General features: G+C 35.1%; 11 protein-coding genes and 1 long non-coding RNA gene across 14 annotated transcripts in view; 3 read left to right on the top strand and 9 right to left on the bottom strand.

Annotated features, from left to right (window-relative positions):
• Window positions 1-7,587: 7,587 nt before the first annotated feature.
• st14b (ST14 transmembrane serine protease matriptase b) lies at window positions 7,588-26,746 on the top strand. Its single transcript, XM_056446007.1, has 19 exons — window positions 7,588-7,933; window positions 9,055-9,214; window positions 9,297-9,427; window positions 9,857-9,927; window positions 11,990-12,171; window positions 13,877-13,912; window positions 13,998-14,232; window positions 14,358-14,500; window positions 16,183-16,280; window positions 16,361-16,467; window positions 18,227-18,360; window positions 18,443-18,547; window positions 18,644-18,751; window positions 18,840-18,956; window positions 19,931-20,053; window positions 22,257-22,440; window positions 22,515-22,786; window positions 24,341-24,477; window positions 24,576-26,746. The coding sequence occupies exons 1-19, from the start codon at window positions 7,841-7,843 to the stop codon at window positions 24,735-24,737; spliced, it is 2,598 nt and encodes an 865-aa protein (XP_056301982.1). The 5' UTR covers window positions 7,588-7,840; the 3' UTR covers window positions 24,738-26,746.
• Window positions 26,747-32,139: 5,393 nt separating this feature from the next.
• Window positions 32,140-57,980, top strand: nfrkb (nuclear factor related to kappaB binding protein). 2 transcript variants are annotated; one of them, XM_056445686.1, is made up of 25 exons: window positions 32,140-32,296; window positions 32,380-32,581; window positions 32,657-32,784; window positions 34,861-35,032; window positions 35,109-35,216; window positions 35,284-35,357; window positions 36,741-36,825; window positions 36,918-37,092; window positions 37,171-37,282; window positions 38,484-38,610; window positions 38,719-38,796; window positions 39,210-39,289; window positions 39,368-39,414; window positions 39,536-39,596; window positions 39,719-39,893; window positions 41,974-42,080; window positions 42,163-42,286; window positions 44,757-44,836; window positions 44,962-45,176; window positions 49,121-49,397; window positions 50,929-51,138; window positions 52,967-53,713; window positions 57,032-57,138; window positions 57,227-57,362; window positions 57,445-57,980. In XM_056445686.1, exons 1-25 carry the CDS (start codon window positions 32,171-32,173, stop codon window positions 57,568-57,570), a joined length of 3,879 nt encoding a protein of 1,292 aa, XP_056301661.1. In that variant the 5' UTR covers window positions 32,140-32,170; the 3' UTR covers window positions 57,571-57,980. The 2 variants fall into 2 exon arrangements, with proteins under 2 accessions (XP_056301661.1, XP_056301662.1); XM_056445687.1 differs by having other exon boundaries at window positions 35,112-35,216.
• tmem45b (transmembrane protein 45B) lies at window positions 57,857-68,200 on the bottom strand. Its single transcript, XM_056445688.1, has 6 exons — window positions 68,072-68,200; window positions 65,903-66,111; window positions 62,150-62,353; window positions 61,887-62,071; window positions 61,661-61,803; window positions 57,857-58,628 (listed from the first exon to the last, which is right to left on the bottom strand). The coding sequence occupies exons 2-6, from the start codon at window positions 66,102-66,104 to the stop codon at window positions 58,511-58,513; spliced, it is 852 nt and encodes a 283-aa protein (XP_056301663.1). The 5' UTR covers window positions 66,105-66,111; window positions 68,072-68,200; the 3' UTR covers window positions 57,857-58,510.
• Window positions 68,201-70,093: 1,893 nt separating this feature from the next.
• On the bottom strand, window positions 70,094-75,025 carry gng8 (guanine nucleotide binding protein (G protein), gamma 8). The gene is made up of 3 exons (XM_056446615.1): window positions 74,942-75,025; window positions 73,825-73,937; window positions 70,094-70,321 (listed from the first exon to the last, which is right to left on the bottom strand). Exons 2-3 carry the CDS (start codon window positions 73,906-73,908, stop codon window positions 70,193-70,195), a joined length of 213 nt encoding a protein of 70 aa, XP_056302590.1. The 5' UTR covers window positions 73,909-73,937; window positions 74,942-75,025; the 3' UTR covers window positions 70,094-70,192.
• A 6,277-nt stretch (window positions 75,026-81,302) lies between these two features.
• LOC130215016 (syncollin-like) lies at window positions 81,303-82,337 on the bottom strand. Its single transcript, XM_056446907.1, has 2 exons — window positions 82,333-82,337; window positions 81,303-81,923 (listed from the first exon to the last, which is right to left on the bottom strand). Exons 1-2 carry the CDS (start codon window positions 82,335-82,337, stop codon window positions 81,473-81,475), a joined length of 456 nt encoding a protein of 151 aa, XP_056302882.1. The 3' UTR covers window positions 81,303-81,472.
• Window positions 82,338-82,835: 498 nt separating this feature from the next.
• On the bottom strand, window positions 82,836-83,483 carry LOC130214678 (syncollin-like; the record flags this gene model as incomplete). The annotated part of the gene is made up of 1 exon (XM_056446472.1): window positions 82,836-83,483. A coding segment is annotated over one exon (474 nt), but the record flags the coding sequence as incomplete, so codon positions are not given.
• A 3,897-nt stretch (window positions 83,484-87,380) lies between these two features.
• On the bottom strand, window positions 87,381-88,247 carry LOC130214619 (syncollin-like). The gene has a single exon (XM_056446393.1). It carries the CDS (start codon window positions 88,221-88,223, stop codon window positions 87,828-87,830), a length of 396 nt encoding a protein of 131 aa, XP_056302368.1. The 5' UTR covers window positions 88,224-88,247; the 3' UTR covers window positions 87,381-87,827.
• Window positions 88,248-95,245: 6,998 nt separating this feature from the next.
• On the top strand, window positions 95,246-104,398 carry rfc2 (replication factor C (activator 1) 2). Its single transcript, XM_056446862.1, has 11 exons — window positions 95,246-95,394; window positions 95,522-95,591; window positions 95,690-95,731; window positions 95,821-95,927; window positions 97,328-97,429; window positions 97,595-97,695; window positions 98,837-98,994; window positions 99,120-99,185; window positions 102,232-102,312; window positions 102,394-102,507; window positions 104,189-104,398. Exons 1-11 carry the CDS (start codon window positions 95,285-95,287, stop codon window positions 104,297-104,299), a joined length of 1,062 nt encoding a protein of 353 aa, XP_056302837.1. The 5' UTR covers window positions 95,246-95,284; the 3' UTR covers window positions 104,300-104,398.
• Window positions 104,399-104,710: 312 nt separating this feature from the next.
• Window positions 104,711-113,459, bottom strand: si:dkey-183i3.6 (LAT2 domain-containing protein). The gene is made up of 12 exons (XM_056446863.1): window positions 113,360-113,459; window positions 110,610-110,714; window positions 110,428-110,470; window positions 108,122-108,162; window positions 107,643-107,688; window positions 107,450-107,478; window positions 107,309-107,344; window positions 106,569-106,599; window positions 106,399-106,433; window positions 106,138-106,206; window positions 104,990-105,040; window positions 104,711-104,880 (listed from the first exon to the last, which is right to left on the bottom strand). Exons 1-12 carry the CDS (start codon window positions 113,370-113,372, stop codon window positions 104,852-104,854), a joined length of 528 nt encoding a protein of 175 aa, XP_056302838.1. The 5' UTR covers window positions 113,373-113,459; the 3' UTR covers window positions 104,711-104,851.
• A 3,124-nt stretch (window positions 113,460-116,583) lies between these two features.
• On the bottom strand, window positions 116,584-127,179 carry si:dkey-183i3.5 (uncharacterized protein LOC566445 homolog). The gene is made up of 10 exons (XM_056446023.1): window positions 126,585-127,179; window positions 126,293-126,504; window positions 124,786-124,846; window positions 124,618-124,713; window positions 122,761-122,937; window positions 121,764-121,889; window positions 121,562-121,675; window positions 118,016-118,122; window positions 117,630-117,943; window positions 116,584-116,815 (listed from the first exon to the last, which is right to left on the bottom strand). Exons 1-10 carry the CDS (start codon window positions 127,119-127,121, stop codon window positions 116,796-116,798), a joined length of 1,764 nt encoding a protein of 587 aa, XP_056301998.1. The 5' UTR covers window positions 127,122-127,179; the 3' UTR covers window positions 116,584-116,795.
• A 4,770-nt stretch (window positions 127,180-131,949) lies between these two features.
• Window positions 131,950-141,949, bottom strand: LOC130215264 (uncharacterized). 2 transcript variants are annotated; one of them, XR_008835682.1, is made up of 4 exons: window positions 140,825-141,949; window positions 140,561-140,639; window positions 132,167-132,292; window positions 131,950-132,044 (listed from the first exon to the last, which is right to left on the bottom strand). It is a non-coding gene; the product is annotated as an uncharacterized LOC130215264 (long non-coding RNA). The 2 variants fall into 2 exon arrangements; XR_008835681.1 differs by having other exon boundaries at window positions 140,561-141,949.
• Window positions 141,950-143,858: 1,909 nt separating this feature from the next.
• The window catches only part of ddx10 (DEAD (Asp-Glu-Ala-Asp) box polypeptide 10), a 48,439-nt gene continuing 48,118 nt past the window's right edge, over window positions 143,859-144,179 (bottom strand). The window contains exon 18 of the mRNA XM_056446665.1: window positions 143,859-144,179. This exon is cut by the window's right edge and continues 7 nt beyond it. Coding sequence (XP_056302640.1) covers window positions 143,985-144,179 — 195 coding nt within the window. The 3' untranslated portion in view covers window positions 143,859-143,984.

Raw genomic sequence — 144,179 nt, forward strand, 5'->3', positions numbered from 1 at the left:
GTTGGTGGTTCATTCCGCTGTGGCAACCCCTGATGAATAAAGGGATTAAGCTGAAGGAAAATGAATGAACGAATGTATACATGATACTTTGCAGCGAAAATTATGAGGTAGAGAAGTAATGTGAGCAGAATGTATGGTGTAAGTGAGAACAGCTGAGTTTGGAACATACAACAACTTTACAATGTTTTTTGGCAGACCAAAAACAAAGTGTTTTAGGCAGACCAAAAAAACCTGAGTTGCAATAATCCAGATGTGATGTAATTTATGCATATATTTCAGCTTCAGCTAGAGTTAAAGAAGATTGAATACTATGAAGATGTACAATATGGCTGCATTCCACTCCACTTGTAGACACACACCCCCAAGCATTGAGTTACATTGTGTACTAAGACCAATGAAAATGGTAAGTCGCTATTTTCTAGATCAGTGGTTCCCAAAGTTGGGGGCCAGGACCCCCTGAGGGGTCATGGGACAATGACAGGGGGTTCCTGGGTGACTTTTAAAAGTCAAATAAATGTTATGAATTTATTTGAATTTCCATATTTTATCCATAACCCACAGACAATAAAAACAGTAGTTAATACTTACGTAAAAAACAACAAGCAAATGAAAAGGTATCAGCACTTCAGTTTTTTTTTTTTTTTCATGTGATTGGTGTGTTTACGTTAGATTAACAACACTGCAATAATGTCAGATTGATTTTATAGCACCAGGTTAAACTTTCTGACACCTTTATGGCAATCAAATACATTTAAATACAGGCCACAACTAAATATTGAGAATGATCTCTGAGTGGCAGTCTCTATAAAAATAAACCAAGAATAGATATGTGCTGAAAACGTTGTGTCCACCAGTCTCTTCAAGTGAGGTTCATATTAAATTAAACAAATTAATAAATTTCTCAAAAAATTATATGATTGCACTTTTTGTGTTGTCAATATGCTCATGTTTATATAGGCCTATTGTTGTGTGCGCAACATTTGGATATTTATGACCACCTCCAAGAAATGTGGGGGTCGCAAGTCACTGGCATTGTTAATTTGGGGGTCACAGGCTGAAAAGTTTGGGAACCCCTGATCTAGATGATACGGCTAGCAACTATACTCTCATTCCAGCGTAGGCCCAATGATATTACTCAGCACTGTTATCAAGTAATCTAGCTGGGGACTGTTTTCCATGTAGCGTTGTTGTGAATGCTTCAGCCAAGGTACTGCAGCAAAGGTACTTGACTATTATGTTGGAATAAGAGTATAGTTTCTAAACTTATCGATTAAAAAATAATAAGTATTCATTTTCTGTCTCAGTACACAACAATGTAACTACTGAGGGGTCAAGCTTTAAATCAGAAAATTATAGAAACTCCTTTGTTACATTTTTGAATGAGATGATGCTAATGGTCTAATCTGATTTAAAGATTTGTGCTTAGCTAAGCTAAGCTAAAAGTGGTCCCCCAGATCTAGAGATTGGGTCTCCCCTGTAACAGATGCAGTGACAAATAAATACCTGTCATGATCACCAGCGATCCAGTCTGTGCAGATCACTGAAAAGCTACAAATCTGCCACTTTAATGAACTACAAATGCCATCCTGCACTTTACTCACACACCTGGTCCAGATCCCCCTTTATTGCAGACACACACAGCTGAAGCAATTTAGGACTAATCAGATAAACTTTAAACACAGCGCACAAACACATCATTGATGAGTCCTGTTTCTGTTTCAGAGCATCAGGTAAGCATTTTCCTTGCCTTGTCTGACTGTGTTTTGACTCTTGCCTTGTCTTACCTAGTGGTGGGCAAAGCGAGGCTTCATGAAACACTGAAACATTCAAAGCAAACATGTCGAAGCTTCAAAACGTTTCAAAACCCATCTCAACAGCGACAACAAGTTGTCATTTTTGGAAACTGGAACAGCTTTAGCAAAGAAACAGTTAAGCAAATTGAGGTTTCAAGTGATTTAGTGGAGCGGTGAGAGTTTCAGACTAGCATGCTGAGATAATGGGTTTGAACCCAGGGTGATTCAGCTATAGATGTTAGATTTTATATTCTCTGTTATTGTAATGTGTTTTGTTTTAGCATTGGTCTGACATTCAAATGAACACTTTGTAAAGAAATATGTCTTGTTTTGGTCATAAAAGAGGAACATTATTAAAATACATCAAGTCATAATTGCAGAGGATTTATACAAGTCAGGATTCAAACTCTGGCATTTGCAGCACAGTTACTCTGTGCATAAGAACAGTTCATTAGGCTACATGTTTTTTTTCTGATCCTGTCAGTCAAACGCAGATTCCCCAGGTCTTAAAACACTTCTTTAATGACCGATTCTTTGAATCGCTGTAGTCACGCTACTTGGTGTTTTGAAACACCTTAGTCACGTGGCCTGGGTGTTTCGGATCATGCTTCGGTGCTGTGTTTCGAAACACTTGCGCTTCGGGATCTCTACACTGTGTTGAAACATCAGTTTCACGTCAGCCATCTCTAGTCTTACCATATATATTGATTCTTTGCCACCTGTACTGATCTTTTGCCTGTTTTGATTGCAATCTTGGATGACGTTAATGCTCCTGTTTGCTACCTGCTTGACCATTGCCTGCCTGCCTACTATTCTTAATTAGCTGCATGTGGATACTCACCTCTTTTGTCCCAGACCCTTACGTGACAACACCTTTGTATAGTGATATAACATTTCCTACAGCTGATGTGGAAAATGGGCCAAATAAGCCAGTATTTCCTGCAGATTGTGTCAAGTTCAGATCTTAAATTGAGAACAATCCAAAATGTTTGTTAATCCAGTGTCCACAGACATAAGAAAGTAATTTACAACACAAAGAAGAGCAGTTTCAGTGCAATGTAAGAAAAGAAATTCTGACAAAGCTAGTTGTGGAGCCTCAACTTTTACATTTTTTTACTAATGGTATTGTGTGTGTGTGTGTGTGTGTGTGTGTGTGTGTGTGTGTGTGTGCGTGTGTGTGTGTGTGTGTGTGTGTGTGTGCGTGTGTGTGTGTGTGTGTGTGTGTGTGTGTGTGAGTGTGCGTGTGCGTGTGCGTGTGTGTGTGTGTGTGTGTGTGTGTGTGTGTGTGTGCAGTACAGTTAAAATGTTTTTGGACACCATTATAATAGTATAACGATGGTATAATAAGTCTGTGCTTGTCCTTAATGGGCTCACTTAGGGCTAGCCTAAGACGTAAACCTTCTTGCAGATGAAGTTGTCCAGAGAGATGATTGCAAGAGCATAGGCCAACAGCTTCATCTACTCTATATGACGCAGTCATTGTAATATTCGTCCAAGTTTTGTACATGAACTCTGTACTGAATCCACCTTTCTAAAGATAATACATGTTCTGTTTTGTTTTAAATAAAACATAGCACATAAAGTTATAAAAGATTTGATGCAGATCATAACAAAGAATGGATTTTATGATCTAATCTGATATCAGAAACTTTTCCTTAAGATGTGATTTAATCTGATAACCAAAATCTGTTCCGATTTATTACATTTTTTAGTGTGGCCTCTAAATGTTATATATTCAGTATAGCACATAAAAATAGAATAATGAATAAGAAGCAATATAAATAATGCAAAATGAGAGGAAATTCATTTAAAGCCCACACAAAAACACTGTTACTTATATATTTCATGAAAAGCCAAGTAAAAGATTAAATAGCATATATAATATTTGTATTTATAAATAGATGCTACTTTGTTTTTGTGCTGATTAATGGCGTAATTGAGATCAATCACTGGGGTTTTAATTATGATTTGATTCAAATATTATTGTTTTGCCTTTACAGCAGAAACTGCTCCCTGATCTCCTCATTATGACACTGATGAATAATTTATGATTCATCTGTGTGTCAAGTGTGTTGTTTTTGTAAACATTGGCTTCCTTGAGGATTGAAGCCTCTGTGCTTCCCCGTGAGCACTCCAAAAAAAAGGCACGCAAAGTATCGATTAAACATGTAAACAACTTTGTGGACAACTGTCCATTTTTAGGCCAAACACCTTTCCTGAAAAAAAGAGATGGAGCAGGTTTTCTGACTCTCACATCGAAAACATGCATTGTTATTGATGTGTAAACCTATACTTTCCATTCATTTTGCATTCAGATTAGTTCATACGTTCAAAAGCCAGAAAAACTATGATTTAAAAAAAGGTTTTTGAAAGATGTGACGCCAAGGTTGCATTTGACCAAACATAAAACACATGAATAACCAGCAAGCATTTCTATTTGTTTTAAAGACATCTAATAGACAGTATATATTATAGACAGGAATGAATAATTTGACGTGAAGTCTGCCTAATCTGTTTATTTGATAAATAATCTTAGTGTTTAGATGTCTATTAGATGTCGTTTAAACATAAAATTGCTTGATGTGTATATTTTAACACTTATCTCTGTTTATAAATGTATAATTTACACTCACCGGCCACTTCATTAGGCACACTTGTCCAACTGCTCCTTAACACGAATTTCTAATCACATGTCAGCAACTCAATGCATTTAGGCATGTAGACATGGTCAAGACGATCTGCTGCAGTTCAAACCGAGCATCAGAATGGGGAAGAAAAGTGATTTAAGTGACTTTGAACGTGGCATGGTTGCTGGTGCCGGATGGGCTGGTATGAGTATTTCAGAAACTGCTGATCTACTGGGATATTCACGCACAACCATCTCTAGGTTTACAGAGAATGGTCAGATAAAGAGAAAATATCCTGCGAGTGGCAGTTCTGTGGTCGCAAATGTCTTGTTGATGTCAGTGGTCAGAGAAGAATAGCCAGACAGGTTCAAGCTGATAGAAAGGCAACAGTAACTCAAATAACCACTCATTACAAACTAGCTATGCTGAAGAGCATCTCTGAATGCACAACACATCGAACCTTGAGGCCGATGGGCTATAGCAGCAGAAGACCACATCAGGTGCCACTTCTGTGAGGAAACTGAAGCTACAATTCACACTGGCTAAGCTAAATTGGACAATAGAAGATAAAAACATTACCTGGTCTGATGAGTCTTGATTTCTGAAGGAACACCTGAAGGAAACCCATTTGAACACAGGGAGAACATGCAAACTCCACACAGAATGCCAACTGACCCAGCTGGGACTCGAACCAGCGACCATTATGCTGTGAGGCAAAGTTGGAACTATTTTAATAAAATAATATAATGAATGAGAAAACATTAAATGCAATTAATAGGAAAATTCAATAAATTAAATAATAAATTTAAAGTATATAAGTGATATACTCACTTATGCTGGGAACTATAAGTTTGTTGATTGCAAAATTTAAATTTTTCTCATTTCAGACTTAGTTTGGCGGTGGTGGAATGAAACATTTCACCTTTTAATGGGATTATATGGTACCATAAATGGGGCTATTGGGTAATACGTTTTTATAATGCACATTTTGTATACATTTTCACTTTTTGACGAAAGGTTCAATTAGCAGCCATCTAGCTGAAGGCCCTTTCTGTAGCTACACTGTAAAAAATATTATGGCAGCTGGGGTGCCAGGAAAACCCCCCACAAAATAACGGCCGTTAAATTACAGAAATTTACTGTAAAATAACAGAGGCTGAATCCTTGAATTACAGAAATTTACCAGAAATTTTAATTTAAGGAAATGTCTGTAATTTAATGTCCGTTATTTTACGGTAAATTTCTGTAATTTAACAGCCGTTATTTTATATTTATTTTCCGGCACACCAGCTACACCAAACACCGAGTATCAAGGGAATTTCCAATACCTCTTCTGAAAAGCAAAGGAGAGTCTCTGAAGAGAAGCCATGTTTTTCACTTGATGAGTGTCATGAGCCATACCAGGCCTGAAATAGCGGAAGAGTTTGAATAATTAATGTGTTTTAATGAGAATGTTTTACTGTTGATCTCAGGGGTGATCTTGCTGCTCTCTTGTGTCTCTTTACTCAAAGGTTTGCTTACAGCTGATCTGTCCATCATTATCACAACATCACGAGAATTAACTTTTAACCTCTAGAATGTTCAATACTGTACACATGTAAACACCCAGGACAATTTTAGCTTACCCAATTCACCTATACAGCATGTCTTTGGACTTGTGGGGGAAACCGGAGCACCTGGAGGAAACCCATACGAACACGGGGAGACAAACTCCACACAGAAATACCAACTGACCCAGCCGAGGCTGAAACCAGCGACCTTCTGGCTGTGAGGCCACAGCACTACCATTTGAGGAAACCGATTGCAACAAACCATTTAAGTTAAAAAAAACAATCCTAATGAGTACTGTGAGCTTAATCCATTTGAGTAAACGAAGCAATTTGAGCACAGTAAAACCCAATAAATGAAGAGAACTCAAACCAACTGAGTACTGTAAAACCCAATAAGTTAAGGAAACTCAAACCGTTTGAGGAAACCGATTGCTACAAACCATTTGAGTTTAAAAAACTAATCTAAATGAGTACTGTGAACTTACTCCATTTAAGTTATGAGGTATTTAATTAACACATGACCTTCAACACTGAGTTCAAAACTCTTTTCAAATGAGTAGAATTAACTTCCAGTAAATTTTGAGTTAGCTACACTTTCATTTGATGTGGACTGTTGGGTTTTATATATATATATATATATATATATATATATATATATATATATATATATATATATATATATATATATATATATATATATATGTATGTATATATATGTATGTATATATATGTATGTATGTATGTATATATGTAATGTGTGTATACAGTTGAAGTCAGAATAACTCATTTCTAATAATATTTTACTAGATATTTTTCAAGACACTTCTATACAGCTTAAAGTGACATTTAAAGGCTTAACTAGGTTAATAAGGTTAACTAGTCAGGATAGGATAATTAGGCAAGTTATTAAATAACAATGGTTTGTTCTGTAGACAATCAGAAAAAGAAATGAGCTTAAAAGTGCTAATAATTTTGAATTTAATATGGTTCATAAAAAAATTAAAACTGCTTTTATTCTTGCCAAAATAAAACAAATAAGACTATATATATATAGTAATCAGATATTTTTACCTTGTTACCTCATTAATCAATTGTTTATTAATGTTTAATTATTTGTGATTTATTGAAAACAACATTCAAGTCTAAACAAAACCTTCAGGTTAAATGTGAAACCCTGCAATTAATGCTGGCATATTTATATATTTTTTCTTAAGTTAAACACATTCATCGATAAACACATAGTCATCAAACACATTTAGAAATTGAAAGATAAAATAATTAAATTCAAGCAAAATATTGCAAAAAAGAATGACAACCTACAAAATTTTTACTTTTTTTTTCTTCTCTTTATTTTTTCTCTTTTTTAAATTTCTATTTAATATTTTTCTATAACATATAAATTTGGGTGTACTAGTTTTTTACCATTATTATTTTGTTAAATAAACTCCAGATTTTGGTTCTGTACTGACTAATCTAATGTATATGTACAAATATAATATTGTATAACTTCCTATTAAAATTATGAATATAATACAAAGATTTGTGAGGGGTGTACTTAAATATGCTGAGCACTGTATATCCTGTCCCACGTCACACATACCTGTGTTCTTCAGGAAGTGCTGCTCGGGATGCTTGAGATTCACCTGCAGCTCGAAACTGGGTGGGAAGTGAAACCTTACGTTTTTCATTTAATATGTTTGTTCTCGTTACAAAACCCACATTATTGCTAACGTTAAGAGGTTTATACACTTTCAGTGCTAAAAGATAATGTAAAACGGAATGGAGGGCTAGTTTTTGTAGTTTCTCTAACAGACACCTGCGCGCGTGTCCGCTGGTTTCACTGTACATGTGAGAACAAAAGGCCGCCAGCATGACACACGTTCGGCAACACGGGGGACCAGCGGCCAATTTCACAAAAATGACGAGTGACACGGAGCCACTCAAAGCTGTGAATAACTTACCGGTATGTTTTACACTACTCTTTGTTTTGTAATTTTAGTCCGCCGTTTTGTGCTGTATTTTCAGTTAAATATAGCTAGCTTGTCAGTGCGTCTTGGGACGTCCTGTATACTGTATCGTTAGAGCTTTTTTGTTTGATAATTTAAGCAGTTGCATGACTTCTTTTTCGGTAATGTTGTTGAAATATATACATAATCAATATAGCTATGTTTTGTTTTAGCTTTTAAACTACTAATGACATACTATTTAAGATTAAAATGTCATTTTGGTCAAAATAACTAAATCGATGCTGTTTTCAGACATGTTTTTTTGACAAATTAATACCAAAGTTTTAACTTCAAAAAAGTCTATATATATATATATATATATATATATATATATATATATATATATATATATATATATATATATATATATATATATATGTGTGTGTGTGTGTGGTGGGAAAAGCCTGATTTTTAAACTTTACCATATTTTATCTTTAATATTTGAAAAAAATTATTAAAATTAACCAATATTGTCATACTCAAATGTATACCTAATAAATCTGTAAAACTGATTTGTCATATATATTTAACATATTTCATATAAATTGTCCTGTATTTGATTTGATTAGATTTGTTTTGCTGTTTTATATTGCTCAACTTAATGTTTATGTGGACATTGTGTTTAAACCTATTTTTAAAGAATGTTTTGCGGTATGTTTTTAAAACATTTGGTGGAGATGTTTTAAAAAGCATCATCAGGTTATATATAGTAAGATGTAATGTTAAGATTGTCAGCCACACAATCTGCTTTCACTTTACTAAAAATAAGCAGCAACTTGAGTCACGTGACTCTATGTACTCTTGTAGGTACATACTTGACGAGGGAGTGTTGTTGACGCTGATGAGCAAGGTGTTGGTTGAGGATTAGAAAACAGTTGCAACCGCAATATTTTATGTACTCATACCAATGAGTTTGGACAGCTTAAGAGGAATAGCCTGTTTTCATGTGGGTGTTTCAAAATTTGCATGTTAGTCATGTACAGTTCATTGCGTTCACAAGATATTTGCAGACAGTAACTCATTCTCTAATGTAACAGTGGCAAAATCTCAAAAAGCAAATCTGTGTTTTTTGCTGCAGGATAATGTAACGGACCAGACCATTCAGTATGTTCCTGCATCAGATACAAAGAAGGTGCAGAAGAGGAGGGTTACATTCCGTGGAATCTTTGCAATAGGTTTCCCCACCGCACTGTTAATCATTGCATTAATAACAGGACTGCTGGTGTGGCATTTCCATTGTGAGTGATATTTATCATCAGTGATTCACAACATGTGAAAGATTGGGATAAAACAGTAACTCCAGCATGTGCTTTGTTACAGTCAGATATAATGGAAGGGTGAGGAAGATGTTCAGTGGTCATCTGACCATCTCCAGTCAGACATTCTCTGATGCTTATGAAAACAGCAACAGTACGGAATATAAGGAGCTGGCTTTAAAAGTCTCAAAGCAGGTGAGGTGGACAGATTTTATTTAGGATGCTTTGATTGTCTACCTCATTAATGGCTTTTTCAGTAAGTAAACATTGAGCACATAGACACACGACAACAAAGAACAAGCTGGTGTGATGTTAATTAGAACAAAATCGACTCAAAATGTTTGTAGTTCAGAACTTCTGCTCTCTTTGATTTGAGTATTTTATACTATTGCAATTTTAATAATAATAATAATAATAATAATACATTTATAATTAAAAATAACCCTTACACATTCTTTCACTGTTTCTATAAAGCAATCTCTGTATATAGTGCTAAATCTGTCAACATGACCTGTGACTTGATTGGAAACAAATTACAAAACTGGTCATTATCAGATGATTTCTTATCTGCTATTTTCTTTGTGTGTTTATCTTAAAACTTGTGACTTTCTACTTTTGTTTCAGCTCAAAAGTATATATGGCCAAGTGCGCTTGCTGTCCAAGTACCATGTGGCATCCAATGTACAGGGTTTCAGGTAATTTCATATAATTTCACCTCATCTAATGCCAGAAAATGATTATGTGAAAGGACAATCAAAAAGGTCAACAATTCAGTTAATTTCACCACAGTTATCATCATAGATGTGATTAACCTAGTATGACCTCAAATTAATTGACCCGTGGTAAGTGGAAGGCTTCAGAAATTAGATTTTCAGCTTGATAGTATTTTTTTAACTTGTACCTTCAGTATGATTGTTGAATGAGGATCTGTGAATGAAATGTGTAATATTGGAATTTATAGTACTGGGCTGTAAAATGCTTGATTTCGATTGGTTGACGTACAGTACAATAGGTGTGTAATTATTTTCAACAAAGCTAAAGTATAGTTCCAGAGTGTTGACCAAATTACAGTTTCATATCTTCTCTGCAAAAAAAATTATATATATATATATATATATATATATATATATATATATATATATATATATATATATATATATATATATATATATATATATATATATATAAGGTCCTTACAGACAACCAAAAAAAACATGACATGATGTTGACAAAGCAAATACTGTAAGCTACTATAAGCTGGCATCTAGTTCTCTGCAACTCTCACATGGTCGCCCACTGAAGCTAAGCAGGGCTGTGCCCAATCAGTAACTGGATGGAAGACCACATGGAAAAGCTAGATTGCTGCTGGAAGTGGTGTTAGTGAGACCAGCAGGGGGGCACTCAACCTGCTGTCTTTGTGGGTCCTAATGCCCCAGTAAATTGATCGGGACTCTATACTGCTCAGTGAGCGCCGTCTAACCCGAGGTCCTGACTCTCTGTGGCCGTTAAAAATCCCAGGATGTCCTTCAAAAAAGAGAAGGGGCTTAATCCAATCATCCTGGCCAAATTTGCCCACTGGCCTTTGTCCATCATGGCCTCCTTACCATCCCTATATCGAATTGGCTTCATCACTGTCTCCTCTCCACTAATCAGCTGGTGTGTGGTGTGCGGTCTGGCGCAATATGGCTGCCTTTGCGTCATCCAGGTGGATGCTGCTCAATGGGGGTGGTTGAGGAGATTCCTCCCACAAAAAAATGTGTAAAGCCCTTTGAGTGCCCAGAAAAGCGCTATAAAAATGTAAGGAATTATTATTATTATTATTATTATTATTATTATTATTATTATTATTATTATTATTATTAAATATATTGAACAATAGGAGAATTAAAAATAAACATTTTTTGTTTTTGGCTTTAATTTATTTAAATAAAATAATAATCATAATTAAAAGTTAATAATAATTATGTACAGTAATCACATAATATTTTCTTTCTATTCCATTCTCTCTCCTTTACAAATGCACACACAAACTGTGCAGACACATTTTCACAGAAAAATACACTCTGACAGAGACATGTTGTTTGTGCTACTCTGCAAATATGAATCATTTTCTCACTTAAAAGCTACATAACATTTCCCACTAGCAAAATGTCAACAGTCCTGTTCTTCAGTGAAACTTATGGTTTTGCTACTTGTAGAAATTTGTGAGAGACACAGACTTCTGTAATTAACTCTCTCTCCTTCTCTCTTCTCTCCATTCTCTTTAATAATTGCAATAATGACTGAATTAGTATGCTAAGAATGGCAAAAGCCTCCATTAATTGCTCTAAAATGACATTATAGAATTAGTTAATAGAGGCTTGGGATGTGATGTGTCAAATTAGTCTTACATAAAAGCCTGGCAGTGTCCTGAAGTACAACATCTGAACAATAACTTGAGGTGTGGTACTGTATCTGTAGTCTCTTAATGTAAAGTAAAAGTATGCCCAACCTGCTATTAATAATTTTAGTATAATATTTCAGCAGCCCATCGTCATGTATGTTAGTAGGAACTGAAAGTATATACTGTAGTATAAAGCTTATAATTTCATAGGATTGTCTTAAGATTTGATTACATGAGTGAAACAAAACATTCAGGAAGCAAAACTTTCAATGTTTTACAACATCACAAAATATAATGACTCATTTCATTCAATGAATTTCATTTTTGTTTACTGATTCACATGTGAGTTTCTGTTTTTCTTCTTTCTTTTGTAGTGAAGGTAATAATAATGGTATTATTGCATATTACTTGTCTGAGTTTAATGTGCGGGAATCCCAAGTATCAGCTGTGGATGAGGCTATTGCAACTATGGATGACACAGAAAATACCAGGAAAAGCCGAAGAGGGTTCAGTCGCCCAACTGACAGCATCGTCATTGACGGCATTACGTCAGGAGGTAAATCTACTACCAAACAGTTTCATGTTACTTGTTTAGGCCTGTCACCTCTTGTAATCCAGCCAGGAACTTCTTAGAGACAACAAGAAACAAACAATGAAAACAGAAATTGGAGAATCGTTTTAGTCAGTGTTGATTCATATAAACTTAATTGATTTAGTTATCGACATCCATAAGAACAAAGGCAATAGGAGACTTGATTCAAAATTGTTTTCTTCCATCCAATCCAACAAGAAATACTCAACAAATGACATCAGACTAAAATGGGAAGGAAAATCCAAAATAGTTATCTCAGAGGAAGATTGGTTGAGTATCTGCTCTGTACAGGCCGCATCTTCCAGCTCTGGTATGTGGCGAGATTTTTGCTGGAGGAATCTTACCAGATACTTTATAACCTCCAAGTTAACATGCATGCAAACATGGCAGAAGGATAGGGGGCGGTGCAAGAGGAAATGTGGGGATGACTTAGCAAACCATTTTCACATATTTTGGAGTAGCCATTCAGTCATATTGATAGGATGTAATGCAAGTAATACGAAATATTGTGGAGATGGATTAGACTTTTCTTTTACAACAATTTAACTGGGAAATATTGCAGTGAATTAAATTGGTAAAAGACCAGGTATTTATTAAAAATATTTCTAGCAACCAGTAAGACTGGAAAACTATAACTTGAAAGTGGCTACAACTCTCAAACCCTGAAAAAAATCTGAATGGTTGGGTATTGTATCTAATGTATTGTATCTAATCTTTTTCTTTAAAACTACTGTACAAATGGACAAATACCTGCAATGTTGGAAGAAATGGATTGTAATTACTTTACTGATCTTTATATGTATTTGTCAAAATAGGCTCATTCTGAACACGTAGCCCTATGTGTGTTTCTGAAGATTGCGAATTATGTAGCCAGAAGTACATATGGCTGCATTTTATTTTTTAAATTGAATGCTACAGGGTGGTATGATGCTGTTGCTTTTCGCACTTACCAGCTAACCACTTACCTCCGTGTGGACAGCTTTCCCGCTGTTACCAATTTGTCCTGTTAGCTCGCCATGTACATCGGCGGACTTTAGACGCAGAGAGGAGTTGACCACGACGACGAGGTTCAAGAAAGCAGGGAAGACAAAAACAACAAGCCAAAAAATAAACAAATAAATAGCAGGGTAAGAATGTGGTAAAAATCAGGCAAGGGCTTTTCTTTTTCTGGATTGCTTTTGAAAATTGTTGGTTGGGTTTAGGGAAGTGTGTGGGCAGGTGAATCAATACAATTGGTTGGGTTTAGAGAAGGAGGAGGGTGGGTCAGTCGATCGGTCAGTCATTTGGTCAGTCAAGCAGTCAGCCGACAGCGGCCTCTGGTGGGTTTACGCAAGAACAGCAGGCACGAATGACACTTGCGAGAGAAATTTGAGATCTCAAAGCGTACACATCGGCCTGGTGGATTCTCGATAACAAAAAACATAACTCCTGGGACATATTTGGCGGTCTCCATAAATGTATGTAGCAGTACATTTTCAGAATGTCAGAATTTGTTAATACGACCTGTATAGAAATATGTGACCAGTCAACTGTTCATTTAGGTTCCGATGTGTTATTGTAATTTTGTTAAATTATTATTTGTGTTTGTATTTTTTTCTTTTTTTTTCTTAAAAAAAGAAATTTTTTAAAAGTATTAAAAAAGCGTTAATTCATATTTTCTGTATTACAGCTGTGGATGCTCGATTAGCTGACAGAAACCTCCAATGTGAGCATAACCAGCATTATCAACTTATAGCTAATTATTTGCATTTGTTTCTCAGACTCATATTGAATACTTCTTGTCTTTTCAGGGTCCAGTAGGAGGTCGAATCATGCTCACGCAAACCAGACAGACATGATCCAGTCTCCTGGTTTCCCCGATAATTCCTATTCTCCCAACCTTTACACTGAGTGGCAGATACGGGCTGACCCAGAGCACAGAGTCAGACTGGAGTTTGACGTCCTGGACCTGGAGAAGGATTGTCGTAATGACTTCATCAAAGTGTATGACTCATTAGCACCATCAGAGAAGCTAGTCATAACTGAGTGAGTGTTCATAAGTTCTCTGTCATCTTCTCAATGATGCAGTGCAGCATCACATGTGTGAGCAGTGTCATGTCTGTTTTTATTTTCTTTGAGATATGTGGAATCTGATAAATGTGTTTATGCAGAAAATGTGGATACCGCTTACCCACTGAGAAGCTAATATTCATCTCCTCTGGCAATGTCATGCTGGTTACAATGGTGACAAATGCAGAAAAAAACTACCCAGGTTTCAGGGCGATTTACTCACAGATTCCAGCCAAAATTCAAGGTAAAGTATACTGAGTTATCATCAGTTGCCATTTAGGGCCCATAATACACTCGGCGCAATGTGGTGCAAGGCGCAACGCAATTGTTGTTTGCTAGTTTCAGCTTGGTGCAAGAGTCGTTTTGACGTTTTGCACCACGCTGTTTAAATAGCAAATGCATTTGCACTCATTTGTATGCCCATAGGCGTTCTGATCTAAAAAAGGAGGCGCATTGCTGGCGCATTGCTATTTTGAGGAACTTAAATAGACTGTTCAATAGACCAGATCAAATCGGGTCTATTATCCAGCGCAGAGCACGTTAACTGTGCGCCTCGCTTACACATTGCTTAATACACACAGGATGTACAGCAATAAGCAAATATATTTACAAATAAAAAAGAATTAAAGGATTAAAATATTACAAAAATTATTATTTTCTAGCCTACATAAATATAAAAACCATTGCCTAAATGTCTTCTTTATCAAAGGGGGCTTTTTCAGTTTATTCATAACAATTTGCTTTTGTATAATGTCATTATTATTAGTAGTATTATTTATTATATGCACATTTATGTTTGTTTTGTTAAAAACAAGCTTAGATTTGCCCACCTGTCAGGTTTTAAACCATATGGGGCATAGCTTATGTATTTGGATATAACGCAGTTTTTTGGTCACACTTTCTATTATTATTGTTCATTTATTCGTTTGCTGGAAATTAGAACTGAATTTAGAAATAGTTTTGAAACAAATCTTTGCGCTTAACCAACGGAATTAATTTTGTAAAAGTGTCACATGATGAAAACAAAACACACAAGAAAGACTGGGTGTGACACTTGCGCAGCGTGTGCAATGAACTGCGAGTGACAAAACAATATAGCCCACTTTGCAGCTTTCTTTTAAATTATACTGCAGTATAAATCAAACTGCGGTTATACCTAAAATTACGTTCTTACTCCTTTAGAGCGGCGGCGGTACGAATCACGGAGGTAGTGCTCCTTTTAAAGTGTCACCCACTGTATTTGTGAAAACAGTTTTAAGGATTCTTTAATAAACAGAAGGCTCAAATGAATTGCATTTTGAAACATTATAAATTACTTGATGTATATTTTAAGGTATCAATTAATTGCAAACTTTCTGAATAAAAATACAAAAATGAAACCCCAAACATATGAACATTATCAGAATCACTAGGTTTTGCAGAAAATAAAAGAAAAATCTAAATAAATGATGGTAGATTTGAGATTAAATTGTCTTAAAATGAATCAGACTAATATTTCACCATTGATTTAAACCGTATTTGTATTGCAAATCTTTATGAATGAGGTTCGTGAAGAATGCAAATCTAGTTATTTAGAAAGTGTTTATGTGAGAAATGTGTTAAATTACAGGGATAGTTCAATCAAAAATTAAAATTCTGACCTCATTTTTACTCACATGTCCTTTGTTCCAAACCCAATGAGTTTCTTTGTCTGTTGAACACAAAAAAAGGATATTTTTTTTATGAAAGATGGAAACCTGTACATTGACTTCCATAGTATATGTTTTTTCTACTATGGATGTCAATGGTTACAGGTTTTCAGCTATGTCTTCTTTTGTGTTCAACTCATTAAGGTTAGGAACCACTTGAGGGTGGGTAAATAGTGAGTCAATTTTCATCTCTGCTCAGTATTTGTGTGAATAATGTTTTTTTTTTCATATTCTTTAGACTGTGGAGGAAGACTAACAGGTCTTCGTGGTGCCTTCACATCACCTGGTTATCCCTCTCATTACCCACCTCAGATTGAGTGTGTCTGGAACATTGAGGTGAAAAAGAATCTCTCTACATTGCTCAGTTTCTTACATTAGTCCATTACGTTTCAGTTATTTAATGCTCTGTCTCGCAGGTTCCACCAGGAAAGCATATCAAGGTGAAGTTTGACAAGTTCTCCATACACAATCCTGAACAGAACATCATCAACTGTCCCACAGACTACCTGGAGTTCAACTACAGGTCAGACAGAAGTGTCTTTCATTTAAAGGCATTATTTACTCAGAGAAAGTATTACTGACCTTTAAAATATAAATAAATAAATCGTTTACGCATTATTATTTAAAAGTTTGAATAAAATAATAGATTTATTTAACAAGAATACATTAAATTAATAAATACGACACTAATAATTCTGTTCTTTTAAACATTGTGTTTATGAATGAATTCTGAATAAATGTGTCATGCTTCCATAAAATGAGCTACACAGATGATTTCAGCAATGGTTGAATAAATAAATCAGCATCTGAGCACTGATGTTATGATGCAGGAAATTCAGTTCAGTGAATTTAACTTGTCACAGGAATAAATCATATTTTAAATGTTTATATATTTGCATAGAAAACATTCATTCATTCAGTTTCTTTTCGGCTTAGTCCCTTTGTTAATCAGCGGATGCCACAGCGGAATAAACTGCCAACTTATCCAGCATATGTGTATGCAGCGGATGCCCTTTCAGCTGCAACCCATCGATGGGAAACACCCAAACATCTCATTCACACACATACACCACGGACAATTTAGCTTTAGACCCAATTCACCTATAGCACATGTCTTTGGACTTGTGGGGGAAACCAGAGCACCCTTAGGTAATCCACGTGAACACAGGGGAGAACATGCAAATTCCACACAGAAATGCCAACTGACCCAGCTGAAGCTCGAACCAGCAACCTTCTCGCTGTGAGGGGACAGTGCTACCCACCGCCCCACATACAAAACAGTTATTTTAAATATAATAAAACTTTGTGGTATTTTTATTTTACTGCATTGTTGATAAAACTTGTTCTGCAAAGAGATCATTTGTCTATCTTCACCTGACACAGCATAACAATGACACATGACAAAATCAATCAAGAATCACAGCCAATCAGAGGATTTTGTGGGCAAGCAGAAAAAAATTGCAACATTTGTCATCGAACATAAACATTAAGACCAATTTCAAATCATTAAAAAAGGTTCTCAAATAACTAATCAAATATTTGTTAGGTAATTTTTTGTTTGGTCATACTAAAGTTTTAAGTTTACAGATTTAACCTTTTGGTATCTTTTTATCCTGTATTGCTTTCAGTAAAACTGAAGTTAATACTAAAATGACTAATACTAAAAAGAATAATTATTAATTTCATTCCAACTGCAATGAAATGTGTCTAAAAGAGATGTGATGTAGCATTTTTGTGATATACATGCATTTTTTTCTCTTAGCTTTTAGGACGCAATGTAAGAGTTTTTTTTTTCTCACTGTCCCCAGCCTTTTGAATAATAATGTAGATTCTCTAGCTACACTGTAAAAATATACTAGCAGTTGCAGTTGCAGTTGCAGAATACTTTTACTTTGCAGTTTTTGATATTTGGTGATTCAGTTTTTATTTTTTTCTAGTTTTTGTTTTTAAATGTTTTTATTTTTCTTTATTTATACTTATGAATTGCATTATGTGATCTTTTTCCCAACAACTTTTAACCTTATAACAGTATATTACAGTACAAAAACCTTGTAATAAGCTGCCACTTTCTGTTATTTTACACTTATCTCTCTATATATTATTTATTATACATTTTATTATTTCATATGACTAAAGTATCAATAAAAGTCACTCTGTTAAACGGTAGAGATAAATTTTCAACATCAAAGCAGAAAACAAGCTTCCACAATGCATAATGGAAACTGTTTATTACCAGATATTTTTCTACAGTGTACAGATTAAAACATTTTCCGTTGTTTTAGGATATGTGGAGAGAAGCCACCTAAAACTGTATACACAGTCAAATCAAACCAATTAACAGTCAGATTTAACTCTGACCGCTCTTACGTGAGAGAAGGCTTTTCTGCAGAGTTTGAGGCCTTTGAACCCACTAATCGTGAGTAGAGTCATGTTTTTTGGAGGGGTTGATGTTCTAAACCAGTCCACATGACGAAAAAATAACTGTCACCTTTCCACAGCCTGCCCTGGGAAGTTCGAGTGTGACAATGATCTGTGTGTTTCATCTGACCAGCATTGTGATGGGTACAATGACTGTGGAGATATGAGCGATGAGAGGGGTTGCAGTAAGTTCATAACATTATTACTTGAACACATGGCTGTTTCGGTTAAGGGAAGCATTGAGAATGTTACTGATGTTGCTTTTTCTTCTTTGCATCTAGTGTGCAATGAAACTCAAATCCAATGCAAGAACGGCTTCTGTAAGCCTGGCTTCTGGGGCTGTGATGGGGTGAACGACTGTGGAGATAACACAGATGAGGAAAACTGTGGTAGGGAGAAAATGAGCTCTCAAATCAGGAAGTAAAGATCAAGTGTAATGGAGACAGCTTCAGGTTGTTCATTCAATCTTATCTGCAGAGAATTGCAAAGCTCGGGAGTTCAGGTGTCGAAGTGGCCGCTGCATCTCAGCGCAGAAGCAGTGCAATGGCTACAACGACTGTGGCGATGGCTCTGATGAAGCTCAGTGTCAGAAATGTAAGAAAAACTATTGAATCAAAGGTATTTACTTGTTAGTACCGTGGTCTTTTCAGCAGTTCCCTGTTTGACCTTAGTTTATCCCTTTATTTAAAAGGTAATATAGTAATAGTATTTTAGCCTACTTATAAGACACAATGAGACTGAAAGCACATCATAAAGTGAAAAGTAACTTTTTTTTTTCTAATTTACTTTTCAGGAAAATAAACTTATTATGTTTTGCATAATATCTAACCTACTTTCCATCTTTTTCCAGCAACATTTTCACAATTTCTGTTTATTTTACTGGACAAAATAAATATTTGCTTAATAGTATACTGTCATTAAGATACATTCATTTTAAAAATGCTGATTTTTTTAATAGTAGAAATAGATCTGTAAGCATTAGAGGAGATCTCATAATTAGATCTCTAATTAGAGGAGATCATTAGAGGAGATCTCATAATTATTTATATGGTTTTACAGCAAGAGAAATAAGTATGATTTATTATATATTTATTATTAATATCATAATTTTAGTTATGATGATTTGGTTGACACCTAATGTGATAAATCATAAATCATCTGAATCAAACCATGTAGGCAAATGGGAATATTATGCAATTATTTATTTTCATGTTAACTATTGTCTATTTGTTCACACCAGGGACAATTTGAACTCAAACTCAACAACGATGTTGATTTAATTACTCAGAACAGAACTGCAAATCATTAGAAAGATCAATAAATCTGTTAAATATTCCATCAGTTTGCATTTCTGCCTACACAACACCTGGCTTTTTAGAATAGTGTTGCAGGTTTCTGTGCCATCTAGTGGTTAATAGGTAAATAAAATCAATTCATCTTTTCTTTAGTCCAATTTCACTGTACATTTAGCTTTTTAGCTTTCCAGCACTGAATTGACTCTAATAGGTTAATAAATATCCCTGATGCCAACATAAGCAGTTACTGACTTGCTTTTCTTTTATATCCAGCCATAGCTGTTCGCTGCTCTGATTCCACCTATAAGTGCAAGAATAAGCAGTGCATTAGCAAGCTGAACCCCATGTGTGATGGGGAGACTGACTGTGTGGATGGTTCAGATGAAGCCGAGTGCCGTAAGTCCAGAATCTTTGAGGAATCATGTGGCACATGTTGTTCCATAATCAGGCCCGTAGCCAGCATATTGAAATGGGTGGGGTTTTTTTTTCTCAAAAAGTGGACCTAGTTGCAGTTATTTGAGGTTCAAATACTGCATTTTAGTGACATTTTAAGCACTAACTCGTGCTGGATTAGCTTGTTGGATGGTTGTCATTACCATACTTTTTGATGCAGTAAAATACTTCCTACATTTTTGTCAAAGTGCTATCATACTATTTTTTTTTTTACAAAGATTTATGTTTATTTAAAAATGTGCATTTAAACTGTAAGTTTAATTTAGAAATTTTAGAAATATAAAAAAATATATTATTTTGGTCACATTTTATTTTGATGGTCTGTTTGTTGAATTTAAGTTACATTGTATCTACACGCCAACTAATTCAAATTAGATTATAAGTAGACTGTTAGGTTGGGGTTGGGGTTAGGGTTAGTGTAAGTTGACATGTACTTGCAAAGTTTCTTATAGTCAGTTAAACGTCTGTTAAAGGAGCAAATCAACAGATATTAAGCAGAGAGTCTACTAATACTCAAATGGACCATCAAAATTAGCTGTTACCCTTATTTTTAAATGCTAATTTATTTTCATCCATCATAAAATGCAAACAAACAACAACAACAAAATTGGTTATATGTTAAAACTAGTTTTAAATTAAAAAAGTGTAGCTTATAGGGAAATAACAAACTAGCCAGCTCATATTCTCAGTCAGAATTTGTCCATTTGAATAATAAAAGCCTTGTTTTATTGGTTATTTTATCGGTTATTCTTCTTAAAGCCGGCGTCTCAAACTGCTGGCCCACGGGCCATATAAGGCCATTTTCGAACCACCTAAACCCCCCCTAACGAGACGTTAGAAAAATGTAAAAGAAGTATTTTATGCACATCCCGGCTGCATTGATTTAATAAAAAGACAAAGCAAAACGATGCAGTCATTTATTGAAATATTGTTACAATTTTATAAAACATCATAAAACAGAAACGCAACTGGAATGTGTATAAAACAGCAATGGCAAACAGAATAATATTTATAATATGTAGCATTCATGGTCATAATGATAATACTAAAAATAATAATAGTAATATCAATAATAGTAGTTAAGTTGCAGCACGGTGGCTCAGTGGTTCGCATTGTCACTTCACAGCAAGAAGGTCGCTGGTTCGAGTCCCGGTTAGGCCAGTTGGCATTTTGTTTCCGCCGGGTGCTCTGGTTTCCCCCACGGTCCTAAGAGATGCGGTATAGGTGAATTGAATAAACTAAATTGGCCGTATTGTATAAGTGTGAATGCGTGTGTATGGGTGTTTCCCAGTTATGGATTGCAGCTGGAAGGGCATCCGCTGTGTAAAATATATGATGGATAAGTTGGTGGTCCATTCAACCCATTTTATGGTCAATATTATTAGCTCCTTTAAGCTATATATTTTTTCTGATAGTCTACAAACTAAACCATCGTTATACAATAATTTGCCTAATTACCCTAACTTGCCTACTTAACCTAATTAACCTAGTTAAACCTTTAAATGTCACGTTAAGCTGTATAGAAGTGTCTTGAAAAATATCTAGTCAAATATTATTTACTGTCATCATGGCAAAGATAAAATAAATCAGTTATTAGAGCTGAGTTATTAAAACTATTATGTTTAGAAATGTGTTGAAAACATCTCTCCGTTAAACAGAAATTGGGGGAAAAATAAACAGGAGGGGCTAATAATTCTGACTTCAGCTGTAAATCAATTAAGCTGACTTATTACATCAAGTTTTAAATACTTTAACTTTAAAAATTTGAAACCTCATAAACTTTCTAAAGTAAGTTAAAGCAATGTAAAAACTTGCATTGTAATTTCATCATTGTTTTATATTTTGTAATTTTATAGTGTTAGTGTCAGTAAACACTTTTCTTTTCTTCCTCCATCTTCTCATTCACGGTTTATTATATGAAAAAAACATTTTTGGGGAGTTTTCTATTTTAACACGTTTACTGTATTTATTCTTGCAATTGCAAACCTCAGTTTTCAGCACCTTTAGCCCAGTCTTTAGTATACATAAGCTCTTATAAATGTCAAGAAACAGGTATTGTTTGTCAAAATTACAAATTTAAGACTTATACAAAGTTTAAATACAAAGTATTTCTGATGTGCTTCATGATGTTTATGTTGTTTTGTAGAATGTGGGAAGAAGCCCCACAAGTCCAGTCGTATTGTGGGTGGAAAAGACTCAGATGAGGGAGAATGGCCCTGGCAGGTCAGCCTCCACATGAAGACGCAAGGTCATGTGTGTGGTGCGTCTGTTATCAGTAACCGCTGGCTGGTCACTGCTGCTCACTGCGTGCAGGATACTGATGAATTCAGGTGAGTTCTCATCTGCTTTGGCCTTCTCCTTCCGTTCTCAGCTGATCCTGACTGGTTGTTTGTTCTTTTGCTAGATATTCACAGGCTGACCAGTGGGAGGTCTATCTAGGCCTACACAACCAGGGCGAGACTAGTAAATCTACACAAAGAAGTGTGATGCGCATCATTCCTCATCCTCAGTATGATCACTCGAGCTACGACAATGACATCGCTCTAATGGAGCTGGACAGTCCTGTGACGCTGAATCAGAACATCTGGCCTATCTGCTTACCTGATCCCACACATTACTTCCCAGCTGGAAAATCTGTATGGATCACTGGCTGGGGCAAGCTAAGAGAGGAAAGCAGTAAGTTGTGTAACATAACCCTTCATTACCATTTCACCTTGAAGTTGATAAGATTCTTTAATGTGTTTGGAAGACGTTTCACTTATTTGATGAAGTAAAAGTAGTAATTCAAAATTTTTATTATCATTCATTCATTTTCTTTTTCGGCTAAGTCCCTTTATTAATCTGGGGTCGCCACAGCGGAATGAACCGCCAATTTATCCCGCATATGTTTTACGCAGCGGATGCCATTCCAGCTGCAACCCATCACTGGGGAACAACCCTAACCTCTCATTCACACACAAACACTATGGACAATTTAGCTTACCCAATCCACCCATAGCATGTGTCTTTGGTCTGTGGGGAAACCGAAGCACCCGGAGGAAACCCACGTGATCAGAGCGAACATGCAAACTCCACACAGAAATGCCAACTGACCCAGCTGAGGCTTGAACCAGTGACCTTCTTGCTGTGAGGCGATCGTGCTGCCCACTGCGCCACCGTGATAAAATTGTTATTATTATTTTTAATTACATTTTTTTAATGTATTTTTAATTACTGATATAGTAATGTTGGATAAACTGAGATGTTCCTTTTCTAATTCAGTTTATTCAACATTGTCAGTAGCTAATGCTATGGGAGTAACATAAAATTCTGCCATGTTGAAACAACCACAAGGCTAATAAGTGAAGGAAGAATTGCAGTAGAATCTAAAACTGCAAGATGTCAAAATCAAGTTTCACACTAATTACCCACATGAACATTTGAGCCCACAAGCACTGTCACATTCTGGTAAGTTGGCCTAGCATAAACCAGCCAACTGGAGATGAGCCAATATAAACAAATCAAGCATAAATCAAGCATGGTCTATGAACAGGTGTACAAAATGAAAGCGCTGGCATTGCTGGCGCTAAACAAATGCAATACAACAGTATGCAATACAGGGCTCTCTACACTCTTACCTGGCGGGTTTAGCTCTTACCTGCATCAGCACACCACTCTAGAAGTTTTTAATATACCATTAAGACTTTGATGCTGTAGTTATTCCAGTTGCGTTATTTTTTTGTTATTTATCTTCGGGAAATCATTGAAGATTACAATATCATGTTATCGTAACGATATAATGTGGCAATAAGATCGCAACTGTACTGTGCATTAACACCTTGGCCTTATTCTTCTATGTAAACACACGAAAACATCATTAATGTTATAGCAGACACTGTAAAAAGGTCATTCCCAGCCACTAGACTTTTCTGACAGGGGATTCGAGTGTCATCGAGTGACAGATGTGAATGTGTGTTGTGGAACAGGGTTTTTTAATCATTTTTATATATCAGACTGTTATTGGAGACCCCCAAAACCAAAATATGACTCTTTTTAATGCATAAAAGAGGCTCTTTAGGAATGCCCAAACTCTTAACCTGTCTTAATCTGAATTACACCGAGACATGTCCAAATAATGAGAGAAATATTTACAAACTCATATTTGCACTGCTTATCTTTGAGCACAAATGCTGATGTAACAAGAGCCTAATATTGTTAGTAAGCTAAGAAAATGTGCTTTCCCTGCTCTAGATTTAGTTGCATCAGTGTTGCAGAAGGCTGAGGTGCGCATTATTAACAGCACCGTGTGCAGCAAGCTGATGGATGATGGGATTACTCCTCACATGATCTGTGCAGGTGTATTAAGCGGAGGTGTTGATGCCTGTCAGGTGAACCAAAACATCTTCTGCTATTTTCTCATTCAGATACCATACACTGTCATAATGCTTTGTCAGTAATACACACATATTCTTCATCCTCCTGCCAGGGTGACTCCGGTGGTCCAATGACATCCACTGAGAGCAATGGGCGCATGTTTCTTGCTGGAGTGGTGAGTTGGGGAGATGGTTGCGGTCGCAGAAACAGGCCCGGTGTCTACACACGGGTCACAGATTACCGCAGCTGGATCAGGGAGATTACAGGGATATAAAGCCACGATGGTGACAAGAAATGGACTATAGAACAACCTTTCTCTATTAAGGGGATGATTTTAAGCTCTTTATGTTTCGTAGTCAAATGCACAACCTTTGCGCTGCTAACACCATGCTCTACTATTTGAACTCCAAGAAGTCTACAGTAGCCACACCCAACAGTCTCACTATTGGTCGAGCTGGAAAGTGATTGACAGATTTTAGAGGAACACTCTTATTAATGGTACAATGAATACATGTTTACAATTCTGTAGGGTAAAAACCTATGAATGGCATACTTGTAGTGGTCACTGAACAATAAGTTGGGTTAGTGGAACATGTTTTTATATACAATATGAAGGTTACTTCCAACCAAAAAGGAAAATTAACCCCTGGTTTACTCACTCTAAAGTCATCCTAGGTATATATGACTTTCTTCTTCCTTCCTTCATTCATTCATTCATTCATTTTCCTTCGGCTTAGTCCCTTTATTCATCAGGGGTCGCCTGGCAATGATCCGCCAACTTATCCAGCATTTGTTTTACACAGGTGATACCCTTCCAGCTGCACCCCAGTACTGGGAAACCCCATACACTCTCACATGCACACACATACACTACGGCCAATTTAGCTTATTCAGTTCACCTGTACTGCATGTCTTTTGACTGTGAGGGAAACCAGAGCATCCAAAGGAAACCCACACGAACACAGGGAGAACATGCAAACTCCACACAGAAATGCCAACTGACCCAGCCGGGACTCAAACCAGCAACCTTTGTGCTGTGAGGCGACAGTGCTAACCACTGAGCCACCGTGTCACCCCTTCTTTCATCATTCGAATCCAATTATTTTTACAGATATCCTGGATCCATAATAAAAAGTGCCTCACAAGGTGTAGTGAATTGAAATATTGATATATAAAAAATTATAAACAGTTTCATGTAACTTCTGCTAACTGTCATATGTGCACTTACAAGAGACTACTTCCGTCAGGTGATTTACAGGTGACATACAGTGCATGTGCTATGCACCACCCTCGGCATTATAAAGTTTCAGTTTAATTATAATGAGCTGTTATACTTTCTTCTCCAATCTTTATCCGTTTCTTTGTGTATTATATAGCTTTGTATATGTGGATTGTTGATTTTGAGCTTTTTCTGCAGAGGAAAAGTGTTTTTGCTACGTTGCTTCAGTAAGTCATAACTTTAGTGCTTCTCAGGGATTTTGCAGTTTATCTGTTACAGTTTTTTATGATTGCTTACACACTAAAATTAAACTTTTCCCACAATTAGCAAAACCTTACACTCAATGAGCAAAATACAAGGCTAGTTCTTCACAGCTGTAAGCACGTTGTCAGCTTCATTACACACAGTGATTTGCAAATCACTAAACACACTTGGATGCGTCCGACAGAGAAATTTTTCATGATGGAATTTCCCTGCAAATTCAAGTAAAGGTCTTCAAATGAACACACACATGAACCATGGGTTAAACACAGCCATCAGGTGTGCACACACACTGCTGCAAAACTGTAGACAAACCAATCAGCTGTAACCACAATAAAAAAGCAATAGGTATAAACTTTTAGTCATCAATAAATATGTTTACAGTAGTAATGCAATGCCGCAGTATGGAAGAGGGAGCGTGAAAGGGAGGAAGATTGGTAAACAGGAGACAGGGGATGGGAATAAATTTTTTTGAAATTGAAGTGTATACATCACCAGAAAGCTGAATAAATAAGCTTTACATTTGTTGTATGGTTTGTTAGAAGAGGGCAATATTTAGCTATCAGTCTATCACTGTTTGGTGAATACAGTATGTTCATGTATTTTATAGCTATATCTCAAACCCTGATTATATCAGTATTAGTCAGTTAGTAATGATACGAGTGTTTAAGATTGAGATCAGCAGTGTGTAATTGAAGCAAACAGATTTGTCTCGAATTAAGCGTGTGTGTTCTATACGGTGTTAAAATTGGGTTTTGTTATATTGTTGTAAAGTTTTGAATGACGTGTTTCATTTTGCAAAAGATCTGATGTGTTCTGCTGTTTGTGTGTGGATGTGGAAATTGTGTGTAGTGTTTTGACAAAATGAGCCTTCATTTCATAATTGTGCTTAAGCAATCGTCAAAAACTGTAATGGACTTTGTGGGTCTGATTTTATATTAGCCTGTAGCGCCTATGAACAAATACAGTTCATTAATTTTCCTTCGGCTTAATTTCTTATCCATCAGGTGGCTCCGCAGCGGAATGTACCGCCGACTATTTCAGCATATGTTTTACACAGCGAGTGCCCTTCCAGCAAAAAAACAGCTCTACACTCTCACATTGACACACGCACTGAACCAGCGACCTTCCTGCTGTGAGGCGACAGTGCTAACCACTGAGCCACCATGCCACCACAAATATCGTTTACCAGTCCAAATGTTTAAATAGAAATAGCTTTAGATTATACTTTTATATAAACTGCTGATGTCCTGCCTGTAAGTGTATTTGGTGAATATGTATATAGTAGAAACCATTGAGTTTTTAAAAGATGAAAATGTCTGCAATTCTTTTTTTTTAGATTGTATTTTTATAAATTTGTTTACACAATCTATTGTTTTACTATCATTTGTGTCTGTGAGCTTTTGATATTTTTATTTTTGTTAGTGCCATTGGCATTCCCATTATGTCCCTTGATACTTCAGTGGGTTCTTTGTTAAACACTAAAAGAAATTCTGATTATGATTAATTCCAGATATGATGATAGAATAAATTGACATAATAGAATCTCTCTGTGTCTTTGTGTGTGTGTGTGTGTGTGTGTGTGTGTGTGTGTGTGTGTGTGTGTGTGTGTGTGTGTGTGTGTGTGTGTGTGTGTGTGTGTGTGTGTGTGTGTGTGTGTGTGTGTGTGTTTATGCGTGTGTGTGCGTGTGTGTAAAATCTAGCAAATGTAAAATAAGACATGAAGAGGATATGAAAAGGTACAGTATAAATGCCTGAACATGAATGGGGAGACGGAGTTTGGGTGAGAAGCAACCAGAGGCATGTGTCTTTTGCTCTTACCTGCATTTGCTGGCATACATCCTAGTTTTTGCACCTTAGTTCTAACAGAAACTGCAGGTAGTTCAGTCTTGGATGTAGCCTAAGCCAATAAATGTTACAGCGTATATCCGTTTTTAATTTAATGGAGTCATAAATGAAGCAATTACAGTTTTTCTTAGTTGTTTACACAAAATTACTTGTACTTCAGACACAATGACTACATGTAACTGATGCACCAACCCCCTGAACCAATTCTGCTATACTACAAGCACAATTCATGATTTACACTCAAATTGCAGGTTTAAAACACACTTTTTCAAAACACTACACACACAATTCTCTGCATTTGCCACAATTTTCATGCAGAAAATCTCTTGTTTTCACAAGGAACACACTGTCATTAAAATTGTAAAGTTAGTTACCCTACTTTGCATACTAACTCATCACAGGTAAACACCTGTCACACAGAATTGCAATTTAGAAATCAGAGCTCATCTGGTTCTTAACTGGTTCTGCCCACCCACGTTTTTTAGTTGTTTATTTTCCTCCATATTCTCCATTCCTCAGACCTATTGAGGAATTTTTTTCTGCCTGGTGATGGAAAGTGTATGTTCTAAATCCACTCTTTTTTACTGTAACTGTATTCTGTAAATACATCTGTTTATGGCATATGTAGACCACGTATGTGCAACTTTGTGTTGGTTGGGATGAACACTGTACACCGGTTTTGTGGGAAAAATACAGTAAAATCTATATAAAGTAATATATATATATATATATATATATATATATATATATATATATATATATATATATATATATATATATATATATATATATATATATATATATATATATATATATATATATATATATATGGTACCGTGTATTTGTGTGTTTTTTATAAAAACAATATTCTGAAATAATTTACAATGCACTTCCCTACTGAAAAAAACAGCCTAGGCTGGTTGGCTGATTTTAGCTGGTCAACCAGGCTGGTTTTAGAGGGGTTTTGGCCATTTCCAGGCTGGTTCCCAGCCATTTCCAGCCTGGTCTTAGCTGGTCAGGCTGGGAGATGACCAGCCAAAACCAGCTATGTCCAGCTTAATCCAGACTGGTCAAGCTGGTTTTAGCTGGATTTAGCTGGTAATTTTCCAGCCTGACTAGCTAAGACCAGGCTGGAAATACCTGGAAACCAGCCTAGAAATGGCCAAAATCCCTCTAAAACCAGCCAAAACCCCTCTAAAACCAGCCTGGTTGACCAGCTAAAACCTGCCAACCAGGCTGGTTTAAGCTGTTTTTGTCAGCAGGGTTAAGTAGGCCTGTGTACTGTCTAAGTGTAACACTGAACAAAAAGGCTTACAGTAAGTCATTATGATAAATGGAGAAATGGTCAAAGTGTTTTACATTTAGCACATTAGTGTTCAACTGTTCTTATAAATGTCTATTCATACTTGTGTGTGTCATTTGAAAACAAAATATCACTTTGAGAAGAAATCCCATTGTTTTAAATGTAAAGTTTCATTTTGCAGAAGAATTGAAGGGTTTTGCCCAATGTGTGTGTGTTTTGTGATTTGTGTGTAGATTTCTGACAATATGAGACATGCTTTCAGAAAATGTGTGTAAACAATTGGGAAAAACTCTAATAGTATTTTTTTTCATGTGGGATGATTTACTTTACATTTTGCATTTTATTTAGCATGTAATTATTAAATACATGTATTTTATTTGTATACTGAATTTAGTTTATTTACCTATGTACAAATATATTGATTTGTCTTTTATTTTGTGGCGGTAACTTTAGAAACGGACATTCACATGACAGACCGGAAATGTGCACCAATGTTATTATTCCTACCGACCTTGTGAAGCGCTAGCTAATCTATACATTCCTATTTTACACAAACACTCATGGTAAGATGCCTTAAACATTTACTCGATATATATATATAAAATAAATAAGCCATTAATCTATGTTGTTATTAAAGCCACAACAGGCGTAAATACCGTAAAGAGCTGTTAGCTTGTTGCATTAGCTAGTAGCAGAATTACAACACATCAATAAAGTGTTGTCAATACGTCTGTTTTTGCCATGTGTACAAGTTGTTATTATACATTCACGCAAAATATTCCGCGGGGTTGTAGTTTTTCTATTATTGTTTCGTCTTTTTTGTAATGTAATACAAAAAGCAACGTAATACGCAAGCTAACATGCTAAAGTACTTTGAAAGTTAAGCTGTGTACGTTAATGTAGTTGTGTTGTATTTATCGCATTACAGCGGTTAAATTAAACAGTCGTGTAAAATGTTATAAAGATAAAATGTATAAATAAGTCATTTGTAAATAAATAATAAGTTGAGGCATGACAGTGCAGGTGAATAGTGTAAAAAGGTAGATATCATCATCAACACCATCATATTTTCCCGGTGATTGAAGAACTGTAAGTATTTTTATATATTACGTCCTCTAAAATGTTATATTTCCAGGCATTGTTTAATTACACATGCACACGCCGATTTATTTTGCACATATATACCTAGCAAAGAAGTATGAACACTGAAATCAGGTTTGAGATTGTTTTTAATCTGTCTTTTGTAAACATTTTTTAAACATATAATGAGACAAATTATGAACATGTCCGTCTGTAGAATCTATTGGAATATAGCTATGAATGAAACTGTAAACTTTGTTGTATTTCCTTTCTGCTGAAGGGGAGATTTATGGCATGCAAAAGAAAAAAAAATCTGTTTTAGAAAACTACCTTAAAAATATTAATTATGTTTTACAGACACAGATGGATGTGACAACAGAAACATTTTGAAATTGGGTGTTTTCTATCCATTACACTGAAAAACAAACTAAATCCAAAATTTGTATCTCAAAATATCAAAATGTGCATGGAAAAAACCAGTGTATTGCATACAGCCCCAATTCAGGAAATTCAGGATTGCTCGCTACAATACCCTCAAAAACCGTGGTACAGAGGCAGGTTTAACATAAAATTTTCTTTTAATTAGTATATTATACACAATATCATATATAGTTGGTGAAATACCTAAATTCTTTGTTTTTGCATTGGGAATTGTGATTTTTGATTAGTTTGGCACAGCCATGATCCATGTTTGATTGAAAAGACTGTATTGTTTTAGCCTAGATATGGCAATGTGCGAATCTACAATAGTCACATTGCAAGATCTGCAGTCAAAAGAATTCAAGTGAATTAAAACCATTTGGGCACAAAAAAATGATACATTTTGCCACTTTAACGATGATTAATTGTTCAATTCTTTAAATAAAGTAAAGAATATATGCAGTGTTATTTTGCATATTGAATTTCGATAATGTTCAACTCCACAAGAAATCATAAAGCATTGTTTATTTATTTTTTGTGTTTTCATCTGTGCTTTAATTTAATTTATTTTGTGTATTTTATGCAGATGCCTTCTCCTACAAATAATCAATCAATCAATATAAAATTGGAAATTCTTTCAGTCATTTTGTGAAATTATATTCTTATCGCAATTCACATTTTATCCAAACATAAAATGCTCAAGTATCACCAGTTTACCTTCTTGTTGTTGTTGTTTTTTTTTAATCTGTTTAATTTTCATCTTCTTCATAGCAATTCCATGCAAATGTCAACCTCGCCATGAAAAAAAATGAAAAAAGTTTTCAACAAAATAGCGAAACCCTTTGTTTTTTTTGTGTAGGCTTGTATTTTACAACACTGTAAAAATACTCATAAATGTCCCTGTCAAAGTTTTTAAACAATTTGATTTGAGAGTCACACAAGTGGTAATTTCACATCTGTCATATCCATAATGGAGAGTTATCACATCCATAATTCACATTCCTCATAAATACAAAAATGTCAAATAAAATAAAATCAATCCTTTTTGTTCTACAGAGAGGCAATTCTTATCCTTTTGATTAGCATTGTTTCTTTTGGGTTGTGCAGTTTAATTCAAAGCATTTCTACAAAGTATGTTGTATACTGTAAACTCGCTGACTTTTTTTGTCACATCCATAACGCATGTTTATTTACCTCATTTAAAATCCGAAAAATGTTTACAGATTGATATTTTTCGATCTCATGACTCTGTGGTCGGTTGTTTTTGAAGATATAAACATGTTTCAATATAATGTTAGCATATACTTTCTCTCTAAATTTATGTTTTGAGTTTTTACTGTAAATGTCAGATCCATAACACTGGAATTGCTCTTCAACCCTTTTTTACGCTTCTGTCACAGGTTTCTTGAAATGTGTTTCAACCATCAAAATCAAAACGTGTTTATATTTGCAGCATACAAATGATTAGTTGTACACTACATCTTTTTAGGCATCTAAACTGTTTCCTTTGTTCGTAATGTTTAATATTGTAAACCTACAGATTCCACTTTTGCTGCTGTGAATGGTGTAGGTGAAGATGGATGCACTGGATCACATGTTAACAGACCCACTAGAGTCTGCAATGGACCAGGATGGACGTGTGATGGAAGAGTGCATGCTGGGAAACTGCAGAGTTCGAGTTCCTGAAGACCTCCTGGAGGATGTGAGTTTTCAACTTTAATATTACAAATCATTTGCCTTTTTCTAAACATTAAAACTAAATGGTGTGTTTTTGTGTGAGAGCAGCCAGAGATCTTCTTCTCGGTGTTGAGTGAAAGCACATGGACAGGTGTTCTCACAGACGCTCAGCGGACACATCTTCGTCAGCTTCTGCCTCAGTTCCCGGACGAGAACATTACAGAACAGAACAGCATCATCGGGGACCTTTTCAACAACCAAAACTTCTTCTTTGGAAACCCCTTGCACATTGCCCAGAAGCTCTTCAGAGGTTACTCCATTTCACATTTAATTTCTCTCCCTATATTTTCATTAATAAAATCTCACTTAGATTTTCTTTTCATAGATGGTTACTTTAACCCAGAGGTGGTCAAGTACAGACAACTGTGTGCCAAATCACAGAAAAAAAGGCAAATCTACTCCCTTCAACAGTATTATCACAAGCTACTCAAGCAGATATTGGTCTCCAGAAAGGTAAGCTAAATCGCAGACCTCCTAAATCAGAATTTACACTGTATTTTGCAAAAGATTGAAATAAATGAATACTTTTTTTTTAGCAAGGATGCTTTATATAAATTATATTTTAAATTAAACACATTCCCCATCATTGACAAGATAGCTTGTCAATTGAAAGACAACACTTTCTTGACTTTTGCGAGTTTTTACAGCAATTTCTATTTTAGTTGTATTATGGTAAAGGAAGCCCTAACGCAACTTTTTTGTAAAAAAAAAAAAAAACACTGCTGGGGAAAGAAGTGGAAAAATAGAGTGATTATGTCAAACTTTTAGTTAAATAATGAAATATTAATTAAAAATCAACATAAAACATAGGTTAAAGACTGGATCATTTAGGTTTGCCATCACAGAAAAACATTTTTAGTTGTTACAGTAAAAAAGTGTTTATTATTAATCAAAAAGATGTAGCCTTAGTAAGGATAAAAGATTTAATTCAAAAGTTTAAACAGTTTAATTACTGTAGTGTCTGTCCTGATACTGGGAAGTTCAGTGCTGGATTTGTACTTGGTAAAAAGGTAGTAAAAGCACAATTTATGTCATGTGATCTACACCAGTGTTTCCCAACCCTGTTACTGAAGGCACACCAACAGTCCACATTTTCAACCTCTCCTTAATCAAACACACCTGAATCAACTCATCAGAACATTAGAAGAGGCTCCAAAACCTGAAGTTAATGGGTCAGATAAGAGAAACACCGAAAATATGTACTGTTAGTGTGCCTCCAGGAACAAAGTTGGGAAACACTGATCTACACGACCTGACAAAAGTCGTGTCGCCTATCCAAGTTTTAGGAACAACAAATAATAACTTGACTTATAGTTGATCAATTGGTTTCAGAAGTGGCTTGTATGAAAGGCAAAGGCCTCTAAATTACACTTATTTTACCAAAATAAAATATGATCATGCTATGATTTTTAAATATTTAATTGGGACAGTAAGGTCTGACTTTGCCTAGATAAAGACTTCTCACTTAACAGAAATAATGTACAGTATAGAATATAAAGTCATGGTGCAGTGGAAAAGCAATAATATTGTGAATGACTCACACGAGCTTGGACGACGGCGTCCATACATATCCGCAATGACTCAGACAACTTATTAATAAAGTCATCTGAAATGGCAAAGAAAGCATTCTTGCAGGACTCCCAGAGTTCATCAAGATTCTTTGGACTCTTCTTCAATGCCTCCTCCTTCATCTTACCCCAGACATGCTCAATAATGTTAATGTCTGGTGACTGGGCTGGCCAGTCTTGGAGCACCTTGATCTTCTTTGCTTTCAGGAACTTTGATATGGAGGCTGAAATATTAGTGTTATCCTGCTGAAGAATTTGCCCTCTCCTGTGGTTTGTAATGTAAAGGGCAGCACAAATGTTTTGATACCTCAGGCTGTTGATGTTGCCATCCACTCTGCAGATCTCTCGCATGCCCCCACACTGAATGTAACCTCAAATCATGATTTTTCCTTCACCAAACTTGACTGATTTCTGTAAGAATCTTGGGTCCATGCGGGTTCCAATAGGTCTTTTGCAGTATTTGTGATGATTGGGATGCAGTTCAACAGGTGATTCATAAGAAAAATCTACCTTCTGCCACTTTTCCAAATGATCAACTAGAAGTCAGGTTATTATTTCTTGCTCTTACAATGAGGATCGATGACAAGACTTTTGTCAGGTAGTGTACAATAGGTTGACACAGGCCTGACATGCAATGAAAAAGGCCCAAAATGCAGTCAAAATGCCCCTAAATAATTTTTTAAGTGTAATAAAGTATGGCAGTTTCTGAATTAATCTTTTTGCTGGTGGTATATTGCCAAATTATTTGTCCGTGAAAGACTTAAATCAGCCAAGGTACTGCACAAAAGCACATTCACCATCACAATATTTTAAATTCACAGTATCGAAAGCTTTCCAATTGTTTTATTTCTGGGTCAAACTGGCACATAAGCTCTAGTTTGTGTAACCTCCACTCTAACTGTATGTAAACAACTAATTAGCACCTGTGAATTGTGTATTATTTTTTCCTTTTTTAATGCAGGAGCTGCTGGATTTGGCTGTGCGCAGTGGACCTGAGCTTGCGGTCAAACGCAGATATCCTGCTTCTTCTCATAAAGAGATGCTGGAGCAGAGGGTGAGACGTCGAGTGGGACACATACTGAAAGATGTCAAAACAGAGTGTGGAGATAGTAATGTGTCATCTGATGAAGATGGTGAGGGTTAAACTCTTCAGCACCATTGAGTGGTCATGGCATGTTGATCGAAGTTGTGATTTTATGTTTATGCAAGCAGATTCAGCCTCTTGGTTACCTGTTCCTCAGTCGCCCTCCTCTCCAACTCCAACTGTTTCTCTCAGAGTTCTTCCCAGCCTTTCTACTCAGGACATGAAAACCAGAGGTCAGTTAAAGATGCTTAAACAAAGCAGTATGAAGTTATTAGAGACTAAAGATGATTTTCCGTGCAGACAAGCCTGAGCTGGGTGAGAAGGAACTGAGAGCCATGCTGCACCGTCACAGAGAGAAAAGAAAACGACAGCCGGTGAGTTTATTGTTGTTTTTTAATAATGTTATTGTTTTTTTTTTCCTTCAGCAGGATTTTTATAATGTTAATACAGTTTTGTTTGTGGCATTTGATGGCCCTTACAATTTTTGCCTTCAAGAAACTCAAAAATGCAAAAATAAATTCTGAAACTTAGTAACAATAAACAATTATTTAACTGGAAACATTTAAGTTCGTAAACATGCAGCATGTAGATAAAGGTTTTTTTATTATATTTTTGTTAATATGATATGAAGATATGGCCTTTTAAAAGCATACACCAAATCATTGCAAGGATATTATAACATTAATATTTACTAATTTATAAAAAATTTTATCATTTTCATTTATATATTTTTATATTTAATTGATAAGTATAATTAATTTATAATGTAAATAAATGGAATATAATAAATAAGTAATTTAACAGATAAATATATTTATCTGTCTGTATTTAATCATTATTAAAAAAAATTTTTGATTTACACATTTATACTTCAGTTCTTTTACAAATATATATATTTTATAATACATGGAAGTTGATATCTGCCTCTTAAATATTAGAATAATGGTTTCCTCGATCGAGGATGATTTTTTTGGTGGTCTGTAGAATCTTTAAGCTTGAAATCCCTTGCAGTAGATCAGGGATTCTCAATCGGTGGGCCTCAGCAATCCTGCAGGTGGGCCGCGAGATAGCTTAAAATGAACTCTCAATATTATACTATAATTTTCCTATTTTATTAATATGCTATATTAAAATGATCGAAGTATTGCACTTTCTTCTGTTCTCTGATTGATTACTTCAAACTGACGGGAAAGGGAAAGTCTTTCTTTGTGTATTTTTGTGTAAACTATTTAATATATCCGCATAATTGTCCAAATTAATGTCCTGTGAGTGTTTTATAATAAGGACGCGCACCCATACAGGAGGATCTACCGAGGCTCAATAGTGCCATAGAATGTAAAATAAACTTGCATATAAGCTTCAGATGCACTCTGGCAAAGCTGTTCACTGTTCCTGTCGGCAGTCTCCAATACTATATAGCACTGTATAGCAATCTCCAATACTAATAGCAACCTGTACATATATTCATTTATTGTAAATCGCTGTTCATAGCTAATACAACCTGTATATAATGTTCATAGTACATCCATCTGTAAATATTACCATAGTTTTTCTATAACTGCACTTTATAACTTATACCTGTATCCTGCACTTGCTGCTATTGCACTGCTGGTTAGACCTAAACTGCATTTCATTGCCTTGTACGTGTACATGTGTAATGACAATAAAGTTGAATCTAATCTAATCTAATATCCACCCCTGAACCCCTGCAGTAGATGATACAACATAATTATAATCATAATTGATGTCATTTTTAGGATCACCCTGACCTTATGACCTCAGACCTTCATCTTGGTGATATCATGTCACGAGTCAACATCGGCAGAAAAGGATCAGTTACGAGTGAGAACGAACGATAAGCTCTGTATTTCCTCCCTAAATATGAGCTGCGTGAAAAAATCAAAAGGCTTAATGTCTTGTTTTTTTCCCTGTAGCTGTCTTTGACCTGGCCGTACCTAAAAAGAAGATAAAGGAGGAGAAGAGGAAGAAAAAGATACGGCCTATTAAAATAGAATCGGAGGAGGTCTGTGATGTTCAGATGTCAGCTCCACCCATGAACCCAGGCCTCACTGATGCTCCCGCTGCTCCTCCACAAAGCGTTAAAGAAGAGTAGGTCTTTCTACGCTGGATTAGACCTCATCCAAAACTTTCAGCTCTGAACTCATGTATTTCTTTCTCCTTCAAAAGACCCATCGATGAGCCACAGACGAGCCCTGACACAGTGGAAGAGATAGCCATGAGCTTTTTTCATTTGCTGGAGGACATCCTCAGACTGGAAGGTCTAGCAACATCCTCAACGGTACGTACTGCAAATGTATTAAATATATGTATTTACAGCATAAACATATAGTCAGTACTGGTTAGACATTTAGACATACTTGCTCCTTCTTTATTATCAAAAATGTCCTTATTTTGTTTAAAGGAACTCTCTGCTTTTTTTGACAAATAGGCTCGTTTTGCAAGGCACCTAGAGGTAATTAGTTGTAATTGATCAAATCTTAGTCCTATACCTTTATTTATTTACCTAGCTGGAGTTTTTTCAGGTGCTGCATAATATCATTGCACCAGCTGCAGCCATGGGCAGAATGAAAGTATAATTCATAGTCTGATTGGTCTAGAAAATAGCAACTTTTCATTGGTCAATAGCAACTTTTCATTCACTTTCCGTTGGTCGTAGTACATGATGCAGCTACAGAATATTTATGCCTAGTAAAATTATGAAAATTCTTTCAAAATTAGTTTTTGATTAAGATGCTAATGGTCTAATCCGATCCAATGGTTTATGCTAAGCTAAGTTAAAAGTTCTCATGTCAGACCAAGAAATTGATTTATGGATTTATGGATTAAAAATGCTTAAGAAAAAAAAAATAAAAATGATTTAACTCTCGCTGACTTGACAAAATAAGCCCATTTCTAAAAAAAGATGAGTGTTCCTCTACTATTAAAATTAGGGATACCTGATATGCCCGATACCAGTTGTCTTAATATTTTGTCGATGTATTAATATATAGGTTGATTAATACAAATCAGGTTTTGAGTTTTTTCTGGACCCAGTTACAAAAACTAAATGCTAACAAATTCAGCAGACAAACAGATTATTAAACTTTAATCTCATAAAACAAGGTAATTGTCTTTCAATTTGCAAATCATTTATAAAGTGCAAATTTGTAAAAGCTGTGGAAAAAATCCCACATTGCACATTTAGTCTTAGTTCTAGCATAAATTTTGATAAGGCATTGAAACCAGATTCACGCATCTGAAGTGGATGAATCAGGAGCAATAATCCTAATGTTTATTCTTATAAATGCTCAACTACCTTTTGGCATTTCTTTAAATCATGAAGTTTTGTGTATAAACCTTGCGGAATGCTGGTTTATGATATGGTAGAAAAAACTTGCAGAATTAACCAAAGGGTGTTTAACAGCATTTCACTACCTTCACTTCACATTTTCAACAATATGAAATGTAAAGTATGGTTGTCTTTTTGTTGTTGCTTTTAGATGGAAGAGAAAGTCCAGCAGTGGCAGTCCTCTCCAGCAAGCACACTCAACCCATGGTTCTCTATGGCCCCCTGCTGGTCAGAGGTGGTAGTGCCCGCTTTACAGTTTCTAGCTGGAGAGAGCAAAGGTGCAGTATGCCTGAATCTATCAAATTCAATCAATTATTCTAGGTATACATTGAATGATGCGTTTTAGTATTTAGCCTAATGAATATTATCTTTTCATCTTTTTTTAGCTGGTGTAATGGCTCTGCCCACTGGCTTCATACCTTTTGTGGAGTTCAAGGAAGTCTCCCAGCAATGGAAATGGATTGGTATGATGATCAATGATGATATTTTCTTCCAGGTGCAGATCCTCCAGAAGGCATTCTAATATGCTGATTTGGTGCTCAAGAAATACAAAATTGTAAAATGTAATAATAATAAATGTATATAAATAATAGTATAATTATAATAAATAGTATTATTACATTTTTATATTAATTAGTAGTATTGAAATCGGATTGAGATTTTAGTGGAAACCATTTTTTCAGGATTATTTTATTAACAAACAAAATTAAAAGAACATAATTCATTTGAAATATACATATTTATATTTAAAAAGAATCACTTATGGTTAATTTATAATACCAATGCTGAATAAAAACAGATCATTTTGTTTTAGAATGAAGATATAATTATATAATTGTCTTTAATAGAATTCATTTCTTTGCACTGATGTGTGCAGGTTCGAGTCAGGATGGGGATAAAGATCTGAGTGCCCTGTGCCAGTTATGGCTGGAGTCAAAGGATCATGTGATAGTCAAGGTAGTAGAGGGCTTCAATTCTATCCCACAATGATGGCATGCTATTTTCTTAAATTCAAATTTGATATGTGTTTTACAGCAAGAAGGAGAGGAAACTGCAGAACTTACTCCTCCAACACCCAGAGTGTGAGTTTAACTGTGGATTACAGTGTGTTTATTTAGCCGTAAGCTTCAAACATAAACCAAACACCTTTTGTTCTTGTAGTTTACTCTAGCTTTTCATTCTGTTTCTTCTATTCTTCATTAGATGGACTGACTATGTGGTGAGGCCTAGTACTGGAGAGGAAAGGCATGTTTTTCAAGAACAGGTTAGTCTCTGGGTTTTGCCAAGCATACACTGTCAAATGCATATTTTTCCGGATTGCTGCGCTGCTTGTGGAATGTAGCCTGTTATTATTCTTTCAGTCACTGATATGTTTCTGTTCTTTAGGAACAGCAGCGTTATGATCAGCCTCACAAAGCCTTCACCTACCGAATGCATGGCTTTGAGTCTGTGGTGGGACCAGTCAAGGGAGTTTTTGACAAAGAGACGTCACTCAATAAAGCAAGAGAACATTCTTTGCTGCGCTCTGACAGACCGGCTTATGTCACCATACTGTCTCTTGGTAAATAATGAGTCCTTTTTGTAGTTTTGTTAGGGGTGTTAAAGTATTATTATTGGCATGGTTTAGTAATGATCTTCTCCATTTATTTATTTAGTTAGTTAGTTAGTTAGTTAGTTAGTTAGTTAGTTTGTTTGTTTGTTTTTTTGCTTCAAAATTTTGTTTACCTAAAAAATAAAAATGTCCTCATCATTTATACTCCCTCAATTATTATAATATTAATTATTCTCCCTGTTAAACACAAAAGAAAATATGTTGCAGCGTTCTGGTTGCTGGCAGCCATTGACTTCCATATTAGGAAAAAAAATTACTATGGAAGTCAGGTGGGTGCATTTATCAAAATGTCTTCTTTTGTGTTCAACAGAAGAAAGAAACACAAATAAGCTTTGAAATAGTGAAAGATGTGTAAATGATTGCAGAATTTCCATTTTGTGGGTGAACCAACCCTTTAATTGAAAAGGAGAGTTCACCCTAAAAACAATTAAAGGTATAGTTATATTTATATTTTGTACAGTAATGTACAGATGAAATTGTTAGCAGTTTACTCACCCTTAAGACATCCAAGATGCAGGTGATTTTTTTTCCCTCAGTTGAACTTAGGCCTGGGCGATTTAATTGAAAAATAATCGAAACCGACGTTCAGAATATATACTCAATAAAAAATTTTCCAGGTCAATTTGTTCAATTACTTTCCCTACTGTGCATGGAGTCACGTGACCCCGCTCTGTTAAGGCTGAATTTTACTTATTATGTTATGATTTATACTTATTATTACGATATTATACTTCTGCCAAGGGCACGTGTACAATCTGGCGCAGCCTTCGCATACACGCTCACCTCTCAAAATAATGTACTTGCACATCACAACTACGCGTAGCGCAAGCTTTGTGATTGGTCGGTTTGATATCGGTGACGACGGTGAGTGGCGCAAAGTGTTTTAATTTCAGTTATTCAACATTGATGTTCAATAAATAATCATAGATAGTATGTGTTTTCTTCAATTATTTTAAAATCAAGTAATCCACCCAACATTCAAAAATCTCTCACTTGTAATATGCGAGCATATTTACTGTACAAAATTTGTCAGTGAACTATAAGGGCAAAAACATGAAATAAATACATCAAATAATCATTCATTAATCGTATTCGAGTTAAAATGTTCAATTAATCGAGATTTAGATTTTTGGCCAAATCGCCCAGCCCTAATTGAACATTAAGTAAGATTGGTGACACTCTATTTGATGCCTGAATTTATGTAGTATTATTACAGTATTATTGTATTATAATGAAAATAATATAATGAATCATGAATACTAATAACAGTAAGATTATCAAACATAATTTGACACCTAAAAGTTGGACCATCCAATGGACCATATACAGTATATTTCATAGTTTCATATTTTCTTGCTTTCTTAAATTGATAGTTCACCCAAAACTTTACATTCGGCCATTTATTCATTCTCCTCTTGTTCCAAAACTGGTTCAGTTTCTTTCTTCTGTTGAACACATAGATAGAAATATTGAAGAACGTTGGAGAAAAGCTGCCATTGGTTTACTTAGTATGTTTTGTTCCTACCATGGATGTCAGTGGTTGTTTTGTGTCCAACATCCAACATGCTTTAGAATATCTTGTTTTGTGTTCAGCAGAAGAAAGAAATCAAAAGTTTAGAACCACTTAAGTCTGAGTTAGTCTAAGTCTGTTTTCACTTTTTGGGTATACTATCCCTTTAAAGTCTGTAAAGTATATAGAATATATACAGTATATAGTTAATAGGGAATTCCACATATATTATAATGAAATTACATTAATTAAACTTTTTTTTTTATACAGGCTTATTAAAAAAAGTGTTACCAGAAGACTTTTAGAGTAAATTTCAAGCAGCTAACCAAATTAATACCTATAACTCCTGGTGATACATTGAGGTCTTATAAAGTAAAGATCCGTGCAAGTAAACATTATTTGCTGGGTTGATTAATTTTTTTAAATGTCCCTATAATAATCCTTAGATTTGATTGATTTTGTATTGAGGGCAAATTAAAAGGAATATAATACATACATTTACTGTTTACATGAATGCAGTTCGAGATGCTGCCGCCAGACTCCCTAACGGAGAAGGAACTAGAGCTGAGATTTGTGAATTACTCAAAGACTCCCAATTCCTTGCCCCTGATGTCACAAGCGCTCAGGTCAGGCACGTTTGTCATGTTGTTGTATTTACTGTTCTAGCACGTTAATCAGTTTCACACCCACACATTTTTGTATTTTTAGGTGAACACAGTGGTAAGCGGTGCCCTCGACCGCCTACACTACGAGAAAGACCCCTGCGTGAAATATGACATCGGCCGCAAACTATGGATCTACCTGCACAGGGACCGAAGCCAAGAGGAGTTTGGTAAGCAGCCCTGTAAATCAATGCAGTGATTCACGTACTGCAACGTAAAGGGCAAGAAGTTTCATTGCTACAGGCAGATTGTGGATCAGAATGTGTATACTATATTCATGTTGTTCAACACGTATAACAGGTTTAGGACTCAGAGAACAGCAGGCTGTATCAGATTTCCATATGCTGCTGTTGGTAAATATGATCCTGCACAGTCAGACATGAGAGGATGATGCCAAAATTGTAGATTTAGTATTATAGACCCTTTTCACATTTCTGGGTTTCTCAGTAGCGGAAGACATCATGGTTGGGTAAACTTAGAGCGCAGTGAATGGGAGGGTACAACAAATATTTTTTTACAACCCTGTTTGCTGAAATAATAAAAGAAAAATGCCACGATAGTGTTATCAAGACTTTCAGAAAAATGGAAAAAAATTTGTGAGATTGATGACGGCAGCCAGAGGAGAGAATAATGTCAAATTTACTCTCAGCCCCATAGACGCTGCATTAGAAACACAGTGCATAAGCAGTAATTAGTTTTTTGTAATTTGACACAAAGATGATATAATACAGAGATGCCCAAACTAGCGCCCGCAGGCCAAAGATGGCCCATGGTCCGCCAACTAAATAGAGAAAAGATGGACAAATGATTAGGAAGGTTGGCCTAAAACACATTTTTTTAAGATGTTGACCAACTTTAATTTAATACAGTTTAGTATATTTAGTTTCGGTCCACCACCCTCAATCAAGTTTGGATTTTGGCCCTTCATAAGAAAAAGTTTGGGCACCCCTCATGCAATACATACATACATGCATGCATATAAATGGTCATATGTTTTTGAAAAAAATCTAAATATTAAAAACTTTAAAGGATTTAAGATTATGATGAGCGTTAAACATGTCACAACACTCTTGTGAGAAGGCTCCATTATTAAATGTAAAATTATTTATATTTAAATTTTTTATTATTTTTTAATGTATTTTATTTATTTTTTTTAATTTAAGCTTTTTTTGGTTATAATTTAGTGCTTAAACTTTCACATTTTTACTAATCTTACTAATTTCCCTGGCCGTTTACATTTTATAAATGTTAAAATTTGTAATAGTAATAGATAGGTGAAGTGCCCCATTTATTATTTTTTCCTAGTTTAACTTTTATGTGTCATCCTGACTGTGAAAGAGTTCAGCATAAATGCAGTTATTGTCTCCAAAAGGAAAGAACAAATATAAACCATATGTTTCCTGCTGAAACCTATGTAGATCTGTTACAGATTTACATATTGCCAGCCCACGATCTTTACTGTGGTCTACAGAAAACCTCTGTTTTGACTCAAAAACACTGTAGTTGTTTGCTGTGGACTGGAAGAGTTCAGTTTGTGTTGAATTTTGCTGTTTTCTGCACATTCATTCATTCATTTTATTTTCGGCTTAGTTCCTTATTTAATCAGGGGTCGCCACAGCGGAATGAACCGCCAACTTATTCAGCATATGTTGTACGCAGCGGATGCCCTTCCATCATCAACGCAACACTGGGAAACACGCATACACAGTCTTTCACACAGATACACTACAGCCAATTTAGCTTATTTAATTCACCTATAGTGCATGTCTTTGGACTGTGGGGGAAACCGGAGCACCCGGAGGAAGGCCGCGCAAACAAAGGGAGAACATGCAAACTCCACACAGAAATGCCCACAGAACTAACCCATCCAGGGCTCGAACCAGCAACCTTCTTCTTGTGAGGTGATTGTGCTACCCACTGCGCCATTGTGACGCCCTGTTTTCTGCGCAATGAAAGCAAATTCCTTTTTTTGCATGCACATCTATAAGATAAGGACTCTGGCTTGACTTGTTTTGCAGTGTAATTGATGCCATCATTACTGAAGGTATCATTGTGATTACAAGTGGAAGATTTGTGGCTGTAGAAGACCTCCAAAACAAAATCAAAACCCCTAAAATAGCATTATAGGGTTGGCGCAATAGCCTAGTGGTTAGCACGCTGACGTATGGTGCAGTAGCACTTCAAGGCGTCCCGAGTTCGAATCCCGGCTTGAGGACATTTGCCGTCCCTTCCCCATCTCTCTTTTCCTCTTTGCTTTATGTCTGAAGTACTGTCCTATCCACCTAATGAAGGCAAAATGGCCAAAAACAAATCTTTAAAAAAAAAAGGGGGGCTTTATAGGGGCAAAAACAACACTGCATGAAATATTCCAAAGCTTTTATTGTCATAACACTAAAGTATACAATGAAATTTAAGAGTGTTACTCTTGGGGTTTGTATAAGAATATTAGGGGCAAAAAAGTAGCAATAGCTGAGATGCACAGCCCTGCACACCAGATGCTTCCAGAATTTTTTCCTGACTCTCAAACAACTATGCAAATGAAGCTTTAAAGCAAAAGGGTATACATTTGCTTTTATACTTTGCAAATACAAAATGTTAAATAGATCCAGGCTCTTATCGTGATCATCTCTCTTGAATCAGAGCGAATACACCAAGCCCAAGCTGCAGCTGCCAAAGCCAAGAAAGCTCTTCAGCAGAAGCCCAAACCAGCACCAAAACCTGTACGTTCTGCCTTTTACACTCCTTTTATTGCTGGCATGCTCATTTGAAATGTAAAGCAGCATTTTTGGTCACTGCTGATTTGCTGATCAACTGTTGAGTATGTTTATGTTTGTGTGTATTGTAGAAGGCAGGCGGTAAGGAGCCAGGCAGTAAGAACGGTGTTGCTGAGACTGGTCAGAGCACAAGCAGTGAAGGAATAGCCATTGCTGCCACCAGCTTGTCTCAAACTCCATCCACCTCTACACAAAGCACTCCTGGAACCCCTAAATCACCCCTCCCTCCCACAGCAGCCATTCCAACTAAAGTAGCCGCTCCAGAGCCTGTCAAAACCAATCCCAGGTCAGTGGATGATGAATGAAATACTTACATTTTTAGTTCAGGTCATCTGCAAGGCTGGTCATATGTCTTTCAAAACCCACATGACTGTTGTCTTTGTTGAAATACTAAGAAAATTATTAATCGGAACATTCCAAAGAAGATTTACGCTCATGAAATTCCTAGAATCTTTCATTTTCGGTTCAAGTCATGCAGGTTTGAAGCAACGTGAAGCTGAGGAGACGACAGAGTATTCATTTTAATTAACATATCCCTTTAACCTGTGTATTTCACAGGAATAAAATGAGTTCATAATTGATAAAAGACAAAAAATCTTTTGTCAATTCCATATGAATTCCAATATTTTGCCATCCATAATTGCTACACAGATTTTCCAACAAAATCAACATAAAGCTGCTTAGTTGTGCCTTTTTGTATGTGTTTGTTTTTAATAATAATTTTTAAATTATTTTCTTCAGCTTTAGTTTGTATAGGATAATGGAGGTTACAGACAGGAAAGTATTGAGAGCAGAGAGAGGGAAAGGGTCAGCAAAGGATCTCGAGGCGGGAATCGAACTCGGGTCACCGTAAACACTATGGTGCTAAATGTTGCCGCACTTAACCATTAGACTATTGGCGCATGATTTTGCTGAAGATATGCTTTTGTGACAACCTTATAAATACTTTACTTTAAATATTTTACTCACTCTTAGGCTATTCAAGATGTTAGTAAAACAATAAAGAAGTTATTTATTTATTTAATTGTATTTTATTTTTTGTTTAAACTGGTCATTGGGGATAAATAAATTGCAAGTCAACATCTATGAGCACTTTAAGAGTAAAAAAACATATCATGTGTCCTAATTCTTCTACATATCCTTTGCCTAAAAGTAATTTTGAGTGTATAACAGTAGAGTATGCAATATTTGAGACATGCTACTTCCTCATTAACGGACCATTATGCTGCTTAGTTACATGTAAATAATCGTCACATCATCCACATTTCTTTCATATTAAATTTCCTACTACATTGCAGATTCAGCAGCAGATTAATTTGCTATTCACGGGTCTTTCATGCAGAGAAATCTCCTCAGATGTTTGCATAATTATACATTCAATTCAATTCACCTTTATTTGTGTAGCGCTTTTACAATGTAGATTGTGTCAAAGCAGCTTCACATAAGAGATCATCATAAATTGAAACAGTGTAGTTCAGTTTTCAGAGTTTAAGTTCAGTTTAGCTTAGTTCAGTATGGTTTACAGTCTTTCCCAATTGTTTACACACATTTTCTGAAAGCATGTCTCGTATTGTCAGAACTCTACACACAAATCACAAAACACACACACATTGGGCAAAACCCTTCAATTCTTCTGCAAAATGAAACTTTACATTCAAAACAATGTGATTTCTTCTCAAAATGGTATTTTGTTTTCAAATGACACACACGAGCATGAATAGACATTTATAAGAACAGTTGAACACTGATGTGCTTAATGTAAAAGTTACAGTTACAGTAAAAAAAAACCCAGCTATACTGCATCCTCCTTTCTGTTTTGGTCTTGCCAAGCAGTGGGGGAAATATCCACTTGCATGGCGAATCCAGCCATGAAAAGCATCAACTGTAGCTTGAAGAAGGGGTATACGTGTGTGTGGATTTCGGACATACACTTTCCATCCCCAGGCAGAAAAAAATTCCTCAATAGGTTTAAGGAATGGAGAATATGAAGGGAGATAAACAACTAAAAAACGTGGGTGGGCTGAACCAGTTATGAACCAGATGAGCAGGCACCTTTCATAAACATGCACAGGCACCTTTCTTTATACAAAATGAAACTTTATTGACTAATCTAAAACAAACTAACACCTAACAAAAACATGCATTCATACATGTTGTAGCAAATAGTAAAGGAAGAAAAATAAGAGTTTGAGAGTGAAATGATGGAAAAACCTCGGATGTTGTAAGACCAAACCAAGCGAACCAAGAATAATCAATTTAACCCTTCTATGCTCTCTTTAGGGTTACAGTCAGTGGCATAGCACAAAATGGTGAAATTGAAAAGTGGTGGCGGGTGATGACGGCGATCGTAAACTGAAGAGCAGGGAGTGGGGGGTTGAGTGCTCTCCTAATATCGAAAAGTGGTTTGGGAGGATGGGGCGGTTGTAAGTGCTCATAAAGCCGAAAAGTAGGTGTGGGAGACGACCACAAAGTAGATCTGGTAGACCTCACACAGGGCCCGCTACGCCACTGGTAACATTTAGTTTACACCAGTTCAGTGGTAGTCTGGAAGTGTTACTTGCGTTCCTTTTGTTATGTGAAGAACTCCCTCTGTTGAGCAAGTGGTTAGCTGGTCATCAGTTCTTTTGTCCTCGTGAGGCTTGGACTGGTGTGGAGTTGGTCATTTCAAGTTTTGAAAGCTGCAAAAAGGCTAGTCGGGATGACTACTGGTGCACTCGGAATGGGAATTGCGGCGCACTAAACTTAACTAGATTCTTGGTGGAAAAGAAAGAAAGAAAGAAAGAAAGGTATCGAGATGGGAATGTCTGAACTGTGCGATTAACCCATATAGTCTGGATCCCCGCCTGCTCATTGGAGTTCTCTGGGGTTCTCCGTGTTGGGTTCAAGTCTTTCTCTTGTCTGTAGTCTTCTTCTAGCTTTTCTGTTCTTCTCTGGCGTGGGGTGGGGCCTTAGGGTGGTAGCTTTTATAAGGATGGTTTGTACCCACCCTCCCGGGCCAAGTTAACCAATGAGAAGTTAAACTTTTGGTTTTGGCATGTTCATTTGCATTGGCATTTTTGGTGTAAACTGATTCAGAAATGTTCAAGTTTCTTAAAATGTTAATATGTTGCAAACGTATTAACATGAAATGTAAACAATCATACAGTACACCAAAATTAGCTTTGCAGGGACATCAAACATGAACTATCTATGATCTTGTTTAGCTGTGGTAGAGTTACACATTGGTTGCAGAAGAATTAAAACTTAATTTCAATACATGAGCAAGAGACGTAAAAGTTTAAATGAAGAGATTAAAAGAGAAAGAGAATAAAAGTTTACATTAAAAACATCAGTCTTAAGCCAAGAGTTTCTGGAAGTTCTCTGGGTTTTTGTGTGTCCAGTCCTAAGTGCATTCCTTTGTGTCGTAAATACCTTGGAATTGTATTACAACTGACCATCCAGTTCTGGATGGGAGAAGCTGACGCTGTTTGCTGACACATTTTTTGAATAAAAGCAAAATGATTATGTCTAATCGGCCATATTTGTTACAGATCACAGGATAAAAAATTTTAAATAATGTTGAGTTCGACTTCGTAAGAGTTGTTATTAGGGACCCACTGTTTAGTTCAGATAAATCACATGTTTGTTTGTTTGTTTGTTTGTTTATTTGTTTTACTATTAAAGTGTGGGTAGCCGTTGACTTGCATTTTATAAATCGAGTGGACCACAGTTTCACCTAAAAGTCATGAATCTACATCTTACATCTTGAAAATGTCATGAATCTACATTCTACACCATAAACGTGAAAACTTAAACAAATTACTTGTTACAATTACATGAATTAAGTTTGACAAACCTAATTTATGACAGTTTTCAGTAAAATTAATTAGTTCTTTTAGGTGTAACAAGTTTATCAATAGCGAACAATACTTGTACTTGCCACAAAACATAAAAATATTATTATATGAACATGAGAATGAAATGATTTGTTCTGTACTGCATGTACTGTTCCATTCCTGTTCACTTAAATAAATTACTAAAACTTGTTAAACCTAAAATATCTAACTTAATTTACTACTGAAAACTCTGATAAATTACGTTTGTCAGGTTTAATTAATTTAAATGTAACAAGTCAAAGTAATTTATGTTTTCACTTTTTTCAGTGTACATCTTGAACAACTAAAGTTGAGGATTAAAATACATATCTTTATTTGACTTTCATATTCACAATCATCTATTTTTTTCTCCCAGTGTCCTGTTGGTGTCTCCTCCTACCATGCCTCAGTTAGGAACCCTGCTCTCTTCTAGTCAGCCCAGTCCACAGGTCTCCCAGCAGGCCTCTCCGCAGTCTGCCACTCGGGTAGTGGCGCACTCAGCTGCCACCGGCTCTCTGCCTCAGGTGCGAGTGGTCACTGCTCAGCCTGGTCTTCAGACGTCTACTGCAGGCCAAGCAGCAACTCTAGTGCACCAGAGCCCTCATCACATCAGAGTGCCGGTCACTGTAGCCCATGGAAAGAACATCACGCAGGTGCATTACAACATCTCATCTACTGTATAATAATAATAATAATAATAGGTCTCTCAATCACCAATAATTGTGTACATTTTTGGTATTGATACGCACATTTGAACTTTCCACTTAATTCAAACTCGTTCTTCTGATTTAAATTGGAGTCTTCAGAATGAGCAACCACATACATGTTTGTAATTTGCACAATACATGCCCAAACCAGGTCATTATAAGGGCTTTCCAGTTTTTTTTCTCAAGGAGGTGGAAGCCAGAAATAATAAGGTCCTGGGTTTACGTGATTGTTGCATACACATGGTATAAGTTATTTTTGAATTGTTTTATACATTAGAATAAATTTTAGTTTGAAGTTTTTTTTAGGTCTTTTTAGATTTTGAACTATATACAGCAAAGCATGAGATCCACCCAACTGAAAGGTAAATATAATAAAACAGTAATAATGGAATAATAGGTACAAAATCAAGACTGAAGCATGTCTGATACAGTTTCTCTGATAGTTAATCAAAATTATACAATTTTCTTACCGGCGCCATTTATTTTGGTTGTGGTATGTTTCAAACTAATAATGTCTAGTAGGTAGAGTTTTCAAGAAACATCAACTGGAGTAGAGAGATCCAGCCATATGGATAAAATTCTTCGTTGGTTGATGAATTAAGAGAGTGATGAATCATCCAGCAGGAAAAAAAGTAATGGGTCACATTGAATCTGAGTTCTCATTAGATCTGATAGTAGGTATCATACCGATTATGAACGTTTTTGATGAATCATGACGAGGGCCAGACAGAATCAGTTTATATTTTTTACTGTTTCTGTGGAGACTTTTGTAAAAAATCTATGGATTATGCAGAATGATTTAAGCAGTATCATAACAAGAAAGAAAACTGAATATACTCAAAAAAAAAAACCCTTTTTAACCTTTTTATTTAAAGTTTACAATGCAAATCCAATTAGATCCACTTATTTGGTAAATAAAGCAAGTCTTATACAATAGATCTACTTAAACTGACTCTGTGGTCAGTTGTTTTGGAAGATATAAACAGATGTTTCAATATAATATTAACAAATACTTTCTCTGTGAATATACGTTTTGAGTTTTTACTGCAAATGTCACATCCAAAACACTGGAATTGCTCATATTTAGCATTATCAAATAAGATTTCTAGATTAACATTATTGTAAATAAATCATATAAACACTATAATATTACTATTATTAAATCACAACAATACTAGTGAAATTAATTTAAAAACAGAATAAATATAAATTTACACACATTTACCCAAGTAAATTCATAGACTCAATTATGTGTTAAAAATCTGCGAACCTGTGGATTTCTGCACACACAGATTCTGTGTAGGCTTAATCATGACTTATTCGTGAAAACATCTGTATGCACATTTTAGGCAAAATGTTTAGTGAATGAGACCCAATGTTTGTGCCTTCTGTGTTTTCTTATAAGCAGATGATGTGTTTAGCAATGTCCAGTGAAATGCATGATTCTCATTCTTGTTTTTCTGTCTGTTTTGAGCAGGCAGTGGTGTCTCTGCCATTAAGAAACCAGTCTGCAGGAAGCCCCATTCAGGTGCAGGCTTCTCGTGGTCAGGCCAGTCTTACTGTTCCAGGTCTTGCCTCTGCGGTCACAGTAACCAAACCTCAGACGAGCTCCCCTGCCAGCCCTGCACACAGCCAAACAGCACCTGCAGTACTGCAGGGAGTCAGCAGCCAGAGTATAATCAAACAGGTACAAGAGGACTCAGAGAACATTTTAGTTTTTTATTTATTCTTGTTTTTTTATATCTATTTAGACACCGAAGTATAGAAATTTAGTTACCGCTTCACTTTAAAGTGTTCTTCACAATTCATTCAACTACTCAGTAATACTAATTAATTACATGTACTGTACCTACTTTGTGATTAGGGTTACGGTTTAGGGTTAGTTGCATATAATTATGCATAATTCATCTTATGGTAACAATATGAAACGTGTAACAAGAACAAATTATCCGCCATTTATTTTTAAAATTTCAAAAATAAAAAAAAGGGGCCATTAAAACAACACCAGTTTCAGCTAAAAAGTGAAAAGGAAAATGCATTTTCAATGTGCCATGTAGAGGAGTTTGATTTGACAACATTGTCATCTGTAGACAAAATATTTAAAAAAAAAAACAAAGCATTATTGTTTCATTATTGTGTAAACTAAACATACCCTTAGTTTCCAGGATGGATGACACATATTTGCTAATAATAAAAATGCTAAAATTAGGTTTGCACATTAAAAAATCTAATTCTAAATGAAAAAAGTAATACATAAAGCAGTAAGAACATAAATAAATACGTTTGTTTAAACAAGATATGACTGGTCAAAACCTTTTACTAATAAACATTTTGGAACTGTAAATACAGTGTACTTCTTCTACCTAAGAATTTCACAGTATTAATGTTCCTCTTCTCTAGTTTTCTTGTTTTTGTTATAATGATACAATAAGTAGTTTAATTTAGTTTAACTAGTTTGAGTTAATATTAATCAACAGAATACTTGGTTTAAGAAGAGGGTTTGGTTTAGGTTTATTAAATATAATCATACTTAACTTACTGTTTTTACTAAAGTACATGCATACACTCACCGGCCCCTTTACAAGGTACAATGGGAACTAATAAGGTACACCTTATGAACTTATTAAGGTACGCCTTCAGAGCTGCCATAATCCTTCATGGCATAGACTCAACAAGGAACTGGAAATATTCCTCAGAGATTTTGGACCATATTGACATGATAGCATCACGCAGTTGCTGCAGATTTGTCGGCTGCACATCTATGATGCGAATCTCCCGTTCCACCACATGCCAAAGGTGCTCTATTGGATTGAGATCTGGTGACTGTGGAGGCCATTTGAGTACAGTGAACTCATTGCCATGTTCAAAAAACCAGTCTGAGATGATTTGCACCCGGTGAGGTCTGCTGCTGTAGCCCATCCGCTTCAAGGTTTAACGTGTTGTGCATTCAGAGATGCTGAATTGAACTCAAATGATTTGAGTTACTGTTGCCTTTCTATCAGCTCGAAACAGTCTGGCCCTTCTCTTCTGACCTCTGGCATCAACAAGGCATTTGCGCCCACAGAACTGCCACTCACTGGATATTTTCTCTTTTTCGGAGCATTCTCTATAAACCCTAGAGATGAAAATCCCAGTAGATCAGCTGTTTATGAAATACTCAGACCAGCCCATCTGGCACCAACAAACCTGTCACGTTTAAAGTCACTTAAATCACCTTTCTTCTTTCTGATGGTCGGTTTGATGTGCAGCAGATCGTCGTGACCATGTCTACATGCCTAAATGCATTGAGTTGCTGCCATGTGATTGGCTGATGAGAAATTTGCGTTAATGAGCAGTTAGACAGGTGTACCTAATAAAGTGGCCATGCAGTGAGTATACATACTTTAAATATCTATCTATGACTTGTCCTCTCTCAATTATTTGTCATACTACTAATGATTTTCATACAAATAATTATCACCTAGAATGTATCAGTGTATCATTTCCACATCAAGTCTCACTTCTGTTTCACCCAGGTCGCGATCACTGGTCAGCTGGGTGTAAAAACCCAGAGCGGAGCAGGAATCCCTCTCACCGCCACTAACCTACGCATTCAAGGCAAAGATGTGCTCCGGCTTCCCCCTTCCTCAATCACCACAGATGCCAAAGGTCAAACAGTGCTTCGCATCACTCCGGACATGATGGCCACGCTCACCAAATCTCCAGTGGCCACAGTCAAACTCACCCCAGACATGTTGAGCAGCGCCACAAGCTCAGGCAGCAAAAGCATCTCTGCGACGTTACATGTGTCTCAACCACAGCCTTCACCACCCACCTCCAACACCACTGCATCTGAAAACCTGGCAGTCAAAACACCAGCAACCCTAGTGAAGGTTCACCCCGAATTAAAGACCGCCTGCGACACGGCCATCCGACTCATGCCCGCTTTAGCAGTCACTATGGCTGATTCAAAGGCCCGCACGTTCTCAACCGTCACCTCGTCTGACTCTAAAGCAGGCACCACCATTCGGATAGTGCCAAACCTTGGTGTCATCCCTCAGAAACAAGGCCAGGCTGTCTCAATCGGCTCTACAACCACTAGTACGAAGCCTATCACCGTGTCATCAGGAGCGGCCACTGTTACCATCGCTACCAGTGGAGTGGCAGGGGCCAAAGGTGTAACGCTGGGCACCGCTGGCACAGGATCTACCCTTTCACTGGGCACCGCTGCTGCTACGGTCAGACAAGTGCCAGTCAGTGCTACTGTCGTCACCACACAAACTGTGAGTTTAACATTTATAATTCATTTCATAGATGTCTTTTGAAATTAATAACTTTACAATAGCATTACAGACGTTTTAGACCTGTCACACAATGTTTTTGAAACCATTTATTTTAAATTTGAAAGTTGGTAAATAAAGCCTTTTAAAGGGATAGCGCACCCAAAAATGAAAAATCTGTTGATTCTGTTGAGCACAAAAGAAGATGTTTTGAAGAATGTTGAAAACCTGTAACCATTGACCTTTATAGTCTGAAAAACTAACATGGAAGTATAGAAGTCAATGGTTACAGGATTCCAATCTTCTTAAATATATCTTCTTTCATGTTCAACAGAACAAAACATATAAAACTGGTTTGGAACAAGTAAATGGTAAATAAATAATGACAATTTTCATTTTTGGGTGAACTACTTAAACAAATGTAAAGAAAAATACAACAAAAACAGGAATATTTTGAAATAGTAGTACAATTTTGATGAACTTATTTCAACCTTTATAGTGTAATCTATTCCTGAGATGGTAAAGATGAATTTTCAGCATCATTGCTCCAGTTTTATGTGTGAAATGATCTTTCAGAAATGATTGAAACATCCTGATTTGATGCATAAAAAGCATATTGAAAAATTGTTAACACTATACTATATATTCTCATTTGGTATCTATAGTTAATGCATTAACACACATAAAACTGAGCAATATTACTTTATAGACCTTATTAACCTTTGTAAATGTTAAATAATAAAAATATTCATGTTCGCCATCTTTCGCCATTTAGTGAAGTTTTTTTTCCCTCTCCGCTGTCGCCACTGGCTTGCATGGTTCGGGATCTGTAGAGCTGCGCATCGTTGGATTTGCTCTTCAATATTTGGACTTGATTATTAAACCACACTGAACTGAGCTAAACTGAACTGAACTTAAACACTACAAACTGAACTACACTGTTCCTATTTACTGTGACCTTTTATGTGAAGCTGCTTTGACACAATCTACATTGTATAAGCGCTATACAAATAAAGGTGAATTGAATTGAATTTAATTCCTTTTAGGTCACAGTGCATTAACTGTTGTTGAGTCATTCAATTTTTGACGTTTAACAATGCAGTAGTAGGTGCTGAAATGAACTAAAACGACTAAATGCCGTAGAAACATTTTGCGTTGTTTCTTTGTTAAAATTATCAAATATAGTAATATATGAGCAATTCCATGCAAATGTCAAAATTAAGTTTTTAACAAAATAGTGAAACTGTTTCTACATTTTTTGTGTAAGTGTAAGTATTTTACAGTACTTTAAATATACTCAAAAATGTCTATTTGATTTACCAAAGTCACACAAGTGGTAATTTCACATCTGTCACATCCACAACGGAAAAGTGTCACATCCATAACAAAGCTTTTTCCTCATAAATGCAAAAAATGTCAAATAAAATAAAATCAATTATTTTTGTTACATAGTGAGCCACCCCTTATCCTTTTGATTAGCATTATTTTTTTTTGGATTGTGCAGTTTAATTCACAGAATTTCTATGTTGTATACTGTAAACTTGCTAACTTTTTTGTCACATCCATATCACGTTTAATTTTCTTATTTAAAATATAAAATATGTTCACAGGCTGACATTTTTCAGATCTCATGACTCTGTGGTCAGTTGTTTTGGAAGATATAAACAGATGTTTCAATATGATATTAGCAAATACTTTCTCTGTGAATATACGTTTTGAGTTTTTACTGCAAATGTCACATCCATAACGCTGGAATTGCCCATATTTAGCATTATCAAATAAGATTTCTAGATTAACATTATTGTAAATTGTTAAATTTAGTCCAAAAATATAAGACTAGGTAAAAAAGTAAAGAAATAAACTTAATATACTTGATCTATAAGACCGTATCAAAATATTAAATCATTAAAATATGTGATTGAATCATGTTGACATTGTTTTTATCTTACTCTAACTTACTAAAGCAAGTTAACCACGTATTATCTGCATTTTGTGTTAAGCTTTATAAGTTATTCTTGCATGGTTCGGGATCTGTAGAGCTGCGCATCGTTGGATTTGCTCTTCAGTATTTGGACTCTCAGTAGTGATTATTAAACCACACTGAACTGAGCTCAACTGAACTTAAACACTACAAACTGAACTACACTGTTCCAATTTATTATGACCTTTTATGTGAAGCTGCTTTGACACAATCTACATTGTATAAGCGCTATACAAATAAAGGTGAATTGAATTGAATTGAATTATTCAAAGTTTACAAGATTTAATGTTTTTTTTTTTTTTGTCAGTTTTAAAGGATTTGTGAAGTTAATAAACTTAGCATACCCTGTACCAGGTCCGTGACGTCATTTACTTCCTTTAATTCTTTAAATTTTAAAGATACTGTACTGGCCCAATACTCCCATAAGTGGTTCCGTCCTCTCATCAATTAGAATAGAATAACTTTTGCATAGATTTTGATAGAGACATTTCTTTTCTTTTTTTCCTGTGATTACTGACATGTGCAGGAACCAACAAAATTAATTACAGCAACCTAGACCATACAAAACCTAAATGGTAGACTTTCAAATTTGAGTTTACTAAAAAAAAGCACCTCTTTTTTGAAGGGATTATAACACAGACAACAAATACAATTGTTTTAATCACTTACAGTAGTGTTTTATGAAAATTCAAAGGGTTTTCTTTAAAATGATACCAAGCTTTTGCATTTACACCTTTGCATGTGGATTTGGGAAACTTTTGAATTTACATAGGCAAAATCTAGGCGGAAAACCCAAAATAACACTTGACTTTAAGAGGTTAACTTAGTAACTAATTTTAACACTATAATACATTAAATTACACTTAAAATATAAATTATATAATATACATTATTCAATGATAACATTGTTAAATACTTGGCGATAATAATTAACTACAAGTGCTGTTATATTTTGAATCACAATTAAATAATTTCTTATCATGGCCAGTTATCAGTTTCTGGGGGGAAAATGCTTTAAATACAATGCTTTTAATTATTGTAATGCTTTAAAGGACAACCAAATATTAACATTTTACTCGAACCCATACCATCCTTTAAATCCAGAGAATTTTCGAGTGGTCTCTTAATTTAATTCAACGCAACATATAAATATGCATAATTTATTGTTCTTATATAAGTATATATAAACTATTTAACCATATCACGTTAAAATAAAGCATTACCAAAACAATTATAAATTGCCTATTAGTACATTAAACAGGAAGAATAGTTCACTAGGTCACTATCTATTATCCAAATCACCGTCACAATGTCTAAAACTGTAATCTTGTTTTTTTCAGGGCAAGCTTCCAACGAGGATCACGGTGCCTCTCTCCGTCCTCAGCCAGCCTTTAAAAAACAAGAGTGTGGTCACCACCCCCATCCTCAAAGGGAACATCAGCACCAAGTGAGCCATTCAGTCTCCTCATATGTCATTTTAGCATCTGTTATCAGCTGAATTGTTGATTTGCCAAATATGTTTTTTGTTTTTGTAGTATCAGCAATCTTGGCAGGAACATTATCTTGACTACAATGCCTGCGGGCACCAAGTTGATTGCTGGGAACAAGCCTGTCAGTTTTGTGACGGCTCAGCAGCTTCAGCAGCTCCAGCAGCAGGGACAGGCCACACAGGTTGACTCATTACCAACCAAACAAACTAATAAACTGGTCCTGCGAGCCTTGTGAGTTAACCAGTTGTATGTCTACACCCTAGGTTCGAATCCAGACAGTTCCGGCCCAGCAGTTACAGCGCACAGCTGCCAGCTCTCCCAAATCTACAGTTTCTACAGTGGTGGTTTCAACAGCACCGTCGCCCAAGACCAACCCAGACCCTCAGTGAGATAAACCACAGGCAATTGCTTTTAGCCATCATTAAGAGAAAACATCAGAACAAGCATGTGCTCAGGTTTCTAATGAAAGTTACATACGAGCGGACGCAGTCTCAGCATTTTCTGTCATTTTGTTCTCAACTTTTCAGCTGAATGCTGAATGCTGCGGGTCAAGAGGAAAAGGAAGGAAGCGATTTGCTTGCTGATGTTATCGTTTATGAGTCGTACTGCATATCAATCTGAGATCTTAGTTAAAGTAAATGGCCTTTCTCTAGAAAATGCTGACGTACACAGAAGCAGGTTTTGTTTGATGTTTATTTGTGCTTTCTGTATCTTATCTTCTAAAAAAAATGTGATTTAACAAGTACTGTGTTCGGTAGTAATATTGCATTGTGATAAATAAATGATCGTGATAATCAAATGACAACTGTTACGTGAAGTCAACCAAACGACATGGCACACTGGGCTTATACAGGGCTTAATCCTGTACTTGAATGCTGTAAATGTAAAACAAATAATTTGCCTGCTTTGAGCCACGTGATTTGCATGATGTGGCAAGTAACATTAATCAAACTGCTAGTTCAGTTCTAACAACAAACAATTATACGCTATATATATATTCGTTCATTCAATTTCACTGTTAAATATCTTATACATCTATTATAGGTGTTTTGGAGTGAATCTCATTCATGTTTGAGACTATCGCTATATTTAAAAGACTATCATGAAACCACAATATAACTTTAGGATTGGAAATCATTTGACGTTTGTCACAACCGCATTATTTACATTTCAGTGTGATCCTTTCAGCACTAGCACATGAAAATCTTCTAAATCTTTTGCAGTGAAATGATCGCAAACATTAACTCATAAAGTCTTATTGGAGTGTGTTAGCAGAGAAACGGGTCTGCAATCAGTGCGTTTGTTATTGGCAGCCGTGAAAGCTTTCCACTACTCTTCATCTGATTCCTGAAGCAAAGCCTTCTGGGAGCTGGAGTCGGTGGAAGTGCTCTTTCTGAGACCCATCTCCATGTCACCCCTCTGCCTTCTTTCGCACCATTTTGAAGACCTGGAATGAGCGTTGGCACAATGTAAGTAAAGTAAAAACACTGTACAGTAATGTATGCCATTTATTAGCATTAGTAACGATTAAAAGATAGTCATAGATGGGCTGTATCTAATTAAATCTTTTTAAAATGAGTATTTAATTACTTTTGAGTGTTGAGATGGATTAAAATAATCAGATATTGTATTTTGTATAAAATATAAGAGCTTATCATCAAGATCACCTGGAATAATATAACTACCAAATATAGTGTTTTGATAGATGGAAAAAAAATCATGTGTTTGTTGTAAACTGGTAAAAATAAAGAAGGAAAAGGAGCCACTATGGTGGAAACAGCCTCATGGTAAAGTAGAACGATCATGCTAATACATATTTGTTGTGCTTAAGTGCTTAAACATTTAAGAGCAGTAAAAAACGTGCGTGAGAAATGCCTGATGTAAAAAAAAATATTATTAAACGCAATAAGCAAGAAACTTGATGTGTTTTTTGCTCTATCCAAAAATAACCAACTGCAGAAGAATGGAGCCCTTCGGCACAGAATTTTGCATAGCTTATTCCATTTACTGTATCAATTTATATCAACTGTCAAAATGCACGTCCTTTATGTCTTAAAGGGGCTTTTCACCCAAACATTTTATTCTTTCAGCATTCACACATCCTTGTTTCAAACATTTATTTTCTGTTAAAATTGAACAAGCTATTTTGAGAAATGTTAAAAACCTGTAACCATTTGTTTTTCCTACTATGGAAGTCAATGGTTACAGGTTTTCAGTTTCCTTCAAAATATCTTATTTTGTGTTCAACAGAAGAAAGAAACTGATAAAGGTCTGAAACTACTCAAGGGAGAGTAAATAGTGAGTCCTTTTTTACTTTTGGGTGAACTATCCTTTTAAATTGTCATAAATCGCTAAGAATGAATGGGTCAATTTAATGGATCTGTTTTTTGCACATAATTAGTTACTTGCATTTAATTGAATACATTTCACACATTAGTGTTTAATATTTTAATTAAATTTATTTTATAAGCAAGTGTTTGTAGTTTGGAACAAATATACTCTTTGATGACTTCTCTGAATATAATTCCATCATCATTTACTTGCCTTCATTGTTCTATACCCATAAAAAAATATTTAATCTCCACTGAAACTGTTTGCCCAAAAAAATCTAATGATTCAAAACGTGCATAGAGATACAAAAAAAATAACATCCAAATGTCTTCTGAAAATACTCTAAACTCTTTTTCTGACCTTTTGTTTACGTGTATGCAGTAATGAGTCAACAATGACTACGTTTACATGCAGTACTCGAATCATTTGCCTTAATCTGAATGAGACACTAATATGATTAAGGTGCTTTTTGAATGTTCCTTTCATGATGCTGTTTATAGCACATAATGCGATTAATGTCATTGTGTCCGCACTCTATCCACATTTCATGTCATATCGGGTGTTACATTTTTAATTAGTCGACTTTAACTGCATTTTGGCACTTTCACTTTCATTCAGGAACATTTAATGCATGCCCCCCGTGACAAACGAGATATTGGATGCGAGTATGAACTGCTGGAGGAGTTTTAATGGAATTTGATACCGCATGCCCTAAAAACCTCCGCATTTCGTGATGCAGGTGTTTGTGGTCCTTTACTAAATCGGTAGGTGCAGTAAATAGTGTCAAACAGCCGTATGTGTATAGACTATTCTGTCGCAAAATGCAGTGAAAATCCTACACAACGGTAATAGTTTGATTACAGTGTTTACATGTCTGTACTGCACTTCAATAATGCGACTAAAATCGGCATACTCTACATGTCTTAATCCGATTACTGTTTAGTTAGATTATGATCTTAATCGGATTAAATTAATCAAAAATGGCTGTTTACATGGTAGACTCTTAATCAGAGTATTGTCTTAATCGTATTATTGGTGTCCATGTAAATGTACTCAGTGTTTAGAGAATTTGAACTAGTTAACAGAAGCTCAAACATGCTTTCTTGATAAGTGACAGCCAATTTCCAAAAGGATTTAATTTTTGATCTCTTTATTAAATATGTGAATCAATAACAGAGTTTCAATGGAAGGACAGAAATCTTAGAATTAGACAGTTGAACAAAGGGTCCTAAGGGTCTGGAATGAGTAAATAAGTAAAGCCATAAACTGACATGAATTTGCAATGAACGATAAATTTTATCTTATGTTATTCATTAATTTTCTTGTCAGCTTAGTCCCTTTACTAATCTGGGGTCGCCACAGCGGAGTGAACCGCCAACTTATCCAGCACATTTTTATGCAGCGGATGCCCTTCCAGCCACAACCCATCTCTGGGAAACATCCATACACACTCACTCACACTCATACACTACGGACAATTTAGCCTACCCAATTCACCTGTACCGCATGTCTTTGGACTGTAGGGGAAAACGGAGCACCCGGAGGAAACCCACGTGAACGCAGGGAGAACATGCAAACTCTGCGCAGAAACACCAACCGACCCAGATAAGGCTTGAACCAGTGACCTTCTTGCTGTGAGGCGACAGCACTACCTACTGCGCCACTCCGTCACCCATCTTATATTATTGTTAGTTAAAATAAAGTTACATTACTTTCCGTTATTATTACACTGTAAAACCTAAAAAGTTAAGGTAACTCAAACCATTTGAGGAAACCAATTGCAACAAACCATTTAAGTTCAAAAGCTAATCTTAATAAGTACTGTGAACTTAATCCATTTGAGTAAATGAAGCAATTTGAGCACAGTAAAACCTTATAAATGAAGAGAACTCAAACCAACTGAGTACTGTAAAACTCAATAAGTTAAGGCAACTCAAACTGTTTGAGTTAAAAAAACTAATCTATATGAGTACTGTGAACTTACTCCATTTAAGTTGAAGTAATGAGGTATTTACTTTCAACACTCAAACTCTTCAAAACTCTTTTCTAATGAGTAGAATTAACACTGTTGGGTTGTACAGTGTAGTTAACATGTTAACAGATGAGTTGCATTTGAAACCTTTTGTTTTGCCCAATGTGTTTACTCACCAAAACACTCCACAGTAGCAGATGCCCACGATCAGCAGAGCCACGGCCAGATGCCAGCAGAAGCACATAGTGATAAACATGATGTTGTCATGCCTTGTCAGATCCCACTCTGGTCCACTCAGAGGATACAAAACAAACCCGATCTGAAACACAACCAATATTGCCTTATTGTTCTGACAGCCACATTTACCCTGAATCGCATACGAGTCTGCAACGTTGTGTTTACCTGGTAGAACCATGTGCCTTGTAGGACGGCCAGAGTGCATCTCAAAAGCTCCAGCACTGCGTTTTCTCGCTTAAACACCTCCATCATTGTGCTGGCAGATCCACCAAACACAGCAAACAGAAGCAGTGAGTGAATGTGCTGGTCCAGAGGTTCACGATTGTGGACGTGGAAGTAGAAAAGGAAGCCTGAAAGAAAACAGTTGTGATATAACATGGAGCAGCTCAATGGTGGACACAGTGCTTGATTCAAGATTTATTTTATACCTTCAACAAAGAGAGCCAAGGAAAGGAAGAGACGGTCAAGACCAACCGGCACGTGGTGTGAAGATATGCTGAGAACATCTACAATGCCAGAGATGCCATAGAAAAAGTACATGGTGCTGTGCTGCCAGTTCATCAGCTTCACCCATCCATCCTGATACAAGTGCGCATGAGGACCGTCAGGAACAAACTGCTCAGCCATGATGCCTGGAGGGAGATTTAAGAGTAAAACAACAGGATATTACATTTTTTTCAAACAATTAGATTACAATTAGGTCATTAATGACATTTGAAACCACTGGAAATTTATGATAGAATGCCTAGCCTGCTGTTTTTTACATTTTTATTTTATTAACATAAGTAACAGGGAATACATAAAACGTTAATTTGTGCTAACACTGTGTGACCTGAACACAAATTATACATATTCATTGTACATCTTGTAGCAATGATACAAGGGATAAGGAAAAAGACAAAAAATAGAAGAAAGAAAAACAATTATTTAAAGAAAACTGAATAAAACTAAATATATATCAGAAGAAATAAAACATAAATATCTCAAACTAGACTTAAATTATTAGGAATGTTATATAGGCGTACCAAAGGGATCTGATAACTTAAAGGTAAGTATTATAATGATAATTTTTTTCGGCAGTTCAGTTGTTTTAGTAGCTTTCCTATTTTGCGATAGGCAGACCGATTCATAATAAAGTTTCAAGTCAATACAAAATGTTCTAGGCAAACATTGAATCACTCTGCATTTGTGAAGATGGAAAAGGCCACAAAGAGTTACAATTTTTTACATATTGTCCATTTTCTTACAATCTGACTCCCAAATCAAAAACAGTAAATTAATTGTCTTAAAATCAAACAGTTTTTTGTAAGCTGAGAAGACAAGTCAAGATATTTCTGTCCAAAATTTTTCTACAGCCTAGCCTGCTGTTTGCATTAGTGAATTGCCATTGTTTAGGCATTTCCAAAGCAAGCCTTTCAATTTGTTCCTCAGACAAAACAGCTTTAAATGTGTTGTTATTCAGTGCATCAGTTTGTGATGCTTTAGTAGCACCTTATTTTACAGTTTTGGTACATGCGGAAAGGTGTAATATAGTCTTGTTCTCTCTGTACATTAAAAAGTTTCCTTTTTTGTTTCTAAGCATAACAAATAATGACTGTCATATAATTTTACAGTAATCTACAGAAGATACTTACTAAAATGTCATTCAGTGTAGCAATCGTTTACATAGCAAAAGGATTGTATTCAAGCATCACTGTTAATATTAATTTTATAGCTTGTTGCTATTGTCCTTCAAAACCTAAGGAGACCCAAAAGGGACGTGATGGTGGGGAAAAAATGGGTGGACGAGGGATGTAAACAATAACAATGGTCCTAATGTTAATCCTGTATGACATTTTTAACTTTTAAAGCTTCCAAGAATCCAAAAAGGTCAACATATTGATAAATAATGTTATGACATTTGTTTTAACGTTAAGATGTGATTAAATTGCCTCTTGTTGCAGTTACTGAAATGGTCTATACATGCATTCACTGATTCGGAGGTTGCATAGGAAGGGCGATGATCGACACACGGCTTTAATGGAAAGAAAGTGAACGCAGACATTTTTATATTAACTTCAACGTCCTTTCAAGATTAAAAATATGGGAGAAATATGGGAAAATACTTAATGATAGGATGATAGGGGGATAGAATGGTAAAATATGGGAGAATCCCGACAAAAACGGGAGGGTTGACATGTATGAAGTGAACAGGAAGTGTTTGTCAGTTTGACAAAACATATTTGCGAGATAACGCAAAAACGTAACAAATATATATCCTCCTACCACTCAGTTTTTTTTTCTCTCACCAATTTTTTTTTCTTCCACCCATTTTTTTTCTTCCATCCATTTTTTTTTCCCACCAACACGTCCCTTCTGAGTCTCCATAAAAACCACTGTTATGCTGAAGAAAGAAAATGATCAATGAAAATATAATAAAAAGTACAGGTCAGAATAGTTTGTGTTTACATTCCATGTTACTCTGAATGATGATGGAACATCATTTCAGCCGTTTGACTCACAGACAATGAATTGGATTAATTATGCTTTCTGTGTATATAAAGCACTTTCGAAAATGTCATTTGATACAGAAATGTGATCTGTGTATTATAGTAAACATAATACTAACCATACACCAATAACCTTAATCCATAGTTACAGTAACACTTTACAATAAAGTTGTGTTAATAAATGCATTTACTAACTTAAGCAAACAATGAACAATACATTTATTACAGGATTTGTTCATGTTAGTGTTAGTTAATGAAAAAAAACAGGTATTCATTGTTATTCCAAATTAACTCAGCATGAATTTGGATGTTAATTATGCATTAATAAACGGTGAACTATGATTAGTAAATGCTGTATGCGTATTGGTCATTATTAATTCATGTTAATAAAAACATTAACTAATGAAATCTTATTGTGTGACCGTAGTGACTTATATTAGCCAGTATTTTATTAGGTGTGTAAAAGTGCATGTACTGGAAACTAATATGCTACTTTTTTCTCGCACTGTTTATTCTTCATCTACTTTGCATCCATGAAAGGAGCTTGAAGATTGTGTTTATTTTTTATTTAACAGTCGCACCAACGTAAGTCAGTTTAATTCTGCATTTACTGTCCAAAACATTTGCTATATAAAATAGAGAAATCTGAAAAAAACCCTTCTTTTTAAATACAAATTTATTTTATCATATATCATTAGGAAAAAAAGGAATTAAAGTTTAACATTAAAAAAGTTTTTGTAAAAAAAAAGTAGATTTTAAAAGTTTATGGATAATAAAAAGAGCCTAATTAGTATTAAAATTAACTCTAATATGGGCTGCTTTTGGTGCTTCAAACCTTTTTATTGGTATTTTTTTCTTTCAAGAATGAAGTCCAAGATTCAGAATAGTTGAGGCTGTATAAATAAAAGTTGGGATACTTCGTTTTGGTCATATTGTATGGATTTACACAGCTGAACTCGTGAAAAACAATTGTTTGCATTTATTGGAAGCCTTTTTTGATGGGTTATTTTCACAATTTAAGACAAATTAGCTCATGTATAAGACAATACTGAACCTTTTACCCCAACCCCCCCTGGCTAAGACCTGTGTGTCCATATGAGTATTTACTGGATTTATTATGTATGAGTTTGACTAAAACATGAATATTTGTTTTATTTTACAAAGGTCTGGTAACATTTCTTTCAAATGTCCAAAATATTATTTGAAATTTTCCCCCCAAAATGGCTGGAATAACAAAGGATTTGATTTGTTGTGATTGATCAGGCTTATTCCACCAAATATTATATCTTAGGCTTATTCCAGCAAATATGAATTGATTAGCTCTTCTTACGTTATTGTGCTGTTGTTTTGTAGTATAAATCAGATATTCAGATATAAACATATCTTAAATGAATCTAGGAATGCTACCTTTATATATGCAAATAAGGTATATAACATGTCATCCTCATGTAACGGAGGCCAGCTAGTAAAGTGCCATTCAGGTAAACCTCACTCCTCTAACCTCTAGAGGTGCTCTAGTGACAGATGCTAGAGGCTATGGTCTTTAGCCTCCTTGTTAGAGTAACCGACTCTCATACAAAGAATCGCTGGTTCGATCCCAGCTCAGAACGAGATGGGTGCAGCAGGACTGGTGGGTTACTCTCATATTTAATATGAAATTAAACATGAATGAGTCTCATGGTTATGGCTCACCAACAAATGCAAAGAAGATCTTGAGTGATCCTTCGATTAAGTCAATGCGGTTGAAGAGTGCAGTGAGCTTTTGTCTCTCCCTGTCTCCAACTTGTCTTTCTTTTCTCCTCAGTATTTGTCGGAGAGGGCATTTTATCGACCACCACAGGCCAAACAGCAGGAAGAATGTACCAGGTAATGCATGTCCCTTGAAGTTGGCCATCCTGCTCCTTGAAGAAGAAGAAAAATATGATATATATGAATATTGCAACTTTAACAATGATTTATTATATTACACAGAAAACAGAACCAGCAAGAACAGCAACAGTTAATAAAAAACATAACTCAAACAAGAAAGGGCATACTATATAATACTTGTAATGTAATGGGACAAAGATTAGGTTTTAAATGTTCCAGATATAGATGTTCAAGACATCGTTTAAAGCTGTCATTATGTCATTTGTAGCCAAAGTTCACTATGATAAGCTTTTATTGCTTAAAGCTAATAGACAGTTCCAAAATTCCTTTTGGAAAATTAAAAACAGTGTTTTTTGTTTTAAGGCACTTGCATTTATGAATATAAAATTTATCCAAAATTAGAATATCGTTCAATACAAATTGAATATTAGCATCTTTCCCTAATAGAAAAGTTAGAAAACTGGGAGGATAACTTGAGTGAAACTTTTAACCACTCGAATGAATCAGACCAGAAGGTTCTAAACATTCAAGAAATAAATGTGCAGTCGTTTCAATGTCAACCTCACAGAATGTACAACTGTTGTGATCAAAATTAAATATATGTCTAAGAAGCTCTGAAGATGGGTAAATATCACTGAATATTTTAAAGTGTTCTTTAGGTTTGGGAGGTATGGAGAAGAAAAGAAACATCATTCATAATTCGATAATAGAGCTCTTGGAAAAAAGACACATTATTCCTATCTTGTATTGGAAATTTATCTTGGGTCAATATTGATCTTATTATTTTATTAGGCATTTCACTCTGAATAAAATCTTGTCCATTTATCAACAAATAAGGCAGATGAAGTGTGTCATTTTTATTGGTGACCACATTACTAACCCAGAGGGTGCATCTATATGATGTCATCATGTAGACTTCTTACCGTATTTTAAAAATACAAAACACTAAAGTATTTTGATACAAAATATTAAACCATTTCCATTAACCCTATCAAATACAAATGACTATTTTGTATTTAAATTATGTATTTGAAATACATGTATCATAAATACTGCCCATGCCTGAGTTTAGTATGTTACAATGACCTAAAAAACATATGCTGTCAGGACTAATTGATCATATAATTTTTACAGTGTACCTGACTGGGAAGCATTCAAGAACTGAACATTATGCAAATTTGTGCTTTAATGACTGACATAATTTATAATAATAGGCTATCTTTGTTCAGGGGTGGTTCACCAAACAAAAATAAAAATCTGAAATTTCTGTATTGTGTTAAGTGGGTTTTTCTTCTCGTCACCTTTGGTCTGTTGGTTAAAACAACTACTGTTAAGTATGGTTGGAAATCAAGTTTTCCCAGTTGGTCAGAAGTGCTTTTTGGCTGTTTACCTACGCGAATGCGGGCGTTTATTGTCCTGCAATGAATAAAGTTCACCCAACTTTTGTCTCTTAGCACTGTTTAGATAGTATCTTGAAAGTAGCTATTTCACCATAGTGACCACAGTTTCAGATGCAACGCCTTCCTGCCTTTTTACAGTATATATGCTTCCTACTGTAAGGCTACTGAAATTAAACAATGGACACTTCACCATTTCACAAAATACTGTAGCACACACAAATAAAATGTTAGACACATATGCTATTTTAACCCATTTTAAAGAATTGATCGGCTAAACAATTAATGATGATTTTACAGCATATAGTAAAACAATGATCTAATTACTAATTAATTAACATGGCACTGATCACCATGCTAAACTGAATTAATGTTTTGAATGATTATTTTAACAGACAAAATTAAGTTTGTATTTAGTATTCACTTAAACAATAAAAGAAACAACCCATAAAATCTACTGGCAAATCTCTGCATGTTTTTTTTTTTATATTATTATCATTATTTTAACATTACATAAGTGAAATTAATTAATTAGGCCTATAATACTAATTAGCTACCGACAATGAGCACAGAGGTTTTGTTTTGTAAACTGTACCTGAATGCTGGCCTGTGTGCTGTGTTGTCACGGCGGGGCTCCCAGTGCAAGCGTTCTCCTGTGCGGCTCTTGTGATGGGAATATCCTAGTTACCTGTCTAAAAAATAGCGCACCTGCTCACCTGCCTCTCTTTCTGAAGATGACCACGCCCATTAGGCTCTTGACTGACAAGTTTAGAAAATATGACCACGCCCCTCCTGTGTTTGACTGACTTCAGAAAATATGTCCGCCGCGCCCAGATCCTCCGGGTTAGTGAGTTTCTTGTCAGATTGTATTATTAAATGTACGTGTGTTGAAGTACTTCTTTCTTCACCGACTTGCAGTTGTAAAGCATGATCACATTAAAGACAATGTAGTTCACACCAAAAGAACTCAGGTTTGCAAAGTATTGATGGTTTTGTACCGGGAGGTTAATATATAAACCGTTCACGGAAGCTGCCATTCAACAAACAGACCTTTATCAGAGTGAACTTTGCTCTCTCTCGTTTTATTGCTGTTCTGCAGGCTAAACAACCTCATCAAACATTCAGATGTATGGGTGACCGAAGATTGACAGACATTTAAACTATAGCGCCATCAAGAGGAAAAAACATCCATAAAGAATTAATAATGATCCAAACAACGAGCTGGATGGATGAAAACTCTGAAACACAAATAAGCCTAAAATGTCACTGTTCATTCATTTTCTTTTCGGCTTAGTCCCTTTATTAATTTGGGGTCGCCACAGCGCAATGAACCGCCAACTTATCCAGCACATGTTTTACACAGCGGATGCCCTTCCAGCTGCAACCCATTCCTGAGAAACATCCACACACATCATACACTACGGACAATTTAGCCTACCCAATTCACCTGTACCACATGTCTTTGGACTGTGGGGGAAACTGGAGCACCTGGAGGAAACCCACGCAAACACAGGGAGAACATGCAAACTCCACACAGAACAGATATACAGATAACATACAACATACAGATAATATAGAGTGTGTTTACATTTAACCCTCTGGTTAAACCCTTACTTATTTATTTCAATGAAATGAATGTGTATTTTTTTAGAACTTGAAATGTAGCCTATAATAATGTTTTTATTAAATTAATACTAAATACTGAATGCCTTGGAGTACTGACTTACTGACTTGTTTTTTTAAATTAAGACACTTTGTAAATTACTGTTTTAAAAAAGTTAAAACATCTTATTTTTGAGTTATTCCCATGAGATTAGAAGGTTTCCTCCGGGAGCTCCGGTTTCACCCACAAGTCCAAAGACATGTGGTATAGGTGAATTGAGTATGCTAAAATTGACCATAGTGTATGGCTGCATGGTGGCTTAGTGGGTAGCACATTCGCCTCACAGCAAGAAGGTTGCTGGTTCGAGCCTCAGCTGGGTCAGTTGGCATTTCTGTGTGGAGTTTGCATGTTCTCCCCTTGTTAGCGTGGGTTTCCTCCGGGTGCTCTGGTTTCCCCAACAAGTCCAAAAACATGCGTTATAGGTGAATTGGGTAAGCTAAAATGTCCGCAGTGAATGAGTGTGTATGGATGTTTCCCAGTGATGGTTTGCAGCTTGAAGAGCATCTGCTGCTGGATGAGTTGGCGGTTCATTCCGCTGTGGCAACCTCAGATTGATAAAGGGACTAAGCTGAAAATAAAATAAATAGATGAATTCCCATAAGATTTTATTTTTTTTTAAATGAGATTTTTGGAAATTACTGTTAATTAAAGAAAATGCCACAGATTTTAAATTGTTTGAATATTGTATATTTTTGTAAACATCAGGGCTTTGGAAAACAGACTTAAATTGGATATCTTTATAATAAAGACACTTGTCAGATTGATGCTTTTAAAATTTCTTAAATGTTATTGTAATCATAATTGAAAGGAAATTATTTATTTATTTTCCAAAGCATGTTTTATACTCTAAAATGTACTATTAGTTCAGGACAATTTAAGCTTTTGGAATCAGGTGCATTTGTATTGTTATTTAAAACAAACAAAAAATGAAAATTCTTTGGTTGAAAATGACCAAACAGCACCAGTGGGTTATTAAGTGAATTAAATTTGGCTTAATGTCTCAGGAATATCCTAGAAAATAATACAATGAACCTTGTGGTTTATAAATAACAATTACAAAACTGTGCAGAATATCTTTTTCTCTCTGAAGGGGTTTTCTGAGGATGGGACGGGGGTCACCAGCGGATCTTCCTTAGCATGAGATTCACAGTAAGCCATCAGTTCAGCTGCTGCTTTAGAGACCTGAGCAGAGAGATACAAGGCAACATTAACCTAGAGTATCCATCCACTTATTATGATTTCACATGTTTAACTTTACTTTGTGTGGAATGTCGCTGTTTGAGAATGATGTGTTTTCTTTTACAGAATTTACTATTTAATGCTTACAGCAAACAGCTTTAAAGGACTACAATCAGGTTTTTCTTGGCATTGTGACATCATGAACCTTAAAACTGACATAAATCTCAACCTTGTGTAAGTTGGTTACTTTTTTATTTACCTCTGAAATAATTTAAAGTCATTTATAATGGATTGTAAGTGATTTAGTTTAATATTTCATTTAAAGCTAAATTAAATAGTAATTACTGAATTATTAATTACAAAAAACTGAATATTATGTATAATAATTAGTTCTTTTTTATTAGTTTTTTTTGTGAGTGAATGAATGAATATGTTTGCTTTAATGAAAAATGAAATGAAAAAAACTATTCTTTTCCATGAAACTGAAATGACTGAATCTTCAAACAGGAACCTGTGAAGATTTTAGCGGAATATTTCAGTCGGCATTGAGAGAATTTCACATCTTCACATCAGTAACAATAATAAATGGCTTGCATATTTTCTTGACCTGTGGAATAATTTGTAATTATTTTACATAAATGTAACCTGGCTTTTGAAATTATAAACTACGAATTCAGGTGGTTTGACAGACCCCATACCACTGCACCCCCCCCCCCCTCCCCCGCGACAAAGATGGTTTTTAATAAGTTTTAATAAATTTAATAAGAATTTTAACAGAATCCTAATTGTTGTTTTTAATCATGCATGATAATAAATTATTAAATTTGTATTTTACAAATAAGTAATTTTTCATACAGTAGAAGTCAGAATTATAAGCCCCCCTGTTTATTTTTTCCCCAATTTCTGCAGAGAATTTTTTTTTCAACCCATTTCTAAACATAATAGTTTTAATAACTCATTTCTAATAACTGATTTATTTTATCTTTGCCATGATGACAGTAAATAATATTTGACTGGATATTTTTTCAAGACACTTCTATACAGCTTAAAGTGACATTAAAAGGCTTAACTAGGTTAATTAGGTTAACTAGGCAGGATAGGATAATTAGGTAAGTTATTGTATAACAATGGTTTGTTCTGTAAAATATCGAAAAAAAAATAGCTTAAAGGGGCTAATAATTTTGACCTTATAATGACTTTTTAAAAAATTAAAAATTGCTTTTGTTCTAGCCGAAATAAAACAAATAAGACTTTCTCCAGAAGAAAGAATATTATCAGACATACTGTGAAAATTTCCTTGCTCTGTTAAACATAATTTGGGAAATATTTAAAAAAGAAACAAAAATGGGGGGCTAATAATTCTGACTTCAACTTTACTACTTTATTTAAAATAATCATTTAAAATTCTAATCTCAAAACATAATTTATAAAATTGTAATAACTTACAGTTTTAACACACATTTCTAAATAAACACTTTGTGATAAAACTCTATGGAAAGCACTTTGACAAAATTGTAAAAAATATTTTTGTTGCATCAAAAAGTGTGGTTATGAACACCATCTCTTGATCACCCCTTTCAATAGGCTGTACATGCCAATTACTTCTCATTTGAGTATTAGTAGACTGTCTGCTTAATATCTGCTGATACTGCTCCTTCAACAGACATTTAACTGACTATAAGAAACTTTGCAAGTACATGTAAACTTACACTAACCCTAACCCCAAGTTAATAGTCTACTAATAACATATTGAGAATTAGTTAGCGTGTAGATGCAATGTAACTTATATTCAACAAAATGTTTTGAAGAGACCATCAAAATAAAGTGAGACCAATTCATTGACTGAATCAACCCTCCTGTCGTGTTTATCTCCCATCCCTTACTTTAGTGCTCCTGGTAAATATTGATCGACCCTTAAATTAGCAGAAATACATTTTTTAAAACCAAATTTTTATTTAACATTCTTTAGCTGTGAACAAGGTCTCAACGTAATGTTTAACATGAATTTATAGAATTAGACATTAAATAACTGCAGTGAAAATACAAATAGTGAGAGAGTGAGTTAGGGTGGTGTACATACTAAGGTTGTCACGATACCAGCAATTCAGGCCACCTGCTGAAGTATCACGATACCAAGTAGTATCGCAATACTGTATTAATTCATAACTCAAACCCACAAAAAAAAGCAAATTGTCAGAAATACTATATTTTATATGCCATAATACTTCAATTCAATTCCCTTATTACTGAAAACATACTATTTGTACAGACTTTCTCTGTTTTTTGTATATACTGTGACTCTTTTGTTGTTACTGCAATAATAATAATAATAATTATAATAATAAAATAAATAATCTGATCATATGATCTGTCATGACTGCAGCAAACTATGACCTGTATGCAGACAGTTAAAATGAAAGTAAAATGAACTGGTCTATTAATAATTTCTGGCTCATTATTTGCCATTTACAAACTACAGTGGCACCACCAGTATTTTGGAGCCAAACTATTGCGGTGCTACCAAAGTACCGGTAAACCGTGCAACCCTAGTACATACTGTACACCACCCCAACTCACTCACTCAGTTTGTATTTACATACTATACACCACCCCAACTCACTCACCATTTGTATTTACATACTGTACACTATCCCAACTCACTCACTCACTCACTCACTCACTCACTCACTCACTCACTCACTCACTCACTCACTCACTGTTTGTATTTACATACTACACACCACCCCAACTCACTCACCATTTGTATATACATACTGTGCACCATCCCAACTCACTTACTCACTCACTCACTCACTCACTCACTCACTCACTCACTCACTCACTCACTCACTCACTCACTGTTTGTATTTACATACTATACACCACCCCAACTCACTCACCATTTGTATTTACATACTGTACACCATCCCAACTCGCTTACTCACTCACTCACTCACTCACTGTTTGTATTTACATACTATACACCACCCCAACTCACTCACCATTTGTATTTACATACTGTACACCACCCCAACTCACTCACCATTTGTATTTACATACTGTACACCATCCCAACTCACTTACTCACTCACTCACTCACTCACTCACTCACTATTTGTACTGCAGTTATTTTGGGGATGTTTTCTGTCTGATGAATGAATATTGCCTGGATACCCATTCATTTTCTATGGCGGTCACTTTTGACCAGGAACACCACAGGTGTAACAAGGTTGTGTAAAACACTCAAAAGTCAATGAAAGAGGTGATCATCACTTTTATATGTTCAAATGCATAGTGTGTGGAGGACAAAAGGCACTGAGGCAATCAGATGTAAAACACAACATTTAAGAGTGTTTTAAATTGTAAATTGGTCAGCTCTCACCCGAACATGACAGGAAGGTTAAATAAATTAATGAAACAAATGAAAATATAAGGAAGGAATATGATATAATAAATAAAACAAATATGAATATGCTTTTTTTCTCCTTCTTTTTAAAGTCTCTTACCATCATCCGATCAATATTAACCTCCAGCTTTAACTGCTCCACCGTTTTTCGCGCATCTGCAATTTTGGCCATGTTATTAGACATCCTGTTCGTTTGTAGACACCAAATTAACCCTGCAGGAATAAAGGAAAACAAAGCCCAGGTGAGTCCAGCTAAACGCACCTGCTTAGATAAGAGCTCAACAATGCTTGAGTTCCCTAAGAAGACAAAAGCAGCAGTTCCTCAAGGCTATTAAACACATCTCTGTTGCAGAGTCGCTGTAATTGTTTTTGCTGGGTCTCAGCTGGTCGTGTTTTGCGTGAGGCTCAGTGGGAGAGGAGTGCAAAAACCCTCTGGAGAGCACCATTAATCTGCTCACTTATTAATATTAACTCATAGAATCTGCTCCACACTTTAACATAATTCTTCATAAATGCTCTTTTTATTGTTCAAACTAAAATTAATTGATAATTCTGTTTATTTAATAAATTATTCTGCCTTAATTTGTCCACCATCAACTTGTGCCATGTCAGTTTAGTTTATTTTCTTCTGTTGAACACTAAAGAAGATTTAGTAGAAAGAAGACACAGAACGAGAGTTATTTTATTATAAAGTCAGTGGCTACTTGTTTCCAACATTCTTCAAAATATCTTTTTTTTGTTGAAACTAAACTGTAAAAAAATGCCTGGGATGCTTTAACCCAACATTGAGTCAAAAATGGACAAAATGTGAGACAAATATGACTCAACATTGGATCAAACCAAACCAATTTCTTAGAGTTCAACCACCTGAAGGTGAATAAATGAGTAAATCATCATTTTTTGAGTGGTAAACAATTAGTGTAAGTTACTTTTAGCTTACAATATACATTAAATTTTTGTTGTAGTGAAGTTTTAAAAGAGTTTATACATTTGTTTCATTGATGTGAGCATCATTTACATAGATTTACCACTGATATCTTAATGTGAAAATCTAAACAATACCAAAATTTCAATCATGCATTGCATATAACAATATAAGTGTTATAACACCACAATTTTGTTATAGCAAATTCACTATCAAATTATTAAGCATACTTCACAAAACAACTATAAAATATATATTTAATACAGCATCTTCTTATGTTTCTGTAACTCACCGCAGGTTTCCCCGTGATAATGGTAGTGGCTGTTCTTGTCTTGTTATGGCTGGTTGCTTGTTGTCCTCATCACGACCTGCAGGACTGAATGAAGAGATGGTAAGGAGTGCAGGGATGGAAAGGCTGCCTCTGCTCATAATTAGCTTTTATTCCTCCCCCATATTGGGCTGAAGGGGCAAGTCTCGGGAATCATGGGGTGTGACCTTCAGCTCAATGTCTCACTCATGACTGATACCTGCCACCATCAGTAGCACAGCTGAGCCTTATGTGCATATTAAAGTGTCTAAACATTCATTTTATCTATCTATCTATCTATCTATCTATCTATCTATCTATCTATCTATCTATCTATCTATCTATCTATCTATCTATCGATCTATCGATCGATCTATCGATCTATCTATCTATCTATCTATCTATCTATCTATCTATCTATCTATCTATCTATCTATCTATCTATCTATCTATCTATCTATCTATCTATCTATATATATATATATATATAAACTAAAAAAGTTTAAATAAAATTTTAATGGTCAAAATAATGAATCATTATTCAGATATAACAATTTTAAAATAAAACAAATTACGTCTCAGACCTGTACTTATTCAAATACATAAAAGAATAGATGATCAGTTGCTAAAAATATGTTGTTTTCAAATAGGTAAAGCATAGCTTTTAAAAATAGTTAACAATAAAGGTGTAAAGTGACAATGAGTTAGTAATTTGGGGCTGTACCATGAAAATAAATAGCATTTTAATATATCATCAAATGATTTTTCCCCTAAATATATCTAGTATACAAACAATTGTGACACTAAATAACATTTTAATCTGTGTGTTCTCTAAATTATTCTAAAAATGTATGATAATTTTTATTTGAAAAAAAAGAACATTTTAAATGACACAAGATTTATTTATTTATTTATTTATTTATTTATTTATTTATTTATTTATTTATTTATTTATTTATTCATCCATCCATTCATTTATTCTAACTTTTAAAATATTATTTATTTATTCATTTATTATTTTATTTTGTTTTTTATTTAATTAATTAATTAATTTATTTATTTATTTACTTATTTATTCATTCATTCATTCAGTCTGTCAGTCATTTATTATGACTTTAAAATATTATTTATTCATTAATTTATTATGTTATTTGTTTTATTTATTTATTTATTCCTTCCTTCCTTCCTTCCTTCCTTCATTCATTCATTCATTCATTTATTATGACTTTTAAAATATTATTTATTTAATCATTTATTTTTTTATTAGTTTTTTTATTTATTTATTCCTTCCTTCTCTCCTTTCTCCCTTCCTTCCTTCCTTTCTTCATTCATTCATCCATTCATTCATTTATTCTGACTTTTAAAATATTATTTATTTATTCATTTATTATTTTATTTAGTTTTTTTAATTAATTAATGAATTAGTTTATTTATTCATTCATTTATTCATTCATTCATTAATCCATTCATTCTTTTATTATGATTTAAAAATTCATTTATTATTTTTATTTCATTTATTTAATGGTTAAATTTAATTAAACTGTTTATTTATTTATTCATTCACTCATTATGACTTTTTTTTAATAATAAAAGTCATAATGAGTAATAATAATTTATTTATTTATTTATTAAATTATTAATTAATTTATTCATTCATTTATTATGACTTAAATATTAATTTGTTCATTTATTATTTCATTTATTTATTTATTTAGTTTAATTTAGTTTAGTTTAGCTTAGTTTATTTATTTGCAGAGCAGATTAACATGTCCCACTTTAGGACATTGAAGCTAAAGCTCAGTGGAGTGTTTCTGGTCTCTTTATTAGTATCTGGTGAGTGGCTGCTTGTTGAGCTTCACTGCAGGTGTTCAACGCTCTTCTCCAGGGCTTTAATGCCAAGCGCCTCATTAGCAGCTGTTTTCACACACCACTTATTGATCCACAACTATAGCACAGATGTGAAAAAATGATGCTAAATCCAGCCCTGAATTATACTGTATTGAAAATTCACTGAACAATGAGCTTCAGGATTTAAATATTTAATCACGGCACTGGAGGTTCATTCAAAGAGAGAAGGAAAAGGAAACTGCTTATTTCATGTTTGACATCTATTAATATGCAGCAATGTCACTCTTCCAATCTATAAAAATACATTGTTGTATGTCCGTTATGGCTTTGGTTTCGCCTAGATATTAAGATATATTCGTCAAGATATTTAGATCAGCATCAAACAACTGGTTGTAATAAAATGTTTGAGCACATTTCTAAAATGTATGAATGTCCTTAAAATGTTATTGATTTGTTTGAAAGTAAAAACTTTATAAAAACTACACTACCTGACAGAAGTCTTGTTGTCTGTCCAAGTTTTAGGAACAACAAGTGATGACTTGACTTCTAGTTGATCATTTGGTATCAGTAGTGCCTTATATGAAAGACAAAGGCCTCTATATTATGTTTATTTTACCAAAATAAAACAAGATCATGCCTTGATTTTTAATTATCTAATTAGGACAGTAAGGTCTGACTTTGCTTAGACAAAAGTCTTGTAATTTAACAGAAATATTGTACAGTATAAAATATAACATCATGGTGCAGTGGAAAAATAATCAATATTGTGTATGACTCCCATGAGCTTGGAGGACTGCATCTATACAATGACTCTGCAATGACTCAAATAACTTAATAAAGTCATCTGGAATGGCAAAGAAAGCATTCTTGCAGGAATCCCAGAGTTCATCAAGATTCTCTGGATTCATCTTCAATGCCTCCTCCTTCATCTTAGCCCAGACATGCTCAATAATGTTCATACCTGGTTACTTGGCTGGCCAATCGTTGAGCACCTTGACCTTCTTTGCTTTCAGAAACTGTGATATGGCGTATAAGACGGAGCACCATCATGCTGACAAATTTGCCCTCTCCTGTGGTTTGTAATTTAAAGGGCAGCACAAATGTCTTGATACCTCAAGCTGTTGATGTTGCCTTCCAATCTGCAGATCTCTCACACACCCTCATACTGAATATAAGCTCAAACCATGATTTTTCCTTCACCAATCTTGACTGATTTCTGTGAGAATCTTGCATCCATGGGGGTTCCAATAGGTCTTCTGCAGTATTTGTGATGATTGGGATGCAGTTTAACAGGTGATTCATAAGAAAAATCTACCTTCTGCCACTTTTCAAAATGATCAAGTTATTATTTGTTGCTCTTAAAACTGGGATTGACGACAAGACTTTTGTCAGGTAGTGTAGTTGTACATACCCTTAACTAATTTTGTAGACAAAACCTGACAAGTGTCTGAACAATGTTTAGAGCTGTTGAACTGTAAAACACAGGCACATGGCCACATCTTAAAGTCCACGTGTGGTAATCAGCCACATGACTTTCTGTCAATAAAAGAATCAAAATTTAGAACAGAAGTGGAGAAAGGGTGTATGTCTTGGATTTTTTTCTATATATATATTTTAAAAATAAATATACACACCCACTAACAAGAAACTGAATGAATTTTCTTCCAGTATCATAAAACATACATTTAGAGGTTTTAATAGTATTCTAATAATCTTGAACAGTAATGTTATTTGTACATCTATTTCTGATTAATATACATTTCTAAAGTATGTGAAAGTCCAGAAAATGTGATAGATTTTTTTAGAAATGCCTTGAACAGCCACTGGTGGAGAGGTTTGAGTGGCAGAAAAATACTAGAAGCTATGTTGTCAGGGATAAATGCACCTGGAAGACTCTCCCAAGGCAAAAAGGTCCCAGATGACAGGTCAGACTTTTCCTATAGAACCTGGATGGGCCAACCCTGAAGCAGCAATGTGGGAACATCTCAACCAGGCTAAAGCACCCAGCCTTTTTGGAGACCTGTGCTGGATGGTGCTCCAACTGGAAACTCAATCTGCTGGAGAACTTCAATACCCAGGTGGGAAACTACAGTGATACCTGGAATGGCATAATTTGGAGGAAAGACCTCCCTAATATGAATCTGATTGGTGTTTTGTTGTTGGATTTCTGTGCTGCACATAATTTGTCTATGACAAATACCATATTTGAGAGTAAGGTTGTCTATCAGTGCGCATGACCTATTGAGCTTTGTTAAACACCAGAGGCAGTTGATGGGTAAAGACAGGTCAAGCCTTCAGAATCAGAATCAGAAAGAGCTTTATTGCCAGGTATGTTCACACATACAAGGAATTTGTTTTTGTAACAGAGCTTCTACAGTGCAACAGAATTACAGAGACAGGACAAAAAACAGATAATAAATATATTTAAAAAAATACAAGTAAGTAGTGAATGCAAATATACAAACTGACAAGTGTATGTAGAGCTATATTTCTATATGCAACATTATATGTGCAGCTGTTATGTGCAAATTGGCATGTAAAGTGTGTTGTTAAATAAGTGTATATGTGTGTATAAAAGTGTATAGCAAGTAGTGATGTTGGTTTCGCAATTATTATCATCAAGTGTTCATGAGATGGATTGCCTGAGGGAAGAAACTGTTTCTGTGTCGGGCTGTTCTGGTGCGCAGTGCTCTGTAGCGTCGACCAGAAGGTAAAAGTTCAAAGATTCAGTGTGCTGGGTGTGAGGGGTCCAATGTGATTTTGGCAGCCCTTTTGCTCGCTCTGGATACGTACAGTTCTTGAAGAGTAGAAAGGGTTGTACCAGTGATTCGTTCAGCAGTCCAAACTATTCAACGAAGTCTTTGGAGATCGTATTTAGTAGCTGAGCTAAACCAGACAGTTATTGATGTGCAGATGCCTGATTCAATGATGGAGGTGTAGAACTGTTTCAGCAGCTCCTTTGGGAGGTTAAACTTCCTCAGCTGACGAAGAAAGTAGTAGTCAATGTGAGTGTCCCACTTCAGGTCCTGAGAGATGGTGGTGCCCAGGAACCTGAATGACTCCACTGCTGCCACAATGCTGTCCATGATGCTCAGTGGGGGGAGAGCAGGGGGGTTTCTCCTGAAGTCCACTATCATCTCCACTGTTTTGAGCGTGTTGAGCTCCAGGTTGTTGTGACTGCACCAGACAGCCAACTCCTTAACCTCCTGTCTGTAAGCAGACTCGTCACCGTCCTGAATGAGGCCGATAAGTGTGGTGTCGTTTGCAGACTTCAAGAGCTTCACAGAGGAGTCTTTTGATGTGCAGTCATTCGTGTACAGGGAGAAGAGCAGTGGGGAGAGGACACACCCCTGGGGGGCGCCAGTGCTGATTGTGTGGATACTGGATGAGAATTTTCCCAGCTTCACCAGCTGCTGCCTGTCCGTTAGGAAGCTGTTGATCCACTGACAGACAGAGGTGGGTACAGAGAGCTGAGTTAATTTGGGCAGGAGAAGTTTTGGGATGATAGTGTTAAACGCTGAGCTGAAGTCAACAAACAAGATCCTCACATAGGTCCCGGGTCTGTCTAGGTGTTGCAGAACATAATGCAGTCCCATATTTACTGCATCATCCACAGACCTGTTTGCTCTGTACGCAAACTGAAGAGAGTCCAGTGAGGGTTCAGTGATCTGGGAGTATGGGGTCAAAGAGGCTCTGTTAAGGGCTGTCCAATCTCTCTAAAAATTAAGCAAATGTTTGGTTCATGTTGCCAGCAACAAATCAGACTTGTTCCTTGTGCATGTTGGACTTCGACAAGGCTGCCCTCTGTCACTAGTTCTGTTCATTATTTTTATGGATAGAATTTCTAGGTGCAGCCTAGAGCTGATTAACTACTTACATTTAATCACATGGTACAATGCACTTATTGTGCACATGCTTGTTTTAACATTGTAACTACATTTTTTAAATGATCTGCATGTAATTAATTTATGTAATCGCATCTATAATAACACCTTAACCCACCCTGCTCATACCACAAAACCTGGCCCTAAACTTACCTGTATCCTAATTCAATAGCACCATAAGTGTTCTTCATTACAATCTAAACACAACAATTACATTGTGCTCATTTTTTGATGCATGTACCTAGTAGATAAAGGCCATTTATTTTAAAGTGAGATCACTTTCTGTTTAATTTTCAGGTCAGCTAAATGACACTTTTAGCGCTAGAGATCTAACACTTCTGATACTTCTGTCTGATACTTAAAGTTCCCTAGAAAGTTGTGCAGTATATCTGATTTGATATTTACATGTTCATAAAAGGTTTACTGAAATGAAGGCAGCGATTATGATGAACAAACTGAAATTAGGCATCACTTTAATATTACACTGATGTTGTTTTTTTGATTGATCCAACTTTAAAGGTTTACTTTTGAACCTTCACAGTCACTTGTGTTGCTTAAGTAATAAGATTCATTCAGTGCATTTAATGCAATAGAAAGAAATCATGCACCAGGTCTTAAATATTTCTGCATCATGGTCTTGCAAACGTGATGTTTAATTCATTTGCAGTCATTAAACACAAATACAGTGAGCTGAAATTATCATTGTATTTGACAAAGGGTTACAGCTGTTCTCTTGTATCACTGATGTTATACATTAATGTCTTTTGAGCCTCTGTCTTCAGGTCTAGCATGTGCAGTAGTATCCAGAGATGGCGTCATTCCAGTTTCCGAACAGGCCTCTCTTAAACTCCTTCAGGTGGTAGGCGGGCCCAGCAGAAAACTTTTTCTTGTCTCCCTTCTTCTTGGATTTGGACCACACCGTCAGCGAGCAGCCACGTCCCACCACCAGAGAAGAAATGCGATTCTCCCAGACCCATGGCATGATGGGGGTGTCTTCATCAGGATAGACATACAGAAAACTTCCAGTGCAGCTCTCGTCATAGTAGTAGCTGCTGTGCTCAAACAACTGGGCGCAGAGTTTGCTGCCATAGTCGTCTTTCAGCGTGGCTTGATCAGGACATGCTGCGTTGAGACCCTCGAGGCACAGAGCCACCAGGAGGAGAGCGATCAGACCCTTCATGTTTTCAGCTTGGTGAGTAAAAAGACATCTCTCAGCCTCACTTATATAGATAGACCTGTTGCATTCAAATGACGTGCGTGAGAAATGTCAGGTTGGCTAACAGACTCTCTGAAGGTCATTCTTTCTGTTAAAAAAGCTACTTCACACACAAACACACACTGTTGTTAAAAAAACATACAATTGTATTTAACATAGTGATCCACTTGATATATTACTTGTTTTTACCTGAAAACTGGACAAAAATGTGATATTTTTTTATTTTAATTAATTAGTTAATTGATTAATTAATTCATTTATTTGGTGGTACCACTTACATTTAAATTAATCACTTGGTACAGTGCACTTATTGTGCACATACTTGTTTTAACATTGTAATTATATTTCTTTAATTATCTCCATGTACCTACACCTGTAATTAATTTCTGTAATTGGATCTATAATTACACTGTTGACCCACTCCTTACACCATAACCCACACTTAAACATGCTCGTACCACAAAACCTGTCCCTAAACTTACCTGTATCCTAATTCAGTAGCATTATAAATGTTTTTTAATACAATATAAATACAAAAATTACATTGCGCTCATTTTTTTTATGCAAATACCTACAATAGTAGATAAAGGCCACTTAATTTAAAGTGGGATCACTTTCGTTTAATATTCAGGTCAGCTAAATGACACTTTTAGAGCTAGAGATTTTGTCTGACACTTAAAGCTCCCTAGAAAGTTGTGCGGTGTATTTGTTTTGATATTTACATGTTCATAAAAGGTTTACTAAAATAAAAGCAGCAATTATGATGAACAAACTGAAATTAGGCATCACTTTAATATTGCACTGATGTTGTTTTTTTGATTGATCCAACTTTAAAGGTTTACTTTTGAACCTTCACAGTCACTTGTGTTGCTTAAGTAATAAGATTTATTCAAAGCATTTAATGCAATAGAAAGAAATCATGCACCAGGTCTTAAAGATTTCTGCATCATGCTCATGCAAACGTGATGTTTAATTCATTTGCAGTCATTAAACACAAATACAGTGAGCTGAAATTATCATTGTATTTGGCAAACAAAGGGTTACAGCTGTTCTCTTGTATCACTGATGTTATACATTAATGTCTTTTGAGCCTCTGTCTTCAGGTCTAGCATGTGCAGTAGTATCCAGAGATGGCGTCATTCCAGTTTCCGAACAGGCCTCTCTTAAACTCCTTCAGGTGGTAGGCGGGCCCAGCAGAAAACTTCTTCTTGTCTCCCTCCTTCTTGGATTTGGACCACACCGTTAGTGAGCAGCCACGTCTCACCACTAGGGAGGAAATGCGGTCATCCCACACCTTAGGGATGATTGGGGTGTCTTCATCAGGATACGCGTTCAGAAAACTGCCAGTGCAGCTCTCGTCATAGTAGTAGCTGCTGTGCTCAAACATCTGGGCGCAGAGTTTGCTGCCATAGTCGTCTTGCAGCGTGGCTTGATCAGGACATGCTGCGTTGAGACCCTCGAGGCACAGAGCCACCAGGAGAAGAGCGATCAGACCCCTCATGTTTTCAGCTTGGTGAGTAAAGAGACATCTCTCAGCCTCACTTATATAGATAAAGCTTCTCCATTCAAATGACGTGTGTGAGAAATGTCAGGTTGTCCAACAGACTCTCTGAAGGTCATTTTCTGTTAAATGAAATATTTGGTCATTCCTAAAAATATGTATCTGAGCAAAAATATGGGTTTTTAATTAAACTGGTCATAACATGCATGTATATGAATTCAAACACAACATTCAAATGACTGGATGCTGTTTATAATTGAAAGTGCAGGTAATTTTATCTAATGTGGGCACATGGCCACCATGTCTAACTGGGCAAACAATTATGTAACAACTTGTGGAAATCAGGCATATGCAGTGACTTTCAGTCAATAAATAATCAAAATGTAGAACAGAAGTGGAAAAATGTGTCTCGGAAATTTTGGATTTTTTTTGTACTTTGGAAAAAAACACAGGCACATCAGACACAGGGGCAGATGTGGCCTAATGGTTAGGCCACATGACCTTCAGAGGTGCCTGTTGGACAAACTGAGCAGAGTTTTCTGCCATAGTCATCTTTTAGTGTGGATTGTTTAGAACATTCTGCATTGAACGAAGCACAGAGCCACCAGGAAAAGAGCGATCGGACTGAAATTGTGTTTTGTAAAAGGTTTTTACTCGAAAACAGGACAATGTATTTGTGTTATACCCAGTGGTGTAAAGTAACTAATTACAAATACTTAAATTACCGTAATTGAGAAGTTTTTCTCAGGAATTGTCATTTACTAAGTAGTTTTATAAATGTGTACTATTACTTTCCTTAAGTACATTTTTAATGCTGTATATCGGTACATTACTCCACTACTTTCCTTCAACCTGCAGTCACTACTCTATTTTTCTTGTCTATGGAGATTAGAAAAATCAGTCCTGTGATTCCTGGCCAATCAAATCGCACATATTACGTAAATTGCATCATGATAAACTACCTCAAGACATGGGCACTTTATAATTACAGCAAACTGTTTGGAAGCATTAAAAGTGTCCGGGAAGATGTCCAAAATCTTTACATGCATTGACCCAGAGACTGTTTAGATGCATGTCACTGATGACGAACGTTTACTGTATGATGACCGAAATGGCCTTAAACACCCAGCAGGCACAAGACGTCAACATGGTGTCAGACTGACGTTGTACCCCAGTGTTGTGGGGACGTTGCATTTTGAAAATGAAAATCGGGTTGGCATCAGATCTCATCATCAGGCCAATGTCAATGCACTCTGGGCCAAAATACCAGGGCTGATTTTTTTGTCCCAGTCCAGCCAAAAAGTCCAGCCTAAAACCAACCAAATATTAACGTGTATTGATGTTACAGCTTGACGTTGTGTGAATATTATCACTATGACGTCTATTAGACGTTGGATTTTAGTTGCCATACCTGATGAATAAATGTCAGTATTCAACGTCAATAAGATGTTGGCTCGACGATAGATTTTGGTCACTTTCTATCAACCTAAAATAGACCAAATAACACCGTCATTTGATGTCATTATTGAACATCAAAATAACGTTGTCCTTAGATGCTGGCTAGACATTGAATTTTGATCACCTGACATCACAACCTAAATCTAATCTAATATTAATGTCTTATGCAGTGGCGGAGCTAGAATTTTTTACATGGGGTGGCCAGGGGGTAGCCACTGCTATTTCAGGGGGTCCACACACACAAACAAAATGAAAGTGTTTAGTAAACCAAAATCTATTTCATTACCAACATATAATTCAAACTACTCAATTTGTTGTGAGTTAATAAGTAATGACAGGATTAGATTTTTTTGGTAGAACATTCCTGAAGCTCAGCTTAAATTCTAACATTGGTTAAAACGTTATTGCCTAGTAGATGCTCTGGCCTGGAGTAGATGCTCTGGCCTGGTGGACCTGAAGTCTGACCACACTGACTCTGACTAGTCTCAGGTATGGAGCTGTAGGTATGGAAAATATTCACTATCATACCTGCACATTAAAATCAGCAACCGGTCTAAAAAACATTTTTTCTGAAGAAAGTATATGAGCTGGCTATTCCATTTCAAATAACAGCTAGCCTAACATTAGTTCCCCATATTAGCAAAACATTTGAGCATCATAAATGAAGTATAATAACTTACATACATGCAGGGCTGGACTGGGACCAAAAAATCGGGCCTGGTATTTTGGGCTAGAGCGGCCCACTACATACAATCAAAATGCTTCCCTTCTGTGCACTTCCTTGAATATGTTTACCAACTCCTATTCTATAAAAGCACAGAAGCCATATATAGGAAATAATGAGAGTTGACAAATTAAAAACTTTAAAAAATGTAATTTATTATTAAAATAATATTAGAATCCACACTGGAAGTCCATCTTGTGTGTTTTGTGGGAGCCTATATTAAATAATGAACAACAAAAACTGCCTGTTGATGCACACGTACAGTTAATGTGGATTAACAAAATAAAGTTAAATAATAACATAGCTTAAAGACTGTATATAGTCAATCAAATGAACTTAAACGATTAAAAAATGCCACAAATATTTGTTTGGGCCGTAACTACAAAACTAAATGTAAAAAAATATTAGTTTTGTTTGTTGCACACTAGTTTTATCATGTATAAATATCATTATGATGACCATACTGTATAAATATTATTGTAACTATATAGGCCTACATCATGCTGACGATCAAAAACAAAGTGTCATGATATCTCATGCGATTCTATTCTGACCGAGTGCACCTTAAAAGACATGAATGACACTCCTCATAGAGCTTGAGAAGCATACAGTTCTGTAGGATCTATATAATTTGTAGAATAAAGAGTTGCAGGTTAAGGAAATGGCATAGGGGAAAGGTAAAAAAAAAGTGTATTTATATAGACAGATGGGTAACTAGATGAATAGACAGGGTTATGTTCTGTGCAAACGCCTGCAGTGCGCTGCTTCTGCTCTCCATACGCGCACGTGTCGCATGGGCTGGTGTGTCCGAAAAAAAAACATCTTACTTTTAGAGCGTCACAGATCACAGCATCGTCAATTTTATTAGGCAGAACAAAAAAATGACAGGCTGCTAAGCGTTTTATGAGCCGACCAGATCATAAGAAGATGATCAGCCCGGTCCAAAAAGTACGTCGGCCCAGCTGGAAACTGCCCGCTCTGCCAGATGGCCAGTCCACCCCTGCATACATGTAATGTGCATGTAATATTAGCACAGGTGAAGTATAGCGTTAACTGTCTAAAGAGCGAATTGATCTCTCTAATCTTATTAAGTTAATGATGTCGTCGGTGCCTCGTTAACTCACGCAGCGGATAATAAACGTTTCTCGCAAACACACCTTATAATAAACTATAAAACGTATATTTCAAATATTATTTTATGATTATTCGTCTTACTTGAAACCATGCTCTTGTCTTCTGCTCGTCATTGATTTGAAAATAGTTTGAGCGTGGCCGGCACAATTCAAAAACGTCTTTAGACAAATGAGATGTCAGTCAGCATCAGGAACCGCCAGCAGCAAATAAAATTTTGGGTTGGCACCACCCAGGGTGGCCAATCGGATGTCAGGGGTGTCCAGTGCCACTACGGACACCCCTCTGGCTCCGCCACTGGTCTTATGACGTTGTGTGCCTTCTGGGCAATAACTAGATGCACTACAGAATGTTACGTTTACACACATCCACAAATTACATGTAAGCGCATCAGAATACTCACCACTCTTGAGTACTTTTGAAAGGTCTACTTTTTACTCATACTTTGAGTAATATTTACAACAGATACTTTTACTCTACTTGAACTACATTGTTGGGTAAGTAATGGTACTTTTTCTTGAGTATGATTTTTTTAGTTCTCTTTCCACCACGTACCTTGTTTATAGTATAAATAATATAGTAAACAGTGGGAATTTTGTGGTTTTGTATGTCTTTTTCTGTTTAACTTTCAAGTCAAATAATGAGACTCTTAGATGCGGAGATTTTAATTTACATTTTCACTTACGCTTTATTAAAATGAAAGCAGGAATCAGAATGAATAAAACTGAAGACACCACAAAACATCCTTTCTAAGGTCAATGTATTGTTGTGTAATGTGCATGACCCTGTCAAATAAATACATTCGAACTCAGATATTTCACTGCAATGATGTTTTTTATCCATCTTAAAAGGTTCCCTTTTAAAACTTGCTAATCACGTGTGACCATGTTGCTTCAGTGAATTTATTGCAATTAAAAGGAATCATGCACCAGGTCTTGAATATTTCTGCTTCACATTCTTGCAATATGTGATGTTTTAATCATTTGCAGTCATTAAACAGAAATAAGGTAAGCCAAATTTATAATTGTATCTGAAAACAAAGGGTTACAACTGTTCTCCTGTGTCACTGATGTTATATATTAATGTCTTTTGAGCCTCTGTCTTCAGGTCTAGCATGTGCAGTAGTATCCACAGATGTCATCATTCCAGTTTCCAAACAGGCCTCTCTTAAACTCCTTCAGGTGGTAGACAACACCAGCAGGAAACTTCTTTTTGTCTCCCTTTTTCTTGGATTTGGACCACACCGTCAGCGAGCAGCCGCGTCTCACCACCAAAGAAGATACACGATTCTCCCAGGTCTTTGGCATGATGGGGATGTCTTCATCAGGATACACGTTCAGAAAACTGCCAGTGCAGCTCTTGTCATAGTAGTAGCTGCTGTGCTCAAACATCTGGGCGCAGAGTTTGCTACCATGGTCGTCTTTCAGAGTGGCTTGATCAGGACATGCTGCATTGAGACCCTCAAGGCACAGAGCCACCAGGAGAAGAGCAATCAGACCCTTCATGTTTTCAGTGTGGTGTGTAAAACAACATCTCTCAGCCTTACCTATATAGATAGAGCTTCTACACATAGATGACGTTTGTGAGAAACGTCAGGTTGTCCAGCAGGCTCTCTGAAGGTCATTTTCTGTTAAATAAGCTACTTCACACACTGTTAAAAACGGCAAATTATGTGTTTATTATATTAAAATGTTAGATAAGTATTAAATATGTACAAGTAAATATATTTATGTAATATATCTATCTATCTATAAATTCTAAATATCTTTGGCAATTTCTTACAAATATATCCGATCAAAATACTTTTTCCAGTACCTTCTTATTAAATTGTACACATTATTCAAATGACTGCATCTTTTTGTATGCTCTGTTTATAATTGTAAATGCAGGTAATTTAAACTAACACACAGGCACATGGCCACATGTCTTCAGAGGCAGACTCTTATGTAACAACTTGTGGAAACCAGCCATATGACTAACTTTCATTCAATAAATAGAACAGAAGTGGGGAAAAGTGCATGCCCTTACAAAAAAAACCCGCAGGAATCCTGCAGGAATATTGTGCAGATTTCCTACAGGATTTTCAGCTCTTTTCCTGTAGGAATACCTGCAGGAAATTTATGCAGGGATTATTCCTGCAGGAATTACAATCGGGTCTATTAAAATATACAGTTCCAGCAGGATTATCGTGCAGGACAGATATGAAGTTAGAGAAATTTCACAATGAAACAATGTATTTTCACAATTTTTAATTAAAATTGTAATTAAAAAAAAAGAGAAAAAAAGAAATAAGTAGACCAAAGCAGAATCCAATTCACAGCAGGCTGCGTTTACTCCATTTCCCTAAAAAAAGTAAAGAAAGTAAGTGGTATAGTTGGTGTAGGGCAGAATGCAGTCTGTACAGTATAAAAAGCATTACAGCTATGAATCCCCATAAACAACCAATGGACCCTTTTCACAAAACTGTTATGTGTTTAATGGTCATCAGCATCCTAAATACCTTAAAGTTTTTAATATTTAGATTTTTTAAATGTATGTACATTTATATGTATTTATGTATAATATAATCTTTGCGTCAAATTACAAAAAACAAATGATCGCTTATAAAATTGCTACCAACAGCAAGTGACAGAATTTCTTTCTTTCATTCCAATTACAACAAATAACTCCTGCAAGTCCTGCAGGAATTATAAAATCCTGCAGGATTTGTCACTTGCTTGGATTCATTGTAAAACCTGTAGGAAATTCCTGCACATATCGTCAATGTGTCCTACAGGATTTTATAATTCCTGCAGGACAGCAGCTTTTCTGCAGGGAAAAAAATTAAATCCTTTAGAATTCCTGTAAAAAGTACTGCATGATTCTAAAACCTGTAGGAATTGCCTGCACATATTGTCATTTTGTCCTGCAGGATTTCATAATTCCTACAGGATACCAGCAGGTTCCTGCAGAAAAAATGAAAATCCTGCAGGAGTTCTGTAGGCTATTTTTGTAAGGGTGTCTTAGAACTTTTGGATTTTTGTTATAGTTTGAAAAAATAACAGACACACTTACTAACAGGGAACTTAGTTATGAATTAAGGTACTTCCAGTAACATTAATAGAACATTTGTTCAGAAATGAAGCAAAGGAAAACTACGGGCACAACATAATCAAAACATATGGTGAACATGACAATAACTGACTAAATGATTATACAATATTTTATTATATTTTATATTTTATTAACAGTAACATTCACATAACAAAGCAAAACGCTTAAATTCCAATACCAAAATTTTAGATGAATATCTGAGAGAAATAAAATGTATGCTAAAACACTATTTGAACATTGTTGGCCATTTAATGTGTTTGATGTTCAAATATTTAGTTTTATGAGATCAGCATATCTGAAGTTATTTGACCACTGCTTGATATTAATGCTGACGCACACATTATCAGTCGCATTGCTGCTTGGGTGTTTGTTTCAGCAGATTATGATATACAGTTGATGATAGTTAATTATGTAAAAGGAGAACATCATGTGCAGGCTTTGATTTTAATGAATTATTTTATTTCCATAATGAAAATTTCCTGATGCTTTACTCACCCCTTAGCCATCTACGATGTTAATTTATTTCATTCTTCGATTGAAATTAAGGTTTTTGAGGAAAACATGCAGTATGTCTCTCCATAAACTGGCCTACAGTATGGTGTTCAGTAGTTTGAACGTTTCTGTTTTAATCAAAAGTCCCTTTGAGGCAGCTTCCAAGGGCTCTTACCTAGTTAAACAGTCATTTTCTTTAAAAAATGTAATAAGCAATTCCATCAAAAGATTTTACTGACACAAGCTCCGTGATGCAAGTTTTTGTGGTTAAAAAGATTGTACATTATTATTTTAAGAAAACGAGTTTGTTGCACTGTTATTCATTCTTATTATTAAACTACACCTGACAAAAGTTGTCGCCTATCCAAGTTTTAGGAACAACAAATAATAACTTGACTTCTAGTTGATCATTTTGTATCAGAAGTGGCTTATATGAAAGGCAAAGGCCTCTATATTATGCTTATTTTACCTAAATGAAATATGATCATGCCTTGATTTTTAATTATCTAATTAGGACAGTAAAGTTTGACTTTGCTTAGACAAACGTCTTGTCACTTTGTACAGTATAGAATATAAAGTCATGGTGCAGTGGAAAAAGAATTAGTACTGTGTATGACTCCCATGAGCTTTGAAGACTGCATCCATACATCTCTGCAATGGCTTAAATAACTTATTAATTAAGTCATCTGGAATGACAAAGAAAGTGTTCTTGCAGGACTCCTAGAGTTCATCAAGATTCTTTAGATTTATCTTCAATGCCTCCTCCTTCATCGTACCCTAGACATGCTCAATAATGTTCATATCTGGTGACTGGGCTGGCCAATCCTGGAGCATCTTGATCTTCTTTGCTTTCAGGAACTTTGATGTGGAGGCTGAAGTATGAGAAGGAGCGCTATCCTGCTGAAGAGTTTGCCTTCTCCGGTGGTTTGTAATGTAAAGGGCAGCACAAATGTCTTGATTCCTCAGGCTGTTGATGTTGCTATCCACTCTGCAGATCTCTCGTATGCCCCCATACTGAATGTAACCCCAAACCATGATTTTTCCTTCACCAAACTTGACTGTTTCTGTGAGTATCTTGGATCTATGTGGGTTTCAATAGGCCTTCTGCAGTATTTGTGATGATTGGGATGCTGTTTAAGGAATAATTCATCAGAAAAACCTACCTTCTGCCACTCTTCCAAATGATCAACTGGGAGTCAAGTTACAGTATTATTTGTTGCTCTTACAATGGGGATCGACGACCAGACTTTTATCAGGTAGTATATACTGTGCAAAGTAGAAGTCCACTATATGGTGAAAAATTTATATGTTTTATTCTGGAAGTGAACTAATCCAGTCAAGACAACAGCAATGTGTAAATACTTGAGAAGAATTTAAACTGAAAATCTGGGTAATATTTACAATAAGGTCCCATTTGTTAATGCACTGTGATCTAAAAAGGAATAACAATGAATGACTGCATTTACTAACATTAACAAACACTGAACAATACATTTATTACAGTATTATTTCATCTTTGTTATCATTAGTTTATGGAAATACAGTCATTCATTGGTACTTCTTGTTAACTCACAGTGCATTGACTAATGTTAACAAACACAACTGTGGATTTTTAATAATGCATTAGTAAATACTGATAATTAAATACTGTACAAGATTGTTCATCCTTAGACCATGTTAGTAAATATATTAACTAACATGAACTAATTGAACTTTATTGTAAATTGTGACCAGAATCTAAACACTATATTGTCTCGTTAATGTCATGATATTATTGTCTTTTCAATTGTTCCAGTCTGCAGATCTCCACGCTTTATGGTACACAGTGGCAGAGGAAAACTCTGATAAGTGATGGCCATAGCATGTTTAATAAACCAGCAGGGTCATGTCAGTCCAGCACAGACCTAAAACAAACTGAAATGGGAAAGCTCTGGTCTACCTACAGATGCTCTGAAGGCTGGGAATTCAAACAGCTTTGACCATGAGATGGGTCGCCAATCTTATATAACTTCGATAGAAGAGTTAAAAGGTCTTTATTCTGTCAAATAGACTCTAGTCTGAGTTTGTGCCAAGTTCATGTTTTTGCTGAGTTTATGCTGTTTTACTGCTTAAGGGTTAATCTAAACAAACATATCTAAATAAAAATAGCTTGCATAGTTACATTTACATGTTTTTTGTGTATGACTAACATCTGATATCATGAGTTTCACAACATATTTTATCAACATATCAATATTTAGTGTTGCGTAACTATATATTGCCAAATTTCTATCTTGGGTTATGAATTTATCAACCTGGGTCAGTCATCAGAGATTGTTTTTCACATCATTCCGTCTGTGTGTGTTGATAAAATGAATAATAAATAATTAAATAAAGAAAAGTTAGCTTTTGAAACTAGCTTTTTCAGATTTCATTATCTTTTTTTGACATTTCATCACTTTGGATTTATAATGTTTTCCCTCTGAGAGCTCTTCACATTTTTCTATTTTGTGACAACCTATTTACATTGTGTGATTTTGAGTGTGACTGTGTGTGTACATTTTTATTTACCAAACTTAATCTTATAAAACAAAATATTATATAATTTTGCCATATGATAATTGCTATAGATTTAAAGCTAAAATATCTCAAAAACACTTAAAATGAGACTTCAATAATAAAAAAAAAGTTATTTTGTGTACCTTTAAAGACGTTTGTGTAACATTTCCTTGTAGAAAAATAGGTTCTTGTTAAACCATTATATTTAGGTAAATGCTATGTTTTTTATTGTTTTATAAATGAAAATATCCCTTGCACAACACAGAAAACACCAGTCATGCAGGAAGTGCGATTTTTGTATCTACTGAACTCCACATCCTTTATTTGTGCAGACACAGATCTTGTTGCGATTGATATCTTTAGGACTTGTTTTTTGGGTCGGACATTGTGTTTTCAGAGCTGCTAGTGTCTAAGCCATTATCATCTTCATGTTTTTAGTCTCTTTAGGGATCATTGTCCTGGATTTGAATGCAAAGAGATAATCTGATCCATTATGAATCTTCATGTTGGCCAACGTGCCCAGAAAATTGGGAGATTTAACAGACTTTACTTTAATTCAGCAAGCCAGGGTTTTTTAAAGAGTAAAACCAAACATTAAAATTATGTGTGTGTTTTTATAATATCCGCTACTAAATTATGTTTCTATTTTAGCATTGTAGCAATGTGACAGTTGGTCTAAAAATTGTATTTACAAAAGTAATTCATTTAAAATAGACAGTATAAAAAAATAATGTGTGTGTTTGTAACAAAACGTTTGTAACAAAAATATTCATAAAAGATATCCATTTAAAATATGTTTAAAATATGCACACTATTATTCTTGAGAGAGTGTTTTCCCCAGCAAAATATGATCCTTGTTTAAACACGATTAATTAAATATATATATATATATATATATATATATATATATATATATATATATATATATATATATATATATATATATATATATATATATATATATATATATATATATATACATACATATATATATATATATATATATATATACAGTTGAAGTCAGAATTATTAGCCCCCCGTTTATTTTTTTACCCAATTCTGTTTAATGGAGAAAATAATTTTTCAACAGATTTCTAAACTTAATAGTTTTAATAACTCATTTCTAATAACTAATTTATTTTATCTTTGCTATGATGACAGTAAATAATATTTTACTAGATATTTTTCAAGATACTTCTATACAGCTTAATTAGGTTAATTAGGTTAACTAGGCAGGTTAGGGTAATTAGGCAAGTTACTGTATAATGATGGTTTGTTCTGTAGACAGTCAAAAAAAATGTTTGCTTAAAGGGGCTAATAATTTTGACCTTAAAATGGTTCATAAAAAAATTTAAATTGTTTTTATTTTAGCTGAAATAAAACAAATAAGACTTTCCCCAGATGAAAAAATATTATCAGACATACTGTGAAAAATTCCTTGTTCTGTTAAACATCATTTTGGAAATATTAAAAAAAAAAAAAAATTCAAAGGGGGGCTAACTCAACTTCAACTGTTTATATATATATATATATATATATATATATATATATATATATATATATATATATATATATATATATATATATATATATATGTATGTGTGTGTATATATATGTTTGTGTGTGTATATATATATATGTATTTGTGTGTATATATATATGTATGTGTGTGTATATATATATATATATATATATATATATATATATATATATATATATATATATATATATATATATATATATATGTATGTATGTGTGTATATGTATATATATATATATATATATATATATATATATATATATATATATATATATATATATATATATATATTTTTTTTTTTTTTTTTTTTTACATTATATCCCTCTACATACCAGGGAGTAAGACAGAAATGTCTTTTAAACAGATTCACAGTTTTGTCTTATTAGCTAGGCGATTCAGAAATTAAAGACATATAAAGATTTAGATCTTCACAAAACATCTGAAAGAAAACGCTTACAAAATTTACACCTGCGTATAAAATATTTTGCCAATAATATAAGATTAAATAAATATTTCTGGAAGTTCATTCTGATAGTTATATACTAAAGTACCAGTTTCATATTTCAACATAACCTCGGGCATTATACCACAAAATATACATAATACATTTTTCCAAAATAAATTTGGTATATTAACAATTCCAAAAAAAGGTGAAACAGATTTTCAGTTTGGTGGCCACAGAAGGAGCAATTTACATCAAAATCTTCAGAAATAATACTTTGTAAAAAAAAGTAGGACAGCAGCTATTTATCATTTTATAAGACACTTCATGGATTTTATTGTACGTACATTAGGAATTTCTGGGGTAAAAAAACATACTCGCGCGCCTATTGCCGGAAATGGCGTCATTTCTGTTCTGTTTTGTTCCTGTCGTGGCGGGAATACGCGCTGAGGACGGGCAACATGGATGTTGAAATGAAAGAGACAGACAGTGAACAAACTCAAGCCGACGGACCGCCTAAAAAGGACGAAACTGCTCCAAAACCCCCAACGACTGCTTATGAACTACCATGGTACGCTTTTGTGTCGGTTTTGTTGTATTTAAACGAGATTAATGAGGCTGAAGCTGGCAGGTCTGCTGCGGAATTGCTAAGCTCATGTCGCTATTTAATTCTGATGTAAACGCTATATTACTTACAGGGTTGAAAAGTACAGACCTCTGAAGTTGAATGAAATAGTTGGGAATGAGGAAACTGTCAGCAGACTGGAGGTCAGCACTGTAACTTACTGTCATGGTGTTCTTGACGTGGTGAAAGAGGTTTTGTGGAAGTGCTGACTTGTTTCTTCATTGTGTCGTTTATGTCGCAGGTGTTTGCAAGAGAAGGAAATGTGCCCAACATCATCATTGCTGTAAGTAAACACAATGCTGTCCGGTTGCTGTCTGATTGCACATATGAAGTGTCCTTATGCATGTAAATAACAGTCGCATTTGTTTTCAGGGTCCTCCTGGAACTGGGAAAACCACTAGCATTTTGTGTTTAGCTAGAGCTCTGCTTGGCCCAGCCATGAAAGATGCTGTACTTGAGCTGAATGCCTCAAATGACCGGTAAGAAACACACACTAAAGATAAAGAGATTGCACAAGTAATAGCACTTACACATTTTGCCCTGTTTCAACGTATCATTAAAGGTTTATATCACTCAAAAATCAAAACTATGTTATTAATTACTCACTCTCATGTTGTTTCAATCTCCTGTAACCTGGAAAACAAATGAAGATATTTTAGATGAGGTGAAGGATCTCCCTCATCCTTCATAGACCACAACAATACTGAGATGTTCAAAGTCCAGAAAAGGAAATAAATGTAATAAATGAAATGTTTCATGTTACAGAAGTTCAGCTGTAATCATGCAAAGCTCAAGCACCTTTGTGCACTAAAAAAACCTGTCTTCTGCATCAAGTTATGGTGTTTGCTACAGGCAATAGAAATTATATATATATATATATATATATATATATATATATATATATATATATATATATATATATATATATAGTACAAATTGTTATCATTATATAAATATCATTATAATAGAAATGTGCTTCTTATTCTAATTGTAATGCAGATAAGTGAGGTCTTGGATTTCATTTAAATATGTGAAGGTCTTGGGAGATTGGAATGACACAAGGGTGAGAAAGTAACACAATTTTTAGTTTTGGCTGAAATTACCATCTAACATGTTTTCAGTGGTCAGCATATGATGCTTTACCGTGTCTTATGCATTCAAATGCATCTATTCTGAAAACTTGTTGATTTCTGCTTGAAGAGAGCAAGCCACCTCTTCTTATTTTGCCATACTCTTCTCGACTTTCACTTGAGTGATCACTCTGATGCACAGCTTACATGTCTTACCAATCACTTTTCATTCACTTCCACCTTTTTTTTTAATCATAAATTTAGTTTTTGGAGGAAAGTCCTTCCCCAGGGGGAGGAGTTCAAGTATCTTTGGGTTTTATTCACGAGTGAGTGAAGGATGGAACGTGAGATTGACAGGCGGATTGGTGCAGCTGTAATGCGGTCAATGTACCAGTTGTGGTAAAGAAAGAGCTGATCTGAAAGGCAAAGCTCTCGATTTACTGGTCAGTCTGCAGATGAAAATGAGATGAGATGAATTTTAGTTTTTTTTGGTACAAAACAGTGAAGCATTATGACCCTATTCTAGTCCACTTTCTCACAACCTGTCCCCTAATGATCGCATTTGCTAAGTAGGTGGCCTTTTGTGGCTGTTTCTATTTTGAAAGCAATCTGATCTAATGCGTTATCGACTACCACTGGAAATAGTCAAAAGTGTATTTAGTATTGACCACAAGTTGACTAAACACATCTTAAAACCTGATGTAAACGGTGTCAAAATATGAATAGATTTCATGAATAATTGCTCTTTTCAAATGGGTCTTCACCATATTTTGTTTTAATGTCTGTTAATACTTCATTGTTAATTTCAGTGGAATTGACGTTGTGAGAAACAAAATCAAGATGTTTGCCCAGCAAAAAGTCACTCTCCCTAAAGGCCGCCACAAGATCATCATCTTGGATGAGGCTGACAGGTTAGAGATTTCTTCCTAAAAATTATTTCATTTATATATATATATATATATATATATATATATATATATATATATATATATATATATATATTTGATGAACTATTTATCTCAGTAGTGCAAGGATTAAAAGTTGCTTAATACAGTATGCATTTATGTTTCTAACAGCATGACAGATGGAGCTCAGCAAGCTCTCAGAAGAACCATGGAGATCTACTCCAAAACCACACGCTTTGCCCTGGCATGTAATGCATCAGATAAGATTATAGGTGAGAAACGTGACACGATACAGCTAAATTAGATATGTGATCATGTGTATGAATTACTGGACCAATCTGTTGACCAATCCCAATGCACTCCACGTCAAATGTCATTTTAAACATTTTGAAATGTCTGAAACAATGTCTCATCATAATAAGTTGGTTAAAATAGTTGGTTGATCTGCTTCTGAAAGCAAGATGACATAAATGACTGCATTTGTTGTCTGGGCCCTGAGGCTTTTATTAGAAGGTGGAAAGGAACATGGTGGTTTTCCCAGATGAAAAAACATAGATTTTTGTTAAAATCATATTGTCCAGCTTCCCAGCATGTGATTTTCTTGTATTAATACATTTTTTCCAAGTCAAAAATTGTTGACATTCTCCAGCTAGTAAAGTACAACCCAGTGCATGCACAATACTTGAAAGAAGTTCTTAATTTGACCTTTCACAATTCAAGGCCTGTAAAATGTCCAAAGTTCATCAGGTTATGACATGAAATGCTGCATATACAGAAAAAATGGTTACTGAATGTTTTTATTTTCCAAAATCAAAACATCCTCATATGATAGTATATGCAGTGTTTTTAGCTTAAGTTATTTCCATATTTTAATGTTTTAGAGGTAATTTATTCATATATTCTTTCATAAAAAGAATTAAACATAATGGGAACAGGTGCAAGGGTTTATTAAATAGTTTCGTATTGTCGGCGCAATAGCCTAGTGGTTAGCGCGTTGACATATAGTGCAGTAGCACGTCAGGGCGTCCCGACTTCGAATCCCGGCTCGAGGAAATTTCCCTACCCTACCTCCCCCTCTCTCTCTCTCCAACTTCGCTTCCTGGCTAAATACTGTCCTATCAAATAAAGGCAAAAAGGCCAAAAATAAATCTTAAAAAAAAAACAACAACTATATATATATATATATATATATATATATATATATATATATATATATATATATATATATATATATATATATATATATATATATATATTTGTATTGTGTGTCTTGGACAATTTATAGATCATTATAGATCTTTATAAAAACTTAAAAAAAAAAAAAAAAAAATTCCACTTGGTCTCTAAATTTACCCATCTAAAACTTGCAGTAACCAAAATGTTTATTTTTATTTTGTCCTGTTATTGTCACAGAGCCCATCCAGTCGCGTTGTGCAGTGCTGCGTTACAGCAAACTGCGAGACGAGCAGATCATGATGCGTCTGACGGAGGTGGTGGAGAGGGAGAACCTGCACGTCACCAACGACGGCCTCGAGGCCATCATTTTCACCGCTCAAGGAGACATGAGACAGGTCAGTCCAGTCCACTGAACTAAACACTAATGCTTTTGTTGTTAATAATTATTAAAATAAAATGTATATTTACCCACAAATGTAATACTTTTTAACTTCATATTTGTAATGTTTTTCTCCTCTAGGCTCTGAATAACCTACAGTCCACCAATTCTGGATTTGGATATATCAACAGTGAAAACGTGTTCAAGGTATTTTTGGCTGTTCGATTTATTTTTTTATTTTTTTATTTTTTAAATTTATTTATTTATTTATTTTCCTTTGTAAAATTCTGCTTGCACTGTGGGATTTGGTCAACCATGATTTTGTCACCTGAGACACATTTGGGAAATCCTAAAACAAGGTGTCCTAAAAGTATTAAAAATCTTAAAAAATATAAAAAAAAATTGATAAATCAATTTAGAGACATTAAAATCCCTTAAAAAGGAATATGTTTTAAATGCGATTTTACAAGGTAATAAATATGGTATCAGTATGCTGAAGTTTACCTGAATTTAATCGTTAAATATTGGGATGCTGTGTAGTTTATAAAATCAAAACAATCATGCTAGATTTGGCATCACGCTGCAGTGTTTACTGCAGTAACCAGGGAAACACTGTTATTCCTGCTGTTATAAAGGCGCCACCTGCTGGATTAGCATTTTTATTCAGTAAACAATGTTGTAGTTTAGGATTAGTTTCTTGCAATCAGTATTTAGTAAATATACTGCAAGTTAAAATGTTGGAAATATTACTGGTTGAAATCTAAATTGGGGATGAGGTCTTAAAATCTATCCCCTAAAAAGGGTCTTAAAAGGTATTAAATTTCAATCTCTAATGCCTGTATATACCCTGTAAAAGATTCCTGTAACCCTAGGCTAAAATCTCTGGTAGTGCTGCACAATATATAATTTCAGCATTGATTTTGCAGTGCGCGCATCTGCAATAGTCACACCGCAATATTTGCATTGTTGGGTCAGAATCATAGTTGACCAGTGGCCACTGAACACATCTGATTTGTAGTCACTGGTAAGTTTAAGTATAATGGAGCGAAAGTTTATCATTTACAAGGCCTATGACTGAGAATTTATAACATTAGGGCACAAGAAATTATGTTTGGCAGTGTAATTTGGAGGTGAATTGAATTTATACAATTTATGCAAAAAAAGGTTTTTCTTAACTAGGATTTTTTTCTTGTTTCAGTCCAAATATCTACATTTCATTATTTTACTTGCCTCGTTGGCAGATCATTTAGCTTGTTTTGAGCAAAAAACTCTTAATTTTGACATTTCTTCTGAAGGTAAAAAACAAACAAAAAAAATTTCTTGATCTAACTATTCATATTTGCACTAGAAGCGAGATGAAGCAAAGTCAGAAAAGCATATTTTTTGCATTGTGATTTAATTTCTGCACCTGAATACTGGTTAGGCTCCCCAGAATACTGTCAAATAGAGCTATTCAAACCATCTTATGAAACATCGCAGTATCAGATTTTTCCAATATCATGCAATCCTAATTTGTGCTTTTATTGTTGGTTTGACATGTTCACCATCAGCCGATTAATGGACGTTGCGATAACATTTTCTGCCAGAACTTCATCAGACTCTTTCCTGCAGTGTGACTTCAACTATGATGAGCATTAAACCAGGAACCAATAGACCAACCTACGTCACACATGACATCACACGGGTTGCAAAAAAAGACAGGCTGCAATAGTAAAGATGCCGTGTTGTGCGGTAGGATGCCAAATTCGAAAAATAGAAAACTTAACTTTTACCGTACACCACACTGCTTTAATGCTAACTGCAGACGTCTTTGGCTAAAAGGAAGCTGAATGAAGTGACAACCTAATTTAAAATGCTGGACTCTGCAGTTCTCATGTTATATCAGGTAAGTTCACGCTATGCTGAATCATTCACATTACTCGTTTTTGGTTGTAGAAATGATTTCAGCAAAAACAGTTAAATATGGTTAATTAAACTGCGGACACTGAATGCTAAGAATGAAACATGAAAGTGTGAGTTATTAAGGTAAAATTGGTTTTATATTCACACATTCATTCAGTGACGACTTGTGACACACTCACTATATTGTTTACCACGGCACTTTGAATATTCAATCTAAAATACCCTGCAAGTGTGACTTGAAAACAACATTAACACTGCTTATTTGACTGTGAACAATGTTGTACTTTGATAGTCATTGGCTGCTAATATGATTTTGCTATTTAGAGTTTGAAAATAATACTTTATGAAATTATATTATTAAGGAGAAAGTCTGAATGTGCGAATATAAAACCAACTTTACCTCTATGTGTAACTTCACATACCCTGCCGTACAGGTGTAGTTCGCTGTCAGAATGCAGTCATTTTGCGCCCAGGCCTTGTACAGCTCCATCTTTTTTTCTTGTCTTTGGCTAGGCAGAATCTCGGTTTTTAGCTCTACATAGTATTGAATCTGGTCATCATGGAGCATTATTTCTTGCACATGACCACACAGAACAACATTGTTGGCATCCAAAGACTTAGGCCTTTAACTTATCTCTTGTAAAATCACTTGGAGCTTCAATGAGATTGTAAATTTGGGGCTGGATGCTTGGTCATTTCGTCTTATCCAATATTCATTAGGAGTGTGCTATTGCAAATGGACCTGTCAGATGAACGCCGCTCACTTTAACGTTAATTTTGCTGAATCTCTGTGCTTATCGCTGGGAGACGAGCTGTTATAATATGCTCTAATCATTATGTAAATAATATATATAATGTGTAATCAATATATCTTATTTCTAAGACAACAATAAACTCTGTACCGCATCAGCTGTCCTTCCCTCGCTGTAAATGCTAGCGCTCCCGGTCTCTATCTGCCACCTTCCTGTGCGCGCATCCTGAATGTTTACAAACATGCTAATTGGTCTATATGAGCACCAAATCTGATGACGCAATCAGCGTGACAACTTCAATCCACCACAGGGAAATGTCCAAACAGATTTTTTTTTCTGGGTTTATTATTAAGCAATGACGTGAGCGAAATGACCACAACAGATGTTTGAGGAATCATGTCAGAACGTGGGATAGTGAATGAGTCTTGGATGGATGACTTCAAAAGCACATGCATGAAAACACGTTGGGAGTTTGGTGTCGTCGTCTTCTAGTGTGACCAGCTACAATCATATAAGCTTATTAAAAATCGCAGTGTGAGCCAGGTTTAACACACACAAACATGTATCAGTGTGGTGTAATGGTGTTGTTGTGTGTGCAGGTGTGTGACGAGCCACATCCTCTGCTGGTGAAAAGCATGCTAGAACACTGCGTCAATGCCAACATCGATGAAGCCTACAAGGTACCACTAAACATTCACTCTCGGAAAACGTTCAACAATTGCAAACACCGAATGAGAGAGAAACGATGTGTGTTTCTGCAGATTATCGAGCAGCTTTGGTCTCTGGGATATTCACCAGAGGACATCATCGGAAACATCTTCAGAGTCTGTAAGACCTTTCAGATGGCAGAATATCTGAAGCTGGAATATATTAAGGTACGTTTCATCTATGAAGTACCTTCATTTGCTTTAACCTTTGGGTCAATTTTAAAAAGTTGCACAGAGTAGCAAGTCAAAAATGGTTCTAAATGTATTGTAGATTCATGTATTATTTTGTGATTTCACACTAATTAGTTTCATCCAACCATAACTACTAAAACTGTTAAAGGAGGATTTAAACCCCTCAAACAATACCACTTACTTCAGAATAATAAATCAAGTATTTTCCATGGAATTCTTTTGTGCATTGTCAGATTAAAACAAACAAAAAAACACACACTCATTAACTAACCCCTGATCTGTTTGTGCCCCACGGGTGGCGTTTTTAATAAATCTTTTATTTCTTTTAAAACGGATTTATATTGACACTATATGTCATATGCATACACTACCAGACAAAAGTCTTGTCGTCGATCCCAGTTGTAAGAACAAGAAATAATTACTTGACTTATAGTTGATTATTTGGAAAAGTGGCAGCAGATAGATTTTTAGGTCTGTTAAACTGCGTCTCAATCATTACAAATACTGCAGAAGACCTATTGGAACCCGCATGGACCCAGGATTCTGACAGAAATCAGTCAAGTTTGATGAAGAAAATAAATCATGGTTTGGGGTTACATTCAGTATTAGGGCGTGCAAGAGATCTACAGAGTGGATGGCAACATCCACAGCCTGAGGTATCAAGACATTTGTGCTGCCCTTTACATAAACCACAGGAGAGGGCAAATTCTTCAGCAGGACAGCGCTCCTTCTCATACTTCAGCCTCCACATCAAAGTTCCTGAAAGCAAAGAAGATCAAGATGCTCCAGGATTGGCCAGCCCAGTCACCAGACATGAACATTATTGAGCATGTCTGGGGTAAAATGGAGGCATTGAAGATGAATCCAAAGAATCCTGAACTCCGGGAGTCCTGCAAGAACTCTTTCTTTGCCATTCCAGGTGACTTTAATAATAAGTGATTTGAGCCATTGCAGAGATGTATGGATGCAGTCCTCCAAGCTCATGGGAGTCTTACACAGTATTAATTCTTTTTCCACTGCAGCATGACTTTATATTCTATACTGTACATTATTTCTGTTAAGTGACAAGACTTTTATCTAAGTCAGACATTACTGTCCTAATTAAATAATTAAAAATGAAGGCATGATCATATTTTATTTTGGTAAAATAACCATAATCTAGAGACCTTTGCCTTTCATATAAGCCACTTCTGATACCAAATAATCAACTGGAAGTCAAGTTATTATTTGCTGTTCCTAAAACTTGGATAGGCGACAACTTTTGTCAGGTAGTGTAGATAATTTTCAAGCATTTAGCTTGTATAATTTTAAAACATGGAAAAAAAAGTATAGTGACCGTTCAACCAAAAATGATAGTTCTGTCAGCAGTTACTGATCCTCCTCTTGCTCTAAAAGGGTTTCTTTCTTTCATTAAAAACAACATTTTTCTGATGTTGAACATAGTTACAGGTTGACTGTATTGGTATGTTTTTGTTTCCATTATGGATGTCAGTGGCTGTTGTTTTCTAACATTCTTCAGATCATCTTCTTTAGTGTTCAGCAGAAGAAAAGAAACCCAAAAGTTTAGAAGCATTTGAGTTATGTCTGGGTATTATATTTGGGTAATATGATGTTAGTTAGTTTGATATAAGAAATCAACGCTGTTTTGCTTGTCCAGGAAATCGGCTACACGCATATGAAAGTGGCAGAAGGAGTGAACTCTCTGCTGCAGATGGCTGGTCTGTTGGGGAGACTCTGCAGAAAGACGGCCACCCCTGATGCAAGCTAAAATAATATTCATTACTAACTAACCACACCACACAAGACTTTTATACTCTCATTGTAAAATAAAACAATACAAGTTGCAGCAATAAAAATGTACAAAATCTGTTGGTCGTTTTTGAATGATTTTGTTTTTAAAGGTTTTGTTTTTGTTTTTGTTTTTTGGTCTTCAACCCATTTAGATTTTCATCTGAGTTTTTCAGGTTTGCCGGATGTTAGCAATAGTCAGAATAGCAGAGCAATTGGCTGTTTAAACCTTTTCAGTTTAGCGCTTCATTTTAGAGGATGGAACACAATGCAGTATAAATAAGCAGATGCAGACACTAATGTTGACCTCATGTCTGCCTCTCATCACACCTTAAAAAATCAAATCTTTGTGCATCGCATATTTGTTCAGTGACTCTGAACTATTGCAGACTTTAAAGTATAGTAGATGCTTTATTAATCTATTTTAAATTAACAGTAAACACAAACAAACATCAGGTAAACACAAACAAACACAAAATGTGACAAATGTGAAAGTGAAAACATTTCTGTGAGATGATGAAACAAGACTTTCCTATGGATTGTTCACGTAGTCAGATTCTTCTGTACAAAAAAGAAAGCAAAATGATTGTTGTTGATTGAATGTTGATCTTATCAGTTAATAGTGCAGAAATGTTATCCACTAAAACAGAAAAGTATACAAGTATTTTACCTTCCACCGATTGATTTGCCAAAAAGTCTGAGTTTTCATAATCGTAGCTATCTGTTGACAATTTCAAAACAGAAAACGGTTTGGTAGAATTCATGTCCACATATGTTGAGTGTGCATGTTTATACAGTTGAATTCTGAATTATTAGCCCCCCCTGTATATTTGACTTTTAAACTTTTATTTAATGGAAAGAAGATTTTAAACACATTTCTAAACAAAATAGTTTTAATAACTGATTTATTTTATCTGCCATGATGACAGTCAATAATATTTTACTAGATATTTTTCAGCATACTAGTATTCAGCTTAAAGTGACATTTAAAGGCTTAACTATGGTAATTAGGCAATTTGGGGTGTTCTGTAGACGATCAAAATTATTTCAAAAACATTGCTTAAGGGGGTGAATAATTTTGACCTTAAAATGGACCTTAAAAAATAAAAAAACTGCTTTTATTCTAGCTGAATTAAGACTTTCTCCAGAAGAAAAAAATATGATCAGAAATACTGTGAAAAATTCCCTGCTCTTAAACATCATTTAGGAAATTTAGATGAATAATTATGACCAACTTTGTATAAAATGTTTATAATTGTGTTTTTAAAACATTCCTAATGATATTTTTCATAATAATATATACAGTAGTCAACATTTGAAGTGAATCAAAAACTTTCATCGAAGGTGTCCTTAAACTACCGAACAGCACCCAATCTTGTCTTGGGACAATTTTGGAAAACTTAACCACTTCAAACGTTGACCACACACACACAATACACGGAATGTTTTCTTTCCAATGTTACTAGTGAACTTGCACCTCAACTTTTAATGAGGAAGACTAAAGCCCTGTCCTGACTGATCAAGCAAAAATACAGAAACACAAACAAATTCAGAAACTTTATTAGCAGAAGGTGCTTTTGTTACTGGTCCCCAATAGCATTGCTCATGTTAATGTGATACACTTAAAAACACTGCGTTGTAACCCATTGTTGTGTCAGATATGAACAATAATTTAAATTGAACTCTATATATTAAAAAGTAACCCAACATTCGTTTCATCCATATTTGACCCAATGTTGTGATACAACAACCCAGCATTTGTTTGCGTACAGTGGTTACAAATACAATTTTATAAACTAGAAGCAAGAAAACACCAACCTGAATCGTGTTGCACCTCCTTTGTTGGAAAAACATTTTCATATGTTCCTGTATCCAAATTGTCTGTATCTGGGGAATGTGACATTTCATTAAAAACATCTGCATCACTGTAATGCCATCGTTTTCAGTTGTGTGTGTGTCTGTGTGACCTGTGGCTTTACATTTGGTGTAAAATGTCACTTGACCACATTTTTCCTGTGAAGTGAAGACAGTGATGCGTTTGCAACTATTGCATCAGACAGAGACAATCGGCACATTTACCTTCGTTTGCATAAAGTGGATTTGGAATTGGGTCCCTATAAAATAAAAAGCATGCATGGATGTTAAATATGGCATATTAGCTTATTTTAAACAAGCAAAACTTTACCAAAGTCTTTAATTTATATCGAACTTAAACCTATTTTTTATATAAATATAACAATAACACTCACACATATGTTGCTTCCAAGATGCCGTTTTCAGCTGCAGACACAAAAATAGGCATTATTAGGATGCATGTTCATATTTATAAATGATGCCCTATGAGAATGCTGACGACATTTATTCCTTTTTTTTTATTTTGGACGTCTTAGATCTTTTGTTTAAGTTTATTAGAGAGAAACCATTCCAAATACAGTGTTTAGTGTTTCTTTTGTTGCACTTTACCAATTTGTGTCTGTAGGTTTTAATTATAATAGATATTTTTAAAGCCTTTCTTTTCCAAACTGAGTCATAAATCTCCACATCAGCAACACTTACACCAAAGCATTTTATTTATATTATGAAAGTTTACCAAAAGGAAATGTTCGCCTCTACAAAATTGTTTGTTATATGAAGATTTGTGTCTATTTACAGATTGTATGCAGAATATTTCCTGATAAAAAGATTCCTGAAATCCATTCTGTAAAAACCTTTGACTATTTATGTCAACAATAACTTTGTGCGACTCTTGTGCTAGAAATGTACACAAATAAGCACATATTTAATTAAATGATGCTCTATTTACATACACACAAAAAATTAATACAAAAAAACCCCAACATGTATTAAAAAAATACAAAAAAAAATGACTACAAAAACTAATTTTCAGCTCGTAATGTAGACAAATCAACTGTCTGAATATGGCGATGATCATTTATTCTTCTCTATATTCTCAATGTCTTGCTATATGCTCGCAATAAGAGTCACTCACCATGTGGAAGGTTCTGGTAGCTCCAGGGCATGTCATCTGCAGTAAAACAGCCCAAATTCAATAGATTTATTCAGAATACTGATTCATTCCTTTATAGACATTTGTGTTAAAACAATGTGCGTTCAAACTAAAATATCTTACTTTTCATAGACCTGATTGTCATTGAATGTCTATAAAGATACATTGAGCATTCTGTTAGAATTGTTCAGCAAAGACGGCAGTTTACAATAAATCATTGAATCCTCCGAAACAAGATTTAGCCCTCATAATCAAAATTAAGCTACAAAGCTGTCATGAATATAAGGTGAAAAATAAATAAATAAATAAATGTCACCTTGAGGTTGAAGGAGTCTCGCTTTCTGTCTGGAGTGATCTTAACACTAAAAGACAGACGTAGAAATCAAACCTCATTTCTGCTTTACTGAAGAGCACATTTCTGAATGTCAGCTGGCTGCACGCGTTCAACAGACGTTACACGTTTATCATCTACTGCTTAAGGATTTCTTTAGACGTTCACACACTGAAAAAAAAAAGATTTCTGCAAAATTGTTGCAAACTATTTATTTGGGCTGAATTGAAACAAATACAATTTTGTAATGTTCAACTTAATTTGTTTCAATTCAGTCCAAATGAATTGTTTACAACCACTTACCTTAAATAAAAGAGCAAATCCATAAATCATCTTTGAATCACTTCACAGAAAATGTGTTGAACTAAGTGTCTTGTAAGTAAAACACTCAAACCAAATGAAACTAAAGTCTACAATAAAGCTTATTTTCTCTTCAAAATGTGGTGAAAGGTGATGTTGTTTACCTGTTGGAGGTTGCTTGCTATCAGGTGTACTGCTTCGTTCACTGAAAGAAAAGGACATGTTTTAGAATGAACAGCACTCAATTCATATATACTGATATCTGTGTTGCTTCATTAGGTTTGAGATTTTAGTTTTATTATGCAGTATCTGGTAATAGTAACTTAATGAAAATGAGATATTTCCGTAATAGTGAAATTTAAATCATTCACAGGAGGACTAAAGACTTTTGACTTTAACTGTACATACAGTGCTCAGCACATATAAGTACACCCCTCACAAATCTTGCTTTTAAATTTATAGTTTTAACAGGAAGCTATACAATATTATATTTGTGCATATACATTAGATTAGTCAGTACTGAAGCCAAATCTGGAGCTTATCTAACAGAATAACTTAAGATAACGCTCCAAAAACTAGTAAACCCAAATTTATATGTTATAGAAAAATATTAAATACAAATTTTAAAAAGAGAAAAAAAAAATCAAGAGAAGCAAAAAAAAAAAATAATAATTTTTTTCCTTAAATCTTTCTATTTTTAAATATGTCTGGTGACTTAAATATTATTTCATTAAATATATCTCTTTAATGAATCTGTTTTGTTTACATGCACTAAAATACATTGCCTATATACACTGAGAATGGATGAAAATATTCATTTTCAAAATGGGCTGTACTCAATTATGCTGAGCACTGTATGTATATATGTATGTATGTATGTATGTATATTTTTTTCACACAGGAAAATCTATAATAGATAATGCAACTCTAAAAACTGGACTAACAGTTTCAATTTACTAGAACTTCTATGTTAAGCTGCTTTGACTCAATCTACATAGTAAATGTGCTATAGAAATAAAGATGAATTGAATTGAATTATTTTTCCAGATTATTATGACTTTCAGAGGACACTGAGGACTAGGGCTGCATGATATTGGAAAAATCGGACATTGCAATATTTTAATTTTCTGCGATAAATATTGTGATATGAATACAGTTTCACAAGATCGTTTGAATAGCTCTATTTGACGGTTTTCTGGAGAGTCTAACAGGATTCAGGTACAGAAATTGAATAAGCACAATGCAAAAAATGCTTTTTTATTTTGAATGGTCTCGCTTCTAGTCCAAATATCTAAAACAAATCTTAGATCAAGTTAAAATATTGTTTAGTTTTCACAGTCAGAAGAAATTAGGTGAAATTGAGAGTTTTTTCTTAAAACATGTAAAATGATCAGTGCAGTAATATTATCTTATTTTTGCTTTAAAATGTACATATTGGACTAAAAACAAGCTTTTTCTTTTGCATAAATCAGATAAATTCCATGTAAATAAGGTAATTAATTGAATTAAAGTGCTCAGCTATAATCCAGACTCAACATTGCATGTCTTGCGATGTGACTTGCAGATGAACACATTACGTTATCGATACTCAAACGATGTATTGTGCAGCCCTACTGACCGCATTGTTATTCAGCATAAAAGTATTTTATTTACAGAAAAGAACTTGTCGGTGACATTAAAGGGAGCCTTTGTGAGTTTTTTTTTTTTTCGTTGAACACAAAAGAAGACGAAAACGGCAGCTGGGGTGCCGGAAAAAAAGTAAAATATCAGCTGTTAAATTACAGACATTGAACGTAAAATAACGGACGTTAAATTATAGAAATTTCCTTATGTTAAAATTTCCGGTAAATTTCTGTAATTCACCATCTGTTATTTTACGGTAAATGTCTGTAATTTAATGGCGGGTTATTTTACAGTTTTAGCTGCTGGGAAAAAAATGTAAACTAACAGATTTTTTTTAGTGTGGTAACCATTGACAAGGGTTACCGGTTATCAACATTCTTCAAAATATCTTCTTCTGCATTCAACAGAAGAAAGAAACTTGTGACAAGTGAAGGATGATGACAGAATTTTTTTTGGTGGGGTGGGGGGGGGGGGGGGGGGGGGGGGGCAAACTGTCCCTTCAGCAATTAGAATCACTTGATGACCTCTTCCAATCTTCATTAACAGAATTTTTTTTTACATTTAAATGATTAAATAAATGATTAATTTTTAAATTATTAATAATTACATACATTAAAAAAAATCTTTGTTAAAATGTCAGTATTTGATTTTTGTTTGTTTATATAATGTCATTCCAAATGATGATAGACCAGGATTTTGTCATTTTAGTTTCAAACTAAATTTAGTAAATGCTCATTTTGGGAATTTGATGGAGTTACTAAAATGTCTAGTCTTTGACCCGTGCCGTACGTTGATAAAATCATTTGAATTCAAATTTCTAAATAGACTAAAAATAGAAAAGACTTACAACCCGTCTTGGTCATAGAGGTCATTGTCCGCTTGTTGTATATCTAGAAATAAAAAAGCAACATTAGATGACAAAAGGAAGTATAAAAAAAGTAATGAACACGCAAGAACCAACAAAACCCCCACAGAGGAAAAACAGTATTTTTACCAAAGTAAAAACATAGTAAACGTCAAAACACTTACTAGACCTCCTTCTGCAGCACAGGCAGATGACAACAGCACAAGCCAGACAGGCCACAGAAATAACGGCGAGCAGAACTCCTGTCTGATTCTGGATCCAACTCATGCCTTCAACAACAACAAGTCTAAATGATGCCCTCTCCAAATAACAGACGCTTTTCACACACATATAATGAGAAGAACATATCAGCATGTTATCTAATAATGACCACACATATACCGTTCTCACAGCTCTTACACAATGGTACAAAATAATGACATGATGAGATAAGAGAACATCACTAGATAAGATAATTATTATTAAGTGTGATGATTTGATGTGTCTGATGACGTGAGCTTGTCGAAAGTTATTGAACCCCACAGGATGCTTCTTATGTAACCATTGTTTTTTCTTTTGGCTTTCCATGGTGTTGGTTCAGTTTGATAAAAAGGAAACATTCAAACACATCTTTACGTGTTTCTTTTTAGTTTATCAATATGTGTCTGTACACTTTAATCGTAATTCATATTATTCTCAAAATAAGTTGTTTTTTCTTTACAATAAGCTTTCATTAGTTAATATATTTACTAACATGAACTAATAATGAACAATACTTGGAGAGCATTTATTAATCATACTTCAACATTTACTAATGGCTTATTAAAATCAGAATTCATGCTTGTGAACATTACATAATGAAATGTATTTTCATTAACTAACGTTAACTAACATGAACAAATGCTGTAATAAATGTATTTTTCACTGTTTGCTCATGTTAGTAAATGCATTAAATAACATGAACTAATACAACCTAATTGTAAAGTGTGACCTTTTCTCACATGGACTGAGCCATAAATCTCAAATTCAGCAGCACTTACAGACGCCAAACTTGACATAACTATATTATGAGGCATTTTGCAGAGGGAAATGTTCATTCGTGCATAATTTGCATAATTTAAATATAAGGTAACACTTTATTTTGATGGTGCCTATTGCACATTTTGTTGACTAAAAGATGCCAATTACTTCTCATTTGAGTATTAGTAGACTGTCTGCTTAATATCTGCTGATACTGCTCCTTCAACAGACATTTAACTGACTAGAAGAAACTTTGCAAGTACATGTCAATTTACACTAAACATAACCCCAACCTAACAGTCTACTTATAATCTAATGAGAGTTAGTTGGCATGTAGATGCAATGTTACTTAAATTCAACAAAATGTGTTAAAGGTACCATCAAAATAAAATGAGACCACATTTCATTCTAAAAACAAGTACAGTTTTTTTTTCGCTGTTTGCAGTATTAAAAAAGATTACACTCTGCTGTAAAAAAAAAAAAGCCTTTTACTTTAATTTATGTCTAAAAGAAGAGAAAAGAAAACCAAGAATGTTGAACCTGATTGATTTCATGACTTTTGTGCTAAAAATAAGTGTAAATTTGTGCATATTTGTGACACTGGACACATCAATATTCACGGCAAGGTATATTTTAACAATTCGAAGTCAAATTATTATTTTTCTTTTATGACACAAAAAGATCATGTTCCATTGAGAGAATTTGTCCATAAATAACTTTTATTGTAATGTATCAATATGTGTCTGTAGTCTTTATTGTAATTCATATTTTTCTCAAAGGGAGTTTTTTTCAGTTACACTTCACAATATGGTTTCATTAGTTAATGTATTTACTAACATGAACAATTCTCATAAAGCATTTATTAATCATAGTTCAACATTTACTAATGGCTTATTAAATTCCAAATTCATGCTTGTTAACATTAGTTAATGCACCGTGAGTTGACAAACTAACAGTGAACAACTTTATTTTCATGAACTAATACAAGCTTATTGTAAAGTGTGACCTTTTTTCTCCTGCATTGAACCATAAATCTCAAATTCAGCAGCAATCATAGACAGCAAACTTGACGTTTGTCATATCTTATGGGGGATTTTGATGACGGAAATGTTCATTAATACATCATTTGAATAATTTAAATCTAACATTTTATTCTAAACACAAGTATACTTTTTTTTCTGGCTGTTTGAAGTATAAAAAAAGATTACACTCCTCTGTAAAAAACAAAAACAACAACAACTGACTATTTCCAAAAGAAAAGAAGAGAAGAGAAAAGAAAAACAAGAATATTGATTCTGATTGACTTCATGTTCATGATTTTTGGGCTAAATGTGTGCAAATTTGTCCATATCTGTGACACTGGACACGTCAGTATTTACATCAAGATATATTTGGGCAATTATAAGTCCAATTATTATTTTATGACAAAAATCATTAGATTAAGTAAGGATCATGTTCCATTGAGATAATTTGTCCATAAATATCTCAATATATCTTTCATAAAAATCTCCAAAACGCATTTTTGATGGGTAATATATTCATAAGTACTTATAGCTTGTACTGCATTAAGAGCTTTTAGATTATGTATGAATCTAAGTTTCAGACAATTGACTCTTATGAGTGGTTTGATGTCCCATGGTCACATTAATTAGCCTAAAATTTCCTCATATTCGTATGTTAACATAAGGTTTTATAAAAATAAATAATACATTTTCTCTTTATTTTTTGCTATTGCTAATAAATCAGCTGGGAAAGTATTGTGGTTACTGTTCAGTCTTCTGTTTTTCACTCAAATCTCACCCTTAAAACAGCTTGTTATATTTTATTTAGTACAATGACAAGTCGTTGTCTCATTCAAAGTGATTGATACTTGTTTCAAAATCATGTGTTCAATTACAAAGAGCATTAATATTACCTTTATCGATCATGGCTGTCCATCTTCCTCAGTCTGATGGATTTAAAGCTTACAGTTGAGTGAAGGACTAATGATGAGCGCGCAGAACGAGAGCGCGCGCGCGTTTCCTGTTTCAAACTGAATCAAACCACATCCGCGCAGCTTCAAGCCGGACACCGGTGAAAAGAAAAGACCAGAGACCACCAAGAAAACCACAGATACGCACCAGAAGATGAGCTCAAACTCCTGCTTCAAAGACTAAATGTCAAAGCCTTCAAGTGGGGTTCGTTCATTAGCGTTCGGTGTGAAACGGTTGAAATGCAGATGGAGAATCATGTCAGAACACGGTTTTCTCTCAAACACAGAGAAGAGTGACATTTCAAAGTGTGAAAAAACCCTGTACGTCCTTCTGAAATGTTTAGTGATCAGGTTGATAATGAACTCACGAACGCTGAGAGTCTGCCAAAGCCAATGAAGGCTTGTTTATTTTTGCTATGGTGACTTTTCTTGGCTTAGATAATGGTTTATTGTTTAGGGTTTTTGACATTTGTCAGGTCTGTAGGTGGTGTGTGGGAATGTTTGTTCCACTTTATTACCGTCTCGCAACTTTTTCTTACAATAAAGCTATAATTGGCGACATCTTCGTTCTGAAATGTGTTTAATAGTAATAATCTAACGTTAAGTTCATACGGGTGAGTGAATGACAGTTTGCATTTGTAAGACTTTCAAACTTTTTTTCTAATTAAATATAGAATAATAATCATAGGCTATAGCTGTAGGCATAACTATATGCAAAACACATCTTTAGATTTATTTAAAAATGTTATATATTTTATACACCTTTATATGTTTTTGACAAACAAATTATACATTTTATAATTTTTTATGCATTCATGTTTTTTGATTACATTTTTAATGCAATATTAATATTAAATATAATTAATTGAAAAAAAAAATATTTTTAGACTATAATTTTGACTTACAAAGTAAAATATATTAGTGTAAAATTTTTTTTAATTATTTTGCATGCTGCTGTATTTATAAACCTTTCCATATATGTTTTACATTTTAATACATTTAAACCAATGTATATTTATCAATATTTATAACATATTTTTCCAATCATTTAGAACTTTTTTTAATTTAAGTATTTTCATTGTAATTCCAATATACTTTTGCATATGTTGTTTAAATTTCTAGACATAATAAACCAAGTACAAATTATATCTATATTTTTCAATATGTAGAATACATGTAGGATGTAAAATTTGTAAAGAAAAAATGTATAATAATAAATAAAATATATATTAAAAAGTATAAATTGCTTCGTTAAAAATCACTAAATGTCCAAATAAATATAAAATATCTACTTTAAAAAAAAATCTATTATATATTTTATACTTGTTTCTTTAAATGTCAAAGTAAATTGTGTACATATAAAATATTTCTGTACGTCTGTAAAAAAAATGTAAAAACAAAATAAATACAAATATTAAAATGGATTTTATAAATATACGGTGTCATTCATTTTGATTTGGCTTAGTTCCTTTATTAATCAGGGGTCGCCACAGCGGAATGCATTGCTAACTTAACTAGCATATGTTTTACACAGCAGATGCCTTTCCAGCCACAACCCATTACTGGGAAACACCCATATACCCTCATTCATACACATACACTATATGGACAAATTTAGCCTACCCAATTCACATGTACCGCATGTCTTTGGACTTGTGGGGGAAACCGTAGCATATATATATATATATATATATATATATATATATATATATATATATATATATATATATATATATATATATATATATATATATATATATATATATATATATATATATATATATATATATATATATATATATATATATATATATATATATATATATATATATATATATATATATATATATATATATATATATATATATATATATGCTACGGTTTCCCCCACAAGTCCAAAGACATGCACATATATATATATATATATATATATATATATATATACAAGTCCAAAGACATATACATATATATATATATATATATATATATATATATATATATATATATATATATATATATATATATATATATATATATATATATATATATATATATATATATATATATATATATATATATATATATATATATATATCTATCTATCTATCTATCTATCTATCTATCTATCTATCTATCTATCTATCTATCTATCTATCTATCTATATATATATATATATTTATATATATATATATATATATATATATATATATATATATATATATATATATAGATATATATATAGATATATATATAGTTATTAAACTATAATAATTATATTATTATATTTATATAATAATATTATATATAATATTTTAATATGATATTATATTTATAGTTATTGGGGGGGGGGGGGGGTACAAGGGGTTAATAATTCTGACTTCAACTGTATTTATATGAAGATTTCAGATGCGAAAACCTGTTATTACCTGAAATGAACATTTTTCTCAGCTTCCTTTATGTTGTGTTATTTCACTTTAAAGACCATGAAAATGACATCCTTTGCTGTAAAAGTGAAAATAAAGAACCTACACACAGGAGCCTAATTAAAATGTTCATCTTAAAAGAATATTTCAGACGGCATTTAGAGGTTTTTGCATCTAAAATCTATCTATCTATCTATCTATCTATCTATCTATCTATCTATCTATCTATCTATCTATCTATCTATCTATCTATCTATCTATCTATCTATCTATCTATCTATCTATCTATCTATCTATCTATCTATCTATCTATCTATCTATCTATCTATCTATCTATCTATCTATCTATCTATCTATCTATCTATCTATCTATCTATCTATCTATCTATCTATCTATCTATCTATCTATCTATCTATCTATCTATCTATCTTCCGCATGGGAGTCGGTTGCTCTAACAAGGAGGCTAAAGAACATGGCCTCTAGCATCTGTCGCTAGAGCACCTTTACAGGTCAGAGGAGTGAGGTTTACCTGCACAGCACTTACTGGCTGGCCTCCGTTTCATATATATATATATATATATATATATATATATATATATATATATATATATATATATATATATATATATATATACAGCGTATATTACTGTTACAAATACATTTATATACTATTATTACATTAATCATTATTTAAATTGATATTTGATTGATTGATTACATGAAAAGATTCAAGACCACTGTGTTTATAATAACCAGGATGGATTTTTTTTTATTGTAGCAGGAAGTGATGCACAATTTTGCAAAAACAGAAAAAGAATTTTGAGCCTCAGTGAAAATGATCATATCACAATGGATGTTTGTTGTCATTGTAGAGGTTTGTGGCATCGCGTTGGACGAGTGTGAACTGATGGAGGTGTTGCTGATGAATAAACAACCTCATAAGGCTGAGAGTCTTCAGTAAACAGTGGACGACACTGAAAAACAACGGAAAGTGTGACTATAGCATGACATTTATTCAGTTCTACGAGATGAGTTCAGTGATTCAGCCCTGAAGTCTGAGACCACGTGTGAAAATGCATTTCATTGCAATACAAATGAGACTGTATTTATTATCAGCAGAACAATGAGAGTGGAGATGAAGTGAAAAGATGAAGATTTGATTGACAGCAGCACATCAACTGATGCAAACACAAACCTGAAGACTATAAGATATACATGGTGCAAGTCTACATTTTATTCATATATAAATAAAATGTTATTTCTCTACATTTTTATTACTCAAAAAATAAACATGTAAGTGATTTTTAGCAATATTAAAACAAATATAATGTTTATAAACAGAATTATAAATGCAGTTGAAGGAAAAATGACTACCCCTCATGGAATTTTTATTCTTTTTAAAATGTTGAATGGAGCAAGGAATTTTTAACAGTATTTCCTATATTATTTCTTCCTCTGGAGAAAGTCTATTTAGTTTGGCTGGAATAAAAGCAGCTTTTACATTTTTAAACAAACTTTAAGATCAGTATTATTAGCCCCCTTAACATTTTATTTCTCGATTGGTTACAAAAACCACTGTTTGACTCCAATGACTTGCCTAGTTAACCTATCTTGCCTAGTTAAACTAATATAGTTAATTTATTTAAAACTAAATTATTAATAATTGAGTAAATTAATGAATAATTCATTGAATTATACCTTTCAATTTTAATTACAAACAGAATGTGAGTGTGCCCTCAGACCTTTGGAGCTGATTGTGTGAATGTGTGGGCATTTCTGAACACTTACAACCGCTGCTGCTCAGGCTTGAGGACATGAAACTGCTACCAGCACCGAAGGAACTTCCTGCTCCAAAACCCAGTCCTCCACCGAGTCCCAGTCCAAGACCTCCACCTAGACCTCCTCCAAGACCTCCTCCCAGACCTCCTCCAAAACCTCCTCCTAGACCTCCACCCAGCCCAAATCCACCTCCAAGACCCAGACCGGCACCTCCACCCAGACCTGCGCCTCCTGCACCAGCACCTAGTCCTCCAGCTCCTCCTGCTCCTCCTCCAAGCACAGTCTTGGACATGTGCACAGTGACTCCACCTCCAGACTTCAGCCTGACCCACGACAAACATACAGTGAGACTCAAGAGTATGAAAATCTCCTGTGTTCATGTCAAACCCGCTCACCTGTTCTCCTCGCTGTCCAGGAGCTTCTTATAGGCGGTGATTTCCACGTCAAGAGACATCTTGCTGGCCAGAAGCTCCTGATATTCCTGACCATATTGAGTGATTTGCTGAAGAGAGCAACATTTAGTCAAGTGTGAGTCTGTGGTTTAACTTTAAAGGCTCCTGGGATGTCCTGTAATACAGTGTTTCTCAACCACATTCCTAGAGGACAACGAACACTGCATGTTTTGGTTGTCTCCTTTGTCTGTTACACTCATTACAGGTCTTTCAGTCTCTGCTAATGAGCTGATGATCTAAATCAGGTGTGTTTGTTATGGAGACACGGAAATTGTGCAGAACTGGTGGTCCTCCAGGAACATGGTTGAGAAACACTGCTTTAATACATTTCAATGTTTTCTCAACAGTTTTTTTTATACTATACATGTCTACAGATGTTTAAATGGTTCATTCAAGGGTCTTCAATCTGAGAGTGGAGTCCACTCAGATTGGTCAGATGATTTCCAGTCTATTGTGATTGGTCTAGTGCTCATATAGCATCTGTCAGAAACCAGTTGGCCATTTCCAAATCTGAAGTTCAGCTCCAGATGCTTTGCGGCCATGGATTATTTATTTATTTTTGTCTGAATGCCGTGGAGAGCTCTGTAATTTCTTGTGTGCATTAATGTTTGCACCCCACTGCTGCTGTAGATTTGCAGTGTCTTTGCAAATGTCTTGTAGCTACGGCCAAATGTATTTGAAAACCACAGTGTGAGAGGTTGTTTGCTAGCTACTTGAACATTAGAAGATGGACAAATATAAACATAAAAGTGCGGCCTCAAAAAGGAAAGAGGGGGTGAAGACGTTTGTCATGACACAAAAAGTTACCCAACATAGACAGTTACAACGAACACTTGTCTAACGGCCTTCTACAACAATTCACGATCTTTAAAAACACATCTCTAGAACACATTTTGAGAACATGTTTTATATCTGTGCCACATCTGCTCTGTTTTAATTGACTGCCATCTCTATCATCACTGTGGCTTTGGTGCTCTTTTCAAAACTGAAGCTACTAACGGTTATTTGCAAATCATACAGAAAGACTGATAACATTGCACACGCAGATTGTGAATATCTCAAAACAACCGCCAGAAGAATGCTACTAAAATAAGTGAGTTAGTGGGTTTCTCATTTTGGGCCACTGTGTCAAGATTGTCTGCATTTATCTGCAGTGGTTAGCGTTGGCTTGGAGTATTTTAGACTTTTTGAGATGTTAATTTCAGTCTGGTTGTGAAAATGTATTGGGGAGAGAGGTAAGCCACGCAAAGGAGTAGTTCACCTAAAAAGGAAAATTCTGTTATTAATTCCTCACCCTCACAGTGGCGGATTTAACCAATAAGCAAGGTAAGCGGCCGCTTAGGGCCCCAGGAAATCTGTGGGCCACCAATAAATATCTAGAAGTATAAATTTTACTGGGGCAGCACAGTGGCGCAGTGGTTAGCACAATCGCCTCACAGCAAGAAGATCGCTGGTTCGAGCCCTGGCTAGGTCAGTTGCCGTTTCTGTGTGGAGTTTGCACGTTCTTGTGCTCTGTGGGTTTCCTTCGGGTGCTCCGGTTTCCCCAACAGTCCAAGCACATGCGGTTTAGGAGAATTGGGTTAGCTAAATTGTCCATAGTGAATAAGTGTGTATGGATGTTTCTCAGTGATGGATTGCAGCTGGAAGGACATCTGCTGTGTAAAACATTTGCTGGATAAGTTGGTGGTTCATTCCGCTGTGGCGGCCCCAGATTAATAAAGGGACTAAGCCGAAAAGAATGAATGAATAAATTATACCCATAAACTATGTATAACTGTCAGGTTCTTGCGTTTGCCATGTTATTGTCCCCCATGTTTCCATGCTCCCTGTGTGTTTGTTGATATCATGTGATCCTGTTTCTTGATGTTCAATAACTTCTGTTTGGTATCAGTTCAGTGCCCGTAGTAAGTGTCTTTGTTAATAAATACATGTTTTGATAACTCCTGTGATTCCAGTGCATCTCTAAAGTAGAGAGGGAAATCGTGACAATAACATTGTTATCTACCATATTTTTTATGGTGAGTGTAAAACAAATTCAATTTTAACATAATTAAATATTATTTTGTACACAATCAAATATAATATAATAATAATAATAATAATAATAATAATAATAATAATAATAATAATAATAATAATAATAATAATAATAATAATAATAATACTATTACAATCATCATATCCATCATGGAGCAGTCCAGTTTATAAAAATATATATTTAACTTTAGTTGTGAATTCATTTTAAGAAAACTAATCACTTAAAATGTAGAGATCACATTGATTTAAAATGTCAAAAAGATGATTGAGTGATGTAAAAATAAACAGCAATATAAATAAAAATTAAATACAAGTAGAAAGGGTGCATTTCAGAACTTTGGCCCCATGGCTGAAATTGCTTATAGGGCCCCAAAATTACTCAATCTGCCCCTGCACCCGCAACCCCCTGAGACCTTCATTCATCTTCAGAACACAAATTAAGATATTTTAGATTAAATAAGAGCCTATATGTCCTCTCTTCCGTCATGTCAGGTCCCAGAACACTTTTACTAAAAGCAACATGACGCTTTACTCTAATAGTAATGGTAAATGTGCACTTTGACAATGCAAACAGGAAATATAAGCAAAGATAAAAAGATTTTGAAGTTATTTTGGTGCACAAAGGTGTTCTTGGAGCTTTGTATGATTACACTTTAACAACTGAAATGGAACGTTTTGTCAATGTTTTTGGTTTCTTTTTCTGGACGTCTCACAACTCTTGCGATCTATAGATGGCCAGAAAGATCTAAAATATTTTAATTTGTGTTCTGAAGATGAAAAAAAAAGAAGATTGTGATGACACGAGGGTGAGTAATTAACAACAGAATGTTCATTTTTGGGTGAACTAATCCTTCAAGATTGCCTTTTATAAAGCCCTTATTAGTGTATTTTATGTCCCCATGTATAGGTAACTTGCTCTACATGTAATCTTTAATCATTTTTAATACTACGCTAGATGAAATATAATACAAAAGTTTTTTGTGAAAAATGTGCAATGTGTCTGGTATCTTATTTGCTTAATATATGAATCTCTATTAATGTCAATTCTATGTACTTTAGGATCAGGAGGAGAGGTGTTATATATTATTTCTTCTTCTTTTTTTACATATAAGTGCTATCCCGAGAAAACTCTGTCATTCTCTGTTAATATGTTGACAACACAGACCAAACTCTTACAGGCTTCAGCTTCAGTGTTTGAGGGTAGATTACATTGTGCACAGGCAGCAAAGGAAGACCACAGACTGACTTATGCAAATTTGTTTCAAACCTATATGGGGTTTTGCAGGAAGTGAGGCTGGAATTACTGAAAATACATTTTAAAACACTAAGCTGGAACTTTGAAACTTTTGCAGACATTTCACTCTCTCAATGTTTTAATTATCTCTTCATTACAATGAATAATGACTGATTATCCTTTAGTCTGAAGTATTTTATACCGTAAGTCTTTATTACCTTCCTCAGATCATCAAGCTGAGACTTGAGAGCCAGAACCTGATCCTGGTACGTCTCTGTATGAGAGTTGGAGTGACATTCGGCCTCCTCAACCTGAGACTCCAGCTGCAAGTTCTGCCATCACAGACAGGACATCTGATATTATTCACAGGAATACCCTCGAAAAACCACTATCTCCTCTGTGACATGTTCAAATACATACCACAGACTTGAGCCTTTCGATCTCCCTCTGCACAGAGTCGATCTGTAGTTTGTAAGCCCTCAGCTCATCTTTGGCTGTGGTGAGTGTTTGTGAACTGGGCTGAGAGGATACAGACATCATGGAGAGCTGTGGAGATGAAAAAGAGAAAAGAGGACGAGTGTTCATTTTGGGTCATCTCAGTTTGGCACCTGCAATACAAGAACTGGCCACATGGGGGAGGCAGTTTGTAATAGATTAAACTTATTTGACTTGACTGTTACCATAAGAGCCTAAAATTATTCTTTACAATAGTTTCATATAATCTATATGAATAAAGCGAATTAAAAGAAATGTTTCAGCATTAAAAATGTTTACTGATTTTTATATTTAATAAGAATCATGTTAAATTATTAGACTTATTAACATAGTGATTCATGTATAAATCAATCATTGAAATAAAATGTTATCAGCATTAATAATTCATGACATAATTATTATAATTAGAACCATATTATTTATATATAACATAATTAATATTGTACATAATGTATAATGTATAATTACATTATATCATGTATAATAAAATTATTAACATTATTTTAAAGTAAAAAAAAATTAAATAAAAATAATAAAAAGCAAACAAATAAATAAATAGAATTGAATTTAAATATTAACAAAAATATTTGTATATATATTATTTTCAATATAATTTTATTAAAATGAAAATTCACTTTTTTTACACAACCCTAAAAGAGTAAAGTTTTACCCATTACTCCAGTTTCCCAACCCTGTTCCTGGAGGCACACCAACAGTACATATTTTGGATGTCTCCCTTTTCTGACCCATTAACTTCAGGTGTTGGAGTCTCTTCTGATGTTAAGAGAAGTTGATTCAGGTGTGTTTGATTAGGGAGAGGTTGAAAATGTGTACTGTTGGTGTGCCTTCAGGAACAGGGTTGGGAAACACTGCATTACTCTACTCTGTATGGACAGCTTGTTAAAGAGTGAATCTTTCATACACTGTCCTGCACTGAGACGAGGGCGTCCTGCTTGCTGCGTTGAGCCAGGGTTTCATAGTGAGCTTTGACTTCGGTCAGCGCTGAGGTCAGATCCTGTGCCTGGGCTGCATTATCAACCGAGATCGACACGGCAGACTTCATTCCACCAGTCACGATGGTCCTCACCTCTTTCACTTTCTAACACACAAATACACAAAGTTAAACCCTGGGAAAATCTGTCAGCCATTTCACAAGATGTAAAATAAATCTCTGATGTCCTCAGAATATGTCTGTGAAGTTTCAGCTCAAAATACTTCACCAATCATTAATCATAGCTTGTCGAATTTGACGCTATTTGGTTGTAAGCAAAAACACAGGTTTTAGTGCAGTATCTGGATGGGAGATATGGGAAAGCTAGGTTGTTGCCGGAAGTGGAGTTAGTGAACACCAGCAGGGGGCGCTCAACCTGTGGTCTGTGTGGGGCCTAATGCCCCAGTATAGTGAAAGGGACTCTATACTGCCTAGTGAGCTCCATCTTTAAGATGAGATGTTAAACCGAGGTCCTGACTCTCTGTGGTCATTAAAAATCCCAGGATGTGCTCTGAAAAAAAGTAGGGGGTTTAACCCCGGCAACCTGGCCAAATTTGCCCACTGGCCTCCTAACCAGCCCCATATCTTAATTGGCTACATCACTCTGTCTCCTCCCCACCAATCAGCTGGTGGGTGGTCTGGTGCATTATAGCTGCCGTCGTGTCATCAGGTGGATGCTGTACACTAGTGGTGGATGAGGAGATTCCCCCTAATGTGTTAAGCACGTTGAGTGTCTAGAAAAGCGCTATATCAAAGTAAGAAATCATTATTATTAATATATACCTTTAAATGCAAATGACTGGCAGAAAAGGGCGGAGCTTTTACATGCTATCCTGACAGAAATAACAAAGCAAGCCAATCTCGTGCAGCAAAAACATTATAAATGACCAGTTGTGGATTAAAGCTTTACATTTTGATGGAGAGGAAGAAGTTACAACATCTAAACTGAAACAGAATTTTTCTCTATGGTTAGTCAGTACATTTATATAGTTGTTATGGAGTAAAGTTTACTCAAACTGACTCTTGTTGACAAAGCAGGTCGACATGAACATATTCTTTTGCCTAAATGTGAAGAAATCAGAAGCAAAAACCTCTAAGCGCCATCTGTAATTTTCTTCTGCAATAGGCATTTTACTCAGCCTCTTATGTTTATGTTAAGTTATTTCAAGTTAAAAACAATGGAAATAATCCATTCTTTGCCATAAAAGTGAATTACTGAATCAAGACATAGGAGGCTGAAAAAAAAATGATAATATTAGAGGAAAATTTCAGACGGCACTTAGAGGTTTTTGCATCAGAACTCTTCATATAAACCATTATAACGTGGCGAGGTCATTGGCCCATGAACATTTCCTGCTTGTTGTCAAACTATTTCATAACTGTAACAAGAAGCATTTCAATCATGACATTATTTACATTATTTATCAATATGTGGACCTTTTTGGATTCTCGGAAGCTATGGAAATTTAAAATGCAACACTGGAAATACGTTAGGACCATTGATATATTTTATGTTCCTCAAAATGGTCTATATAAGACTTTATTAACATTTTTTGTCACATTTGAGTATGGTAATGTATATAATAAGATCCATTCTTGTGTCACTAAGGGAGTGAAATGTTAACAGCTTGTTTTTCCACATAGAAAAAGTCATACTTCAATTACTGGGTCATCCTTTTCTTAGCATTTTCTGGCATTGTAGATGCACTGATGATCTGATTCTAACAGTTAAACATGAGAAAAGTCTGATTTTTATAATGTGTCTGAAATAAACAGAGGCAGACTCACAGCGTCATACACCTGCTTGGACAGAGCAATATGATCCTCCAAACCACCGATGCTGGTCTGCAGCTCAAAGATGGTGAGGTACAGATTATCCACTTCCTAGCAGAGGAAATTAGTGACCGTCAGTCATCTGTAAATATGTGAACATCATATGTGGTGTGTGTTTTATACCTCTTTCAATGCCGTCCAGTCAAGCTCCAGAGATTTAGTTTGAGAGGTTTCCTCTTCATACCTGAGACAATATGCACAGCTTCAACACTAACTGACTGGTATACCCACAGGATTTAATTTATCTATGATGATCACTTGAGCAGGTGGTCAAAGATATACAGTTGAAGTCAGAATTATTAGCCTCCCTGTTTGATTTTTCCCTAATTTCTGTTTAACGGAGAGAAGATTTTTTTCAACACATTTCTAAACATAATAGTTTTAATAACTCATTTCTAATAACTGATTTATTTAATCTTTGCCATGATGACAGTAAATAATATTTTAATAGATCATTTTCAAGACACTTCTATACAGCTTAAAGTGACATTTAAACACTTAACTAGGTTAATTAGATTAACTAGGCAAGTTAGGGTAATTAGGCAAGTTATTGTATAATGATGGTTTGTTTTGTAGACAGTCAAAAGAAAAAAAAGCTTAAAGGGGCTAACAATTTGACCTTAAAATAGTTCATAAAAAATTAAAAACTGCTATTATTCTAGCCAAAATAAAACAAACAAGACTTTGTCCAGAAGAAAAAAATATTACATCATTTATACATCATATAAACATCATTTGGTAAATATTTAAAAAGCAAAAAAATAAAAATTTAAAGGGGTCTAATAATTCTGACTTCAACTGTAAATAGTGATTTCATTCATTTTCAGCTTAGTCCCTTTTAAATAGTAATTTAAGCAACTTTAAATGCTGTACTCTTTATAGTACTAACTGCATTGCCAAGATATGCAGCAGATTCATGTAGAGTAATAAAGTGGTAATAAGTAAATAGAACTAAAGTCACCGAGAAGCAGGTAAGTGGAATATAATTTGAAATGTACAATAAAATGGGTATCACTTTATTTTGATGGTGCATTTGAGTATTAGTAGACTGTCTGCTTAATTTCTGCTGATACTGCTCCTTCAACAGACATTTAACTTGACTATAAGAAACATGTCAACAAACATGTCAACACTAACCCTAACAACCTAACAGTCTACTTATAATCTCATGAGAATAAGTTGGCATGTAGATGCAATGTAACTTAAATTCAACAAACGGACCATCAAGATAAAGTGTGACCATAAAAGGTGCTAAAAGTGATACAAAGATTAGCTGAAGTTTAGTGACGTTTATTTAGTAAGTCAGTAAGACTTACTGACTTTACGTAAAGGAACTCTCTCTTGCTCACAAAGTCTCCATTTCATAATCAGTTAGAATGATTTCTGAAGGATCATGTGACACTGAAGACCGAAGTTATTCCTGAATCACAGGAATAAATTACATTTTAAAATATATTCACATAGAAAACAGCTATTTTAAATTGAAATTATATTTCACAGCATTAAAGTTTGTATTGCATTTTTAAACATAAACAAACGCAGCCTTGGTGAGCAGAAGAGACTTTAAAAATATGATTTTTTCCAAACATATGACTGAAAGTGTATATATATATATATATTTCTTTTTCACCTGGCCTGAACGTCCTCAATAATGCCTTTATAGTGCTCAATCTCAGCAATGATGGCCTCTTTAGTAGCAGATAGGCTGTCAATCTGAGATTTGTATGTTCCAATGGCAGAGGTCAGAAGAACAGAGGTGTTGGCAGGTCCGCCCTGCTCCGGGTTAGTAAACATAGAAATCTTGGCTCTGAGAACTGCATTGTGCTGCTCCAGAGACCGGGCCTGAGAAATGACAAAGATATTCAATAGAGCCTTTCACAGATCTGCAAATGATCACAAAAATTAATGAAACTTTTACACACCTTATCAATAAAAGATGCAAATTTATCATTGAGAGCCTGCAGTTCCTCCTTCTCTTTCATGCGTGTGACCTGAACTGTGTCTGGTGATGGCAGCGAGGGGTCAATGCTGGGCATCGGACCAACACCTGCATCCACTGTGGTGGTAGAGCTGATGAAGGATGGGTTATAACCATAGCCTCCGATTTTAAACACTCTGCCACCCAGATGGGATCTCAGGGGAGCCACACCAGCCCTGATGCCTGCAGCTCTGGCACCACCGGCACCCAACCCAAGACCACCACCTAACCCAAGACCCCCACCGAGAGCCAGAGCCCCTCCGCCAAGGCCCAATCCAGCACCTGCACCGGCTCCAGCTCCAGCTCCAAAACCTAGACCCAAACCTCCTCCTCCTCCACCTCCTCTTGCCAGGCCGAGTGAACGGGACAGAGCCGAGCTGGCGCCTCCACCACTCCGGGCTCCAGAGAACAGACGGTTGCCTCCATAGGTGGCTCCAAATCTGACGGCGCCCCCACTGATCCGCAAGCTTGACTCTGTCATTTTGCACTTAAGAGCTGGAGTCCAGGAGTCCCGGTGCTCGGTGAGGATGCACCGTTCCTGATTGGTGCTTTAAATACCCAGCTCTCTGAAGGGCCGCCCAGAAAGCTTGACGGTGCCAGTGAAAGTCACATGTCCTGATGGATGGATGGACAGGCAAGCGTCCCGCCTGCAGGTACTGCTTCTTTTCAACATGTTTGAGGAGGTTTAACGGCATTGGTATGTGGGATTGAGAGAAAAACAAAGCCTGGAGCAAGAGTGATTGACATTTTGGAGGTCATTATATTTATGCAAGACACTTAATATGATCACACTTGTGGTCTAATGGTCCTAATTACTATGTACTAACATTTAATACCAGGGTGGGTCAAAAATGAAATTGGGATTTTCAGGCATCAGAATATTTTTATTCTGTGCATTAGAATGAATCCCGTTTGATCATTTCATTTCTAAGGAAAAAAATAATTATATTATTTTCTAATTTTAATATATATTTTACAATTGGCGGTTCATTCCGCTGTGGCGACCCCTGATAAATAAAGGGACTAAGCCGAAAAGAAAATTAATGAATATTTTTACATTGATTTACAGAGGGCACCCACTGAAACATACACTGATATAATATGTATATAGACCAAAAGATCTCGTCAGGCTTATATATAACAAGAATTTAATGACGTCAGAATATTAAGTTTAAGAGTCACACTCACAGTAATGTTCAAAATATGAATTAACTGTAATTAATTGTAAAATCTTTGCAAATATCCTTTAAACTATATCAGCTACTATAAACCAAGCTACCCATTCGTCAGCAAATTTGTAATCATTTCTGTACTGGACAGAAAATAACGTTGCTTAATTATTACGTGAATATATGTGACGCACTGAATGCCTTATTTTAACCATATTTGATCATATTTCCACAAACGTTATTTGAAACATTAAAAGCACACACTTCTATTTAATATATTTTATGAACTTCATATTTAATTTGATGCAGACTCCAAAATGAACTTCTGTCTTGAAATGGCCTACAGAACTACATGGTAATCAACTGTATAATGTATAACTACATGTTCTAGAAAATTCCCGCATTTACTTCTAACGAATTTGAGTTTCAGGATTTAGACTAGAGTTATGATTTTTATGGTAAAACTGTGCTATGCTTCAGTGTAAATTGATCAGATTAACTATAAACTTTAACTAAATAACTAAGTATAATTACAATGCCCCAATAATTATGTTGGGTAACACTAATTTTAAGTGCCCTTGTTACACATTACATGTAATTACTTTACTATGTAATTATAATTATTAACGCACAACTACAGGCAACTAACCCTAACTCTAACCTACATTAAAAAAGATCCTAACCACATAATAAGTACAGATTTTCCTCAGTAGTTAAATGAATTATTACGTTGTATCATAGATATCTTCAAATAAAGTGTAATGTATTTTGTATGAAATGACAAATATATTACTGATAAATATATTAAAGTGTGACCCTTAATATTCATTAATATTTTTGATTTGGCTGCAGTGACAATATCGAATGAGAGCAGGATGGTAACACTGAACTCGTGCAAGAATTGATGAATTATACACTTTTATTAAACTAACGTAAATAAATATTGATCTGAATAATTGTGAGTATTATTAATATATTTACAATATATCAATATTCTGAATAATAGTGAATATTGTTTAGCTGAATATTGTCTTCAGTAGAGTCAACTTGTTTCACAAGATGTTAACCGAACGAACAACATTGATATCTGCATTAGAGCCATTTTCCTGCTTAGTACTTTGAAACTATTGGAGTATAAAGCATTATTAAAGAAAGGTGACTTTATTCATTTATGAATAATTAAAAGCTTAACATTTTTGTCCCAGGATTCTTTGTTAATAAAACATTGAAATAAAAAGTATTTACTGTTAATTTAATGAATCTTGTTTATGTTTGTGCATATACAGTACTATACGAATGCCATTTCCAAAGTGATTCTATATCCCTGTATTCATATATCTGTGTCCTATTCTTGTGTGCATGGTAGATAAACTGTGAATTTCATGTAACTGAGCTGACAAGCCTGCAAAAGGAGCCTGTCATAAATCAAGACACCTGTGACAGTGAGAGGCAGGTGAAATCTTTTTTTTTTTAACCCTAAAGGATAAATTAGTGCTGCTGCAGAATTGCTGACAGGTATGCAAGCGTGCTGTAACAGATTTCAGAGCGTAGTGCTGGGTCAGGCTATACTTTATAACTGTCATTTAATCAGTTGAGCTGTGTCTTAGTTATAGGAATTCACTTTTTATTAAAAAAAGAAGCAGCTGAGAATAGGAGCCACTTTAATAGCATCAACTAATGAATGTGCTGCATTATAATCATGAGACATTGAAGGCTTTTGTCTCAAAAGAGCATGTCCTGACTCTTATTTTTCAAGGTGATTTCAGACTTTTATATCTCTGGAGATAATAATTCTAAATAAAAATAAAATATTCTCTTTTCACCCATTTTTGCTAGATAATTAATGAAATGTTGGATTAGTGCACAGATTTATGCGTTATAGACCATTTCAATGTGGTCATGTCGTTGGCCCATGAACACTTCCTGCTTGTTGGTAACTTGAGGCAATTGAATCATAACTTAACATAATAACAGCGATCATAACATTATTTATAAATACATGGACCTTTTTGGATTCTCAGAAGCTATTCAAATTAAAAATGTAAAACAGGAAATATAATCGGACCGTTGTTATTTTTACATCCCTCCAAAACGTCTATGAACACAATCAGAGATGCAGAGCGAGTGGTTTCAATAAAAGATTAATAAGAGCAGATTTATCTTAAACTGTGTTTTGTCACACTGCCGGTAACAAGATGCAAATGATAATGAGATGATCTGCAGGTTGGCTTGGATTATGCTGAAACTTCGCCAGAGGAAAAAACAAAGGCTTTTATGTGTGTCCAAGCATGCATGTGGTCTCCTCTGCTTTAGATGACTTCAGAAATACAGAAAAGAGTCGTGCACATTATGAATAAGATCAAATATTAAACAAGGTAAATCGAGGCTCATGTAGTCAAATAAGCTTTTGTTTTAATAACATTAATGAATTAGAAGTATAAATCTGAAAGAAACATCTTATTTTTTAGATGAATGTGCTTTAATAAGGTGAACACATGGCTCAGGTTATGTCAAAATCAGGTGCATAGGATAAACAAAGTTGACAGTTGTTGTCTACGCTTTAACACAGTTTTATCTTCAGTTAATACAGTCTAATTACAATCATTTACTATTCTAACAGCAGAATAGTACTGTTGTGGTCATTCCCCTTACTATTAGACAAAGATAACCCATTTAATCCCACATTTTGTATTCTACTCAAATAAATAAATCTAATTAAATATCACAATTGTGGCCGGTGAGAAACATTTGAAATATATATATATAAAAATATTAATATTTTAATATTAAAAAATAACGCATGTATTATATTATGATCTTTATATATTGCATTTATTATTAAAGTTTCTCATTGGTGTAGAAAACATGAATAAATATTGCTTAACGCGGTTACATTAATGCAAATATCCCTTGACATTTACACTTTATTTATGTGATGATTTATGATAATAGGCTAATTTTCATTAATTATCAGGCAGTTCTGTGGGAAAGGGAAAATGTAAGAATGAATGAATATTACTGTAGCTGTATTACCTTGATATTTACACATTTATGAGGTAATGATTGATGATATGATGTTTTTTCATGATCAGTCAGTCTGAGGAAAAGGAAATAATTAATAATCTTTGTTTAATGTTTAATAATGAAAAACACCTTGACATTTACACCTTTATGGCATGATTCAAATCATTTCATTATTTGAAATGTGACTCTGCTTTTCCCACTGGACAGAAATATGATAGGTTTCCTTTAATCTACAACAAAGCAACCTTAATATACATTAATAATAGACCTTTTAAATATTATATTATGGAGTAGAACCTGTTTCCCATTATCTGTCATATGGTCACGTTGGAATTAATTAAACCAGTATTTGTGTATAGCTTGGCTATGTGAAATATTCACAATGCAGACTGGATTTTCGTTCATTTATAGTTCACAGTTATGTGCAACTACTCGTTTTAAACTCAAAAGTACATATAAACTATGGGATTAAATGGGTTAATTTGATATGAAAACAATCAGCACCTTGGAAAGCATCTAGAGACCAAGATTCCCTTTAAGCACCGGCCCACTGTTGTGTTTCAGCATCCATTGATTTCCACTTACAACGCATTAGGCTCAGTTATTATTACATTAAAGCACGGTCAATATTCAGAGACCTTCTAAAGTCCATTATAAGATGATCTAGTCCCATTTGAACACATGTGAACATACGCCTGTTCATCTTACATATTTACAAAACCAGTCTTCATTCGTCCCGTTATGAGGAGCCGTTAATCTGGACTCCCTCGCGGTGTTTCTCATCATCAGTGTGTGCCGGTGGATGTTGCGGCGGAGCGGGGCGCGCGATCACGCAGCGGCTGGGTGCGGGATTCGGCTTTACCGGGACAGAGGAGCCACCGTTATCCCGCTCATATTCCTCCTGCGCCCTCAACATCTTCCTCTTCTTCATCTTGCTTTTGTGAAAGTGGTAGGTGGTCAGTGACAGTAATATAATCCCGATAATGAGAATCCCGAGCACCAGGAGAGCGACGGTGGATGAGAAAGGCTGGAGCACGTGCTGAACTTTCTCCGCGCGTGTCCCGTTAGTCTCGGACGCCCCGTTAAAAGCGCCCCATGAGATCTCAGAAACCTTCATCGTTTACGAATTATTCCACGAGAACTGCGGCTGAATATCCGTTACTCGCTGGTTTTATTTCCAACAATCACGGAGAGCATCTCTGAAGACTGTGCTGAAAGAACAAATTGGGATGTTTAAAACTTGAAAACGCAAATAATTGCACCTGATCTTATTTACTGGCACCCTAAACAACAATAATGCTTTTAAGAAAATAATTAAACGTTTGATTCCTACCTGCATAACAGCCCGGTCCCGTTCGCTGAATTGGTGTGGGAAAAGGTGTTGGTTTGGAAAGATGACTTCCCACAGATCGCTGACGTAGCCTCTATTCATTACGTGTTCTTCAAGTAGGCTCCGTAGCTACGATAAAAAAACCTTAACTCGTTAAGGATTTATTGTAAGTGTAAAACGACAGATGTTATTTTTTACGTAGAATAATAAATCAATTATTTTCTCAACGTTGCACAAATGTTGTTACGACGTTCTACGCACGTCCCAAAAACGTTTTTGAAACATCGCTGCAACGTCCAACCTCCTAGAACATATGTCGTTGTTTTTGTCAAGCATGATTCAAGGTAAAGTGTCTATTAATAGCATAAACCAACTTCAGTGAGAGAAAGATGTGGAACTTAACTTTTAATGATGCAATCTGCCGTGAAGTAAGAGTGCCTTACCTCACAAAGCGTTTCTGTCAGACTGGGGCGCGCGCGCTGCTCCAAACATCTCTGTGCGCGTGAGTGAGAAAGCGGTCTCGCGCGCTCGGCCAACACATCTTTTTTTTTTTTTTTTTTTTTAAGTTAAATACAAAACGAGCCAGTCGAGAAGTAATCTGCTTTTATCACCCCATAGTTTATGAAATAGCCTAAAACAGCCTGTAAAAAAAACACTTAATTTTTTTGTAGAATAAATGTCTGTAAAATCAGGCGTTTGAGAAACCCCCTTCAGAATGGAGCAATGAATAAAACTGTAAAGTTTGGTGTAGTAAGTGGTGCTAAAGTGGACACATAGCTCAATGAAAGAAAAAATAACTAATTTTGAGAAAACAGACTTTAAATATATGCTCTTTGATTTAATTTTACAGGCAAAATTGATAACATGAAAAAAATTAGCCGAGTTTTACATAATTAGTTGGATAAAAAACGTTTCTGCTTGTGGTGTCAGGTAAAATGCAGAAAAAATTAAGCGAAATGTAAAGCAGTCGTGGTAAATTGTCTTAAATTTGCCTCTTATCTTGGTTTCCCCCCTCAAACTCCACGTTACAGCTGCCCAAGAGAGCGTTCTTCTAATTAATCTCACGATGCAGCGCGCGCTCCCCTACTATTTTTCGTCATTTATTTTTAATGACGCAGGAGCTTTGGACTGCTCACTCGGCCAAATAAACCCCATGAGATGGAACATTTGGAGCACCAAAGGCTAGTGAATCAATGAAGTGCTCCAGTAAACACTTCACAGAGAGGAATCGCGTGGACTTGCATGTAAATGAGACCACAGCCAACAAGAACAAAAAAAAAGGGCTAGAGAGATGGTGCTGTCCAGTGCTGAAAATATACAGTCGCTCAACATCAAATGCATCTGGGTGCATTTTCAGTCCTGAAAGGTTAGTTGAAATTAATGTAAATTCCCTGAGTTTCTCAAACATTTTATCAGACTAATATCTAAGAAGCGCAATTGCAAGCAGTGTGCCTTGAAGTGTAACATGGTATTTAGTATTTACGTTGCATATTTACTCATAATTACTACTCTTGAACTCAGGTTCTCAATTACTTTTTATACAGAAAATTATATATTATAGATCTAACTAAGGAAATACTTTCATTTTCATTTCTCACTAAAAGTAACTAAAACTAAATTAATTCAAATTACATAGTGATTTTCAAAATAAAAGGTTAAATCTAAGGCTTTTAAAAGCTTGACAGAATTTATAAAACACATCACAGAAATCAGGTTTGGTGAAGAAAAATTCATGGGGCGTGCGAGAGATCTGCAGAGTGGATGGCAACATCAACATCCTGAGGTATCAAGACATTTGTGCTGCCCATTACATTACAAATCACAGGAGAGGGTAAATACTTCAGCAGTATAGCACTCATACTTGCTTCTCATGCTTCAGCCTCTACATCAAAGTTTCTGAAAGCAAAGAAGGGCAAGGAGCTACAGGATTGGCCAGCCCAGTCACCAGATATGAACATTATTGAGCATGTCTAGGGTAAGATGGAGGAGGAGGCATTGAAGATGAATCCAAAGAATCTTGATGAACTCTGGGAGTCCTGCAAGAACGATTTCTTTGCCATTCCAGATGACTTTATTAATAAGTGATTTGAGTTAGAGTTGTATGGATGCAGTCTTCCAAGCTCATGGAAGTCATACACAATATTAATACTTTTTCCACTGCACTTGACTTTATATTCTATACTGTATATTATTTCTGTTAAGTGCAAAAACTTTTGTCTGAGCAAAGTCAAACTTTACTGTCCTAATTAGATATTTAAAAATGAAGGCATGATCATATTTTATTTTGGTAAAATAGGCGTTATCTAGAGGCCTTTGCCTTTTATATGAGCCACTTCTGATACCAAATGATCAACTAGAAGTCAAGTTATTATTTGTTGTTCCTAAAACTTGGATAGGCGACAAGACTTTTGACAGGTAGTTTTAGACAGGTAGACGGCAATTTAGGATGACAACTTATTTTTATTCCAAACCCACAATACAACACTAATTGTTTAAAATAAACTCAAACTTTGTTAAATGGACCTGGCATAACATAGAACTCATAGTGTGTTGAATAAAAAAAAAACTGAATTTTATTCAGCAACATTGATGACTACATGCATTTATCCTGACTATATCCACATAAGGCTTCTTCTCTGCAACTGTTTTAAAGGGCACCTATGGTGAAAAATCTACTTTTCAAGCTGTTTGGACAGACATATGTGTAGATATAATGTATAGGCCATCACATTGGGGTGATATAAACACACCAGTCTTTTTTTTCAATTTAACAACATAAAAATGGTGGACCAATTGGAACTTGCAACTTGACGCAGGAGTGCGGTCCCCCCGCCCACCGAATTGATTGACAGCTGCGCTTATTAACATGTCCCGGTAGTCACGTGTATAATCATATCAACAAGACAGGACGTGCGCAAAGCAACCGGGAATAAAAGGTCTGTTCAGTTCGCTAGGATCATCAATCATCAGCAAATGTGATCAAGAGTAAAGCTGCGGTCACACTGGGATTTTCTCCCCATAGACTTCCATTCATGCGCACGCGAATGCGTCAGACCAGAAACGTGAGGTCATGCGTCAAGTTTCGCATGTCGCTGCAGTGCAAAGTTCAAGCTTGGTGAACTCTGACCTGCAAAATCGCATCACTTGACTGCGTGAGACCAATCGAGGATCAAAACAGGACCTCTCTGGACAGAAATTTAAAACATGGAGCAATCGCTCGCTTTTTAATGTCTAATCATCTTGTTTAATCCCGCCCCTTTTCGCAGCGCCGCACGACAGAATTTCACACACACAAAGCCCAGTGCGACCGCAGCTTAAGTTTCACATGTTTAAAATATTTTAAAACAGTGCACGTATATAATGAATTACAGCGATTTACTTCATCAGCACAGCCGCGTGTCAGAACAGTTTTAAAAGAAGACGCTTTAATCCCGGTTTGTGGATGTTAAATCAGGTTTATTTTGTACATTAACATAACAGATATTCATACAGCAGTGGAGATTAACCTGTATCCTGTCACATATGCGTGCAAAAAGAGTGCAAAGCTAAACGCGCGCTCTGTCTGTCTGTGTGTCTGTGTGTGTGCGTGAACTTTGTAACGACATTGTGTGTGACTCATCGATGCAACTGCACAACAAATACTCATTGGTAAAGTTCTTACTGTAGTATTTCTCACAAACGCTACGTGAGATCTGCTTCCTTTAAGTCTGTCTGTTGTCTGACACAGACGAGGGAGGAGATTAAGGCACGCAGAAAGGCACGTAGAAACGGTGGGCGGGAAAAACTAGCCTTAAAGGCGCAGTACGACAAAACAGCCCCCTAGTGCAAAAATGTATAAAATAGAATCTTGCAAAAGGTATAATGAAAAATCTGATGGGTGTTTTGAGCTGAAACTTTACAGACACATTCAGGAGACGCAAAACACTTATACTAAATCTGAAAAAAGGGCTAACCTAGGTGCCCTTTAAAGCTTTTAACCTCAAGCAGACTGAAGTTGCTGACTCCTAAGCCCAAAATGACCCTGTGATTGTCAGAAACTCTGCATTTCATCTGTAGTGGTCCTGCTGACCTTATCTGAAGTGCAATGACAGCAGTCCAATTTCTTCACTGTCAGATCAGAGGCGCCTGACAGCTCTCGAAAATACAGCTCGATTGCTTTATAATCTCCACCTGGACAAAGAGCCAATAAGCAATTCAACCACTTGGCAAAGACCTCCGAATACACTATAATTAGACGTGAACCCATTCGCCTCAGCAACAATATGCATTAGAAGTAAAAGCCAGCAATTGAATTCAACATAATCCTCATAATTCACAACAACACTGTCACCATAGGGGAATAAAAAGCTATAATGCAGGATGTAGAGGAGACAAACAGCACCTCAGGCATCTCATTAACTCTGGCTTGTGGATCAGAGTTTTCAGTGTTGTACAATGTTTCAAACGGCAGCATATGGAGAGCTGGTCTCAAACGCACTCACCAGATCAGAAGCACCAGATGTGATGCATCTTGGCTTCTCTGTCACTAATGACAACATGGTACATCTCATGCAGTCCCAAAAGGCACTGCAGTCGTTACTTTCTTAATAACTGGCTCTGGAATGGAAGAGCATGTTAACGTCAAGTGACTAGTAACTAGATTGGAAATTAAACAACCATTTGATAGGTTTGGGATGTAAATCCCCAGAATGCATCTCTTGCATCTGCTTCAGTTGACTGTAAAAACACAGTTCATTAAAATCTGTTATTATTTACTCACCCTAACATTGTCCTAAAGCTCTTCTATGGATACTCACAACAGGATTTCCAAGCATAAATTTTGTTGCTATGAATTTGGATGCTTGTTTCCATCAGCCGATTTAATGGTTATCACTCGATTGAATGGGTGTTATCAGTGGTTAACAGCTGAAAGATATGGGCCAGTAGGGGCCTATCATTAATCCACATGGTTAATCAGCTATATTATATTATATTATTTATTAAATTTCCCATTAATTGTATTTTATTATTGCCTACCCTTACTCCAACCCTAAACCCAACTGTCACAGTAATGTAAAACAGATCTAGATCTGGAGTCTTCTCTATTAGTATAGCCGATCAACCATGTGGATACATAACAGCCTGATATCAGCCTTCTAATCCTACCAGTAGGTGCGGAAGGCCCCTACTTGCCCATATCTATCAGCTGATAACCACCATTCAATCGAGTGATAACATTTGAAGCGGGTAGTTTCCATCACAGAATTATTATTATTATTTTTTATCTCATACATCTGTCTTTTTTCCCCACACAAATTAAATAAATATCACCATTTAATAAATAACCCAATAAAGGTAAAAAAAAAAAAAACCCAGCAAAGCACGAAATATTTTAACTCAACCACTGGGTTGAATAAATAATGTTTTTTAAAGTGTGCCACCAAACAACAAAACAAATGTGTCCCTGTTTTGTTTATGTAAATATGTTTACTGACAGTCAAGATGATTTGAAGTAACTGAATGAGCCTATATTATTACTTTCAGTGGTTGTTATCTGGGAATAACAGATCTTGGAATGTCGTGACTGACTAATCAGAATCAAGCATTGGATGAAACTGTAATAAATAAAAATTAAATCATTACAACTGAGGACTGCAGAAGAAAATGTCTGAACATACAGCATGTTAAATCTTGAAGCAGATGGGCAACAGCAGCAGAAAAGGGCACACCAGTGGACCTTCTTCAGAAAAAAACTACAATAAGGGTAAACCAAAGTGAACAACAGAAGACAGGATAAAAAAAAAAATAGTCCAGAGTCTCAGATTCACGAAAGCAACTCCAGCAATCCTTCTTACTTAAGCAAAACCATAGTTGCAATCTGAATCTGTACAAAGCATGTGCATGTACATTAAGCTCTATGTGCAGAGAGAAACGTCTGAAGCGCAACACGCTCCTCAGTGCTGAAACAGTCATTAAAGGGAGAAATAGCACCGAGGGAAATAGCTTTCCAGGCAGGATGAAGGCGCCTAATAAACTCACGTCTGTGATGGATGACTCTGCACCCACAAAAGCCAGAACACAAAGAGAATCTATGCAACCCAGTCATACACAAACGCAATACATCACGGCTGCATGCCTGTCACATACACAACAACGGCTGCCTGCAGCGCTTCAGTAAAGGTGATAAGTGATAAGAATCAGGTGGAGGATAAACAAGTCATCTTTAAATAACTTCGAGGGAGAGAAAACATTCAAATGGCCAACTTGGGAGAAGAGTGACTCCTCACATGTAGGATACGGTCGTGTTCTGATTATGTGTGATTTATTGGACAAAACAACTAGAGCTATAAGCTAGTGTGGTCTAAAACAATAATAAACTTTACATTTAGACACTTTATGCATTCAAAATGTACAGTTTTACAGTAATGGTTGTTATATGGTTATCTATAATACTGGAAAACATTCATTTCAGCTTCATCATTTTGTGGAAAGCATGATATATTTCACATTTCAGGATTCTTTGATGAGTAGAAAGTTCTTACAAATTCTTATTTAACATTATAAATATCTTTGCTGTCACACTTGATCAAATGAGTGTGTCCTTGATCACGTTTCAAATCAGCAGATTAGAAGGGTCATGTTAGACTGGAGTATTGATGATGAAAATTCAGCTTCGCCATTGTCAGAATGACATTTTTAAAACACATTTATACAAAAGAGCTCATTTTAAAATGAAAGAATATTTCATAAGATTTCTATTTTATAGATCTTTTAACAAATAAATGCAGCCTTGGTAAACAGAGGAGATTTCTAAATAAATGAAGAAACATTTGAAGAGACCACCTGAAAATGCTTGCTTTTTTTTTGGAGAACTTACAATTAAGCTATGCGTTTTAAGTAAAGCATAATTTTATTTTGTTCTTTAAATTACTGATGACAGTTAAACTTTTTTTTAGTGCTGGGCAATGATTTTAAATATACACATGCATGCATATATTTAGAAAAATGTCAATTTATATTTAAATATAAAAATATTATATACACTCACTGGCCACTTTATTAGGTACACCTTACTAATACTGGGTTGAACCCCCCTTTGCCTTCAGAACTGCATTAATCCTTCATGACAGATTCAACAATGAACTGTAAATATTCCTCAGAAAATTTTGTCCATATTGACCTGATAGCATCACGCAGTTGCTGCAGATTTGTCGGCTACACATCCATGATGCGAATTTCCCATTCCACCACATCCCAAATGTGCTCTATTGGATTGAGTTTTGGTGACTGTGGAGGCCATTTGAGTACAGTGAACTCATTGTCATGTTCAAGAAACCAGTCTGAGATGATTCACGCTTTATGACATGGAGCGTTATCCTGCTGGAAGTAGCCATCAGAAGATGGACGGGCAGACAGGAGTGGCACCTGGTATGGTCTGCTGTAGCCCATTCGCCTCAAGTTTCTATGTGTTGTGTGTTCAGAGATGCTCTTCTGCATACATCGATTGTAACGAGTGGTTATTGGAGTTACTGTTGCCTTTCTATCAGCTCAAACCAGTCTGGCCATTCTACTCAGACATCAACAAGGCATTTGCGCCCGCAGAACTGCAGCTCACAGATTATTTTCTCTTTTTCAAACCATTCTCTGTAAACTCTAGAGATGGGTGTGCATGAAAATCCCAGTAGATCAGCAGTTTCTAAAATACTCAGACCAGGCCATCTGTCACCAGCATGGATGCCACGTTCAAAGTCACTTAAATCACCTTTTTGCTCCACTCTAATGCTCGGTTTGAACTGCAACAAATCATCTTGACCATGTCTACATGCCTAAAAGCAGTTGCTGCCATGTGATTGGCTGATTAGAAATTTGCGTTAACAAGCAGTTGGACAGGTGTACCTAATAAAGTGGCCAGTAAGTGCATGTATAAAATACAATTTATATATCAATGTAAATATCTTTTTATAAAAAATAGATTTGTTTTTGTGTATGTGTATCCCATATACATAATAAATATACACATACCATTTAGATATTTTTTATTTATTTATTAAAAATAAGAAAGGAGCTAAGTTTGTATTCATCTTAATATTTGGTAAATTAACCCAGATTCTTAAATCACAACAACAAAAAACGCTTGTTATTCTGAACAACTGTCATTTTCTGAAATAAAAAGCTTCAAAATCATAATAGTTTGATGTGAATTACTCCCTCCTCATAAATGTCTTTACATTGCAATTTCATTTTTTTCTGTCCCGCTAATTAGTCATTATGCACATCAAAGAAAATTAAGTGTGTGAATTTACTGACCAGTTTCGAATTTTAGACATCCCTCATATGTCCTCTACACTACACATATTCTCTAAAAGCCTAAGTATACCTCATTTTCCAGTTTCCGCGCAGCTTTGAAAGTACACTTACCAGCGGATAAACGAGTTCCACACATGCACAGTACCATCCAGTAGACGCATTCAGTCTCAACAATCACCTCACGCCATCACTGTTGTACACAGAAAAAAAGACCTGCATAAGAAGTATATTTAGACCTAAGAGTCACAGTAACCCTGTATAACAGGAGTGACCCTAAGACATACATGTTAAACAGTGGCTGCATAAAATAATGAGCACAGAAACCAACATCGTTATGCAAAACTAGCTGTCAAACGCAAGTGGGTGAATAATTACCTCTTCAGAGCACTTTGAGAAGCTGAAAATAGGGTGGAGGAGGTCACTGCATTGAACAATTCAACATTATTCCTGTGTTAAATGGTGACTATTTGTCTTATATAAACCCAATCACATGACATAAGGCCGCTATACAGTACATGGGCAGCCAGACAATTCAGAAAGATGGATTTGAGATCAACAGGGGACTGAAGTCACGAAACCAACATTTTCACCCAGAACCCTCCGTTTCTATTTCTGACACAGAAATGAGGGAGAGTAAATCACGGTTCAATGTGACAGGAAGGCGATATTCAAAAGCAGAATAATGAGAGCAGTTTAACAGTAATAGGTTATAGATGGCACCTGGGACTTCACAGCGCTTCTCTATCAAGATTGACATCAGCTGCGTCGCTTCTTTTTGGTTCACTGAAAAACAGGATTTTTGGGTAATTTAAGCCTGTCTGGCAAAGAGAATTTAATTCCTGGCTTGAGGAGAAGAAGATGTAATAAAGCGAGGAAAGGAAATTATAACCAGCACACAGGGTGTGAATTAGAAGGGGATTGGGGGAGTTTTAAACCCCCCTTTTAATGCTTTAATTAATGCTTGATCCCTCCTGAATGACGTTAAAATAAGATGTATTGGGGTCAGACCATTAGATAGTGAGATATAGTTTGCCTTGATCTGTATATTAAGTAATAGATAACACAAATATACATTTGGAAGAACTGAAGTCTGCCTCGACCCAACTTCCACTCTAAATGGAGTGTTGATGCTCATTCAAGGGCTGAATTGTCAATAGTTTGCAGCCTCTGCAAAATTTAAGGTGACTACATCTTGAGCAAATGGTAACAACTGTAGAATAGGGATGGGTGTGGTGTACAGAGAACCATTTCATCAATGGTGTGGAAACTGCATTAACAGAGAGATATAGAGAACAGATATGTCAACAGCCAAGGAGCAACTTCATTAACATCTAAAGGCACGTCTAAAGGCAACATCTAAAACAGTATAAAAGGTTTTGAGTTTAAGAGTGTTCAGGGTTCATTCTGACTCCAATGAAACCAGGAAACTGCCATGTACTTTGAGACTGTTATGCTGAATGAACATTTTCATTGAGATCTTCTACGTCCTCGTCTTTTATTTCTGACACATTTGACCCCCCCCCCCCCCCCCCCCTCCCTATGATGGGGTAGTCTAGATAGGATGCAGCTGGGGATATGCACATCAATATAGTGTCATTTTTGTGAGACTGTATAACAATCATTAATATTTTACAGTACTGTGACGTTGGGTTTAGAGAAGACGTTAAAAAATACAATTTATTGGGTAATTGAATAAACTGGTTTAGGGTTGGGGTAGATGTTAATAAAATACAAATAATGGGAAATGTAATAAATATTATAAATAATTCTCGTTAACTTCTGTCCACAACCATATGTGATCTAGCAACGACCCTATAATGGCTCAATCGTTCCAAGCAGTCTGAAACTGGCAGATCGAGAACACTAATTGACACCATAAGTGTTCACTAGACACTTTTCTTGTAAAATAGGTTTACATAAAACTAAAGTAAAATTAGGCGAATAGTTTGTATTTTAATAAACACTTGTTCGCAAACGCCAGTTAAACAATCAACTAAAATGTGCTCATCCATTTATTGGTGCAAGAAAGCAAACTTGTTTAAAGGGGTGGTCCACTACGATATCATATTTTAAACTATAGTTAATGTGTAATGTAGCTGTGTGAACATAAACAACATCTCTGAATGTAATAAGCTCAAAGTTCAATGCAAAGGGAGACTTTTACAGAGTTAGCTTAGCAACTAGACTACAGTGAACGAAGTTTGGGGACTACAAAAAAACACATCCAGGCTAATAAGATCAAAAACACTTCAGGTTACCACATTCAGCATGCTCATACACCCTGCACAGCTGAGGGATGTGGCCAGAGGCGCTGTAATGTTATAGCAAAAAAAGCTAAATTGCCATCCAAACACTGCTACTTTTACAGAGCTTCTTCTGTTTCTGTATTTCGGCACAAAGACAGAAGTGCTTACAATTAAATTTTAATTATGTTCCAGAGAATAATAAAATATAGCTAGTATTTGACAAAGGACAGCTTCCAGAATCTCTCCCATTCAGTGGCTAAAAACTCCTCCGACAATAATAGATGACGCTGTGGATTGTGAGCCACAACCTGTAAGTATTTTTATTAGTTAAAATTGAAATGTTACATGCATATTTTCTTATTGTTTGGCACCAATAACAATTTAGCTACCAATTCATATTTATCCATCAAACCGCTGTAAACAGCCACAATCTTCCCCAGTGCTGCACTGTCTCTCTTTGCAGCAGCTTTCCCTGCGTTCTACATCTCAAATAACAAACTCGTAAAAGATTTGTGAACCTTCATTTTACTTACACATGCTTATTCTGAATATACGTGAAAGACACTAGTCAGGTTTAATTTCAGAGAGCAGGCATGAGGTTCAGCTGTGTCCTTTTCATTTTCTGTCTGATTCAGGCTCAAACTGATCCGGCTAACAGCTACTCTGACTGACAGTGTTTGTTTACACAGCACATTATGTTAGCTTACCAATCAGAGCCTCTTGAGGGCGCTTTTCAGAGGATCTGGGAAATATGACAGCCGTTTTCATGTTATCTGAATAGCAGTATATAATTAAAGTAAGATATACAAAAATAACGTGATATTCTACAAATGAAGCATGAGCATACATTGCTTTGCATCTTATAAACACAACGAAGACTTAAAAATACACTCTGGACCACCCCTTTAATATGAAAAATAGATCCTCTTTGAGAATCCCACTAAAATCGAGGTTATTGTAGGTCAGAATACGGTCAATATCCCTCAAAACAGCTTAATTAATTTTGATTAATAAATTAGATACAATTGAGTTAAATCTTTAAATTGGGTTCACTGAAGCATGCATATGTATTACACAAATTAACCCTAGCAAAAAAAGTTGACCCCCAAATGTCAATAATTCACACCCTGCCTGCACACTCGCACAATAAATCACATAAAGAATTATGCGGCAATGACTCTTAAAATGTGGCATCAAAAGAGTCATTTTTATTAGTAACAGGAAAGTTTAAACTTATACAAGCAGGAGGAATAATTATAAACTGCGGTGGGGAAAGTGTGAAAAGGGATCTAGCTGTGACTAGAAAGTAAATGCAGCACAAGCTCCTCGTCTTCAGCCAACGAGAGGCCAGTGTCCAGAGCCGTGACTGTGGGCTCTGTCCTGGGCTTCTTTCTGCTTTTCTGTGTTGTCTTTTCTTCATCATCATCATCTTCATCCTCACTGCTGTCGCTGCTGAAGCTTCTCTTTTTGCCACCAGCATCTGA

This window comes from Danio aesculapii, chromosome 21 (assembly GCF_903798145.1).
Source record: "Danio aesculapii chromosome 21, fDanAes4.1, whole genome shotgun sequence".
NCBI lineage: Eukaryota > Metazoa > Chordata > Actinopteri > Cypriniformes > Danionidae > Danio > Danio aesculapii.

Excerpts from the sequence above, each read along its gene's own strand:
- si:dkey-183i3.5 (XM_056446023.1), bottom strand. The coding sequence starts at position 127,121 with ATGACAGAGTCAAGCTTGCGGATCAGTGGGGGCGCCGTCAGATTTGGA. Across the intron at positions 126,505-126,584 it reads TTGCATCTTTTATTGATAAG|GCCCGGTCTCTGGAGCAGCA; the intron begins GTGTGTAAAAGT and ends GTCATTTCTCAG. Across the intron at positions 118,123-121,561 it reads AGCTTGATGATCTGAGGAAG|CAAATCACTCAATATGGTCA; the intron begins GTAATAAAGACT and ends TGCTCTCTTCAG.
- rfc2 (XM_056446862.1), top strand. The coding sequence starts at position 95,285 with ATGGATGTTGAAATGAAAGAGACAGACAGTGAACAAACTCAAGCCGAC. Across the intron at positions 95,395-95,521 it reads ACTGCTTATGAACTACCATG|GGTTGAAAAGTACAGACCTC; the intron begins GTACGCTTTTGT and ends TATTACTTACAG. Across the intron at positions 95,928-97,327 it reads CTGAATGCCTCAAATGACCG|TGGAATTGACGTTGTGAGAA; the intron begins GTAAGAAACACA and ends TGTTAATTTCAG.
- LOC130214619 (XM_056446393.1), bottom strand. The coding sequence starts at position 88,223 with ATGAAGGGTCTGATTGCTCTTCTCCTGGTGGCTCTGTGCCTTGAGGGT.
- gng8 (XM_056446615.1), bottom strand. The coding sequence starts at position 73,908 with ATGTCTAATAACATGGCCAAAATTGCAGATGCGCGAAAAACGGTGGAG. Across the intron at positions 70,322-73,824 it reads TTAATATTGATCGGATGATG|GTCTCTAAAGCAGCAGCTGA; the intron begins GTAAGAGACTTT and ends CTCTCTGCTCAG.
- tmem45b (XM_056445688.1), bottom strand. The coding sequence starts at position 66,104 with ATGGCCAACTTCAAGGGACATGCATTACCTGGTACATTCTTCCTGCTG. Across the intron at positions 61,804-61,886 it reads AAGGCACATGGTTCTACCAG|ATCGGGTTTGTTTTGTATCC; the intron begins GTAAACACAACG and ends GTTGTGTTTCAG. Across the intron at positions 58,629-61,660 it reads TGCTACTGTGGAGTGTTTTG|GTCTTCAAAATGGTGCGAAA; the intron begins GTGAGTAAACAC and ends CGCTCATTCCAG.
- nfrkb (XM_056445686.1), top strand. The coding sequence starts at position 32,171 with ATGGATGCACTGGATCACATGTTAACAGACCCACTAGAGTCTGCAATG. Across the intron at positions 35,217-35,283 it reads TCAGGACATGAAAACCAGAG|ACAAGCCTGAGCTGGGTGAG; the intron begins GTCAGTTAAAGA and ends TTTTCCGTGCAG. Across the intron at positions 36,826-36,917 it reads CAGAAAAGGATCAGTTACGA|CTGTCTTTGACCTGGCCGTA; the intron begins GTGAGAACGAAC and ends TTTTCCCTGTAG.
- si:dkey-183i3.6 (XM_056446863.1), bottom strand. Across the intron at positions 106,434-106,568 it reads ATCTTGGAAGCAACATATGT|GGACCCAATTCCAAATCCAC; the intron begins GTGAGTGTTATT and ends TTTATTTTATAG. Across the intron at positions 104,881-104,989 it reads GGCAAATCAATCGGTGGAAG|AAGAATCTGACTACGTGAAC; the intron begins GTAAAATACTTG and ends TTTTTTGTACAG.
- st14b (XM_056446007.1), top strand. The coding sequence starts at position 7,841 with ATGACACACGTTCGGCAACACGGGGGACCAGCGGCCAATTTCACAAAA. Across the intron at positions 7,934-9,054 it reads AAGCTGTGAATAACTTACCG|GATAATGTAACGGACCAGAC; the intron begins GTATGTTTTACA and ends TTTTTGCTGCAG. Across the intron at positions 18,752-18,839 it reads CACAGATGAGGAAAACTGTG|AGAATTGCAAAGCTCGGGAG; the intron begins GTAGGGAGAAAA and ends TCTTATCTGCAG.